Source organism: Nelumbo lutea, chromosome 1, assembly GCF_056320005.1.
Source record: "Nelumbo lutea isolate HS-2025 chromosome 1, American lotus-T2T, whole genome shotgun sequence".
Lineage (NCBI taxonomy): Eukaryota > Viridiplantae > Streptophyta > Magnoliopsida > Proteales > Nelumbonaceae > Nelumbo > Nelumbo lutea.
Window position 1 is genome coordinate 23,855,868 of NC_142684.1, and position 144,179 is coordinate 24,000,046.

The window sequence follows — 144,179 nt, forward strand, 5'->3', positions numbered from 1 at the left end:
CATAATTACTAAAAATAAATTAATTACAAAAATACAATAAGTACAATAAATTAAATTTAAAAAGTTAAATAATAGTAGTTTAATCCCCAATAATTATTGAAAAATTTTTGTTAAATAACAAAAAATAGATTTATACATAATTATTGAAAATATATTTATCACAAAAGACAATAAATAATTACTAAAAATACAACATATATTAATTTTAGTATATATAAATATATAACAAATTTAGATTAATAAGTATATAAATTAATAAATATATTAATTTTATTACTAAATATTAATTTTGTTGAAATTTATTTTCGAGAATATTAATTGATATAAGTGAAATTAGTTATCTATAATATTATGTAGTTATTGAAATAAGCTCATTAAATTTTTAAATATGAATTATTTATTGAATTTAGTAATATCTAAAATTATAATTTATACTATTATTACATAATATCGTTATCAATTTTGTAAAAATATTAAATTATAATTAATTTGAATATTATGGAATCTATAATAATTATTTTTATAATTTTAATATATTTTTTAAATTTATTACATATTTTTGTTACTTTAACTATTTAAAATTTATTTATGTTAAATATTTTATTATTTAAAGTATTTAGTTATTTAAATATTTAAGTAATACTTTATTTTTTAATGTTAAATTTTTATTATTTGAATAACATTTAAATTAAATAAGCCATAAAATTAAAATATATATTGTTAGTTAGTATATAATTGCGTGATGAATTTTGTAAGAATATACAATTATTAATAATACGATTATTATTATTATTATTATTATTATTATTATTATTGTATGTTTAAAAAATATTTTAATGTAATTATATAATTTTGTTAGAATGTTTAAATAATTCTTATATTTTTTAATTGAAACTTTCTTTAGATAGATATAGATAAAATGTGAGAGAGGATAAATGGGAATTAGAGATAAAGTCTCTACTAAGTTAGAGATAATTTAAGAGATAAATTGAAATTAGAGATAATTTAGGAGAAAATGGGGGATAGTAGTACCACTTGGCTAGACATTAGAAAAGAAAATCCCTCTTTCTTTATATATTGATTGTTAGAGATAAGAATCTCTATGTTTTTTTCCTTATTTGTTTAATGGGCACTTATGCGGAATTAAAAAAATTAAAATTTAAAAAAATAAATTAGAAAGGGGGTTCTGAAGTAAGGAGAGGCATGGTGACATGAACAACCTTGTTTTATATATATAGAATAGATCAGTAGATTTGTTCCTTAATTAAAAAGGAGGAATGGTCCTTCTAAAGCCATGTCATCCCATGCCATAAAAGCCCCAACATTTTCTAGAACAAAATGAACTAAGAATCCATTTGGTTGACAGTAATCAAAATTGAAAATGAAATTCATTGAAATCAGTATTGGAATGGTACTCTATTCCCCCACCTGTTTGGTTCAGATGGGAATTGAAATCGGAATAGGAATCAGATGGAATGGACAAGATTTTTACAAGCTTATTTTAACAGGACTTGTCCAAGTTGCTAGGCACAGGCCTCCACTACAATACTACTTACCACCCACAAATGGACGGACAGTCTGAGGTTGAATCAATGCCTGGAAATCTAATGATATTTCATAGGCCTGGGAAGAACAAATGGTTAGCCTTGACTGATTGGTGCTATAATTCCCATTTCCATACTACCATCAATATGACTCCTTTTGAGGCATTGTATGGCTACCCAACTTCACAAATTTCAGAAGGTTATCTCAGTCATACTTCAATTGTGGGTGTGCAAGAAATGATCCTAGAGTGAAGGTACATTATTCAACTACTCAAAGATCAATTACTCAAGACTCAAGGTATACCTATGTCAACCTTATGAGAACTAAGGATGAAGCCTTTGACATGTTTAAACTTGAAAGAATGGTAGGATCCATCTAATGGACGCCATAAAGGTTGCGGAATGGGTGGGCGAATTTCAAAAATTTCCTACCTTCTCCCAACTGGGAATCATATTCCCTAAATTTAGAATACAATATTCAAGGATCCTACTTGCACCATAATCAAACCAGATCTGTACCAAAAGATAAATGGGAGGAATATACCTGATCCGGAGAAGCAGTATCTCCCAAAATTAGTGTTCACGCCCAAAGAATTCTCCAAGATCCGTTCCTGCTGAAGATGACACAGCTGTGGATGGAACAGAACCAGCAGGGTGCGTCCTACACACTGGATCCTTCACAAGAATCCTCTGGAAACACTAAACACTGAATCCTTTTAGTCTTTGTTGCAAGACTAATGTCAAGAACAGATTTCTTGACTTTCTTTTTCTACAAAGATCTAATCTTGCAAAACAGATGGCGGCGGCAGGAGGAGAACTCTAAAGGCAAAAAGGCTTAACTGCCTTTTTCTTTTCTGGAGTATGAATGAGATCCTATCTCAATTCGCAGGAGATATCCTATATCTCTTCAAGGTGGTTCAAAATCTAATATTTCTCTTTCTTGGTTAGGGTTTCTCCTCCTTCTTCTTGATTAAGAATCCTCCTAATTAGGAATTATCCCAATCCAAATCAGTATTTGGATAGGGAATAATCTTAATCCTATCTGCAGATAAAGTTAGCTTACTCCTGATCTTATCAGGAGGTTACCAGATTCAAATCTAATTTGAATTTGGTCTCCAAGAGTGGATAAGGCTAAAGGCCCAATCCTTTTACTAACATTAATCTCAGATTCGCCCCAAAGATGGGTGATCATATCAGCCCACCTCAAAATGGGCTTCTGGCCCATTAAGTGTTCAGTGTCTAATTACATTCCAATCTGTTGCCCATTTGGGCTTCTTTGTATGGCGTGGGACCCAAGCATTGATCTACACACCAGCCACATGGGTTCGGCCCAGCCTTTAAAATAAGGCGCAGCCGAATTCACTGAAAAACTCAATGAACCCCTTGAGTCCATCATATGGACCCTATGGGCCCAACACTTACATTAAGTGGTCCCTGGGCCAAACCATCTTATAAAAACCCAGGGACTGTGGGCAGATGCAAGATTAGCTCATCAGGTATTATCCTCAATGGTCTTACACTTAACCTCTCAACCCTTAATGATCAAGCACTGCCCGACAAGAGAGGACCTCTCCCTCGGCTGCAAGGAACAGTGCTGCACTCTCCTCTCACATGGATCCCGGGAATTAAAACCATTTGCAAACAATTTGAAACCGTACATATATATATAAATATATTAATTTTGAAAAATAAAATTCCAACGATTGAAATCAACTGCCGGCAGTTTGGTTTCCATCAGAGAGAGTGCATTCCCGATCATTACCCTTTGTCCGACAAAGTGGCTGATTCTATCACTATGATCACCCACTCAGATGAATTCTCAAACTGCCCCAACATACCCAGGTTTTGATCCCCGCTAAGGATCTCACTGATTGGCATATCAAAGGCAGCCTGATCCAACACCTAGTGAAGTGTCATAATCGAGTCTAGGGGTCAGGTGTAACTTTCCAGTTTTTGCCCATCTATCTCCAAGGTCCAGGGCAATACTGGAAATCTGGTCCGGTTCAAGGATTCAAGTAATCCCACACTGCATGTGCCTCGGGTCTTACCCTGGTGGCTGAGACAGGCCATCCCAACACTTGGTGGCACACCAGTATCAGCCTTGGTAGGATAAATCTCCCCAGACTTATCCAACGGCTGTGAACATTTAAAACTAACACGAGTCTCTATAAATGTCCAGTTTTAGGGTTTTACACAGAATTAAACCAAACAACATGAATCAAACATGCACTTTATTTATTTCCACTAAATAACAAAAGTACATCAAATCAAATTGAAGCTAAGGGCATACAAAAATTGTCTAACAACTCCCACTTGCACTTAGGTCCAATCTGGTACAAGCCGGAGTCCCATACTTTCCACGTGTTTCTCAAACACCTTCTGTGTTAGTGGCTTAGTCAATGGGTCTGCCACATTATCCGCTGATGCTACCTTCTGAATCAGGACGTCCCCTCTACCAACGATCTCCCGCAGTACATGGTACTTTCTCTCGATGTGCTTCGACTTCGAGTGAGCCCGAGGCTCTTTAGCCTGGGCGATCGCTCCATTGTTGTCACACAAGAACGGGATGGGAGATGTGCTGGATGGAATCGCTCCCAATTCGTGTATGAACTTCTTCATCCACACGGCTTCCTTGGCAGCTTCACTTGCGGCAATGTACTCGGCCTCGATTTTGGAGTCTGCAGTGGACCCCTGTTTGCTGCTTTTCCAGCAAACAGTACACGATCCTATCGTGAAAACATACCCAGATGTAGACTTTCTATCATCTGGATCCGATTGGAAATCGGCATCGGTATACCCTAGAACTTGCAGTGAACTACCATCGAATACCAGACAAAACTCTTTTGTCCTTTGAAGGTATTTGAGTATGTTCTTCACAGCAGTCCAATGCTCCTGCCCTGGGTTTGCCTGGAATCTGCTTACCACACTCACCACCTGAGCAATGTCCGGGCGAGTGCACAGCATGACATACATGATGCTCCCTACAGCTGAGGCATAGGGAATGTCTCTCATGCTCTCAATCTCCTTAGAAGTCTTGGGAGACATCTTCTTGGAGAGAGTGACTACGTGCCTGAAAGGAACGTTTCCTTTCTTGGAGTTCTCCATGCTATACCTCTTGACAATTTTGTCAATATAAGCAGCCTGGGATAATCCAATTATCCGCTTCGATCTATCTCTATAGAGTCGAAGACCCAGTATGTATGAAGCTTCTCCAAGATCTTTCATGGAGAACTGCTGTGATAGCCATACCTTGACCGAAGTCAACATTCCTACATCATTCCCAATGAGTAGGATATCGTCCACGTACAACACCAAAAACGTGATCTTATCCCCACTGGACTTCTTGTAAACACAGGGCTCATCCGGATTCTGCTCAAAGTCAAACGTTTTGACTGCAGAATCAAAACGGATGTTCCAACTCCTAGAAGCCTTAAGTCCATATATGGATCTATTAAGTTTACATACCATGTGTTCCTGACCAGCAACAATGAAGCCTTGCGGCTGCTGCATGTAGATATCTTCACTAAGATCTCCATTCAGGAAAGCGGTTTTGACATCCATTTGCCAAATCTCGTAGTCAGGGTACGCTGCTACAGCTCGCAGGATCCTAATGGATTTAAGCATGGCCACGGGCGAAAAGGTTTCCACATAGTCGATGCCTTCTTTCTGAGTATACCCTTTCGCCACCAAACGACCTTTAAAGGTCTCAATCCTGCCATTGGGGCCCTTCTTCCTCTTGTAGATCCATTTGCAACCAATTGCTTTTACCCCGGAGGGCGGATCCACTAGAGTCCAGACTCCATTGGTCTCCATTGAGTCCATTTCTGCTCTCATGGCCTCCACCCACTTCTGGGAGTCTATGTCTAACATAGCTTCCGCGTAAGTCATGGGATCCTCTTCACTAGTCAAGGTTTCCACCAAGTAACTATCCTGGTCATAACCATATCGGACTGGTGGTCTGGATACCCGGGTGGTTCTTCTAGGTTGGTCATTACCTGGAATTTGTGGGACATCTCCCACTGCTCCTGAGCTCTCCTCATCAAGAACTATTTCCTGACGATGGGTGTCCAGGATGTAATCGGATTCTAAGAACTGGGCGTTTCGACTGCAGAACACTTTCTGCTCACTCGGGTCATAGAATAGATAACCCACCGAATCCTTTGGGTAGCCTATAAACAGGCAACGACTGTTTATAGGCTTCCTTCCGCACTTGTTCGCACTTGTTCTTTTAACGTGTGCAGGACAACCCCAAATCTTCAAGTGTCTTACACTTGGCTTCCTTCCGGTCCAAAGTTCATATGGAGTTTTCGGAACTGATTTGGTTGGAACCCGATTCAGCACGTAGATAGCAGTCCCTAATGCGTATCCCCAAAAGAATGTGGATAATTGTGAGCATACGAGAAGCGACCGGACCATGTCCAACAAGGTCCTATTCCTCCTCTCTGAAACACCGTTGAGTTGAGGTGTAGCAGGAGGAGCTAATTGTGACACTATCCCATTGGCCTTTAAGTAGTCCCTGAATTCGTCAGAGAGATACTCGCCACCTGGATCTGATCGAAGGGCCTTAATTTCTCTCCCTAACTGTTTCTCGACTTCCTGTCTGAACTCTTTGAACTTTTCAAATGATTCAGACTTATGTCTCATTAGGTACACGTAACCATATCGTGAAAAATCATCTGAAAAGGTGATGAATTACACGTGTTGATTGCGTGTCCTAACACTCAATGGACCACATACATCAGTATGTATCAGGTCAAGTGTGCCTTCAGATCTTTCAGGCTTACCGTCAAATGGCCGCTTAAACATCTTACCTTGAAGGCAAGGTTCACAAGTGGGAAGATTTTCTACGGTTAGAAAATCCAAAGGACCATCCTTTACCAGCCTTGTGATTCGGTCAATACCGATATGGCCAAGTCGGTAATGCCAGAGGCACGTGGGACTTACTGTATCACGATTCCTTTTCTTGGGATTTTTGACCGACGTAGTTTCAATTAAGTTAGTTTCTAGAAAAGGATGTAGAACATAGAGACTGTTCTCTAGTTCCCCACATGCGATGAATTTATTATTCCGTTTAACAGTAATCATATTACTAAAATAAACAGTATATCCATCAGCACACAATTTTGAAACAGAAATTAAATTTTTTCTCAAGTTCTGTACATAAAGACAATCTTTAAGTACAAGTATTCCTTCTTTAAAAACTAATTCTACGGTTCCTATTGCCGCCGCTGCAACACTTGCAGTTGTTCCCAAGAATAGTGTCACTTCACCTTCACTCAACCTTCTGCTAACTTTGAACCCCTGCAGTGAGTTACACGCATGAGTTGAAGCCCCGGAGTCAACACACCAGGACACAGAAGTAACTAACATGTTAGTTTCTATGACACAAGTTTCGATGTTACCTTTCTTAGATTCCAGGTAGGCAGGACAATTCCTCTTCCAGTGGCCGGTCTGCTTGCAGAAGTGACAGACATCAGATGCCTTGTTCTTCTTCTACTTCTTAGGTTTGGAAGCCTTCTTCTGAGGCTTCTTTGCCTTTCTCTTTTTCTTGCCCGATTTGTTAGCTTCAGCAAGCATAACCACAGGCTCATCCTTCTTGAGTAGATCCTCGACTCTTTGCAACATATTGCTGAGTTCCTGGACACTGACATTCAACTTATTCATATTGTAGTTCATTGTGAACGCATTGAAGGAAGAGGGCAAAGAATTGAGGATGGCATCCACTTGCGTGCCAAGATCTAGCCCAGATCCAAGAGCTTCAAGTTCGTTAATGTATCCCATCATCCGAAGACAATGGTCATGAACTTTTTGCCCTTTGGTCATCTGCGCGGTCATGAACAATTTCAAGACCTTCTGTCGAGTAGAACAATTCTGCTCTTCATACATTGTTCTTAGACTGTCCAATATGTCCTTGGCTAGTTCGATCTGATCGAACTGCCTCTGTATTGAGTTGTCTAATGAGGCAACGACAAAGCATCGGGCTAGGGAGTTCTTATCCTCCCACTCTTGGTAGTCCCTCCTACGGGCCTCAGAAGCCCTATCACCCAGACGTTCCGGGGCAGAATTTTTCACTACCTTGTCTAACTTTTCGGAAGTTAGGACCAACATAAGATTTCTGTACCAGTCGGCATGGTTTGGGCCCTTAAGCTTGTTATCGTCTAGAAGCTTTGCAAATTGGCCGTTTGCCATTTTCTGATAAAATAGCAAAAACATTAGTCCACAACCTAAGTTTGATTCATGTTACCTACATAGATATGGCTTTTAATCTATGTTCCATTCCCATTTGTTCATCTCTGAGATTTCCCTCCTTTCTCAGTGACGGAGATGACGAAATGTCTCTGGAAATGTGGGAAATCACATGGGGTGCGTGAAGCCAACTGTTTCAGCTGCATAACCTCACCACCTTTCTGTGACGGATCATATCCACTCATCAAATGAGTTTCCCTTTGGCCTCTGTCAGACAAGGTTCAGAGCCGTTTTCATGTAAACCTTTCTGTCCAGTGAGTGCTTATCCATCATATTCAGGTTACGCCAAGGTACCGTGAGAGAGTTCCCATTTTCTAGTGAAGCCCCTCCCACATCGGTCTATGACGCCCCTATCATCTTGTGAAACACTCTAATAGATCCAACAGCAAATGGATAGCCCAATTTTATGGTGCGTTTCCTCATTACTGAAGGACCCATCATTGTGCTAATGACGGAAGGCCTTTAGAGAGTCCATCATATGGGTCTCCCTATCACATGCATTCATATTTGCTAGAGGGAACAAAAAAAATGCCATAGTTTTAATTTAGGTCAAACCAGAGTGGCTCCCACTGACTTTCATAAAGTCAGATTTCTGGTGGGCCTTAATCGGCTAGGGGTTCCGTACGCATCCCTTTTTAGGGTTGTGTGGCCCACCAAGCAAAGAGGGGTCATCCAATGACCTTGAAGGACACCATGGCAATGATGTGCATTTAGCCATGGTGTGCGCAAGAGCCACTAACGAGTCTTCATGGGCCAAGTACTTATGGCCCATGGGCGCAGCACATCAAACATCCAAACATCACAAGTAAAGGAGGAATTGATCCAATCAATTAACTGTTGTAAAGCCCATTGAATAGCCCATTTAAAATCTAAGTCATTAACAATTAATGACTATTAGGTGTATGGGCTGAATCGTAGATAGCAGTTCGGCCCATACAACTTATCTCACAGTAATGGGCCTTTTGCAGTTTTAACCCTTTAAAACTGGGCTTTACAGGTGGGCCGAATTAATCCCTGTAATTGAACATCAGATTTGGAACAGCAAGTGTGAGAAATACAGACTGAAAAACAGTCCCTATCGAACCCCAGATTCAGTCCAAACAGTTTTGGTCCAATCTAGTCCGAGAGGATCCAAAATTGATTTTCAATTCAAGAATTAATTCATGAAAGATCTGAAATTAATAATTTTGATTTCAAACAATCACAAATCAAACTATGGACTGTTCGCACCACCTGCAAAACAGAGGTTAATCACAAGGGTTGCAGTTTCACAAACTACAAATCGCAGAAAGCGATTTCTCCAACTGCAAATCTCCAGTGCCGCCTTCTTCTTCCTTCTTCTTTAATCAAGAAAAAAAACAGAAATCATATTTCTATTAATTACATTCTTGATCAAATCCTATACATTCAGTCTAAAATAAAAAAAAATATTTACAAACCAAATATAAATAAATAGAAAGAAAAAGGGTGCGCAGACTATCTGCGCCAAATCTGCACTGTGATCTCCAGGTTCGAACAGTCCATTAAATCAAAATAAATAAAGAACAATTCTAAACAAATTTTGGATTTAATAAAAATTAATTTCAGATCAATCGCCCTTAACAAGAAACAGTTTCATGAAAAAAGAAAACAATCTGTGCAAATCTTGAAAGAACACCTTCTATCCATATGCGCAGGGTCAGATCTGATTTTCTTTTGGTTCAAGATTTGAACCTGTGGCTCTCATACCACTGAAATAAAGGTATGATCCATCTAATGGACGCCATAAAGGTTGCGGAATGCGTGGGCGAATTTCAAAAATTTCCTACCTTCTCCCAACTGGGAATCATATTCCCTAAATTTAGAATACAATATTCAAGGATCCTATTTGAACCATAATCAAACCAGATCTGTACCAAAAGATAAATGGGAGGAATATACCTGATCCGGAGAAGCAGTATCTCCCAAAGTTGGTGTTCACGCCCAAAGAATGCTCCAAGATCTGTTCCTGCTGAAGATGACACAGCTGTGGATGGAACAGAACCAGCAGGGTGCGTCCTATACACTGGATCCTTCACAAGAATCCTCTGGAAACACTAAACACTTAATCCTTTTAGTCTTTGTTGCAAGACTAATGTCAAGAACAGATTTCTTGACTTTCTTTTTCTACAAAGATCTAATCTTGCAAAACAGATGGCGGCGGCAGGAGGAGAACTCTAAAGGCGAAAAGGCTTAACTGCCTTTTTCTTTTCTGGAGTATGAATGAGATCCTATCTCAATTCGCAGGAGATATCCTATATCTCTTCAAGGTGGTTCAAAATCTGATATTTCTCTTTCTTGGTTAGGGTTTCACCTCATTTCTTCTTGATTAAGAATCCTCCTAATTAGGAGTTATCCCAATCCAAATCAGTATTTGGATAGGGGATAATCTTAATCCTATCTGTAGATAAAGTTAGCTTACTCCTGATCTTATCAGGAGGTTACCAGATTCAAATCTAATTTGAATTTGGTCTCCAAGAGTGGATAAGGCTAAAGGCCCAATCCTTTTACTAACATTAATCTCAGATTCGCCCCAAGGATGGGTGATCATATCAGCCCACCTCGAAATGGGCTTCTGGCCCATTAAGTGTTCAGTGTCTAATTACATTCCAATCCGCTGCCCAATTGGGCTTTTTTGTATGGCGTGGGACCCAAGCATTGATCTACACACCAACCACATGGGTTCGGCCCAGCCTTTAAAACAAGGCGCAGCCGAATTCACTGAAAAACTCAATGAACCCCTTGAGTCCATTATATGGACCCTATGGGCCCAGCACTTACATTAAGTGGTCCCTGGGCCAAACCATCTTATAAAAACCCAGGGACTGTGGGCAGATGCAAGATTAGCCCATCAGGTATTATCCTCAATGGTCTTACACTTAACCTCTCAACCCTTAATGATCAAGCACTGCCCGACAAGAGAGGACCTCTCCCTCGGCTGCAAGGAACAGTGCCGCACTCTCCTCTCACATGGATCCCGGGAATTAAAACCATTTGCAAACAATTTGAAACCGTACATATATATATAAATATATTAATTTTGAAAAAAAAAATTCCAATGATTGAAATCAACTGCCGGTAGTTTGGTTTCCATCAGAGAGAGTGCATTCCCGATCATTACCCTTTGTCCGACAAAGTGGCTGATTCTGTCACTATGATCACCCACTCAGATGAATTCTCAAACTGCCCCAACATACCCAGGTTTTGATCCCCGCTAAGGATCTCACTGATTGGCATATCAAAGGCAGCCTGATCCAACACCTAGTGAAGTGTCATAATCGAGTTTAGGGGTCAGGTGTAACTTTCCAGTTTTTGCCCATCTATCTCCAAGGTCCAGGGCAATACTGGAAATCTGGTCCGGTTCAAGGATTCAAGTAATCCCACACTGCATGTGCCTCGGGTCTTACCCTGGTGGCTGAGACAGGCCATCCCAACACTTGGTGGCACACCAGTATCAGCCTTGGCAGGATAAATCTCCCTAGACTTATCCAACGACTGTGAACATTTAAAACTAACACGAGTCTCTATAAATGTCCAGTTTTAGGGTTTTACACAGAATTAAACCAAACAACATGAATCAAACATGCACTTTATTTATTTCCACTAAATAACAAAAGTACATCAAATCAGATTGAAGCTAAGGGCATACAAAACTATCTAACAAAACTGTATAAGACTGAAGTTGAAAATCAATTAGAAAATAAAATTAAAATCCTTAGAAGTGATAGGGGTGTTGAATACTTTAAAAATTAGTTTAATTCTTTCTGTGAAAAAAATTGGAATAGTACATCAGTGTTCTGCTCCCTATACCCCTCAACAGAATGGTCTGGCCAAAAGGAAAAATAAAACACTTACAGAAATGATAAATTGCATGTTGTTAAAAGCTAATGCACCCTTAAACCTGTGGGGGGAAATATTCATAACAACCTATCATTTACATAACAAAATTGTTTCTAGAATTAATAACAAATGCCCATATGAATTATGAACAGGAAGAAGCCTAATTTAGCATACATAAAAGTGTGGGGTTGCTTAGCATATTATAGAGTTCCAGATCCTAAAAGAATCAAGTTAGGACTCAGAGCTAAGAGAACTATGTTTGTTGGATATGCAAAACATAGCAAAGCCTATAGGCTTTAGACTTAACATAACAATTGGAACTAGAGATGTTGAATTCTTTGAAAATAAACTCTGTTCTGAATCTACAGAAAATGAATCCATAGAAAATGATAGAGAACCTGAAAGAGAAACTCAGATCTTAATACCTATTGATAATAATGAGACTGAAAGAAGAAATGACACAACTGTAACACCTACAATAGGACTTAGAAGAAGTCAAAGACAAAGAACAGAGAAGCACTTAAGTTTAGATTTTATCTCTACTCAGTCAATTGTATTTTTGGTTGAGACCGATAGAGAGAAGATTTTAAATAAGATACTTATTGTCTTAAACATTGAAAATGATCCAAAAACCTACAGTGAGGCCATGACCTCTAGAGATGCTGCCTTTTGGAAAGAATCTATAAATGATGAAATGGATTCAATAATGTCAAATAACACATGAGTATTAGTAAACCTGCCTCTAGGATTAAAACCATTAAAATGTAAATGGGTGTTTAGAAGAAAATACAACACTGATGGAACTATACAAATTTTTAAGGCTAGATTGGTAGCCAAAGGATTTAGTCAAAAGGAAGGAATTGATTACTTTAACACTTATGCACCAGTGGATAGAACAAGTTCTATTAGAACACTCATAGCATTAACATCCATTTATCACTTATATGTTCACCAAATGGATATTAAAACTGTTTTCTTAAATGGTGATTTAAATGAAGAGGTTTATATGGAACAACCAGAATGATTTGTTCTTCTTAGAAATGAGAGAAAGTTTGTAAACTAGTTAAATCACTATATGAATTAAAACAAGCACCTAAACAGTGGCATGAGAAATTTGATTCTTGCATTCTAACTTTTGGTTTTAAACATAATAGTGCTGATAGATGCATTTACTCAAAATTCCCTGAAAATTATGGAGAAATTGTATGTCTTTATGTTGATGATATTCTTATTGTGGGTACAAATATGGTTGGCATAAATGAAACTAAAAACTACTTATCCTCTCTCTTCAAGATGAAAGATTTTGGAGAAGTAGATACCATCTTAGGAATAAAAGTTAAAAAGCATAGTAGAGATTATGCATTAAGCCAATCACATTATATTGAGAAAGTACTTGAGAAATTTAAGCATTTAGGGTTTAAAGAATATAGCACACCATATGATTTTAGTATAAAGCTAGTAGAAAATACTAGTAGAGCAATTGCACACTTAAGTATGCTAGTGTAGTAGGAAGCTTGATGTATGTTATGATTTGTACCAAACTTGATATTGCATTTGTAGTAAGTAAACTTAGTCGGTTTACAAGTAATCCCGGTGCAGAGCAATGGAAGGCAATTGGGAGGGTTCTTGGGTATCTCAAGAGAACCTTGGAACTTGGCTTGTTTTACGGTGATTATCCAACTGTACTAGAAGGGTACACTAATGCAAGTTAGATTACTAGTAATAGAGATAAACTGATTCAAGATGGAATGCAATTGCTTACCATTATAGTCACCTCTGGATGAATTTTCGTCCTTGGTGGGGGTGCGATCTCTTGGGCATCCAAGAGACAAACTTGTATATTTCACTTGACCTAGTTCTATGCCTCCAATTTATTATTGGATATAAAACTTTGGCCTAGTTCTATGCCTCCAATTTCCATTTACTGTGATAATGAGGCAACTCTGTCAAGAGCCTATAGTGGTACCTACAATGGTAAGCCTAGACATACAAGTCTGAGACATGAATTTGTTAGGCAACTGATTTAAGATGGAGTCATCACTATAACATATGTGAGGTCAAGTAAAAACTTGGCTGATCCTCTTACCAAGGGCTTGGTCAGAGAATTGGTAAGAATGACAACCAAAGAAATGAGATTAAAACCCTTTACTTAATCACTTGTAATGGTAACCCAACCTGAACTGAAAAACCATCAGTATAGGGTTTAATGGGTAACAACAAGTTACATCAATGTGATTGTTAGCATGACATTGAGAAATTTCCCATCACAACATAAACAATGTTGTCCGTTATGATGAGAGGTTGAATAAAACTCTTAATGAATTTCTGAAATGTGTCAAATAACGGAACACATAGTGAATCTTCACCTATGTGAACATAGAAGTTGTGCCGCTTCTTATGAGAGTTTGGGTTTTCTCTCTGGATTGTTCATGAAACCAAGAAAGAAGCACATAGTCATAATAGTGATGAGCGAAACTTGAAACTCTTACAGAGACTGAACATTATTGTGTGTATGGGTGTCTCCGGTTTGTCTTGAGAGTAATTGGTTTAAGGTATTACCACCAATAACTTTGACATGGCTCTGAGATATCTATACTAACAAAAGGTTTAAGTTGATAAACACTTTTTTTATTCATAATTGTGTCATAGTAGTTTGGATTGAGAGAGAACTATGTAATTGATCAATCAATGCAGGGGATTATTGGATTTTAATCTCATAAGAGATTAAATCCAATGGGTTTCATTGGTCAATTACATGAGAAATTGCACCTACAAACTTGATTGAAAAATTATATTTTCTCTTACAAAACCCAGTTTTGAACTTGTCACAAATTGGAAAATTATAAGCTTTGTTTTCAGTATTTTAATAGGAGATGATTTGCACTCTTTAGAAATAGTAGAAGAGAGTATGGGGGTTTGATACCGTGTACGCGTGTGCGTGCGTGTGCAACGCAATAAGGCTATTTAGAGACGCACTTTGCTCACACTTTTCTCGCACCCACGTGACTCGTAAAGGGTGGCTTTGGTTTTGGTGCGATGTTGACCGTTGATCACCGTTGATGAGATCAATGGTCACGATTCGATCGGGTGTGATCAAGAGGCACAATTCAAAGTTAACAGTCATTAACTGTTAACTATTTTTTAAACAGTCACAATATTTGAAATTGTGATTGTTCAATGTGTATTCTCTAAACCAACACCTACCAATTCTTCATACTTCTTCATAAACTATTTAAGGAGCATGAATCAAACTTCAAAAATACACATTTTTGAAATTCACTCTCTCTCTCTCTCTCAATCCGGTCTGCTACAGTGTCATAAAAGGTTTCTCCGAAAATTCTTCAACTTTGTTAGTTGCAGATTCTCATCCAAAGCTTTGTTGTATCCTAGGAACAGATTTGTTTGTAACCCAACAGCAAACTCAGTGAAACTGAGGGGGCAAATAACATTCTAAAGACGGTGTCTTCAGACGAGCCTCAGAGCTTATCCTCCAAAGTTACAATGACCCCATTTTCCAACACAAAGCAAGTCTGAGAAAGTAAAACCTCAAGGAAGTCTCGAGAGAGAGGCTCTCTCTAAACAGAGAGAAACGAAACCTCTAGAAAATTGCTATTGTTATTAGCGGTGGCAATTGATTTCAATCCAACCCATTTGATTGCTAACCTACTAACCTATTAATTACCCATGCATATTATTTTTACAAGAATTAAAAACAATTAATCATTTAGATCCTTTTGACTATGTTCGAGTTTCGGGTTTGGCCAAACTATTTGGGTTTGAAACGGTCAAACCAACTTCAACCATCTAACTAGATTCATATCGAGGCTAATTGCATCAAGTAATCAAATCATTAAGATTCAAACCAAACTAGTCGACCCAAACCAAATCAAACTGAGTCGATTGTGCCCATTCAAATTCGAAATGGGTTGGTTTGAGCCAAACTTGTCCATATCGAGTCGAGCATGGGTTCATATTTGGAACCGAGCCATCATCAAGATGTGTCACCATGCCATCTAGACCTAGGTCATGTTGGTCTAACCAAGACTAGGCTAAGTCGGATCATTTTCAAACCGTTTGGATACATGCCAGACCAATTGACCCAAACTAGATTGAATTGAGTCAATCGTGCCCATTCAGATTTGAACCAAGTTGGTTTGAATCGGACGAATTCAGATTAGGTTGGGCATCAAGGCCATTCGACATAATTATATCAAGATAGGTCAAGCATGCCATCTAAACCCGGGTTAAGTTGGTCCAGCCCAAATTGGTCTAAATCGGGTTGAGTCAAGTTGGACCTAACCAACCTAGATTGGGTCAGTCTAAATTGTTGGATTGTTTAGGTTGATTCAAGTTGGGTACAATTGGGTCATTTGTGCCAACATCAAATCCAAGTAAATTGGGCCATTTGGTTGAATTTGGATTCATGTCGATTTGAGTGAATTATGTTGACTTTAAACTGAAACTAATTTTAATCAATAATTATTAGAAAATTAATACATTAAATATAAATTGTTTCACTCATATAAAGAAAATTAAAGAAAAATGATTAAGTAATTAGTGGTTAATTCAATGGATATCCACAACCCAACCCAACCCAATCCATTTAAATTGATCCAGTGGGTGATTCAACCCATTTCAAACCTGCTAAATAGGCAGGTTGGATAGATTGGGTGGGTTCAATGGATTGGGTGAGAAATTGCCACCCCTAGTTGTTATTTATGTACACAAAGGACATGTAGAAGGTTCATAGCGATTACATTCAATGGTGTTTCAGTTGGAAGTCAAGGACTTGATGAACTTGTTATAGGAGATTTCTGTGCAAGGAATGGAACTTCCACCACTGTACCCACCACATCACCAATACTTATCTGGTCTCCAGCTGAAGCAGCTTTCCTCTTGATGTATCCCAGGCCAACATGTTCATTTTCATTTCTTCCAATCGTATAACTTGTTAGCTTCCCAACCTGCTTACAATGTTACTTTCTTTTCAAATATTTAAGCAAAGAAAACATTAAGATGGATAGGAAAGAAAAATGAGATTGCCTTTTTCCCGTCAACTGTGATGAGACTCCCTGGTTCTGCTGGGCCTGATAGATGAAGTCCCCACAGTCGCTGCTTGACACCATCATATGTGATTAGTCTAGAAATGGTCTCCTGCCCCTTATAACATCCTGAGGAGATATACTGAGAAAGTCATCATCATATTACATCTTCAATTATATGTTAGAAAATAAAAATATACCTTTGTTTAGAGAGATTGAATTCCAAAGACCAGCCTCTAGGACATTATATTCATTTGTGAGCTCTTTACCTGGAGCAGGCCTTCCTGTAGAGTGGCAATTATCCAGAAAGGGAATAATTAAAGTATGATCAATGACAATGCATTCATAAAAATGGAATGTTGCCAACTTTGTCAACCAGATATTTCTAAGAGAGCACTTAAATCATGTGTGAAATTATATGCATCATGAAAGAAAAGTTGTTGCTTTGGTGATTATGTCTGGTGTCTACTGTCTTTCATAAATCTTGTAAGCATAAACACTATATTAGATCACAAGCAAATAAATCTATCAGGTTGATTTTGAGTTTCTTCTTCAACCCATTCCCTTTATGCAATCAATGTCTACTGTCTTTCATATTTACTCTAGAAGTTGTTTCCCTTTATACAATTATCAATGGATTCCAATCACCTTCCTACATATTATTTTGGCATATGAAAAAGAAGTTTCAGGTAAAAAAAAAGGTACTACTTAGGTCAAAATTGGTAAATGCATTCAACTGGTCGCTACAAAGTAGTGCACAAAATGAATACCTTGCAAGATTCTCAATCTTTCCCATGCATTAGCACCCATGGGGATGGCACCAGCACCTATGAGAGTTTTCCAGACTGAGACAGCAGCTGCTGGTGACAACAACAATGAGAAACCTTCTTGAGAGACAACACTTCCAACACCTACTGTGATTGGCATCCCATTCACCTGTAAATGGATAGACTCAAATTGTATTTCTTTTGGAGTTTAAAACAATAAGCTTCAAAAAGAATTATCATTACCTTGTTTTGTATTTCTCCAGATTAAAGGACAATCTTAAAATTTCCCTATCAAGATGCATGTGTTTTTCACAAGGACATTAATTGGCATGCAGAAGATTTATTCAGAAATGAGATTAAAAAAGGCATTATGGGCATTCTTGAATAAGATTCTTGAAATACAATAGAAAAGTGGATTCATTACTTCATTAATGCAGATAATATGTTTCTGCAATAGAAACATCTACTGCAGATAATGTTTTTCTGCAATAGAAACATATTTAATGCAGATAAAAATATTTAATGTGCAACACTGATTATGAAGTACTGCTATTCAATATGTCACCTCTTATACCATTTCACATTCATCTATTTGGTTGATCTGTTTCTGCCTTGTACCTAGGGTGTCCTTTAAACAGTGGGTTGCTGATTACCTATTTCTTTTACTTCTTATCTATCTGAAGCAAGGTTCAAAGTATTGATATGATATGCCCTGTATTTGGTGTATCGTATCATATCTTTTGGTCCCCAAAACACCTGTTTACAGGTGTTTCCAGAACCCCTATTTTAATGAAAAATATATATAAAAACCAAAATTTGAAAAATAACTAAAAAGAAACATAAAAGTGCATGATTTTAAGTATCGATACAGTAGAAGATCAAGACTGTAATCAGTCTTGAATCCTAATAGGTTTTAGGTTTGCAAAACAGAAGAAAAAGAGAGAGAAAGGAGAGACAATAGAAGAGAAACAAGAGAACACAAGTTGTTGAAAGGAGGGACAGATTCTTACTGATCTGCCACCGCCACTCTCTTAATATTTATAGGTTATGTTTAGTACATAATGGAAAGGGCACATCTGCCCTTGGTATTTACATAATAAATAAAGTAAATAAAAGCTGAAATAAATAACAACTGAATTAACAATCTGACTCAAACTGTCACTACTATAACTGAAACAAATAACTACACTGCTGTCCTACGAACACAGTGGGGACCACTGCAGTGGGGCATACATCAGTGTTCTCTACACTCCCCCTCAAGTTGGGAGTAGATATCTATCATGCCCAACTTGGATAGGTCTGTCTCTAACTTCTTCCTTGGTACAGCCTTGGTGAGGATATCCGTGAGCTGCATATTAGATGTGATGTACGGAAGACACACTTCTTGTGATGTGACCCTTTCTCGCACAATGTCGATCAACTTCGATATGTTTAGTTCTGCCATGCTGCACTGGGTTGTGGGCTATATTAATAGCTGCCTGATTATCACAATACAGCATTAAGGGCTTTTCATAGTCAATACCCAACTCTTCAAGTAGTGACTTCAGCCATAAGATTTCAGCCACTCCATTAGCCATTGACCTGTATTCCGCTTCAGCACTGGAGCGGGAAACAACACTCTGCTTCTTACTCCTCCAAGAGACAAGGTTACCTCCCACCAGGGCACAATATCCAGAGGTAGACCTTCTGTTATCAACACTTCCAGCCCAATCAGCATCTGTAGACTTCCACCCTCATGTGATTATTGTTCTTGAGCAATATACCTCTACCCGGGCATCTCTTCAAGTATGCTAATATTCTCTCTGCCGCAAGAAGATGAGAAGTTCTAGGGGAGTGCATGTACTGGCTAACAACACTAACTACATAGCTGATATCCGGCCGAGTGAGGCAGAGATATAAAAGCTTTCCAACCAACCGTTGGAACATGACTTTGTCTTCAAGAGGCTCCCCACCCTCTGCACTAATCTTGTGATTTTGTTCAATGGGTGTATCAGCCGGCTTAACACCCAACTTTCCAGTTTCCGCCAACAGATCTAGAACATATTTTCTCTGAGAGATAAAAATCCCCTGCTTGGATCTAGCAACCTCAATACCCAAAAAGTACCGTAGTGCACCAAGATCTTTCACCTCAAACTCTTGATGAAGGAGCTGTTTGAGGGACTCAATCTCATGACTGTCATTTCCTGTCACCACAATATCATCAACATATACTGCTAGTAGTGTCAAAGAGGACTCCACCCTCTTCATGAATAGTGTATGATCTGACTGGGCCTGTTCATAACCAAACCTTCCAAGGGCTAATCTGAACCTATCAAACTAGGCTCTAGGTGACTGCTTCAAACCATACAATGCCTTGTTCAGTCGGCAAACCTTCTTACCTGTCTCTGTATCATAGAATCTAGGAGGCAACTGCATGTAAACCTCTTCTTGTAAGTCTCCATTCAGAAAGGCATTTTTAACATCCATCTGAAACAGGGGCCAAGAATAATTTGCTGCAAGGGATAACAAAACTCGAACGGTGGTCATCTTGGCTACTGGGGGCAAAGGTCTCCAAGTAGTCTATACCATAAGTCTGAGTGAACCCCTTTGCAACCAGTCGGGCTTTGTACCTTTCAATAGAGCCATCAGCATTATGCTTCACAGTGAACACCCATCTGCATCCCACCGGTTTCTTTCCTTTTGGTGGGTCAACCAGTGCCCAAGTATTATTCTTCAACAGGGCATCCATTTCGACTTGCATTGCATCTTTCCATTCTGGAACTGATAAGGCTTCTTGCACTATTCTTGGAATAGAGACATCGGCAATGGAAGTGAGATAGGACCAGTAAGATGGTGATAGATGATCATAGGATAAGAACTGTGAGATGCTGTGAGCTGTAGAAGTGGTGCAATGTCGTTTCCCTTTGTGAATGGAAATAGGGAGATCAAGGTCATCCACAGGAGGGGAAGTGGCAACAGTGAGAGGTATCTCAGTAGGCTCTGGATCTGGAGTTGTAGAAGGAACTGGAGCTGGCCGGGACTGTCGAAGACTAGGATCAACCTGCCTGCATCACCTGTGATAGACTCTCAACTCCGGCTCCCTCTAACCACCCTCATCACTACAACCTTCATTACCCAGTGGAATAGGTAAAGGAACAGCCCCACTTCTACCAGCCCCACTTCCACTCTCACTGCTCTCCCCCTGAGGAAAGAAACTCAAAACAGCCCCACTCTCACTGCTCTCCCCCTGAGGAGAAACCCTAGGATAATAGGGTGTCTCCTCAAAGAAGGTGACATCCATGGAGACAAACCGTTTCCCTAAAACCGGATCATAGCAGCAATAACCCTTTTGAGTTTGTGCATAACCAAGGAAAATGCATTTGGAGGCCTTAGGTTCAAACTTGGAATGATGAGGCCCGAGAACCTGAACGAAACAGTTACAACCAAAGGTTTTAAGGGGAACAATGAACAACTCCTTGTCTGGGTATAGAAGGGAAAAGGGGGTTCTCATATCAAGGACCTGGGAAGGAACTCGATTAATGAGATAAACCGCCGTGAGGATAGCATCACCCTAGAAGCGAATAGGTACATTAGGGGTAAACATAATGCTTCTAGCCACCTCCAAGATATGCCTATTCTTCCTTTCGGCAATGCCGTTCTGCTGTGGTGTATAAGGGCAAGTGCTCTGGTGAATAACTCCATGGCTAAGAAGGTAGGAGGTCAATGACTGAGCAAAGTATTCCTTTGCATTATCATATCTAAGGACTTTGATTTTGGTCCCAAACTGAGTGAGAACCATCTGATGGAAGTTTTGGGTCAGAGCAGGAACCTCATCCCGAGAACGCATAAGATAGATCCAAGAAAACCGGGTAATGGTCATCAACAAACAGTAGAAAATATCTGTACCCACCCATAGAAGAGATATGATATGGCCCCCAAACATCAGTATGCACAATATCAAAAGAGGAATTACTGCTTTTATTACTTAAAGAATAAATGGTTCTACAATGTTTGGCAAACTCACAACTATCACACCTCAACTTTTATAACTCAACAGACTCAAATAAAGTAGAAAACAGACTCTTCAAAGACTTAAAAGACAAATGACCTAATCGGTTATGCCAAAGCATAACCGAACTCACAAACTAGGAAACAAAAGACTTCTTATCCACTGACTCCTCCGACGAGAACTCTCTCCAAGTAGATAGATCACGTTCGTCTCATGGCCAGTCCCAATCACCTTCCTCGTCTCCAAATCCTGAAAAACACCTCGGTCAGGGAAAAAGGTTATTGAATAGTTCATGTGTTTGGTAATACTACTAACTGAAAGCAGGTTAGTATCAAGCTTAGGAACATGCAAGACAGAAGATAAAGAGATAGTATTCGATAGCTTGATGTCCCCTTTGCCCGAAATGGGAACGAGAGCCATCAACAATGGATACTCTATCTCGGCCAGAGGACAAGTGATAAGAAGTGAACAAAGATGGCAAGCTAGTCATATGGTCAGATGCACCTGAATCTATTACCCAACAGTGATCAGTATTACCTGGAGCTGAAGCATGGTAAGCTGAGGCTCGAGTACCTGAATGTGCAAATGCAGATGTGGCAGGAGCTGATGGTGACTGAGATGGTTGAGCTGAACTCCCAACTTCCTTTTCCAACTGTATGAGGGCAGCCCGAACAGCAGCTAAAGTCTCTAGGAATGTGCCTGATGAGGATGTTGAATCAGTGTTCACTGCCATATGAGCATTACCCTTCTTATTTCTTAGTTTAGCTGGGACCAAGTGAGGATGTAGCTTCCAACAAGTATCTTTTGTGTGCTTGGATTTCTTGCAATGTTCACATACCAGATCCCGTTTATCTTCCTTCTTCCGGTCCCTTTCTGAGTCACCCCCTATCTTGGGTTTAATAGCTGTCAAGGCTGGGAAAGAGGGCTGAGGCTACATCATGACTTTCCTCTTGGTCTCTTCACTATGCACCAAGGAGTATGCTTGAGAGAGGGTCACACTATCTCTTGTCAATATCTGTTGTCGCACAATGTCATATTCTGAATTCAAACCAGCCAGAAACTCAAATACCCTATTCGTCTCGACTTGCTTTCTGTGAATCTGTGCATCTTTGGGACTCTCCCACTCAAGAGTCTCTAGATGGTCAATCTCATGCCACAAGGATTTCAAGGTAGAGAAGTAGACAGAAACTGGCTTCTCTCCTGGTTTAAGGCTATTCACCTCACACTTCAGTTCATAGGCTCTGGCAACATTAAGGGGTTGGGAATAGGTTTCTTTCACAACATCCCATATCTCTTTGGCTGTCTTTGCCCACAAGTAATTTCGGCTGATATGTGGCTGCATAGAATTACACACCCATGCCATAACCAAATAGTTCTCTTGAACCCACTTGGTGTATGTTGGGTCCTCCTTGGAAGGTTCTTTCACATCTCCCAAGAGGTAACCCGGTTTTCTCCTTCCTCCAATAGCCATCATGGCTGATTGCGCCCACTCCAAATAATTTGACCCATCAAATCTCATAGTTGTAATCTGAAACCCGGTTTTAGATACACTACCATAACTGTGGTTTCCAAAACTACTTTCTCCCTGACCCTTAAACTCCATCTTTGATCAAGATTCAGTGGCAACTATACCAGAAAACAGAGTCAAACAAACAAGTCTGAAATTTGATCCGAAACCAACACAAATCTGATCTGATCCGATCTGAAACCATCCCAAATCTGATCTGAAATAGTTGAAAAACAGTCCTAAAAGTAGGGACTGTGCTAGAAAACAAAGAAAAACTAATAAGAGAAGATTAGAGAAGATTAAAGAAGAGAGAGAGAGAGAACTGCGGCAAGAAGGGTTGAGGATGAGGAGTTCAAACTTAACTTCCCTGTAACACTCTAATACTCTTTTATTAAGTTAATCTTTTAGTAATTACAAGAGAGATCCTTAGTTGGACAAGAAATTACAAAAAATGAACATAGAAGAGTATGGGACCAGAATAAGGCCCATTACAGAGAAGAACATAAAGATAATATACAGTAACAGCCTATGGGCCATTCAGCCAATCTTCTCTACACTCCCCCTCAAGCTGAGCATAGATGTCAATCATGCCCAGCTTGCCAGTGTCATGATGAAGCCTTGCCTTGGAAATGCCCTTGGTGAGAAAGTCTGCCAATTGTCCTTCAAAAGTAATGAATGGAAGACACACTTCTCCGGAGGAGACTCTTTCTCGAATAAAGTGTCTATCGACTTCAATATGTTTGGTTCGATCATGTTGTACTGGGTTGTGAGCAATGTTGATGGCAGCCTGATTATCACAGTACAACATCATGGGTTTGTCATGATCAATCCCAAGTTCTTCCATTAAGGACCTTAGCTACAACAATTTCGAGACTCCATGTGCCATGGCTCTATACTCTGCTTCTGCAGAGGATCTGGCCACAACAGATTGTTTCTTACTCCTCCAAAAACAACATCACCAGCCACCAGACTGCAATATCTTGAAGTAGATCTTCTGTCATCAATATTTCCAGCCCAATCAGCATCAGTATAGGCTTCAAGTTTCAGATGACCATGCTTGGTAAATAGGATTCCTTTCCCTAGAGAGCCTTTCAGATAGCACAAAATCCGTTCTGCTGCTGCCATATGAGTATCTCTAGGAGCATGCATGAATTGGCTAATGCAATTGACAGCATACGCAATATCTGGTCTAGTCATGCACAGGTACAGAAGCTTCCCAAGAAGTCTCTGAAAAACCCCTTTGTCTTCCAACAAAGTTCCATCTGTAGCTAAAAGTTTGTGACTCATATCAATGGGAGTTGCAGCTGGTCTTGCACCCAGTTTTCCAGTTTCAGACAACAAATCAAGAACATATTTCCTTTGGGAAATAAGAATCCCATCCTTGGATCTGGAAACTTCTATGCCAAGGAAGTATCTCAACTCCCCCAGATCCTTAATCTCAAATTTTGTACGGAGGAAAGACTTAAGAGCCAGAATGCCTGAAGCATCATCACCAATCACTATAATGTCATCAACATACACAATGAGATACATTGCTAGAGATCTACTTTTCTTCACTGCTGACCAAAGTATATGCTTGTGACAATGAAACATCTTCCTTGGACAAGATGTTTTGCTTTGTAATGTCATATTCAGAATTCAGCCCTGTCAAGAACTCAAAGACCCTATTCCTTTCAAACAATTTCCTGTATGTTTCAGCATCCTTAGGGGTATCCCATGTCACAGCCTCTATCAAGTCAATCTCTTGCCGTATAGATTTTAGGGCTAAGAAGTATGCTGCAAGTGACTTCTCCCCCTGTCTTAGATTCTTCACATCACTTCTCAGTTTGTAAGATCTAGCAACATTCAACTTCTGGGAGTAAGTTTCTGCAACACTATCCCAGATTTCTTTAGCCAAGTTCATCCACAAATAATGTTGACTAATCTGTGGCTGCATTGAGTTCACAAGCCACCCAATCATAGTGTAGTTTTCTTGCACCCATCTCTCATAAGATGGATCATCCTCTGGAAGAGCTTTCTTGCTCCCAGAAATAAAACCCCATTTTCCTTTGCTACAAATATGGATTTTCACTGATTGTGACCAAGCCAAGTAGTTGGTCCCATCAAACTTGACTGTAGTTACAGCCAGCATAGAATCGGCTGGGGTTCCCAAAATCTGTCCATATTCAACAGCATTCTTGTTTTCAAGGTTTGAGAAATCCATCATGTAAAGGCTCCAATTAGGATTTTCAATAGGTTTCCCAAGGTACTAGGGTCTTGATGAGTTTAGTTTGAGCTAAATAGGCAACAACTAGCTCACAGAATCAGTTCAGAATAAGTTCGGTGGTAGTTCTTTCTTTACTGTTTCAGCCTTCAAAGGACACCCAGCAAACCTCCAATCACAAGGTATTTCAGGTTCCCAACAGCCGTTGTCCCAAAGAAAAGAAAATAGGGGCCACAATCCTTAAGAGACCTTTTGTCGAACACTCAGTGTGCAGTACTTAACAGCCTACTATTAACTAGAAGAAACCACTTCAAAGTGTTCAGTATAGGTCCAAGAAGAGGCTGGGATGAAGATGAGACTAGTATCACTTAGTTTTAGATCAGTTTCAGCAGCTTGCCAGTCCAATAATCAGCCGAATAGCACTTCCAAAACAACCCAGAAATTTCTGAGTAGAATCAGTCCAGCAACAGTGGGCCGAATGGAGGTGGGCTTTAAATGCTGTAACAACTCCCAAACAACAAAAAACTAACCCAGCAAAGGACTGAGAAAAGACTTATAGTAAGAGAGTCTCTAGTTTGAACTATAAACCAGGTCGAACACTTGTTCTCTGAGATAACTTCGAATTTCTTTTTCTCTGATTTCAAATCAGGCCAAACAACTTGTTCTCTGATTCTTCCTGGTCACCGAACCCTTCTCCAAGTGCATAGAAACTTGTGCACCCTCCAATGACCTCCAAGAACCAGGCGGATGACTGTAAACTTTCAGCCCTAGAACCTCCTCATGTAGTTTGCCGAACTAGAACCACATGAGGGACACGCCAAGCAATGGCCTGCTCTGATACCAAGTTGAAAAACAGTCCTAGAAGTAGGGACTGTGCTAGAAAACAAAGAAAAACTAATAAGAGAAGATTAGAGAAGAAGAGAGAGAGAGAACTGCGGCAAGAAGGGTTAGAGGATGAGGAGTTCAAACTTAACCTCCCTCTAACACTCTAATACTCTTTTATTAAGTTAATCTTTTAGTAATTACAAGAGAGGTCCTTAGTTGGACAAGAAATTACAAAAAAGGAACATAGAAGAGTATGGGCCCAGAATAAGGCCCATTACAGAGAAGAACATAAAGATAATATACAGTAACAGCCTATGGGCCATTCGGCCCATCTTCTCTACAGAAATCAATCGCCTATCACAGTATATGCAAGAAATCAACTCAAATCTGATCTGAAATCAATCGGCATGCACAGTACCAGGCAGCCTATCAATCTGAGATACTATTTTCTGAAATCACTACTGTGGGGTCCACTGCTGCGAGAGCAAAATTAGGGTTTCAACTGTAGGTCTGAAGTAAGTGCTCAGCTGCACTCTCCAAGTAGTCCGCACAAGTGGGACTTGTCGTAGGGCAATATGAAACCCTAAAAACTAATCACCTTTGAAGAGGGGGGTTCGGCCCAACAGTCAAACCCTAGAAACAAACTTAAACACAGTTCGGCAAGCCAAACCCTAGAACAAACTTGAACACAGTTCGGCCCCTCTTTCTAGATAGGTCCAACCTATCTCGACTGATTGCAGTCTCTGAAACTCAGTAAAAAGAAAACTTACTTATGTACTTCGGTTTACTGTCTTCTAGGGTTACCTGAACCCTAACCTTCACTGCCTCTTCCTGATTACCAACTCTCTGCAAGCTGCGGCAAGTCTTCAACTGCTGCGAACCTCTCCTGGTAATCTCCAAGATTTAGCCACCGAAAAACTTCTTCAAAGCTTCCAGCCCTAGCTAGTCCTCATGTGGTCGGCTGGACTAGACACACATGAGAAACCCTAGATAGGCTCTGATACCAAGTAGAAGATCAAGAATGTAATCAGTCTTGAATCCTAATAGGTTTTAGGTTTGCAAAACAGAAGAAAAAGAGAGAGAAAGGAGAGAGAATAGAAGAGAAACAAGAGAACACAAGTTGTTGAAAGGAGGGACAGATTCTTACTGATCTGCCGCTGCCACTCTCTTAATATTTATAGGTTATGTTTAGTACATAATGGAATTGACACATCTGCCCTTGGTACTTACATAATAAATAAAGTAAATAAAAGCTGAAATAAATAACTGAATTAACAAACTGACTCAAACTATCACTACTATAACTGAAACAAATAACTACACTGCTGTCCTACGAACACAGTGGGGACCACTGCAGTGGGGCCCACATCAGTGTTCTCTACAGATACACCTCTGCCAATACTTTGAACCTTGATCTGAATTTTAGAGTGGTCAAAGCATGTTCTTGTCAACACTTTTCTCATTAGCATCAAGTTACTACATATAAATAAAGGAAAATTACAACAACAACAATAATAATAATAATATGATGTTGATGACGATGATAATTAAGAACTCCTATTGAGGGATCAGCTTTGTCAAATTGACCCCCCAAAAATGTTTGTTGTGATAAATTCACTCTTTCTTCTGGGAAGTGGATTTTTTATCTTTTTTGAGTAGGTGGAGAGGGCCTGGTGACATTTAATCCCTTTTCAAGGGCTCCTCTCCTTCGTCCACCAAGAGAGCCAAGATTATGCTAAGGTGTTTGAGGGCTGCAACTCTATGGATGATATGGGAGGAAAAGAAAAATATAATATTTAAAGTAAGGAAAAGGACTCAAGAATTGGTCAACGAATGCATACTAATAAAAGCTGAGGATTGGATCAAAACCTTAAAGCTCCTTTAAGCTTTTTTTTCTTTTTAACCAAGGATATGCTGAGAGGTCAGAGAGTGGAGTGTGATAGAAGATAATACTATTGATAGGATTGTAGTCTCTTTGCATTGGATCCCACCAATAGTAGTAGAGGAAATTTTTTATGGATGCAGCTTTGGAAACCCTAAAGCATCAGGTATATGAGGAGTCATTGGAGAATGGGAACATCTTTGCTATATACCCAGGTCCTATAGGAGAAGGGAACCCCATAAGGGATGAATTGTAAGCAGCACTGCAAGGCTTAAGATTGGCAAAGAACATAAATTTGAGGAAACTTGAGAGGGAATAAAAAGTGGTGGTGGAATGGCTGCAACACAACAAGGACCATGGAAATATTGGAACTACTTGATTGCCACTTATAGATGCACAATGTGTTAAGGAAAGGTCGAGTGACAAGTGATGGTGATGGCCGGATAGAAGACGTGCTCGGTGCTTCAACTCACCTTTGTAGGAGTCAAAATGGTAGTTTAATTAGGCAGAGTGAGATGGCATCTAATTTGGGGAAAGGTTTTGTTCAAATAGATGCTAAATCTTTCGACTTTGAAGGTTCTCTTGATAGAAAAGGAGGTTTCTCCTATTCAATCACCGAGAGAGGTAGGGAATTTTGGACTCAGTTAACCTTAAGAGAAGAAAATTTATCAGAGCTTTTCAGGTTTCTCCCTAAAAATTTATCAGAGCTTTTCAGGTTTCTCCCTAGACTCCTGGGGAGGGGTCATGAAGCCCCTCAAATAAGGAAAATCTTTCATAATGGTTGTCATTTGATCTTCCAATTGGGATCAAATGACCGTGGTCGATTCGTCCAATTAGCCTCTTGGGTAGGGGCTTTATGACCCCACCTCAATGTCTGACCTTCTTTTGCAATGGCCTGGGTGTATCTTGAGTAAAAGAGGTGCGCTTTATGGGAAGACTATTCTCCATGCGTTTGCTTGTGCATTTGGGAGGAGTGCAACAAAAGAATCTTTGAAGATAAGTGTTCTTCCTTGGAAGAATTGAAAGGAAGAGTGATTTTCTGGATTAATTCCTGGCAAAAGGTATCTAGTATGTTCGGAGGCATTTCAAAGGAAGACTTAGAAAGAAATCTGGGGCTGGTTCTGAGTTCTCCTAGTCTTGAAAGAGTTCACACAGCTCCTGTGGCCCCCAGACCCCCCTACTGATTTCATTCTCCAGTTTGATGACAGTTTCCAAAACAGACTTAACTACAAAGGTCAGGCAGGGATAGGTGGCAGAATTCTCACCTCCTCAGGCACTCAACTCTGGGCCTATAGTGGGCCCATTGGGGAGGCTGAAGCTGTTGAAGCTGAGGTGAAGGCCTTGCTGGTGGGGTTGAGGTGCGTAAAATCCCTGCATATTTCTTCAGTGGTGGTGGAACGAGACTCAAAGGTGGTAATTGGCTGGATGCTAAACCACCAGGAGGGGACTTGGAGATTCTCTTATCAGCTCAATGAAATCAGAGTTATCCAATCGCAGTTGGCCTGTGTTTTCAGATGGATCCCAAGAGACTTGAACTCAGTGGCAGATGCTCTAGCTAAATCTGGGGTGGACAGGGACTTTTTGTACAGCAATATAGAGCTTCCTCTTTAATGGGTTGGGAAAGTTTTTTAGGTTTTTGTTTTTTTGCTTGATACTGGAAAGATGTATCTCTTATACATCCTGTATATCCTTTCCTCCTTTTGTTAATGAAAGTTACCCTTTCTCTTATACATCCTGATGCTAAGAGCCTTAGCATCAGAACTAAATGCAAGTTTTATATGGACCTACATATCAGCAAATGTGCTTGCCAATGACGTGGCTAGATAAGAGAACATGGTGTAAGGCAATAATGTGTGGGTGGTCTATAGAGTTCTGAAAGTTGGAGCAAGTAATACTGCTACAAAAGGATTAGGATGCTGCGATTGGCAGGGACTGTAGGTCTACAGGTCCCTGCAACAGAGGATAAGGAAAGGAATGGCTGATTCTACAGGGGAGTTGCAGAGTTGCAATGTGTGAAAATTAGGGTTTCCCAGGGAAGAAGATGAAGTTCCTCATGAGGAAGTGCTCTGGAAAGCTAAGTGAATTGGAGAGTGGGATTGTTATGGCAGTTTATAGTTGCATGTTATTACAATTTGTTGTTGGTTGGATGTTCTGCCACCCCTTTTATAGATGTCTGTCATTCAGATTACACATGATTTGAAAATATTCTCTTGTTAGAAAAGTGTCTTAGTTATGCCAGCTCAGTACAAGTGGACACTGGAGGAGCATAAGGAAACTTGGTACTAAACATGGTACTTTCCCCAAGTCCTCACGCGTTTTCCTGTCGCATACCCCCGCTATATTCCTTGCTTCTCCTTAGACTGGATGTGGACTTATCCTTCAGAACTTATTAATTTATTTTATTTATATCTATTGCACAAATTGGATGTTTCAAGACTCATTTCCATGTTCTCAAACTTGTCATCCTGAAAGTTTTCAAAGAATATGAAATATTAAAAGAGTTTCATGGAATAATTACAGTTAAGCATGCAAAACTCAGTAATTGGAACTCAGTGACCAGTTAAGTTAATTCATTGGAAACTATTGAAGCTTACACTATAATGTTGATGAGTTCCATATGGCTGTCCAATGAGATCACCAACATTCAGATCTTCCATCACCTTCAATGCATCAAAATAACAAATATTTGAACTTTGTTAAATTTAAAATCGCTAAAAGAAATATTCTCAAAAATATAGATGGAAGCAGAATAGTACTTGGTTGCTCTTAGGTCCAAGGATTACGAAAAAGCATGTTTGCATACTGATGTCATGAACTTCTACCTTATCAGCAAGAAATATATACCTACAATCATCAATGAGGAAATATTTACTCATGACATGTAACACATACTGCATATTGTTAAGACTTGAGAGATATTAAGGTTCAATCTCATCAATATTCTTACACGCTACCAAAATTATACTAAACATAATCTCTATTCCATGCAAGGAACCAACTACCCACTTGTCAATTGACAAACTTGTATAATTGAAGAACAAAGTAACTTTAAGTTCTAGGCAGTCTACAATATTCAGTTTCCTCTTCCTTTCAACAACCACTTCCTAAATTAAGAAGTATTCATGAAGTTATATTATGGAATCCCCCACCTCCCAATCTCCCATCCTATTCAACCTGCATAACCTACTACATTTTTCCAAAGCATGAATTTAACTTATCAGTCATCATCTCTCCAACAACAAAAAATCCCCCTCTAGATTCTCCTAGCCTATCAGCTACTAGTGCCAGGTTTCAAAAACAAGGACATAAATATTCACGAAAAAAAAGAAAACAAGGACATAAAGTAATCATCATACTAATAAGATACTATTTGATGAATGATATTCTTTTGAATCCCCCCAATCTTTTGTACATTCTTTCCATAGCAATTTTGTGTGGATTCTGCTTTAATTGCTATTATTCAAACATTTGAGTATAATTTTTTATCCCTTGAAGTCCCCTAGGGAGGAAAAACAACTAGGTATCATGTGCTCTGTATCGAATCTGGATTTGAAAATGGGTATTGAGCACCCATCCTCTTAAGAGGACAAGGCTTATCTCTTAATAGAGTCCTGATCCAAATTTGTGTGGATTCTGCTTTAATTGCTATTATTCAAACATTTGAGTATAATTTTTTATCCCTTGAAGTCCCCTAGGGAGGAAAAACAACTAGGTATCATGTGCTCTGTGTCGAATCTGGATTTGAAAATGGGTATTGAGCACCCATCCTCTTAAGAGGACAAGGCTTATCTCTTAATAGAGTCCTGATCCAAATTACATTTGGACAATCTCCTAATTTGATTAGGAGAAGTGCTTCATAAAGAGATAAAAGAGGAAGAGGGCGAACCAGACTAGAACACAACTCTTTCTTATTCTCTCTTCTTCACTTTTGTCTTCCAAGAAACCCTATCATGACCTAGGCTTTTGATGTAATATTAGGTGCATGCCACAAGGGGCACTTAGTCTTTTTCTCCTTTCTTTTAAGTTGTATGGTCGCCCTAGTATATATAATAAAAAAGGTTGGCGCCGCCAGCATCATCTTGTGTCTCTCTCATCCTCTTTCTCTCTTCTCCTCTCTCTTCCACTTCTCTTCTCTTCATCCACTGTTCTACTGACTGAAACATGGTATCAGAGTGGGACAGTGCTCTGTAAATCCTCTCCTGCTATTCGAAGCTCTTCCTTGATCCTCTATACTGAGAATGGAAGAGACAGGTGCGAGCTCCACCTAAAGACTGTTCGATTCTAGTTCCTGCCTGCTTCTTGGACTGCAACTGATTTATACGACACCCAGAGACCAGTGGATGACTGATTAAGGTTTCTTAAGAGGTCAGTGTTCTCTTTCTGTGCTTTTTCCTTGCTTCCAGGTTGGAATCGATAGAAACCCCTGGACTGAATAAGGACAGAAGTCAAAATCACTTTTTTTCAGTTCTTGGTGTTGAAACCAAGAACTGGTTAAACTTCCATTCTTGACCGAGTGGTATAAAGGGAGTTTGTCCCTCTTTGTGGGTGTGAAGACCCAATAATCTTCATGTTTAAGGAACCTGTAGGTCGACCTGATAGAGTGCAGCAGCCTTCTTTAAATGTGTTTCTGTAGTTCTTATTGCCTTAAGAAGGGGCCTATCAGATCTGTGAATATCTGTTACAGCAAGGCCTGTGCTCTAATCTAGTAGCTTTTTGTGTTAGCCTAGTTGGGAAAGAACTATGATAAGTTTGTGTGCTGCCTACATTTGACTCCCATGAATTCTGGAGATTTTGCAACTTCGGGAACCACCTCACATCAAGGAGGAATGACTGGTGGTTATGAGACAGTAAATTTTCCAAAGACCATTACCCCCTTGGACGGCAGAAATTATTTAGCTTGGTCCAAGGAGATGCAGTTGTACATTACTGCCAGGGGTAAGGCTGGATATATAAATGGGAAGGCAAAGGAACCTAAGGCTCGTACTACTAATTATGATAAGTGAGACCAAGAAAATTGCATGATAATGTCTTGGCTTTTGACCTCAATGCTGCCATTTGTCAAGCAAAATTTCAGGTGGGCTGAGACAGCAAAGGAAATTTGGGATCAAGCCAAGGCAACATACTTAGAACAGAGACACTATGCCAGGATTTATCAGCTACAAGCAGAACCCTCAACATGCAAGCAAGGCGAGAGGAGTTTATCAGCCTACTACTTTGCTCTCACATCTGTCTGGAAGGAATTGGACTACTACCAAACCATTGAATGGGAGAGTGAGAAACATGCCAAGGCCTACAAACAGTTGGTCTCTCAACAGCGGGTGTTTTCTTTCCTTCTTGGCCTTAACCCCATGTATAAGCCTATCTGGGTACAAATTTTGGGCAGCAAGGATCTCCCGTCTGTCCAAGAGGTGTATGGTTTAGATTAGTCAGAGGAAAGTAGGAGGTTTGCTATGAATCCTCCTGAGGGGGAGACCATAGCTTTAACTGTGTTAAGTAACACCAATTCAGCAAGAAAGGGGGAAAATCAGAAAAAGGTGGATGATAAGGATAAATTGTGCTGTACTCACTACCAGAAGTCTAGACACACTCGTGAGACATGTTGGGAACTACATGGAAACCCAAAATGGGCAAAGGAACTCAGCAAGAAATCAGCACAAGAACAGAACAAGAAGCCAATCAAGAAGAAGTTCACCTCAGCCAACATTGCTTCACATGAGTCTCAGGATTGTCCCTCTAGTTTTGATCCCAAGGAGGATATTATCAACTCCTTCCGTGACCATTTAGAGCAGTATGGTAGGGCTATTAGACAGGCAGATTCTGGACCCACACCTTCTGCCTCCTTTGCCTCTTCCTCAGGTAACTTAGCCTCAACTTTTCATGTGTTTACTGATACCCCGGAGTCTCGATGGATTATTGACTATGGTGCCTCCAACCATATGACTGGTAAGTCAACTTTGTTTCAATCATATACCCTTCTCTTTGAAAAAGATAAAGCAAGGCTAGCTGATGGATGCTTCTCCTCCATTGCTGGTCGATGATCTATATCTTTACCTTTTGCTCTTTCTTTATCAAATGTTTACATGTCCCAAAAATGCCCACTAATTTGTTATCCATTAGTAGTATTACACATGCTTTTCCTTCCCGATTCTTGTGCTTTTCAGGATTTGGCTTCTAGGTGGACGACTGGAAGAGGGAATGTGGTTGATGGCCTCTATGTGCTACAACATAAAGTTGGCCTTGCAGTCTCAAAGTCTTCAAGTCAGTCTAGTAATAGTCAAGTCCTTTTGTGGCACCATCGTTTGGGTCATATGTCTTTTAAGTCTTTGAAGTACTTATTTCCAGATCTATTTAAGTCTATTTTTGTCAATGATTTTCAGTCTCAAGTGTGTCAACTAAGCAAGCATTGTAGAACTTCATTTCCTTTACGTAATAAAAGATCGGATTTTCCTTTCCACATTGTGTACTCTAATGTTTGGGGACCTGGGACTATTCCAACTGAGAATGGCTACAAATATTTTATTCCTTTTATTGATAATTTTTCTCGATTCACTTGGGTTGTACCCTATATGCTCACGAGAAGAAGTTCCTAAGCTTGTGAAAGATTTTCAACGAATGGTCTACACCCAATTTCAAACAGAGATTCAAGTCTTCCAATCAGACAATGCCAAGGAGTACTTTCATGGTGACCTCTCCAACTTCTTTACTTCTTGTGGATCTATTCATAGGAGCTCCTGTGCAAGAACTCCCCAACAAAATGGGGTTGCAGAGAGAAAAAACCGCCATATCTTAGAAGTTGCTCGAGGATTCTTGTTGCAGATGCAAATTTCAAAAATATTTTGGCTGGATGTTGTTATGATTGCCACATATATTATCAACAGGACACCCTCTTAGTTGTTGGAATATAGGTCCCCTCACCAGCTCCTCTTCCCCAAGGCTCCAATGTTTCCCATACCCATGCGTGTTTTTGGGTGCTAGTGCTTCGTTCATCATCTCTCCCCTACTCGAGGTAAACTTGATCCTTGTTGAAGATTAATCAATTTTATGTTTTTTTTTCCAAGTAGATGTTTTATGTTAGTTATTAGATAGGAGGTGGGGACCACAGTAAATCATTGCTCTCTTTTCTTTTAAGATCTCTTCTTCTCTTTTTCTCCTTCTCTCTTCAAGAAACTACTTTTCTGTTCATGTTTTTTAAGTTCAGCAGATTTCTACTTGGTATCAGAGCACCAATTAGGGTTCTTGAAGCATTCTCATGCAGCCGTAGATCGGCCGACTGCATGAAGTAACAAAAGACTGATCGATCTACTATATATTGCCTAGTTCTTGGATTTTTTTGGTGGGATCTAGTCATCAGGAAGGTGATCTACTGTTCGGCATCAAAATCAAGAAGAACTGGAGTGCGGGGAAGAGTCCCAGAAAAGTTGAACTCTTTGTTTTTTATCTAATCTTGGGCGCCTATGTATTGTTAGTTTTCTTTTCATATTCTGAAGAGGGCGATTAAGTTTTTGGAATTTTCTGAGCTTCCTGGAGTGATTGATTCACTCTTCTCTCTGTTGGGAGGCGTGGGGAGGAGAAAGATTTCTCTCCGGATAGGGTTTCTTCTTCCGGTTGGTTTCTGTGTGTGTGATATTAAATTGTTTTTGGAAGGTCTCCAATCTATTTTTTTCTTACTGTTGAACTATTTGGAGTAAGATGGAGAGTTGGAATACCGAGGTGAAATCCGTTGATACTGTGGGACTAGGTGTTGGAGGTAGTAGTGATATTTTTTGGTCTGGAATCATTACTACATTAAAACTTGATGGTACAAATTATTTAGAGTGGGCACAATCAGCCAAGATGGCTATTGGTGATCATGGAAAATTAGGATACATCACTGGGGAGGAGAAGAAACCTGATACAAACTCTTCCCGATGGGTGCAGGAGAATTACATGGTAATGTCCTGGCTATGTAATTCTATGTTACCTCATATTGCAAAAAAAAATCCTATGGGCTAATACTGCTAAGGAGATTTGGGATGGAGTGACTAAAACTTACTCTTAGAAGCAAAATGAAGCCAGAGCCTATCAGTTAAGGAATCAGGTGATAAACATGAAACAGGGAGAAAACCTCTTGCTGTGTATTTCTCCATGCTAAAAACCCTTTGGCAGGAAATAGATCACTTAGAAACTGTGGTATGGGAAAGTGTAAATGATGTAGCAACCTATCACAGACTAGTAGAGAGGAATAGGGTTTTTGAGTTCTTAGTAGGGCTAAACCCTGAATTTGACATTGCTAGGCAGCATATTCTTTCTAAGGAGGGTGTGGCACTCTCTCAAGCCTATGCCTTCGTCTCTAGAGAGGAGAGTATGAGGAATGTAATGCTAAGACAGCCTGGGATTGACCAGTTGGCTATGGTTAGTACAACCAAACCTAAGTCGAATAGAGATAAGGGGAGTAGTGAGACTAGAAGGGAAGATAAGGACTTGGTGTGTGATTATTGTAAGAAGCCTAAGCATACAATAATCTTATGCCTGCCCGGATAAGGAACAAGAAGGGAAATGCAAATGTTGCCACTACAGAAGACTCTTCGGCCCCTCTTTCCCAAACTGATTGGGAATCCATTGCAGTAGCAGCAGTGAGAACATAATTGGAGAGGTTTGGACAGCTTATGAGTAAGAAAGATTCACCTAGCTCTAGCCTCCCAGATGGACAACAAAATGCAAGAGCCAACTACACCACTTCTTTTGCACATACAGGTAGTTCATATGCAACTGCGAATCTTGCATCCACTTCAGGGGACAATTAGAGTGACCCTACCCTTTTCAGTTCTACAATTGTGCACATGACTAATGCCCCCTACACTTTTCAGTTCCTATCAGTTGTGCTCTGGTAGAGATAGAGTCTTTACAGCAGATGGTTCACATATTCCCATTACTGGGAAGGGGACAGTTAGAGTGACCAATGATATAACTTTATCTTCTGTTTTACATGTCCCTAGACTTCATACCAACCTACTTTCTGTTAGTTCTTTGACAAAAAATTTGAATTGTTCAGTGACCTTTCTTCCTGGTAATTGTGTTTTGCAGGATCTAGAGTCAAAAAAGATGATTGGGAGTGGTCATGAGGTGAATGGAGTCTACCTTTTGGATGAGATTCCGAGACATCAGGGCCATCATGTTAGCAACAACAGTAGTAGTGGGTCAGAGTCAATGAACCAAATTATGCTTTGGCACAATCGCTTGGGACATCTTTCTTCTAGTTCTTTGAAATTTCTTTTCCCAAAGTTGTTTGAGTCTGTTCAGTTTCTACCTTGGAGTGTGAGAGTTGTCAGTTAGGAAAGCATTGTAGACAATCTTCTAAACCAAATAATAAAAGAAGTACTTTTGCTTTTAATATTATTCACACTGATGTATGGGGGCCATATCCCTTCCATGGGAGGATACCGTTACTTTCTCTTGTTTGTGGATGGTTATACACAAAATTCTTGGATATATTTGATGAGATCACAAGATGAGGTTCCTAACTTGGTACGATAGTTCCACCAGATGGTTCTCACACAATTTGGAGTGAGAACTAAGGCCTTTAGATCAGATAATGCGAGAGAGTACTTTGAGAAGGACCTGACAACATATTTCTTAGAACATGGTGTAATTCATCACAGCAGTTGTGCATATATACTTCAACAAAATGCAGTAACTAAGAGGAAAAACAGACACATTGTGGAGGTGGCAAGAAGTCTTATGGTGTGTGCTTCAGTTCCTGTGCATTTCTAGGGAGATGCAGTTCTTACAGCCGTGCATTTGATTAACCGTGTTCCTTCACGTACTTTGGGGTTTAAGGTGTTATTTATTCTTCTTTTTCCAGATGGAGATATATTTTACATACCTCTGAAGGTTTTTGGTTGTGTTTCCTTTATTCACATTCTTGACCCCCATCGCAAGAAATTGGATCCTAAGGCCAAGAAATGTGTTTTTCTTGGGTATGCTCAAAACCAAAAGAGGTATTGCTATTATGACCCAATGTCGAGGAGCAGATTTGTCACTATGGATGTTACCTTTTTTGAATCCACCTTCTTCTTCTTGAGTGGTTCTCCTTAGGGGGAGAGTTTTGGGGAGGAGAACTTACAATCTGCTCCTCTTCCTATTTCTTTTGTGCCTCCATTAGTTCCATCATCAGTTCAGCCAGCACCTCCATCAATTTCACTACCTGAGCCACTACGGGCAGCCTCACAAAAATATCAGCGCCGGCAGACGATGGTTGACTCCACACATCCTTAACCCACACCACTCTCTACCAGTCCTTCTAAACCTCCAAATTCAACAGATACAGTTCTAGGTATTCCTCTTGAGCCTAAGCCTGCTATGTTTTCTAATGATAATGTTCCTATATCTAACACCATTGTTGCAGCTAATAATAAGCCTATTGTAATCATTCATGGAGAGTGGGAGATGAGAGAGAGAGAGAGAAAGAGAAGAAGAGGGAGATACGATTGAGAAGGAAAAAAAGATACTTCTGGCTGCCGCCAGTTCTCTATTTATATTAACTTAATAAAAAAAATAGAAATTACAAGTATGCCCCTAATGGAACACCCTAGAACCAAACTAATAAGAAAAAAAAGACAAGTACCTAACTAACAGTATCTTAAGAAGTCAGCCTACTAACAACAACTATAAAGTAACAATTAAATAAGCCTTGCAACACTCCCCCTCAAGTTGGGCTGAATATGTCTATCATGCCCATCTTGTCACATAACTCATTGTGCCACGAGTATAGAAGCCCCTTTTGAGGACATCAGCAAGTTGTTCCTTGGATTTAACATAAGGGATGCAAATTTCCCTTTTTTCCAATTTTTCCCTTATGAAGTATTTGTCCACCTCAATGTGTTTGGTCCTGTCATGTAGACCAGGGTTGCTGGCGATGTTTATTGCAGCCTTGTTGTCACAATAAAGAGACATAGGACTATGAATAACAACTCCAAGCTTCCCTAGAAGATTCTTTAGCCAAAGGACCTCATCCACCCCATGTGCCATAGCTCTATATTCAGCTTCAACGCTTGACCTTGCTACCACACTTTGTTTCTTGCTCTTCTAGGTCATTAGATTTCCTCCCACAAATGTGCAATACCCACTTGTGGACTTTCTGTCATCCATAGCTCCTGCCCAATCAACATCTGTAAAGACTTCCACCTTTAGGTGATTGTGTTTACTAATAGTAGACCTGTTCCGGGATATTTCTTCAAGTATCTAAGAACTCTCTCTACTACCTCCATGTGTGGTTTCTTAGGAGAGTGCATGAATTGGCTTAGGACCCCAACGGAATAAGCAATGTTTGGACGGGTCATGGACAAATAAATCAGCTTTCCCACTAGCCTTTGGAACTGTTTAACATCTTTTAGAGGTTCACCAACACAGTCACCTAACTTGTGGTCAACATCCATGGGAGTATCTACCAGCCTTGCATCTAATTTGCCTGTATCCTGAAATAGATCAAGGGTGTATTTCCTTTGAGAGATAAAGATACCATTTTCTGAGCGGGAAACTTCAATCCCAAGGAAATACTTCAGGGGACCTAGATCTTTCACTTCAAATTTAGATGCAAGGAATTGTTTCAATTTGTTGTATCTCTGAGCTCCAACTTCCTGTAATGATGATATCATCCACATGTACTATCAATACAGCAACCTGTTCCTAACATCTCTTCACAAAGAGTGTATGATCAAACTGACATTGTTTGAAGCCCATCTATTGAACCGCCATGCGAAACTTATTGAACCAGGCTCTGGGAGACTGTTTTAAGCCATAAAGAGACTTTTGTAGCTTGCACACCTTATTTTCACTTCCCTTGGCATAGAATCCAAGGGGTTGAACCATGTATACTTCCTCCTCTAAGTCACCATTCAGAAAAGCATTATTTATGTCCAGTTGATGCAATTCCCAATCAAAATTAGCAGCTAAGGACAAGAGAACCCTAATTGAGTTCATCTTAGCTATTGGAGCAAAAGTCTCATTATAGTCAACCCCATATACTTGTGTGTACCCTTTGGCTACTAATCTTGCTTTGTACCTTTCAACTGTTCTGTCTGCCTTGTGCTTAACCGTGAACACCCATTTACACCCCACGGGGTCTTTCCCCTGGAAGATCCACCAATTCTCAAGTTTGATTTTTGTGAAGAGCACTAATCTCCTCCTTCATGGCATCTGTCCATTTAGGGTATTTTAAGGCCTCTGCAACATTTCTGGGAACAGGGATGCATCAATTGCAGATAGGAAGGCTCAGTATGAGGGGGAAATGTGATCATAGGAGACAAAATGGGTAATGCGGTGTTTGGTAGTGCATGACCTGACTCCCTTTCGTTGAGCAATAGGAATGTCAAGGTCATCCACAGTAGGAGTAGGGTTAGGGAGTGGACTTACCTCCTGGGAGTCTAACAGTGTCGATTGCTCAGTGTTTGGCTACTCCACATCTCTATCATATCGCTGATCTCTACGGCGTGTACGTTGGAAGACATGAAAGGGAGCAAGGTCCAGAATAGATGGAAGAGATACCTGAACCTGTTTCTCCTCTTCCACACTACTACTCTCCCCCTAAGGAGAAGTAGGGAAGAATGGCTCAGACTCAAAGAATGACACATCCATAGACACAAAAAACTTACGACTAATGGGATCAAGGCACCGATACCCTTTTTGAGAGGGGGATACCCCAGAAAGACACAAGGAATGAACCGAGGGTCTAACTTACCTCGAGATGGAGACAAATCATGGACAAAGGCACGACAACCAAAGACTCTCATGGGAATGGAAAATAAAGGAGAATGAGGGTACAATAACTGATGAGGGGCCATGTAGTTCAGCACTTAGGAGGGCATACGATTGATGACAAGCAGCTGCAAGTATAGCATCCACCCAAAACCTTTTGGGAACATTCATATGTAGAATCATCCAACGAGCTACCTCAAGGAGATGTCTATTTTTTCTTTCGGCAACACCATTTTGTTGTAGTGTTCTGGCGCATAAGCTCCTATGAATAGATCCGTGGGAGACAAAGAACTCATTGAGCTCCCCATGGAAGTATTATTTTGCATTGTCGGATTGGAAGATCTGTATTTCAACATGGAACTGCGTAAATACCATCCTCTGGGAAGTCTTTCACAATCTTTGGAACTTCGTCTCTACTACGCATAGGAATTACCCATGTATAGCGAGAGTAATTATCGATCAATGTGATAAAGTACTTATATCCACCCTCAGAGATTACACCGGTATGCCCCCATACATCAGAATACATAACATGAAAATGAACATTTGATCTTTTATTACTTGAGTGAAAAGTTGTTCTACATTGTTTGCTCAACTGACACGTTTGACACTGGAACTTTGACACTGAACATGACTTAAATAAAATCGGAAACAAAGACTTTATTATTTCGAAAGAAACATAACCTAAGCGACTATGCAACAAAAAAATTTGACTCTTATTTGACTGACTATGTGACTCTGAGGATGACACCAAGACTAGCTTTGTTGTCGAGAATGTAGAGACCATCCACTAGGCTCCCTCTACCAATTGTCCTCCCAGAAGTTAGGTCCTGAAAAACACATGAGTCGGAAAAAAAGGTTACACTACAGTTTAAAGAGCTTGTAATGCTACTAATTGAAAGCAAATTTATAGGAAGTTTAGGGACATGCAATACACAACTTAGGTTAAGGCTATTTGGAAGAGATATTGACCCTTAGCCTACAATGGAGGAAAAAGAACCATCTGCAAGTCTCACTCTATCCCTTCCTGACAAAAGGCTATAAGTCTGAAACAAGTTTGGCTTACTGGTCATGTGGTTGGAGGCCCCTGAGTCAATGATCCAAGGGGAATCTGTGGGAGTGACATGGAATGCAGAAGCCATATTACCTGAAGTAGATGCAAATGAAGTAGAGGGAGTACTAGTGATTGAGCTGTCCATTTGTCACAAAGCCCTACCATAAGATTCCAGGTGCTCTCTGAAGGAATTCATTATCTCTTCCTTGGGGTCAGACTTATTAGGGTGGTCCCGGGCACTACCGGCAACCTAAGTTTCTTAGTGTCGTAAAGCCCTACACTCACTGCCTGAGCAATGTCAGGGCGAGTGCACAGCATGGCATACATGATGCTCCCTACGACAAAGGCATAGGAAACGTCTTTCATGCCATCAATCTCCTCAGAAGTCTTGGGAGACATCTTCTTGGAGAGAGTGACTCCATGCCTGAAAGGAACATTTCCTTTCTTGGAGTTTTCCGTGCTGTATCTTTTGACTATTTTGTCAATGTAGGCAGATTGGGATAATCCTATTATCCGCTTCGATCTATCTATATAGAGTCGAAGACCTAGTATATAGGAGACTTCTCCAAGATCTTTCATGGAGAATTGCTGTGAAAGCCATACTTTCACCGTAGTTAACATTCCTACATCATTCCCAATGAGTAGAATGTCATCTACATACAAAACCAAGAAGGTAACCTTATCTCCACTGTACTTCCTGTAGACACAGGGTTCATCCGGATTCTGCTCAAGGTCAAACGATTTGGCAGCAGAGTCAAAACGGATGTTCCAACTTCTAGAAGCTTGCTTAAGTCCATAAAGGGATCAATTAAGTTTACATACCATGTTTTCCTGACCCGCAGCAATGAAGCCTTGCGGATGCTACATATAGATATCTTCAGTAAGATCTCCATTCAGGAATGCAATTTTGACATAATCATGGTATGCTGCTACAGCTAGCAGGATCCTAATGGATTTAAGCATGGCCATAGGTGAAAAGGTTTCCTCATAATCGATGCCCTCTTTCTGAGTGTACCCTTTCGCCACTAAACAAGCTTCGAAGGTTTCAACCCTACCATCATGGCCCTTTTTCCTCTTGTAAATCCATTTGCAACCAATTGCTTTTACCCCAGAGGGTGGATCTACTAGAGTCCAGACTCCATTGGTCTCCATTGAGTCCACCTCTGCTCTCATGGCCTCCACCCACTTTTGAGAATCTATGTCCAACATAACTTCCGCGTAAGTCACGGGATCCTCCTCACTAGTCAAGGTTTCCACCAGGTAACTATCCTGGTCATAACCATAACGGACTGGTGGCCTGGATACCCGAGTGGATCTTCTAGGTTGGTCACTACCTGGAACTTGTGGGACATCTCCCACTGCTCCTGAGCTCTCCTCATCAAGAACTTCCTGACGATGGGTGTCCAGGATGTAATCGGTTTCCAAGAATTGTGCATTTCGACTGCAGAACACTTTCTACTCACTTGGGTTATAGAATAGGTAACCTACAGAGCCTTTTGGGTAGCCTACAAACAGGCAACGACTGGTCTTGGATTCCAACTTGTCCGCACTCGTTCTTTTAACGTGTGCTGGACAACCCCAAATCTTCAAGTGTCTGACACTTGGTTTTTTTCCGATCCAGAGTTCATATGGAGTATTCGGAACCGATTTGGTCGGAACCCGATTCAGCACGTAAATCGCTGTCTCTAATGCGTAACCCCAAAAGGATGTAGGTAACTCTGAGTGTATGAGAAGTGACCGGACCATATCCAATAAGGTCCTATTCCTCCTCTCTGAAACACCGTTAAGTTGTGGTGTAGCAAAAGGAGCTAATTGTGATACTATCCCATTGTCCTTTAAGTAGTCCTTGAATTCGTCAGAGAGATACTCGCCACCTCGATCAGATCGAAGGGCTTTAATTTCTCTCCCTAACTGTTTCTCGACCTCTTGTCTAAACTCTTTGAACTTTTCAAAGGATTCAGACTTGTGTCTCATTAAGTACACGTAACCATATCGTGAAAAATCATCTATGAAGGTGATGAAATACACGTGTTGTTTCCGTGTCCTAACACTCAGGGGACCACATACATCAGTATGTATTAGGTCAAGTGTGAATGTACATCTTTCAGGCTTACCATTAAATGGCGATTTTGTCATCTTACCTTGTAGGCAAAGCTCACAGGTGGGAAGATCTTCTACAGTTAGAAAATCCAAAGGACCATCCTTTACCAACTTTGTGATTCGGTCAACACCAATGTGGCCAAATCGGTAATGCCACAGACACGTGGGATTAACTGTATCACGGGCTATCTTCTTGGGGATTTCAGCCGACGTAGTTTCGGTTATGTTAGTTTTTAAAGAAGGATGTAGAACATAGAGACCGTTCTCCAGTTCCCCGTATGCGATGAATCTGTTATTTCTTTTAATAGTAATCGTATTACTAAATAAGACAAAATAACCATCTACACACAGTTTTGAGACAAAAATCAAATTTCTCCTTAAATTTTGTACATAAAGACAATATCTTAGTACAATAGTTCCTTCTCTAAAAAGTAATTCCACGGTTCCTATGGCCGTGGCTGCAACAGTTGCAGTAGTCCCCAAGTAGAGTGTGACTTCTCCTTCACTCAGCCTTCTGCTTACCTTGAACCCCTGCAGTGAGTTACACGCATGAGTTGAAGCCCCGGAGTCAATACACAAAGACGCAGAAGCTACCAATAAATTGGTTTCTATAACACAAGTTTCGAAATTACCTTTCTTGGATTCCAAGTAGGCAGGGCAGTTCCTTTTCCAGTGGCTGGTCTTCTTGCAGAAGTGACAGGCATCCGATGCTTTGTCTTTCTTCAGCTTCTTGGGTTTGGCAGCATTCTTCTGAAGCTTTCTCTTTGCCTTCCTTTTCTTGCCCAATTTGCCAGTTTCAACAAGCATGGCAATGGGCTCATCCTTTTTAATCAATTCTTCGACCCTCTGCAACATATTGCTGAGTTCCTGCAAGCTGACGTTCAGCTTGTTCATGTTATAGTTCATGATGAATGGATTAAAGGATGGAGGCAAAGAGTTGAGAATAGCATCAATCTATGTTACCAGATCTAGCCCGGATCCAAGAGTCTCCAGTTCGTTGATATAACCCATATCCGGAGACAATGGTCGTGAACTTGTTGGCTCTTGGACATCTGCGCGGTCATGAACTGTTTCAAGACCTTCTGCCGAGTAGAACGATTCTGCTCTTCATACATTGTCTTGAGATTATCCAATACGTCATTGGCAAGTTCGATCTGATCGAACTACTTCTGAATTGGATTGTCCAAGGAGGCAATGATATAGCAGCGGGCAAGGGAGTTTTTCTCCTCCCATTCTTGGTATTCTCTTCTACGGGCCTCAGAAGCCCTATCTCCCGGACGATCCGGAGCAGGATTCTTAGCTACCTTATCCAACTTTTCAGATGTTAAGACCAACATAAGGTTCCTGTACCAGTCGGCATAGTTTGGGCTCTTAAGCTTGTTATCGTCAAAAAGCTTTGCAAAAGATCCGTTTGCCATTTTCTGATAAAATAGCAAACAACAGTCCACAACCTAATTTCATTCATGTTCATTACATAGATACGGATTTTTAATCTACGTTCCATTTCCATTTATTCATCTATGAGATTTCCCTCCTTTCTCAGTGACGGAGACTACGGGTTGTCTCTGGAAATGTGGGAAATCACATAGGGTGCATGGAGCCAACTGTTTCAGCTGCATAACCCCACCACCTTTATGTGAAGAATCATATCCACTCATCATATGAGTTTTCCCTTTGGCCTCTGTCAGACAAGGTTCAAAGCCGTTTTCAGGTAAACCTTTCTGTCCAGTGAGTACTTACCCATCATATTCGTGAACGCCAAGGTACCGTGAGAGAGTTCCCATTTTTTGGTGAAGCCCCTCCCACATCGGTCTATGACGCCCCTATCATCTTATGAAACACTCAGACAAGCCCAACAGCAAATGGATAGCACATTTTCTGGTGCGTTTCCTCATTACTGAAGGACCCATCCTCATGCTAATGATGGAAGGCCTTTAGAGAGTTCATCATATGAATCTCCCTATCACAAGCACTCATATTAGCTGGAGGGAACAATTAATTACGCCCTAGTTCTAAGTTTAGGTCAAACCAAAGTGGCTCTCACTGACTTTCATAAAGCCAGATTTTGGTGGGTCTTAATTGGCTAGGGTTCCGCACGTAACCTCTCGATGAGGTGTGGGGCCCACCACTGAGGGAGGTCATCCAATGACCAAAAGGGACACCATGGCAATGATGTGCATTCAGCCATGGTGTGCGCAAGAGCCACTGTTGATTGAGCATGGGCCAAGCACTTATGGCCCATGTACGTAGCACATCACACATCCATATTGATCCAATCAATTAATCATCTGTAAGGTGTTAGACAGTTTTTGTATGCCCTTAGCTTCAATCTGATTTGATGTACTTTTGTTATTTAGTGGAAATAAATAAAGTGCATATTTGATTCATGTTGTTTGGTTTAATTCTGTGTAAAACCCTAAAACTGGACATTTATAGAGACTCGTGTTAGTTTTAAAAGTTCACAGCCGTTGGATAAGTCTGGGGAGATTTATCCTGCCAAGGTTGATACTGGTGTGCCACCAAGTGTTGGGATGGCTTGCCTCAGCCACCAGGGTAAGACCCGAGGCACATGTAGTATGGGATTACTTGAATCCTTGAACCGGACCAGATTTCCAGTATTGCCCTGGACCTTGGAGATAGATGGGCAAAACTAGTAAGTTACACCTGACCCCTAGACTCGATTATGACACTTCACTAGGTGTTGGATCAGGCTGCCTTTGATATGCCAATCAGTGAGATCCTTAGCGGAGATCAAAACCTGGGTATGTTGGGGCAGTTTGAGAATTCATCTGAGTGGGTGATCATAGTGACAGAATCAGCCACTTTGTCGGACAAAGGGTAATGATCGGGAATGCACTCTCTCTGATGGAAACCAAACTGCCGGCAGTTGATTTCAATCGTTGGAATTTTGTTTTGCAAAATTAATATATTTATATATATATGTACGGTTTCAAATTGTTTGCAAATGGTTTTAATTCCCGGGATCCATGTGAGAGGAGAGTGCGGCACTGTTCCTTGCAGCCGAGGGAGAGGTCCTCTCTTGTCGGGCAGTGCTTGATCATTAAGGGCTGAGAGGTTAAGTGTAAAACCATTGAGAATAATACCTGATGGGCTAATCTTGCACCTGCCCACAGTCCCTGGGTTTTTATAAGATGGCTTGGCCCAGGGACCACTTAATGTAAGTGTTGGGCCCATAGGGTCCATATGATGGACTCAAGGGGTTCATTGAGTTTTTCAGTGAATTCGGCTGGGCCTTGTATTAAAGGCTGGGCCGAACCCATGTGGCTGGTGTGTAGATCAATGCTTGGGTCCCACGCCATACAAAGAAGCCCAACTGGGCAGCAGATTAGAAAGTAATTAGACACTGAACACTTAATGGACCAGAAGCCCATTTCGAGGTGGGCTGATATGATCACCCATCCTTGGGGCGAATCTGAGATTAATGTTAGTAAAAGGATTGGGCCTTTAGCCTTATCCACTCTTGGAGACCAAATTCAAGTTAGATTTGAATCTGGTAACCTCCTGATAAGATCAGGAGTAAACTAATTTTATCTGCAGATAGGATTAAGATTATCCCCTATCCAAATACTGATTTGGATTGGGATAACTCCTAATTATGAGGTTTCTTAATCAAGAAGAAAGGAGGAGAAACCCTAACCAAAAAAAAAAAAAAAGGAGAGAAATACAACAGATTTCGAATCAAGAAAAATCGCAAGAAAGGTTCCTGCGAATTGAGATCAGATCTCATACTCCAGAAAAAGGAAAAAAAAAAGGGCAGTTCAGCCTTTTCGCCTTTAGAGTTCTCCTCTTGCCGCCGCCATCTCCTTTGCAAGATTAGATCTTTGCAGAAAAGAAAGTCAAGAAATCTGTTCTTGACATCAGTCTTGTAAGAAAGACTGAAATAGATTCAGTGTTTAGTGCTTCCAGAGGATACTTGCGAAGGATCCAGCGTGTAGGACGCACCCTGCTGGTTCTGTTCCATCCACAGCTGTGTCATCTTCAGCAAGAACGGATCTTGGAGCATTATTTGGGCGTGAACACCAAGTTTGGGAGATAGTGCTTCTTCGGATCAAGTATATTCCTCCCATCTGTCTTTTGGTACAGATCTGGTTTGATTATGGTTCAAATAGGATCCTTGAATATTTTATTCTAAATTTAGGGAATATGATTCCCAGTTGGGAGAAGGTAGGAAAATTTTTGAAATTCGCCCACCCATTAGATGGATCCTACCATTCTTTCATAAGGCCCATTGGAAGCCCGTTTTAAATCCACAATATTAACCATTAATATTATCTAGGTATATGGGCAGAAGTAGGGTTACCCAGTTCGGCCCATTTAGCTTTATACTTTGAAGTGGGCTTTTGGCAGTTTTAACTATTTAAAATTGGGCCTTTACAGGTTGGGCCGAATTAACGATTTAATTAAATATCAATCCTCAGGCCCATTAGTGGGAAAATTAGACTGACTTTCAGCCTTGATTAGACCCTAGATTTGGTTCAAACAGTTTGAACCAATCTTGGTTCGAATGGGTCTAGGGTTTGATCTTTAATTAAATCTTTAATTCAAGAAAATAATCTGAAATTAAAGAACTGATAAAACTAAATCAAGAATCGGTCAAATAGGGTTGTTTGCACAATCCATCCTGCAAAACAGAGGTTAGATCATAGATTGCAGTTTCACAAACTGCAAATCGCAGGTAGCGAATGTCCCATTTGCGAAATCTCCTTCCATGCGCCGCCATCTTCAATCCAAAATTAAACAGAAAATAAAAAACCTAATTTCTATTATAATTACATCAGATCGAATGCCTAATACATTGAGTCTAAAAAAAAAAAAAAAAATTATTTACAGACCAAATGTAGTAAATAAATCAAGAAACTGCAAATCTTGCAGTTTTCCCTACGCAAACCAAGAACTCGATCTCCTCTTGTACGAACAGCCCATAAATCAAGAAAATCATAAAGAACCATTCTAAACAACAATCACATTTATATAAAATTAATTTTAGATTATTTGCCCATCAATTTTGGGAACAAGTTTCCCAAAACCCATATCTGCGCAAATCGGGTAGAACACCTTCTGCCCATTTGCGCAGGTTCAGATCTGAAACAAATTGGTTCAAGATTTGAACCATGGCTCTGATACCACTGAAGGGATAGGATATCCATCACATGGACGCCCAAAGATTATGGAATAAGGGGGGCGAATTCCAAAAATTTTTTCTCTCCCTTCAACTGGGAATCGCATTCCCTATTTAGAAAATCATATTTTCAATGATCATTCTTGAACCATAAACTGAACCAAATCTGAACCAAAAGGAGTAGGAAGGGATTATACCTGATACGAAGAAACAGTATCTCCCAATGGAGGTGTTCACGCCCAAGGAAGGATCCAAAACTTGCTCCCACTGAAGATGGCGCAATACAGGATGGAGCAGAATCAGTAGTGTTCTTCCAAAAGAACTTGACCCTTCGCAAGAATCAATAGGATGGCTTGTAAATACAGCTCCAATCAATCTTTTCTCCAAAAGATTGTTATCAAGATTAAATCTTGATTACTCCTGTAGAGTAAGAGATCGAACTGCTGGAGGCGGCGGCTATAGGAAGGAGGCGACGAGAGTATTCGCAAGGTGCAGAATTCTCTCTTCTTGTGATTTCAGCTCTGAAGACAGAAATTGTGTTGCATGTCTAAAGGCTGCCGCCCCCTCCTCCTTTTATAATCTTAAAGGGATTAGCTCCTAATCCCATTAGGAGTTGCTAATCCAAATCATATCTGGATACCCTTTAAGTGATAAGGGATAACCCTTATCTTATCTGCAGATCAGATCAGCCATCTCGTAATCTAATTAGGAGGCTTCCAGATCTAAATCTTATTTAGATCTTAGACTCTATAAGTGGATAGGGTCTAGGCCCAATCCTATCAGCTGATGCATCTCAGAATTCGCCCATTTAAATGACTAATCAAATCAGCCCAGTTCGAAATGGGCTTAAGGCCCATTTGAGGTTATGTATTCACTTAGCCTTCCAAACTGTTGCCCAGTTGGGCTTCCTTGTATAGCATGAGACCCTAACATTGATCTACACATCAGCCACATGGGTTCGGCCCAACCTTTGTTACAAGGCCTGGCCGAATACACTGTTATGGACAGTGCACCCCCTGAAACCCATCTCATGGGCTCTATGGGTCCAACACTTACCCTAAGTGGTCCCTGGGCCAAGTCACCTTGTAACACCCAGGGACTGTGGGCAGATGCAAGATTAGCCCATCAGGCATTATCCTCAATGGTCTTACACTTAACCTCTCAGCCCATAATGATCACACACTGCCAGACAAGAGAGTACCTCTCCCTCGGTTGCAAGGAACAGTGTTGCACTCTCAAGTATGGATCCCGGGAATTAAAAGCTTTTGCAAACATTTCGTAACCATAATATATATACTTTTATATCTCATATAAAATACATTTTGCAAAACAAATCTCAACGATTGAAATCGGCTGCCGGCAGTCTTGGTTTCCATAAGTGAGAGTGCATCCCCGATCATTACCTTTGTCCGACAAAGGGGCTGATCCTGTCATTATGATCACCCACTCAGATGAATTATCAGACTGTCCCAACATACCCAAGTATTGACTCCCACTAAGGATCTCACTGAATGGTATATCAAAGACAGCCCAATCCGACACCTAGTGTAGTATCATAATCGAGTCTAGGGGTCAGGTGTAACTTTCCAGTTTTTTCCATCAATCTTCAAGGTCCAGAGCAATACTGGAAATCTGGTCCAGTTCATAGATTCAATTAATCCTACACTGTATGTGCCTAGGGTCTCACCCTGGCAGTTAAGACAGGCTACCCCAACCGATTTGGTGGCACCACAGTGTCAGCCTTGTCAGGATAGGTCTCCCAGATCGACCCACTGGCTGTGAACATTCTAAACTAACACGAGTCTCATTAAGTGTCCAGTTTAAGGGTATTACACAGAAACATACCAAGGGAACATGAATCAAATATGCACTTTTATTCATTTACAATAAACTCATAAAGTACATCATCTTGATTGAAACTAAGGGCATGCAAAACTGTCTAACAACAGGTGACTCTGCACATAGGCAGAACATATTACTGATGTTCATCCATTTTTCCAACAGAACATCCACATTCTGAATCCAATCCCATCAAGCAGCCCAAACAAAGGAAATAATCTTGGAGGGAACCTGAACTTTCCGAATCTAGCTCCAAGCAACCTCTTGGAACTCTCCAATGAACTACTTTAAATGGTTATTTGATTTTAAATAGAAAAAAGCATACTTTATTTCTCTGTTCAAGGCTGGGTGGTAATTAAGTTTATTTTTTTCCTTGTTTCTTTTCATCTTCTACGACCCCACTAAAGTGGAGCTAAGGAAAATTAAAAAAAGAAATTGCAAAGTACCATAGTGCTACGCAAATCAACTCCGTCATAATAATAATGAAATGTAAAAAGCCAATGAAAAGTAAATCCAATTCATGTGCACATATTAAATAGGAAGATCTCTTAATGGGCATACTTCATAAGCATTTCAGCTATGCTTTTGCAGGTTAGAGGTGAGACCAGCAATGTCACCGCATTTTTCTGTGAGCAAAACAAATACTATCTAATAAGAATTCATAATCTACTAAATTGCTAATAGTAATAGGTCAACAGAACATTCTTTTTATATGTTATCTAGATAAGGCATACGTCAAGGACATGAAATGAAAAAGGTGTCAGACATGGACTTTATACTAAACATTGAAGTATCTGACACTAATAAATGATCCTTCAAAGTAATTGCTAGCATAGTATTTGTGCAGATAAACCAAATATTACCCAAGAAATCTTGGACAAACATTACCATAATCCAAGCATGGGCAATGTCTATTGTCCGAGCTGTTGGTGTAACGAAAACAGTGTCACACCCCTGCATATTTTTTAACAAGAACCCTTAAGACTAATTTCCGATCAGAATACAAATGAAGTCAGAACATCATGTAGAAGAAATATCAGAATCCAGAATATACCTGGCCTTCATGAAGACATTCAAAATTTGCTGTGCTTTGATTGTGAAGAAACTGGATTTTGTCTTCTCCAGTGACTACAAGTAAATACAACTCACAGTTGTCATGAGGAAAAAGTGTTAAATATCAATTGAATCATATTTTATTATCTCAAATTCCAAAGTTAGTCTTTATGTAGTCACCACTTTATTTACAAGCTTATAATATTATTGGACAACTGCCCATTAATCAGATACTAGATGCTCAACTACGACATGGAATCTTTCTAGGTGATTTCTTCATTTCTTGGAAATTTATGTCTTGTAAGTTAATCTTCTAGAAAATGTGAAAGAGTGAATCAAGAGAAGAAAGTGTTTGGGAGGACAAAAGTGGGCTGCAGCCCCTAGGGGGCCCAACCTGCAAATTTCCAGGCCCGGCCAGGGCCCCCATCAAGCATAGAAAATTCCAGGCCATGCTTGGGCCCAACACTTCAGGTCCGGCTGTACCCGCAATATATTATAATATATTATAATATATTATTAAATATATAATATATAATATACAAAATATTTTTATATTATAACATATTATATGATGTATTATATATAATAAATTATATATACTTAATATTATATAATATTATATCTATATTATATATATATGCAAGTATATTTTATTTTATATTAAATATTTATTATTTTATATAAAATACAAAACTTTCTAAAATATAAATATTCATGAGTTGACACATGTGCCAACATGGGTCAACTCAAGTATGAGAACTACCCTCCTAGGCAAGGCCTTCGTTCCCATTCCTATGCGATGTGGGACTTAGTGTTAGACAGTTTTGTATGCCCTTAGCTTCAATCAAAATGATGTACTTTATGAATTTATTGTAAATGAATAAAAGTGCATATTTGATTCATGTTCCCTTGGTATGTTTCTGTGTAAAACCCTTAAACTGGACACTTAATGAGACTCGTGTTAGTTTAGAATGTTCACAGCCAGTGGGTTGGTCTGGGGATACCTATCCTGACAAGGCTGACACTATGGTGCCACCAAGTCGGTTGGGGTGGCTTGTCTCAGCTACCGGGGTGAGACCCTAGGCACACATAGTATGGGATTAATTGAATCTTTGAACTGGACTAGATTTCCAGTATTGCTCTGGACCTTGGAGATTGATGGGCAAAACTGGAAAGTTACACCCGACCCCTAGACTCGATTATGATACTGCACTAGGTGTCGGATTGGGCTGTCTTTAATGTACCAATCAGTGAGATCCTTAGCGGGGGTCAAAACCTGGGTATGTTGGGACAGTCTGAGAATTCATTTGAGTGGGTGATCATAGTGACAGGATCAGCCCCTTTGTCGGACAAAGGTAATGATCGGGGATGCACTCTCACTGATGGAAACCAAGACTGTCGGCAGCCGATTTCAATCGTTGAGATTTGTTTTGCAAAATGTATTTTATATGAGATATAAAAGTATATATATTATGGTTACGAAATGTTTGCAAAAGCTTTTAATTCCCGGGATCCATACGTGAGAGAGTGCAACACTGTTCCTTGCAACCGAGGGAGAGGTCCTCTCTTGTCGGGCAGTGTATGATCATTATGGGCTGAGAGGTTAAGTGTAAGGCCATTGAGGATAATACCTGATGGGCTAATCTTGCATCTGCCCACAGTCCCTGGGTGTTACAAGGTGGCTTGGCCCAGGGACCACTTAGGGTAAGTGTTGGGCCCATAGAGCCCATCTGATGGGTTTCAGGGGGTGCACTGTCCATAACAGTGTATTCGGCCAGGCCTTGTAACATAGGCTGGGTTGAACCCATGTGGCTGATGTGTAGATCAATGTTTGGGTCCCACGCCATACAAGGAAGCCCAACTGGGCAGTAGTTTGGAAGGCTTAATGAATACATAACCCTAAATGGGCCTTGAGCCCATTTCGAACTGGGCTAATTTGATTAGTCTTTTAAGGGGCGAATTCTGAGATAAGATCAGCTGATAGGATTGAGCCACACCCTATCCACTCAGAGAGTCCAAGATCTAAATGAGATTTAGATTTGGAAACTTCCTAATTAGATTAGGAGCTGGCTGATCTAATATACAAAGGATTATCCCTTATCTTAAAGGGACTTCTAATCCAGATATGATTTGGATTACTAACTCCTAATGGGATTAGGAGTTGATCCCTTTAAGTCTATAAAAGGAAGAGGGGGCAACAGCCTTTAGACATCCAATACAATCACCAGCAACAGTCTTGTCTTCAGAGCTGAGATCACAAAAGAGAGAATTCTGCACCCTGCAAATACTCTCTAGCCGCCTCCTTCCTGCAGCCGCCGCCTATAGCAGTTCGATCTCCATTCCTTGGGAGAAATCAAGATTGGATCTTGATTCCAATCTTTTGGAGAAAAGATTGGTAGGAGTTGTATTCACAAGCCGTCCAGGTGATCATTGAGAATGATCAAATTCTTTTGGAAAAACACTGCTGATTCTGCTCCACCCGGCACTGTGCCATCTTCAGTGGGAGCAGATTTTGGATCCTACCTAGGGCGTGAGCACCTCCACTGAGAGATACTATTTCTTTGTATCAGGTATTATCTCTCTCTCCTCCTTTTGGTTCAGATCTGGTTTAGTTTATGGTTCAAGAATGATCCTTGAAAAAATGATTTTCTAAATAGGGAATTCGATTCCTAGTTGAAGGGAAAGAAAAATTTTTGAAATTCGCCCCCTTTATTCTGCAATCTTGGGCGTCCATGTGATGGATTTCCTATCCTTTCACTTAGAACAATATCCAAGGGTAACACTCACTTTTGAGTGTTGTTCCAGGTCCTATATTGTACAAGAATAGGAATGAAGTCTAGGAATGAAATCAGGCTCATGCCTTACTTTTTGTAGGGCAACCACAAATAATACTCCCTCTCAAGTTGGGTCATAAATGTCGATCATTCCCAACTTGTTACGAAGATCATTGTGTTATAAAGCAGACATTTCCTTTGTAAGAACATCAGACAACTGATTCAAGGAAGTAACATGAGGAACACAAATATCACCCAATTCTAACTTCTCCATGTTGGGACAGTCCGAGAATTCATCTAAGTGGATGATCATAGTGACAAGATCAGCCCCATTGTCGGACAAAGTGAATGATCGGGGATGCAATCTCTCTAATGGAAACCTAAACTGCCGGCAGTTGATTTCAACCGTTGAAATTTGTTTTGCGAAATATATTTTTATAGAGATATACATATATATATTATGGTTTCAAAATATTTGCAAAAGGTTTTAATTCCCGGGATCCATGTGAGTAAAGAGTGCAGCACTGTTCCTTGCAGCCGAGGGAGAGGTCCTCTCTTGTCGGGCAGTGTTTGATCACTATGGGCTAAGAGGTTAAGTGTAAGACCATTGAGGGTAATACCTGATGGGCTAATCTTGCATATGCCCACAGTCCTTGGGTTTTTATATGGTGGCTTGACCCAATGACCATTTAGTGTAAATATTGGGCTCATTAAGAGCCCAGGGTGATGGACTCAGGGGTTCACTGTTTCCTACAGTGAATTCGACCAGGCCTTGTAACAGAGGCTGGGCTGAACCATTGTGGCTGAGGTGTAGATCAATGTTTGGGTCCCACGCCATACAAGGATAGCCAACTGGGCAACAGTTAGGAGGTTAAGTGAGCACATAGACTTATTGGGCCTAAAGCCCAATTTGAACTGGCTTAATAAGATTAATTAATTAGGGGCAGTTCTGGGATTTCGATCAGCAGATAGGATAAGGGATTATCCCTATCCACTCAAAGAGTCCAGATCTAAATAAAGATTTGGATCAGGAAACTCCTAATTTGATTAGGAAGTCTGATCTTTATCTGCAGATAAGATAAGGGATTATCCTTATCTCTTAAAGAGAGTTCAAATCCAAATACAAGAGTTGGATTAGGAAACTCCTAATGGGATTAGGAGATGCTCTCTTTAAAGGCTATAAATAGAGGAGCAGGGCAAACCTCCAAGATACAATACTTACTTCGTAGATTACAAAGAAAGAAGAATATGCAGTTTGACTGCTCCTGCCTTCTGCTCTTTCCTGCACTTGCCGCCCTTGTCAGTTCGATCTCCACCTGTAAGAGTGATAAAGAAAGGTTCTTGATATTACCTTTTGGTAGAAAAGGTAATCTGAAGTCGTGTACACCAGCCCTCCATTACATTCTTGCTAAAGAATTTGGTTCTTGTTGAAGAGCCATCCTACTGATTCTGCTCCACCTCACACTGTGTCATCTTCAGTGGGAGCAGTCTTTGGTTTTCTCCTTGGGTGTGAACACCTTCGTTGGGAGTTATTGTTACTCTGTATTAGGTATATCCCTCTCCTACCTTTTGGTTTCAGATCTGGTCCAGTTTGGTTTCAAGATTGATCCTTGAAAATGCAGTTTTCTAAAATAAGGAATGTGATTCCCACGTGGGAGAGAGAAAAATTTTTGAAATTTCGCCCAACCTTCCTGCAGGGTTCGGCCATCCATATGATGGATCTCTCATCCCTTCATTCTAGCCCTTAGAGAATGTTGAATGGTGTTTTTGATCAAAGTTTTATGGATGTTGATGGCCATAATGGCTTCTTGAAGGAATAAGAGAGAAAATAGGGAGAGAAAGAAGAGAGAAAATACCTAAAATCACTCTAGGGCATGAGAATCACTCACCATAGCTACCATAAGCTGAAGAAAACTCAATATAATTCATTTCCTTTGTGTAAAATGTCCATACACATTTATAGACTCTAAGCTCATAATAATCCTAGGAGTCAAACTCTTAGACTCATAATAGTCTGAGGAATCAAACTATTAGACTCAATAATCCTAGTAGGACTCAAACTAAGTTGTCATATCCTATTTCAATTCAAAGAAGACTCAATAACTCTAATCCTACTTATGCAATGACTCTGAAATTTTAGTCATAAACAAACTATAACTAGGCAATCAAACGCTATTATTGGATCCAACAGAAATTTATAAAATGGCAAAAATACCCTTGGTGTTCAATTCATTCCAAATCCCAAGTACCACCACTATGCCATATCAAGACTTATTGTAAGGCCTTCTTCTTTAGAATAAGTCTTCAAGGGTGATGATCAATTCCGATCACCATCTACTGAACTACCTTGTTAAATTGCCAAATCAAGCCCTTGGTGACTGCTTTAGACCATACAATGACTTCTTGAGGGGACAAACTTTCCCTTCATTCCCATTTGCACAAAAACCAAGGAGTTGAACCATGTAAACTTCTTCCAAGTCCCCATTCAAGAATGCATTCATCACTTCATGTTGAAGAAAATGCCATAGCAAGTTGGCTGCCGAGGACAATGACACACTTTTTGGAGTTCATCTTTGCAACAGGGGCAAATGCCTTTGTATAGTCTACCTCATATGTCTGTGTGAAATCCATTGATACAAGCCTTGCCTTATACCTCTCAACAATACCATCTACTCTATATTCGACAGTATAAACCCACTTACACCCAACAAGTTTTTTCCTTGCAAAAGGATCCACCAATTCCCATGTGTTGTTTTTGAAAAGATGAGAGATCCATCACATGGACGCCCAAAGATTGCGGAATAAGGGGCGAATTTCAAAAATATTTCCTCTCCCTTCAACAGGGAATCACATTCCCTATTTAGAAAATCATATTTTCAAGGATAAATCTTGAACCTTAAACTGAACCAGATCTGAACTGGGAGAGAATAATACCTGATACGGAGAAGTAATATCTCCCAACGAAGGTGTTCAAGACCAAGGAAGGATCCAAAGACTGCTCCCACTGAAGATGGCGCAGTGCAGGATGGAGCAGAATCAACAGTGCTCTTCCCCAAGAACTCTGTCCTTCGCAAGAATCAGTAGAATGGTACGTGAGCACAGCTTCCTTCTCAATCCTTTCTCAAAGAACTGATGTCAAGATCCAATCTTGACTTCTCCCACAACTGGAGATCGAACTAGCAAACAGGGCGACAAGAGCAGGGAGGCAGCAAGAGAGTATTCGCAAGCTGCAGAATTCTCTCTTCTTGATTTCAGCACTAAAGAGGATCTGATGTGTTTCTTGTTGGTCTCTCTCAAGGCTGCCGCCCCCTCCTTCCTTTTGTTAACTTGAAAAGATCAGCTCCTAATCCCATTAGGAGGTGCTTATCCAAATCATATTTGGATCAGCCTTCTCTTCTAGTGATAAGGATACACCCTTATCTTATCTACAGATTAGATTAGCTTTATCCTAATCCCATTAGGAGGTTTCTAGATCTGAATCACATTCAGATCTGGACTCTCTGAGTTGATAGGATTAAGACCCTATCCTATCTGCTAATCCATCTCAGAATTCGCCCCTTTAATTAACTAAATAAATAGCCCAGTTCGAAATGGGCTTCAGGCCCATCAAGCTTATGTGCTCACTTAACTTTCCTAACTGCTGCCCAGTTGGGCTTCCTTGTATGGCGTGGGACCCAAGCATTGATCTACACATCAGCCACATGGGTTCGGCCCAGCCTTTGTTACAAGGCCTGGTCGAATACACTGTTAAAGACAGTGCACCCCCTGAAACCCATCAAATGGGCTCTATGGGCCCAACACTTACCCTAAGTGGTCCCTGGGCCAAGCCACCTTGTAACACCCAGAGACTGTGGGCAGATGCAAAATTAGCCCATCATGTATTATCCTCAATGGTCTTACACTTAACCGCTCAGCCCTTAATGATCATACACTGCCCGACAAGAGAGGACCTCTCCCTCGGCTGCAAGGAACAGTGTTGCACTCTCCACTTATATGGATCCCGGGAATTAAAACCTTTTTGCAAACATTTTAGAAATCATAATGTATATACTTTTATATCTCATATAAAATATACTTTGCAAAACAAATTTCAACGGTTGAAATCGGCTGCCGGCAGTCTTGGTTTCCAACAGTGAGAGTGCATCCCTAATCATTACCTTTGTCCGACAAAGGGGCTGATCCTGTAACTATGATCACCCACTCAGATGAATTCTCGGATTGTCCCAACATACCCAGGTTTTGACCCCCGCTAAGGATCTCACTGATTGGTACATCAAAGACAGCCCGATCCGACACCTAGTGCAGTATCATAATCGAGTCTAGGGGTCGGGTGTAACTTTCCAGTTTTGCCCATCAATCTCCAAGGTCCAGGGCAATACTGGAAATCTGGTCCAGTTCAAAGATTCAATTAATCCCACACTGTATGTGCCTAGGGTCTCACCCCGGTAGCTGAGACAAGCCACCCCAACCGACTTGGTGGCACCACAGTGTCAGCCTTGTCAGGATAGATCTCCCCAGACCGACCCACTAGCTGTGAACATTCTAAACTAACACGAGTCTCAATAAGTGTCCAGTTTAAGGGTATTACACAGAAACATACCAAGGGAACATGAATCAAATATGCACTTTTATTCATTTACAATAAATTCATAAAGTACATCAATTTGATTGAAGCTAAGGGCATACAAAACTGTCTAACAGCTCCCACTTGCACTTAGGTCCAATCAGGTACTAGCCAGAGTCCCATACTTTCCATGTGTTTCATAAATACTTTCTGTGTCAATGGCTTAGTCAATGGGTCTACCACATTCTCCGCTGATGCTACCTCTTACTATCATCCTCCCGTAGGTCCAGTGTTATACAACAATGGAATGGGTGATGTGCTGAATTCCAAATTCATGAATGAACACCTTCATTCATAAGGCAGCCTCACGGCAATGCGCTCGGCTTGGGTTGTGGACTATTAATTTGCAACTTAGGACCCCTGTTTGCTGACATTCAGGAAACAACACACGATCCTATCATGAAAACATATCCAAATGTAGACTTTCTATCATCTGAGTCTGACTGGAAATCGGCATCTGTATACCCTTGGATCTGTAGTGAGTTACCGTCAAATACTAGACAAAACTCTTTTGTCCTTCGAAGGTACTTAAGTATGTTTTTCACAGCAGTCCAATGCTCCTGCCCTGGGTTGGCCTGAATTCTGCTTACTACACTCACTACCTGAGCTATGTCACGACGAGTGCACAGCATGGCATACGTGATGCTCCCTACGGCAGAGTCAAAACGGATGTTCCAACTTCTAGAAGCTTGCTTAAGTCCATAAATGGATCTATTAAGTTTACATACCATGTTTTCCTGACCTGCAGCAATGAAGCCTTGCGGCTGCTGCATATAGATATCTTCAGTAAGATCTCCATTCAGGAATGCAATTTTGACATCCATTTGCCAAATCTCATAATCATGGTATGCTGCTACAGCTAGCAGGATCCTAATGGATTTAAGCATGGCCACAGGAGAAAAGGTTTCCTCATAATCGATGCTCTCTTTCTGAGTGTACCCTTTCGCCACCAGACGAGCCTTGAAGGTCTCAACCTTACCATCGGGGCCCTTCTTCCTCTTGTAAATCCATTTGCAACCGACTGCTTTTACCCCAGAGGGCGGATCTACTAGAGTCCAAACTCCATTTGTCTCCATTGAGTCCATCTCTGCTCTCATGGCCTCCACCCACTTCTGGGAATCTATGTCCAACATAGCTTCCGTGTAAGTCACGGGATCCTCCTCACTAGTCAAGGTTTCCACCAGGTAACTATCCTAGTCATAACCATAACGGACTGGTGGCCTAGATACCCGAGTGGATCTACTAAGTTGGCCACTACCTGGAACTTGTGGGACATCTCCCACTGCTCCTGAGCTCTCCTCATCAAGAACAACTTCCTGACGATGGGTGTCCAGGATATAGTCAGTTTCCAAGAATTGCGCATTACGACTGTAGAACACTTTCTACTCACTTGGGTCATAGAATAGGTAACCTACAGAGCCTTTTGGGTAGCCTACAAATAGGCAACGGTTGGTCTTGGATTCCAACTTGTCTGCACTCGTTCTTTTAACGTGTGTTGGACAACCCCAAATCTTCAAGTGTCTGACACTTGGTTTCTTTCCGATCCAAAGTTCATATGGAGTATTCGGAACCGATTTGGTTGGAACCCGATTCAGCACATAAATCGCAGTCTCTAATGCGTAACCCCAAAAGGATGTGGGTAACTTTGAGTGTATGAGAAGCGACCGGACCATATCCAATAAGGTCCTATTCCTCCTCTCCGAAACACCGTTAAGTTGTGGTGTAGCAGGAGGAGTTAATTGTGATACTATCCCATTGTCCTTTAAGTAGTCCCTGAATTCGTCAGAGAGATACTCGCCACCTCGATCTGATCGAAGGGCCTTAATTTCTCTCCCTAACTGTTTCTCGGCCTCTTGTCTGAACTCTTTGAACTTTTCAAAGGATTCAGACTTGTGTCTCATTAAGTACACGTAACCGTATCGTGAAAAATCATCTGTGAAGGCGATGAAATACACGTGTTGATTTCGTATCCTAACACTCAGGGGACCACATACATCAGTATGTATTAAGTCAAGTGTGCCCGTACATCTTTCAATCTTACCGTTAAATGGCCGTTTCGTCGTCTTGCCTTGTAGGCAAGGCTCACAAGTGGGAAGATCTTCTACAGTTAGAAAATCCAAAGGACCATCCTTTACCAACCTTGTGATTCGGTCAAAACCAATGTGGCCAAGTCGATAATGCCACAGACACGTGGGATTAACTGTATCACGAGCTCTCTTCTTAGGGATTTCAGCCGACGTAGTTTCGGTTATGTTAGTTTCTAGAGAATGATGTAGAACATAGAGACCGTTCTCCAGTTCCCCGTATGCGATGAATCTGTTGTTTCTTTTAATAGTAATCGCATTACTAAAGAAGACAGAATAACCATCTGCACACAGTTTTGAGACAGAAATCAAATTTCTCCTTAAAATTTGCACATAAAGACAGTCTTTCAGTACATTTGTTCATTCTCTAAAAATTAACTCCACGGTTCCTATGGCCCCGGCTGCAACAGTTACAGTAGTCCCTAAGTAGAGTGTGACTTCTCCTTCACTCAGCCTTCTGCTTACCTTGAACCCCTGCTATGAGTTACAAGCATGAGTTGAAGCCCCGGAGTCAATACACCAGGATGCAGAAACTACCAACAAATTGGTTTCTATAACACAAGTTTCGAAGTTACCTTTCTTGGATTCCAGGTAGGCAGGACAGTTCCTTTTCTAGTGGCCGGTCTTCTTGCAGAAGTGACAGGCATCCGATGCTTTGTCTTTCTTCTGCTTCTTGCTCTTAGTGGCTTTCTTCTGAGGCTTCTTTGCCTTCCTCTTTCTCTTGCCTGTCTTGCCAGCTTCAACAAGCATGGCTACAAGCTCATCCTTTCTAATCAGTTCTTCAGCTCTTTGCAACATATTGTTGAACTCTTGTAAGTTGACATTCAGCTTGTTCATGTTATAGTTCATGATGAACGGATTAAAGGAAGGAGGCAAAGAGTTAAGGATAGCATCTATCTGGGTTGCAAGGTCCAGCCCGGATCCAAGAGCCTCCAGTTCGTTGATGTACCCCATCATCCGAAGACAATGGTCGTGAACTTGTTGACCCTTGGACATTTGTGCGGTCATGAACTGTTTCAAGACCTTTTGTCGAGTAGAACGATTCTGCTCTTCAAACATTGTCCTGAGATTGTCCAATATGTCTTTGGCAAGTTCGATCTGATCGAACTGCCTCTGTATCGGGTTGTCTAAGGAGGCAATGATGTAACACCGGGCAAGGGAGTTTTTCTCCTCCCATTCTTGATAGTCTCTCCTTCGAGGCCTTAGAAGCCCTATCACCCGGACGCTCTGTGGCAGGATTCTTTGCCACTTTGTCCAGCTTTTCAGAAGATAGGACCAGCATAAGCTTCCTGTACCAGTCAGCATAGTTTGGGCCCTTCAACTTGTTGTCATCAAGCAGTTTTGCAAAAGATCCGTTTGCCATTTTTTGATAAAAGAGCAAACATCAGCCCACAACCTAATTTCATTCATGTTCATTTCATAGATATGGATTTTAATCTACGATTCATTTCCATTTATTCGTCTCTGAGATTTCCCTCCTTTCTCAGTGACGGAGACTACGGGTTGTCTCTGGAAATGTGGGAAATCACATAGGGTGCATGGAGCCAACTGTTTCAGCTGCATAACCCCACCACCTTTCTGTGAAGGATCATATCCACTCATCATATGAGTTTTCCCTTTAACCTCTGTCAGACAAGGTTCAGAGCCGTTTTCAGGTAAACCTTTCTGTCCAGTGAGTACTTACCCATCATATTCGTGAACGCCAAGGTACCGTGAGAGAGTTCCCATTTTCTGGTGAAGCCCCTCCCACATCGGTCTATGACGCCCCTATCATCTTATGAAACACTCAAACAAGCCCAACAGCAAATGGATAGCCAATTTTCTGGTGTGTTTCCTCATTACTGAAGGACCCATCCTCATGCTAATGATGAAAGGCCTTTAGAGAGTTCATCATATGAATCTCCCTATCACATGCACTCATATTAGCTGGAGGGAACAAAATTACGCCCTAGTTTGATTTAGGTCAAACCAAAATGGCTCCCACTGACTTTCATAAAGCCAGATTTCGGTGGGCCTTGAATCGGCTAAGGTTCCGCACGCAACCTCTTGATGAGGTGTGGGGCCAACCATTGAGGAAAGTCATCCAATGACCAAAAGGGACACCATGGCAATGATGTGCATTCAGCCATGGTGTGCGCAAGAGCCACTGTCGAATGAGCATGGGCCAAGTACTTATGGACCATGTACGCAGCACATCACACATCCATCACATGCAGGGATAAATTGATCCAATCAATTAATTATCTGTAAGGCCCATTGGAAGCCCGTTAAAATTCCATAATATTAACCATTAATATTATCTAGGTATATGGGCTGAATTAGGGTTACCCAGTTCGGCCCATATAGCTTTATCCTTTAAAATGGGCTTTTGCAGTTTTAACTATTTAAAACTGGGCCTTTACAGGCTGTGCCGAATTAACCATTTAATTAAATATCAATCCTTAGGCCCATTAGTGGGAAATTAGGGCTGACTTTCAGCCTTGATTAAACCCTAGAATTGGTCCAAACAGTTTTGAACCAATCTTAGTTCGAATTGGTCTAGGGTTTGATTTTTAATTAAATCCTTAATTCAAGAAAATAATCTGAAATTAAATACTGATAAAAGGAAAAACAAGAATCAGTCAATCAGGGCTGTTTGCACAATCCTTCCTGCAAAACAGAGGTTAGATCACAAATGCAATTTCACAAACTGCAAATCGCAGATAGCATTTCTCTCATCTGCGAAATCTCCTTCTCTGCGACGCCATCTTCGATCCAAAATAAAAATAAATAGAAATCCTATTTCTATTAATAATTACATCAGATCGAATACCTATACATTGAGTCTAGAAAATAAAAAAAAAAAAATTATTTACAGACCCAAAATAAATCAAGAACTGCAAAATCGCAGGTTCCCTGCGCAAACCAAGAATTCGATCTCCTCTTGTACGAACAGCCCATAAATCAAGAAAATTATAAAGAACAATTCTAAATAATAATCAGATTTATTTAAAATTAATTTCAGATTATTTGCCCATTTGTTTTGGGAACAAATTTCCCAAAAACCAAATCTACGCAAATTGGGTAGAACGCCTTCTCCCTGATTGCGCAGGTTCAGATCTGAAACAGAATGGTTCAAGATTTGAACCTGGGCTCTGATACCACTGAAGAGATGAGAGATCCATCACATGGATGCCCAAAGAATGCGGAATAAGGGGCGAATTTCAAAAATTTTTCCTCTCCCTTCAACAGGGAATCACATTCCCTATTTAGAAAATCATATTTTCAAGGATAAATCTTGAACCTTAAACTGAACCAGATCTGAACCAAAAGGAATGGGAGAGAATAATACCTAATACGGAGAAGTAATATCTCCCAACGAAGGTGTTCACGCCCAAGGAAGGATCCAAAGACTGCTCCCACTGAAGATGGCGTAGTGCAGGATGGAGCAGAATCAGCAGTGCTCTTCCCCAAGAACTCTGTCCTTCGCAAGAATCAGTAGAATGGTACGTGAGCACAGCTTCCTTCTCAATCCTTTCTCAAAGAACTGATGTCAATATCCAATCTTGACTTCTCCCACAACTGGAGATCGAACTGGCAAACAGGGCGACAAGAGCAGGGAGGCAGCAAGAGAGTATTCGCAAGCTGCAGAATTCTCTCTTCTTGATTTCAGCACTAAAGAGGATCTGATGTGTTTCTTGTTGGTCTCTCTCAATGCTGCCGCCCCCTCCTTCCTTTTGTTAACTTGAAAAGATCAGCTCCTAATCCCATTAGGAGGTGCTTATCCAAATCATATTTGGATCAGCCTTCTCTTCTAGTGATAAGGATACACCCTTATCTTATCTGCAGATTAGATTAGCTTTATCCTAATCCCATTAGGAGGTTTCTAGATCTGAATCACATTCAGACCTGGGCCAAGCCACCTTGTAACACCCAAGGACTGTGGACAGATGCAAGATTAGCCCATCAGGTATTATCCTCAATGGTCTTACACTTAACCTCTCAGCCCTTAATGATCATACACTGCCCGACAAGAGAGGACCTCTCCCTCGGCTGCATGGAACAGTGTTGCACTCTCCACTTATATGGATCCCAGGAATTAAAACCTTTTTGCAAACATTTTAGAAATCATAACGTATATACTTTTATATCTCATATAAAATATACTTTGCAAAACAAATTTCAACGGTTGAAATCGGCTGCCGGCAGTCTTGGTTTCCAACAGTGAGAGTGCATCCCCGATCATTACCTTTGTCCGACAAAGGGGCTGATCCTGTCACTATGATCACCCACTCAGATGAATTCTCAGATTGTCCCAACATACCCAGGTTTTGACCCCCGCTAAGGATGTCACTGATTGGTACATCAAAGACAGCCCGATCCAACACCTAGTGCAGTATCATAATCGAGTCTAGGGGTCGGGTGTAACTTTCCAGTTTTGCCCATCAATCTCTAAGGTCCAGGGCAATACTGGAAATCTGGTTCAATTCAAAGATTCAATTAATCCCACACTGTATGTGCCTAGGGTCTCACCCCAGTAGTTGAGACAAGCCACCCCAACCGACTTGGTGGCACCACAGTGTCAGCCTTGTCAGGATAGGTCTCCCCAGACCGACCCACTGGCTGTGAACATTCTAAACTAACACAAGTCTCAATAAGTGTCCAGTTTAAAGGTATTACACAGAAACATACCAAAGGGAACATGAATCAAATATGCACTTTTATTCATTTACAATAAACTCATGAAGTACATCAATTTGATTGAAGCTAAGGGCATACAAAACTGTCTAACAGTTTTTATGCAAGGCATCACTCTCTTTCAGATTGGATTTTGTTCAATCAAGTATTTTATATATAATCATATACTAGCCTCCTTTACAACAATATGCTCCCCTATCACCCAACCTCAATTTAGTGCCTTGACAAATATGAAGAGTGGATATTTCTTCACAAATGCCCCTATCTGTAATTGGAAAGATTTCAGATCTTCACCGTCAATGATATAGTAAGAGCTTGGACTGAGGTGGCACAATCCTCTAGAAAAAAGACAAGATAAGGGTGGTTTGGAAATCTCCAAAAGACAACATAGTAAGCTGAACTTTGATGGAAGTTCATTTGGAAATCCGGGTATGGAAGGAATAGGTGTATTCAGGAACTCTGAAAGCAGAATCATGCTCTTATATTCAGGGACTAATGGTTTAGGGAGTTCTCTGAAAGCTGAGCTGTTAGCTTTGTTGCAAGGCCTTCGATTAGCAAAACAACTGGGTTCTAGACAGGTGGAGGTGGAAGGGGATTCAAAGCTAATTATCTCATGGGAAATTTATAACAGATATATCCCGTGACCTCTTATACATGCTTTTAGGGAAGTGGAAAGTATTTCAAAAGGCATAGATGCTAAATTCAAGTGGGTTAGAAGGACCGCAAATGAGATGGCTGATTCCTTTGCTATGTAAGGGGCATGACCGCATGAGGCAACAACTTTTCTGGGCTTCTTTGTAATTTTGGGTAGACCCAACAACATATAGATGACTAATTATGTAACCAATAGAAAAGAACAACTATGTAAGTGAATTAAGAAAAAGAAAATCGAAAGACTACGATGAAGCAGCATTCACTTGGTTAGATCAGTTTGAGCCTCTTTGGAAACCCAAAAAGAAGCTGATAGATCTGAAGAGAAAGAAAAAATGGTCTGAAAATGACTTGTGGCCTCATTCTCATCTTGAAGGAAATTTATGGGAGAAGAACTGGAAAAACTAAAAGTGGGGTCTACTTGGTTTATGTGATTTTGAAATTACTATTTATGGTAATTCTTGGACTTATTATTTATAGTAATTATCGTAATTACTACTTCTAATAAACTCATGGTTTCCTAATTTTAGTAATTTCTGATATTTTTAAATTAAATTAGTTTCAGTGGGATTGGGAAAGTTTTAGTGGAGCTGTTTAGGAGTTGGAGTCTGTAAGTGTCTTAATGGGTTACTTATGGATTGTCTTCACTGTGAAGTAACTAGAAGTTGTTTGGATCAGTTTCCTAGTCAAAATTCAAGTCTGTAAAGGAACATCTGAGTTTATTAAGCTGAGTCTATAAATAGAATCATTATAATTGGAATTAAAGAAGAGTGATTTTATGAAATAAAGATTGGTTTAGTGAATTCTGGTTTTTATTTTCGATAAATAGAAGATTAATGCAGTTACAAGGTTCCCATGGAGAGGCGCAAGCTGCGTCCTCTCCTAATAGAAAGAATAAAGCAAAGGATAGAAAACAGTTTCAGTCTACAATTGATCTCAATACAATCTTTCCCTGTTTTTACCCCTTGCTTTGCAAGACATCAGCCATAGCATTTTCTGATCTCCCCATCCATTGTATTCTCACTGTCAAACTCCTTGTCAGCTAATTGAATTTTTTAATTTCATTCTTAAAGCACCAAACTATAGAGTCTGGGTTTTGTAGCCAACCCACTACCACCTTGGAGTCCCCTTCTATTAGCAAGTGTTCCACACCTATCTGCACTGCTAGTTGTACTCCCGGGATAGCAGCTAGAAGTTCCGCCCTAGTAGAGTTTCCAACTCTTATGGGACCCGAGTAAATAAGAATCAAATTCCCATACTCATTCCTCAGTACCCTTCGCACCCCTGACAGGCCTGGATTACCAAGACTGCTACCATCAAAATTTAGCTTCAAGAAGCTTCCAGGAGGGGGTTCCCAACCCATACTCTAGTCTTTAAGGATGAATAATTTGCCACTGCTAACCAATTCCTCCAAATATCATTAAATGAGAATTGGTGAAATAGTTCCATTGATTTTAGCCACAAGATCACCCTATTTAGAATGCACTCCTTCAGCTCTTCTAAGCTTCTCTCATTCTCTTGAAAAATTCTAGCATTTCTCTCTTCCCACACTGACCAAATCAGCATTGCTCTTGCACACCTCCACATAATTCTTCCTCTTCTATGATGCCAAAGGAAGAAAGAAGGATCAAAAATCAAACTTGCATCAGCTGGCCTAAGTAACCTACACCCAAACAAAGAGAAGAGCCACTCCCATAACTTTACAGTAAATGAACAAGATATTAGTAAATGGTTACAGTCCTCACCATGTGACCTGCAAAGAATACACCAAAAAGGTGAGAGACAGAGAAAAAGTCTTCTTTTTAATAGAATATCCAATGTGTTTATTTTCCTATAATACACTTCCCAGCAAAAGTCATGACCTTAGGGGGAACGGGCCTGCACCAGATCTCCTTAAGAGGGAAAGGCTGTTTGGGGGTAGACTAAGTAAGGGATTTGATAAAAGAAGCCCATGAGAAAGACCCATTCGGCCAGGGTCTCCAAATCTGTTTATCAGATTCAGAGGGGTCCAGACACTGTATCAAGTAGGCTTAGAAAATTTGTTAGACACAGAATTTCCTCTTCCCTTAAGCCTCTACGAAACCCAAAATCCCAATTTGGTGCCAACGGATTTATCATAGGGGAGAAAACTTTTGACATAAAATCCTTTTTATACCTTGAAACGGAGAATAGAGAAGGGAAAAGGTCCTTCAAAGGAGCCTCTCCAACCAAGTATCCTCCCAAAAGAGGACAGAGTTACCATTGCAAACATCATATCTAACAAAACCAGGAAACTGAGGAAGAATGCCATGAATAGCTTTCCACGGTGTTGCCAAGGTTGCCCGCTGAGATACTCTAGTATCCCACCCATTTTCTGAGCAACCATGAATACTACCCACCACCTCATGCCAAGGTCTCTCTCTCTCCACAAGCCACCGCCACAACCACTTCCCTCGTAGTGCCAGAAAACAAGAGTTCACCTGTCTCTTCTAATTTTTTTCTCGTTCTTTCGTGAAGAATAAGCACTCTACTTGCTTTTTCATCCATATTCTTCATCTCTAATCACCTACAGCCCCTCATTCACCCCACAAAGCCCATCACTATAACCTAAATTAGTAGGACCCCCCCTGTCCTACATCAGACTAACCCACAAACAAATCTTGGAGCTATTAATAATTGTATGACTTCAGCATTTCTTATTTTATTAGGACATGTCAAATAAAAACAAATTAAGTATGCTTACTTTTGATCTGGAGATATACACAATAATCTTGCAATTCCTTCCTTACAATGCCCTCATAGAGATTATTGTTTTGGTAAAAATGGTAGTTTCATGCATGATATATGACATATATGGTTAACTGATAACCTTAGGCATAGCATTCATAAAAGAAACTCAAAAACCATTAGTACAACTATAGAGAGTCCAGTGTGGAAGAATGTACCTCTTATTCGACCAAAATGTGTAAGGTCCACAACCTAAGACATCAATGTTGTAAAATGAAATTAAATCACAATAAACAACTAAAAAAGGATAAATGTCCACCAAATAACTAGAGCTGGAAATGGTTTATCCAGAACACTCAAAACTTGTGTAATATCAGCGAAACTACATTAAATTTTCCAAAAAGATGAAAAGGAGCAACTTAAGAAAGCTTCGAAAATGAATGTATGTAACTTAATTCAATATATAGAAATATGTTTCCCCTTTATCCAGTTGATTCACATGGAAACCCCATATAGTTGGGACCAGGTCTAGATGGCAATGATCTAGTTGATCTACATAGTCATATTGCTAGAAGAGAGCCAAGTACTTATGAGTAAAAAGAAGTAATTTACATGCATACGATATATAATATAAAATATTATATATTTAAAGTTTTATACATAAAAAGTCATAGACCCAGAACCAGGCCCTGGCACAGGCATATGTTTTATGCTCAGAACCTGAGCTAAGCTGAGCCCAGGCCAAAGCTGTAGACCTTATAACAGCAGCTAAGCCCATCTCAGGCCCGGCCCATGATCATCCCTAGGTTAGAGACTGCCTAGAAAAGAAAGTGGTGGTAGATAGTGATGAGAAGGAATCTTAGGCCATTTTTAATCAACTTGCACCAAGTCCAAACCAAGGAAATCAGGCCCTAAGAGCAATCAACCAAAAAATAACATACAACAAACTCTAAAAAATATAAGAAACTGAAATGGAAGTAAAATACAGTGAAGAAAAATTAAAAAAGAATCACCAAATATCCACCTGCCTCAAAAAAATCTGATTTCAACTTCTAGTAGTAGATAAAAAAGATTTGGATTATCCCCAGGCCCCCAATTGATCCCAAATAGCCAACATCTTCTTGCTGTCTCCTATGATAAGAAAACCTAAATCTGATTTTTCCCAATTCTCACCAGAAAAGAAAATATAGGACAAATAGAAATCACCACAGATTGGTTCTCTTACCATATTCAAAAAGTACTTTAAATCATTCTTGATTTAAGGAGTGAGAACCCCTACACCAACAGCCAATACCCTTAGATCACCCCTTCTAAGGAACTCAACCCCTTCTTGCTGAAATCAAACTCCTAAAAGACACCAGGCTCTTGGATCTCATCTACAGCTCTGATACCATCTTAGACAAACCAAATAGACTCAAGAGAACATTAAAGTGTGCTATTATAATAACAAGAATATAGAAAGAGAGCCCACCCTCTTGCATTTATACTTATGTGTTCAAAAAAAAATTACAACTTTACACCTCTTTAGTAACATAAGACAGTAGCCTATGTATTTCTACAGATTGTAATATGGACAAATGCTTATTATCACAAAATATATTCATGGGTTCTGTAATTTGTTCACCATCTCCTATAATAGATGGGTGTTATGATTCGGCCTGCCGCTATCTGTCTGAGATCGGTTAGGTAGAAAGAGGTAGAAAAGTGGAAGAAAGAGAGAAAGAGAGCGGGAAATTCTGGTTCGAACTGGAAGTGTCAACCTCACCTTCTCCCAGTCGGCCAAACAAAACTTATATTATTAAAACTGATTGAAAAGACATATATGCCCTTATTTAAGTTAGGAGCACTGGTTCCAACACAACACTACAGATCAGCAACATTAATCTAGGTAAAAAGACAGAAATACCCCTACACTAACACTCCCCCTCAAGCTGGGAGTATATGATATACTCACCAACTTGTTACATATGTAGTCCACTCTTCCCCGACTCAAGCCTTTTGTAAATATGTCAGCCCACTGATTTCCTGTATTAACATGTATAGTGTCTAGTTCTCCATTCAGCACCTTCTCCCTTACAAAGTGGCACTCAACTTCAATGTGCTTGGTTCTTTCATGAAACACCGGATTAGAGGAAATATGAACTGCAACCTGATTATCACAATAGAGCTTCATTGGAGTGTTGATGTTGTACCCTACTTCCTATAGAAGGTTTCTTAGCCACACTAATTCACAAGCGGTGTGCGCCATAGCCCTATATTCTGCTTCTGCACTGCTTCTTGCCACAACCGTCTGCTTCTTACTTTTCCATGTCACCAGTTTACCTCCCAGGAAAGTGAAATAGCCTGTAGTAGACCGCCTATCAGACGTAGAACCGGCCCAGTCAGCATCAAAATACCCTTCTATTTCAAGTTTTCCGCCACTCTTGTATATTAGACTGCGACCCATAGCCCCTTTTAGATACTTCACAATTCTCAGAACTGCATTCCAATGAGGAATCAGAGGTTTTTGTATGAACTGGCTTACCACACTAACCGCAAATGAGATGTCTAGTCTAGTAATGGTTAGGTAGTTCAGTTTGCCTACAAGTCGCCGGTATCTGCCAGGGTCTTCAAACACTTCACCCATATCACTGCTTAGCTTGGTATTTGTGTCCATGTGTGTTTCAGTTGGTTTGGCACCCAACAAGCCTGTTTCTTCCAGCAAATCAAGCACATATTTTCTCTGGCACAGGTTAATACCATACTTGGATCTTGCTACCTCTATCCCCAAGAAGTATTTCAGCTTACCCAGATCCTTTGTTTGAAAGTGATCCTACAGATAAGTCTTCAGCCTGTCCATTGTTAGACAGTCTTGTATGCCCTTAGCTTCAATCGGATTTGATATACTTTTGTTATTTAATGGAAATAAATTAAAGTGCATGTTTGATTCATGTTGTTTGGTATAATTCTGTGTAAGACCCTAAAACTGGACACTTATAGAAACTTGTGTTAGTTTTAAATGTTCACAGCCATTGGATAAGTCTTGGGAGATTTATCCTGCCAAGGCTGATACTGGTGCGCCACCAAGTGTTGGGATGGCTTGTCTCGGCCATCAGGGTAAGACCCAAGGCACATGCAGTATGGGATTGCTTGAACCCTTGAATCGGACCAGATTTCCAGTATTGCCCTAGACCTTGGAGACAGATGGGCAAAACTGAAAAGTTACACCTGACCCCTAGACTCGATTATGACACATCACTAGGTGTCGGACCGGGCTGTCTTTGATGTGTCAATCAGTGAGATCCTTAGTGGGGGTCAAAACCTGGACATGTTGGGGCAGTCTGAGAATTCATCTAAGTGAGTGGTCATAGTGACAGGATCAGCCCCTTTGTCGGACAATGGTAATGATCGGTAATGCACTCTCTCTGATGGAAACCAAACTGCCGGCAGTTGATTTCAATCGTTGGAATTTTGTTTTGCAAAATAAGATATATATATATATATATGTATATGTACAGTTTCAAAAGATTTGTAAAAGGTTTTAATTCCTGGGATCCATGTGAGTAGAGAGTGCAGCACTGTTCCTTGCAGCCGAGAGAGAGGTCTTCTCTTGTCAGGCAATGCTTGATCATTAAGGGCTGAGAGGTTAAGTGTAAGACCATTTAGGATAGTACCTGATGGGCTAATCTTGCACCTGCCCACAGTCCCTGGGCTTTTATAAGATGGATTGGCCCAAGGACCACTTAATGTAAGTGTTGGGCCCATAGGGTCCATGTGATGGGCTCAAGGGGGTCACTGAGTCTTTCAGTGAACTCGGCTGGGCCTTGTAATAAAGGTTGGGCCAAACCCATGTGGCTGGTGTGTAGATCAATGCTTGGGTCCCACGCCATACAAAGAAGCCCAACTGGGCAGCAGGTTGGAAACTAGTTAAACACTAAACACTTAATGGGCCAAAAGCCCATTTCGAACTGGGCTGATATGATCACCAGTTCATAGGGCGAATCTGAGATTAGTGTTAGTAAAAGGATTGGGTCTTTGACCTTATCCACTCTAAGAGACCAAATTCAAATTAGATTTGAATCTGGTAACCTCCTGATAAGATCAGGAGTTAACTAACTTAATCTGCATATAGGATTAAGATTAACCTCTATCCAAATACTGATTTGGATTGGGATAACTCCCAAAATATTGGGAGGTTACTTAATCAGGAAGAAAGAGGAGAAAACCCTAGCAGAAATATCAGATTTCGAACTAGGGGGTTGGAGTAAGCAAGACACACATCCTGCAATCTGAGATTTGATCTCTCACAGACTCCAGAGAGAAGAGACAATTCTACCCTCTTCGTCCCTGGACTTCTCCTCCTTCAGCCGCCGCCACTACCTGTTGGAAGATTGGATCTTTACAGCAACAGGAAGTCAAGAAAGCAGTTCTTGACAATAGTCTTGCAAGAAAGACACTAGGATTCGTTGTTCAAGGTTTCCAGAGGGTTCTTGTGAAGAATCCAGTGTGTAGGACGCACCCTGCTGGTTCCGTTCCATTCACAGTTGTGTCATCTTCAGCAGGTGCGGATCTTGGTTACTTCTTTGGGCGTGAACACCAACTTTGGGAGATATCATTTCTCCGGATCAGGTATAATCCTTCTTGTTTCCTTTTGGTTCAGATCTGGTTTGTTTATGGTTCAAGTAGGATCCTTGAATAACGTATTCTAAATTTAGGGAATATGATTCCCAGTTGGAAGAAGGTAGGAAATTCTTTTTGAAATTCGCCCCTCATTCCGCACCTTTCTTGGCGTCCATTAGATGGATCCTACCATTCTTTCATCAATACCCATGTTATCATTTCCAGTAATAACAATATCATCTACATACACCACCAATAGTATTTTTCCTCCCGGAGAATCATGACTAAATACAGAATGGTCAACTTTGCACTGTTTCATACCAAACTTCTTTACCACCTCATGAACCTACTAAACCACGCTCAAGGAGACTGTTTAAGCCCATATATAGCCTTCCTTAGTCTGCACACCTTACCATCCTCCCCCTTAGCAACAAACCCTGGAAGTTGCTCCATGTAGACCTCAAGTAAGTCACCATGCAAAAAGGCATTCTTGATATCAAGCTGATATAGTGGCCACTCATACATGGCTGCAAGAGAGATCACAACACGAACTGACCCTATCTTAGCAACCAGTGAGAAGGTCTTTGTGTAGTCAATACCATAGGTTTGGGAGTACCCTTTTGCAACCAATCGCGCTTTCAGGCGTTCAACATTACCATCAGGCAGATACTTAACCGTATAAACCCATTTACAACCAATAGCTTGCTTCCCAGGAGGAAGAGTAGTGAGGTCCCAAGTATGATTATGATGAAGGGCAGAGAGTCTTCTTCCATGGCTCGGCACCACCCTGGAGAGGCAAGGGCTTCCTGGACATCCTTAAGGACAACAACTGATGATAACAAGGTGACAAACTGGCGATGGGAAGCAAAAAGGTGAGTAAGTGAAACACAATTAGAAATAGGATGAAGGGTGCAAGTGCGTTTACCTTTCCGCAAAGCAATGGGAAGGTCAAGCTCAGATGCTGAGTGCGGGTCTGGTGCCGGATCCGTCGACGGAGATGTAGTCGGAGGAGTAGTAGCTGGTACGCATGGGCGATGTGTATACACATGACGGATAGGTGGGCGTTCAACAGGTGGTGGCACCGGAGGCAAGGGTTTGGTCACGGCTGGAACCAAGGGAAGAGGGTCAACAACGGGGAGTGGAAGAGGAGGTGATGAGGAGGAAGAAGCATCACCGGACCCCAAAAAGAACGGAGGAGACTCAAAGAAGGTGACATCAGTACACACAAAGGACCGTCGAGAACTAGAATGGTAACACCGATACCCTTTCTGGGTCCGAGAATAGCCAAGGAAGATGCACTTAAGAGAACGGGCATCAAACTTGTCATTCCTGGGACCCAGATTATGGACGAAGCAGACACACCCAAATACCCTTGGCGTAAGAGGAAACGGAGACAAAGCGGGAAACAAGACCTGAAACGGAGAATGACCATCAAAGATGAACGTGGGCATCCGATTAATTAGAAAGCACGAGGTAAGCACTGCATCACTCCAAAAGGGTTTGGGAACATGCATGTGATGCATGAGGGATCTTGTTGTTTCCAGGAGATGGTGATTCTTTCTCTCAACCACCCCGTTTTGTTGTGGGGTGTAGGTACTGTTAGGTAGTTTTTTTATGCCCTTAGCTTCAATCCAATTTGATGTACTTTTGACATTTAGTGTAAATAAACAAAGTACATGTTTGATTCACGTTGTTTGGTATATTTCTGTGTAAGACCCTAAAACTGGACACTTATAGAAACTTGTGTTAGTTTTAAATGTTCACAGCCATTGGATAAGTCTAGGGAGATTTATCCTGCCAAGGCTGATACTAATGTGCCACCAAGTGTTGGGATGGCTTGTTTCGGCCATCAGGGTAAGACCCAAGGCACATGTAGTATGGGATTGCTTGAACCCTTGAACCGGACCAGATTTCCAGTATTGCCCTAGACCTTGGAGACAGATGGGCAAAACTAGAAAGTTACACCTGACCCCTGGACTCGATTATGACACATCACTGGGTATCGGATCGGGCTGTCTTTGATATGTCAATCAGTGAGATCCTTAGTGGGGGTCAAACCTGGACATGTTGGGACAGTCTGAGAATTCATCTGAGTGAGTGATCATAGTGATAGGATCAGCCCCTTTGTCGGACAATGGTAATGATCGGTAATGCACTCTCTCTGATGGAAACCAAACTGCTGGCAATTGATTTTAATCGTTGGAATTTTGTTTTGCAAAATTAATATATATATATATATAAATGTATATGTACGGTTTCAAAAGATTCGCAAAAGGTTTTAATTCCCGGGATCCATGTGAGTAGAGAGTGCGGCACTGTTCCTTGCAACCGAGGGAGAGGTCTTCTCTTGTCGGGCAGTGCTTGATCATTAAGGGCTGAGAGGTTAAGTGTAAGACCATTTAAGATAATACCTGATGGGCTAATCTTGCACCTGCCCACAATCCCTGGGTTTTTATAAGATGGCTTGGCCCAGGGACCACTTAATGTAAGTGTTGGGCCCATAGGGTCCATGTGATGGGCTCAAGGGGGTCACTGAGTTTTTCAGTGAATTCGGTTGGGCCTTGGGCCGAACCCATGTGGCTGGTGTGTAGATCAATGCTTGGGTCCCACACCATACAAAGAAGCCCAACTGGGCAGCAGATTGGAAACTAATTAAACACTGAACACTTAATGGGCCAAAAGCCCATTACGAGCTGGGCTGATATGATCATCCATCTATGGGGCGAATCTGGGATTAATGTTAGTTAAAAGGATTGGGCTTATGACCTTATCCACTCTGGGAGACCAAATTCAAATCAGATTTGAATCTGGTAACCTCCTGATAAGATCAGGAGTAAACTAACTTAATCTGCAGATAGGATTAAGATTATCCCCTATCCAAATATTGATTTGGATTGGGATAACTCCTAATTAGGAGGATTTCTTAATCAAGAAGAAAGGAGGAGAAAATAAGGTTCGAGTATACCAGATTTCGAACCAAGTTTTCCATTCAGAAAGAAGAAAGTCTTCTGCAACAGAGATTTGATCTCAATAACTCCAGAGAGAAGAAAAGCTGTTCAGCCATCTTCGTCCCAGGAGTTCTCCTCCAGCCGCCGCCAACCCCTCTTGCAACATTCGATCTTTGTGGGAGAAAGAAGTCAAGAAATCAGTTCTTGACATCAGTCTTGCAGAAAAGACTGAAAAGGATTCAGTGTTCAGAGTTTCTAGTGGGTTCTTGCGAAGGATCCTATGTGTAGGATGCACCCTGCTGGTTCCGTTCCATCAACAGCTGTGTCATCTTCAGCAGGAGTGGTTCTTGGTATCTTCTTTGGGCGTGAACACCAACTTTGGGAGATATTGTTTCTCCGAATCAGGTATAATCCTTCCTGTTTCCTTTTGGTTCAGATCTGGTTTGATTATGGTTCAAGTAAAATCCTTGAATATTGTATTCTAAATTTAGGGAATATGATTCCCAGTTGGGAGAAGGTAGGAAAATTTTTGAAATTTGCCCACCCATTCCTCACCTTTCTTGGCGTCCATTAGATGGATCCTACCCTTCTTTTAGGTACATGAGGTATGAACCAGTGCTCCTAACTTAAATAAGGACACATATGTCTTTTCAATCAGTTTTAATAATACAAGTTTTGTCTGGCCGACTGGGAGAAGGTGAGGTTGACACTTCCAGTTCGAACCAGAATTTCCCCCTCTCTCTTTCTCTCTTTCTTCCACCTTTCTACCTCTTTCTACCTAACTGATCTCAAACAGATAGAATTCTAAGGCAGGCCAAATCATAACATGGTATCAGAGCTGATTGAATCTACCTAGATTTCTATTCTCTGCACACCCTATCTAGGGTTTCTCCCTTTTTTTTCTGCATTCAACTGGAGATAAGGGAAAGGGCTGAAAAGGAGTGATCACCCTCTTCCCTTGGAGGTTTCTATGCCTCTAGTCAGGTCGTGTGTGGTCGGTTGCTGTGGTTTCTAAGATCGCCCTCCCCTAATCGATGAAGAATAGAGGGCCGATCTGTGTGGTGCAGTGGCTGTCGTGTGTGGATTGATTTCCTGCTCGTGTGGTTGTTACTTCAGTGATAAGGTAAGAGATCTCAGTGCATGATATATGTTATGGATCAAATAGGAAGTGTGTTTCAAACCATATGCTAGGGTTTCAGACAGTAATGTGCTAGGGTTTATGCTGATTTTTGTATATTTCGAAGGAAGAATTATAACCATATAGTGGTGAGATTTCAGGTAGTCATAGGAGTAGGGTTTGTGGTGTAATGAACACACTTTTCAGCCACAACAATTGCTGAAACCAGTGTGACAGGTGTGATCTAGTTGTGTGCAATGTGCAGAATTCAGTGGTAATAGAATTCAGCAAGTGTGCAGAATCGGTGATAACATAATGGGAGATAACAATGATTGTAAACCTAGTGTGATGGTGCCTACAGACTACTTGAATGTTCAGATGACCTCCATTAAATTAAATGGAGAGAATTATGTGCCTTGGGCTAAATCCGTAGAAGTCTTTCTGAAGGCAAAGAAGAAGGTAAAACACATAAGAGAGGAGAAACCCTCCACTGACTCTCACGAGTATGAAGACTAGGAGCAAGAGGATGCTCAGATCATCACATGGTTGTGGAATAGTATGGAACCCAGGATTAGTGTAAACTTCATGTTTCTTGACACTGCCAAAGATGTGTGGGACCATGCGAAGAAATTTTATTCGGGTCAGGACAATACAACTAGAGTGTATCAGCTGTATCAAGAGTACTTTAACCTGTAACAGGGCAATCAGAGTCTTGAGGAGTACTATGCCAACATGAGAAACATACGTAATGAGTTGAATGTCTATCACCCTCTCACTTCTGATGTCAAGATTCAACAGCAACAAAGAGAACAACTTGATGTGACTAGATTTTTGGTGGGACTGAAGTCTGAATATGAACCAGTACGGGCTCAGATATTAGGAGGATCAGCTCTTCCCTCCTTGGAAGAGGTATTTGCTCGACTCCGAAGGATTTCTATCGGATCTACTGAGAACTCTAATATCTCAGATAGATCTGCCTTTGCTGTATCGAGATGCCATGGTACTCGAGGTGGAGCTAGGGGAGCTCAGTCTAGCCGTGGTGGTGGTAGTGGTTCTGTGTATGGCCGAAGTGGTAATGGTGGGCCTACTTATAATCGTGGTGGTGGTCGTACTGGGGGCAGAGATTCAGGGGGAGCCCGTGGTAGAGGATGTGAATCAGGCCCGAGGAAGTGCACTCATTGTAATATGGATGGACATACCATTAACTATTGTTATGATCTACATGGTCCACCCTCAACCTGGGCCAATCATGCCGCGACCAGTGACTCAAGCTCCAGCTTTAGACAAGAGAATCATTCATCTGATCAGATACCTCCTACACCCACGGATGGTCCCGTGAAGGAGATAGTGAGTGTTCCCTATGATGAATATGAGAGGTTTATCCAATCACAGCAGAACACGGCAATTTTTGTTCACTCAGGTATGGCTTGTCTGGCATCCACGCCCAATCCCTGGATCATTGACTCTGGAGCCTCCGATCACATGACTGGAACTCCAGGTGTGTTTTCATCCTTATCTCATTGCTCAACATCACAATCTGTCACCCTTGCTAATGGTTCCACATCCTCAATCTGTAGTGTTGGTAATGTTGACCTAGATCCTGTATCCCTCTCCTCAGTTTTGTATTTTCATAAATTGCCTTTTAATCATATGTCTGTCAGTAAGCTGACCAAATCACTTAACTGCTCCATTACCTTTTATCCTTCTATGTGTGTTTTTCAGGATCTCAAGACAGGGATGAAGATTGGTGGAGGGCATGAAGCTGGTGGACTGTATTATCTTGATGGTGGTGGTGGTAGAACTTCAACAGCTCTCCAGTCATCTCTTTCTCCTCTCCAGTGACACTGCCGATTTGGTCATCTGTCGCTAAAAGTCTTGAAGTCTTTGGTTTCGTCCTTGAGTCAGCTTTCTCTTTTGGATTGTGAGTCGTGTCAGTTTGGGAAACACCATCGTGTTCCCTTTAGTTCTAGGGTTGATAACCATGTGTCGAGTCCTTTTTCTTTAATTCATTCAGATGTTTGGGGTCCTTATAAAGTGATGTCATATAATGGATACAGATATTTTGTCATTTTTGTAGATGATTTTTCAAGGATGACGTGGCTCTATCTAATGAAAGAAATAAGTGAATTGTTTACCATTTTTCAGAAATTTTATGCTAATATTCGTAACCAATTTGGTACCTACATCAAAGTTTTCCGTTCTGATAATGGCCACGAATATTTATCCTCACCATTTCAGAAATACCCCTACGCTAACAATGGGTTTAGCCACATTAGCTAATAAATTCAAAGAAAAAGAAAGCGGGTTTAGTGGTGAATGACCAATTTGTATGGGCCTAACTCATATAGACATAAGGAGAGCTTTTGGGTAGAACTCTATAGTCTAGGCAGATTATATAAAGGTGTTTGATGTATTTCCAAGGACTTCAATGTCATTCAGTTCTATGCAGAAAAAAAAAATGTTGGAACTTTGGCATGGTTCAGAAACAAATCACATTAACAAGAGCTTCAAAAAAAAAAAGAACTAAAGTCGAAAGACAAGAACAACAATTCTTCACAGAATAATTAAGAAAAAATCAACAGAACTTTCTTTTCTGGCAATACTCTTCTCCTTTTATAGACTTCTTTTACACTCTTATGCCTCCTATAAGAAAGTTTCCTAATCTAATTGAGCACTCCTTATTAGAATCCTACTAAATCTCTTCAAAAAAAAATTCCAATTAAAGACAAATTTGGAAATCCCATTATCATGCTAACTTGGTAAATTTGAATCAAGATGGATAGATACAAAAATCCTATAATAATGCTATCATGGTAAATGTGAACTAAGATGTGTCATCAAAAGCCAACTTGGTAAATGTTTATTCAATTAGGCCAAATCCCATACTACATCATCCTCCCCAGGTTGAAGAGAATCCAACCCTTGGATTCGTGTTACCATCTACGAGACCACCAACATATGGTTTTGTGCTTCCATTGTTTTTCTCTATTTCTAACCTTCTAATAGATAATTGGTAGTGTAAACCTCCAATACAAATTGAGATTTCTTCACTATATACCTTATATTTTGAAATATATTTCTTGCACTTCACATAAACTTCCTTTAATGACATTCTAAACATTGTACAATGGCTTGCCAATAAGGATCTTTGTAGGCTTGTACAAAGACAATATGATGAAAACCCCCAAGATGATAAATATTATCTCCATCATTTTGAAATTCATTGTGAATGATGGAAGATTCATCCTTAACAATTGGTTCTTCATCAAAGATTGGAGGGTTATTCCAATCAACATGTTTTTGTTAAGGAGAATGGCCACATAAGGTTCTTGTTGCGATCCTCAACAATATTAATCTAATTCATAAGATTTGATTTTACCTTTAAACTCTAAAATTGATAACTCCCCCATGGAACTTTAGTCCATTAATTCATTTGGGGCTATACCTCCATGAAACTCTGGGAACTCAATCTTGAGATCTATTTCCCACTGCTTACAATCACCACCCGCAGTTGTAGCCAATTTGGTTTCTTGCCTTGATGATGATAAAGAACAAGTGAAGGAACCTCCATGAAACTTTGGGAATCTCAATCTTGAAACCTATTTCCTACTATTGAATTATTTTTTTAATCCAAATAATATTTAAATAATTTATAACCCAAATAAGTGGGTTGGCTAGTGTGCTAACTAAATCATCAAAACTGAAAAAAGGTGTCCCATATGGAGTTCCCACTCTTTAAGTGGTAGGGACAGGTGTCCTTCACCTAGGGGGAGGGGGTAGTTGCATAACCACCCTACTCCCTATTTAAACTCCTTAAAGTTAATTAGAGGGCGCTCCTCTTCGGAGAAAATTATGTCTCAACTCTCAAGAGATTCTTAAGAAAATCCAAGATAAAGAGAGAGGAAAAGAGGAGTTCTCAAGGGAAGACATGGAAGGAAAATAAATCTCACTAATACAGGTAGGAAAAGGAAAGTCCTCTTCGGGAATACTTCCTATATATGTCTTTTGCTATGTATCCTTCTTCCTCTCCCTTTTAATTTTACTTTTAAGAAAGGAAATAGAGGGAAATAAACCATCTATATCCAAGTGCTTTTACTTGGTAGATTATGGTCCCTCTATCAAGACAAGTTAGGGATTAAACCATCTACAGCCTAATTTCTAAGGGCTGATTATGGTTCCGTTCAAATGTGTAGAGAAGATGGGCCGAATGGCCCATAGGTTGTTTATTCTTTCTTGCTATTTATGTTTTTCTGTAATGGGCCTTATTCTGGGCCCATCCTGTCTATATTAAGTTCTTTGTAAATTCTTGCCCAACTAAGGGCCTCCTTGTAATTATTCAAACCTATCTTAATAAAATAGTGTTAGGGTGCTGAGAGAGGTTAGGTTCGAAACTCTCATTCTCAGACCCTCATTGTCGAACTCTCAAGCTCTCCTCTCTTCAGTTTTCTTCATGGTATCAGAGCAGGCCTGAACTTCAATATTCTAGGGCTGGAAGCTTATGCTCGTGTTGCCTGATTCTTGGAGGTCATTGGAAGTGCCCAAGACTAGAATCTCTTGGAGAAGTGATTCGGTGATCAGGAAGAATCAGAGAAAAAAAAAGGAAGGGGAACAGCTTGGTTCTGGTTTGAAGCTCTAAACTGTAAGTTGTGCTCAGATTTCTGGGTTATTTTCTGATGTGTTTGGACTGTTAAAGTGTCCGATAATTTCTGGTTGTTCTGTACTACTTTTGGCTGTGTTTGGACTATTGAAGTGTCCGAAAAAATCTGGTTGTTCTGTACTACTTTCGGCTGTGTTTGGGCTGTTGAAGTGTCCGAAAATTTCTGGTTGTTTTGTACTATCTTTGGCTGCCATTGAATCTAGTTTAACCCAGAAATTTCTGGGCTGTTTTTCACTCCGCTGTTTTTCACTCCTTGGACTGTCAAAACTGCCGAAACATCCTTGTAACAAAGATGTGGATTGTTACTTATATTTGGCTGTTTTTGGAGGGCTGTACGAACTGTTCTCGAGGACTTTTTCTTTTTTGACAGTGGGGTTGTCTCTATTGCCCACACTGTGTTTGTAAAAAGGCTTTTTTCAGCAATACCAATTGGTATTTACTCTTCTTAGTTATTTCTTTGGTGGTTACCTTGAAGTCCAGATTTAAAAAGGTACTTCGGCTGAGTGCTCAATGCCTAGAAGTTTTTGATTACTTCTTGAAGGCTAAACTCAGTGTATTGCCTTCTTGTGGTCGGCTGAACTCAGTTCTTGCTCGTCCTCATTCAGTATACTTGTAGAAGTCATCTGAAATCATATTTGAAGTGTTTACATGATGTACTCCTCAGAGTTTGAAAACAAAAGTGGTGCTGAATATGGACTGGTTCAGGGGACTCCAAGTGATTCCTTATTGACTGTGACCACAGTTAAACTAGATGGAACTAATTATCTGGCATGGTCACAATCAGTAAAGATTTATGTATGTAGTAGAGAAAAGTGGGGGTTCATTTCCGGGAGTAAGAAGGCTCCCCCAGCAGATGATCCATCCTACAAAAAGTGGATGCAAGAAAATTACACTATCATTGGGTGGCTTGTGAATTCAATGCAGCCACAAATTAGCCAACACTACCTATGGATGAATTCAGCAAAGGAAATTTGGGACAGTGTTGCAGAAACCTATTCCCAAAAACTCAATGTGGCCCGAGCATATAAATTGAGAAGTGATGTAAAGAATTTAAGGCAGGGGGAGAAGCCTCTTGCAGTATATTTCTCAACCCTTAAGTCTCTATGGCAAGAGATTGACCTAATAGAAGCTGTAACTTGGGACACCACCAATGATGCAAAGACCTACAAAAAATTGGTTGAAAGGAACAGGGTATTTGAGTTCTTAACTGGACTAAACCCAAAATATGATATCACAAAACAGAATATTCTTTCCAAGGAGTGTGTCTCATTGTCACAAGCTTATGCATTGGTGAGTAGTGAAGAGAGCAGAAGGGTTGTCCAGGTTCAAGGGGCTGATATTAGTGATCACTTTGCCAATATGGGGGTTAAACCTAAAAGGAATGTTGGAACTTCTGGTGGCACATGAAAGAAAGAAGCTATATGTGAGTACTACAAGAAGCCAAAGCACACCAAAGGCAAGTGTTGGAAACTACATCCTAATCTTGTTCCCATTCGGTTTCAGAAAAAACATGATAGTAGAAGATCAGGAAGTGCAAATGTTGTTGCCGGGCCAGATAGTGAAGAGATGTCTGCTTCTGCACAGTTGGCAGCCATGAGAGCAGAATATGAAAAGTTTGGGAAGATGATCAGTCAGCTGGGTGATGTGACTTCTCCTTCCAACCCTTCAGGAAATTATGCTTCTTCTGCATTTGCTCATTCAGGTATAAGGGCTTCTGCCAATCATGCTACCACTTCAGGTAATCTCAAGATCCCTTGGATTATTGACTCAGGTGCTTCTGACCATATGACCGATCTTTCTACCTTGTTTGTTTCATATGACTTGCTTCCTGGATGTGATAAAATCACTTTAGCTGATGGTTCACTTGCCCCTACCATTGGTAAGGGAACCATCAAGGCTATGGATTCCTTGTTCTTACCTTCTACCCTTCATGTACCTAAACTAAATACAAATTTATTGTCTGTAAGTAGTTTAACCAAGTCACTAAATTGTTGTGTAACCTTTTTTCCTTCCTACTGTGTTTTTCAGGATCTGGAGTCTAAGAAGATGATTGGGAGTGGCCATGAGGCGAACGGAATATACCTGCTTGATACTCCGGGACAATGCACTGATCATCTTGGGAATGTTGCTATTGGATTTGTTTCTTCGGAGCCTGTTAGTCGGATTATGTTGTGGCATCATCATTTTGGTCATCTGTCTTTTTCTGCCTTGAGTCATCTATTCCCTGAACTGTTTAAGGGAATTAGTTTGTCCAGTCTTCATTGTGAGTCTTATGAATTGTCAAAGCATTGTAGAAACAATTATCTTTTAAGCAATAAAATATCTTCTTTTCTTTTTAATATTGTGCACTCTGATGTGTCGGGGCCTTACCACTTACCCTCCATGGGTAGCTACAAATATTTTATCCTGTTTATTGATGATTTTTCTCAATTCACTTGGATATTCCTGATGAAATCCCGTGATGAAGTTCCAAGACTTGTAAGACAATTCCATGAATTTGTTCTTACCCAATTTGATACCAGGATTAAAATCTCCAGATCTGACAATGCAAAAGAATACTTTGAGAAGAACCTATCGTGTTATCTCTCTGACATGGGGGTTATTCATCAAAGCTCATGTGCTAGGACCCCTAAACAGAATGGGGTTGCTGAGAGGAAAAATAGGCATATTGTTGAAGTTGCAAGAAGTATCTTATTTGCCTCACATGTTCCTACAAGGTTTTGGGGTGATGTTGTTCTTACTGCTACCTACCTTATAAACCGTATGCCATCCAGGGTTTTGGGGTTTAAGTCTCCCTTCAATCTCCTTCATCCGGACAATGACCTTTTTCCTGTTCCTATTCGTGTCTTTGGCTGCACCTGTTATGTACATGTTCCAAGTGTCCAAAGGCATAAATTTGAACCCAAAGCTCAAAAGTGTATCTTCCTTGGTTATTCCCCCACACAGAAGGGTTATTGTTGTTTTGATCCAAAGACTGGCACTCGGTATGTCTCAATGGATGTCACCTTTGATGAGCTTTCCCCCTTTTATGGTTCCTCTCCAGAAGGACACTGTCCACAGGGGGAGGATTTGTCACAGGTGTTTGCTCTTCCTCTTCCTATCCCTGTTGAGTCTCTTGATGTGTCTGCTTCTCCTTCAAATGTTTCAAGGGTGGATCAGTCATTCCATTCTCCCTGTCCCAGTGTTCTTCCCTCTTTACCTCCTCGTCCTATCATCAATCCCAAGGTGTATCAAAGACAAAGATCCAGAAATGTGCAGATTGTTTCTCCTACAATACATGAGCCTCATACACTTCCAGTCACAGAAGAGAAAACAGGTACTGTTTCAGCACCTTTTGAATCATCCTTCCCTGACCTTGATATTTCCATTGCTGTTAAGAAAGGAAAACGGAAGTGCACTACACACTGCATTTCCAAGCACCTTTCTTACAGTTTGCTTTCACCTTCATACTTTGCCTATCTCTCTTCTGTTGCTTTTAACCCTATTCCCAGGTCTGTGTCAGAAGCTCTTAAGATTCCAGAATGGAGGAATGCTATGAGATCTGAAATCGATGCCCTACACAACAACGACACGTGGGAAGTGGTGGATTTGCCTGAAGGGAAGGATCCAGTCAGTTGCAAGTGGGTCTTTACTATCAAATACCGAGTTGATGGCACCATTGAAAGGTACAAGGCCAGGCTATACACAGACATATGGGATTGATTATTTGGAGACCTTTGCACCTGTTGCCAAGATGACATCTGTAAGGGTTCTTCTATCTTTAGCTGCTCAATTTGATTGGCCCCTTTATCAATTGGATGTGAAGAATGCATTTCTGAATGGTGAATTACATGAGGAGGTTTATATGTCTCTTCCTCCAGGGATGTATGGAACTGATATGAAAGGGAAGGTATGTAGGCTGAAGAAATCTCTTTATGGACTAAAACAGTCCCCTAGAGCATGGTTTGAGAGATTTAGAACAGCACTTGTTAACCTTGGTTATGTGTAGACACAGTCTGATCATACTCTTTTTGTGAAGAGGAGTGGACATCTGGCAGTATACCTCATTGTGTATGTAGATGATATTGTAGTGACTGGTAATGATGTTTCAGGAATTCATGATCTAAAATCTTTTCTCCATATAGAGTTTGAGATTAAAGATTTGGGGGAATTGAGAGACTTTCTTGGCATAGAAGTGGCTCGATCCAAGGATGGGATTCTTATCTCCCAAAGGATGTATGTTCTTGACTTGCTCTCTGAAACTAGAAAGATGGGTGCTAGACTAGTTGCTACTCCTATTGATATGAGTTATAAACCCTCAGAAGGGACATTGTTAGAAGACAAAGGAATCTTTCAGAGACTTCTTGGAAAACTTTTGTACCTATGCATGACTCGGCCAAATATTGCATATGCAATCAGTTGCGTTAGCCAATTCATGTATGCTCCCCGAGACACTCATATGGCAGCAACAGAGAGAATCCTATGTTATTTGAAAGGCTCCCCAAGAAAAGGTATTCTGTTTGCCAAGCATGGTCATATGAAACATGAAGCCTACACCGATGTTGACTGAGCCGGAAACATTGATGACAGAAGATCTACTTCTGGGTATTGCAGCTCGGTGGCTGGTAATGTTGTTTCTTGGAAAAGCAAGAAACAATCGGTTGTTGCTTGGTCTTCTGCTGAAGCTGAATTCAGGGCCATGGCACATGGAGTTTCTGAATTATTATGGCTAAAATCATTGATGGGAGAACTTGGGGTTGAATATGACAAGCCAATGATGTTGTACTGTGATAATCAGGCTGCCATCAACATTGCTCACAACCCAGTGCAACATGATAGAACCAAGCATATTGAAGTTGATCGACACTTCATTAGGGAAAAGGTCTCTTCGGGTGAAGTGTGTCTTCCTTTCATCACATCTAAAGGACAGTTGGCAGATTTTCTCACCAAAGACATTCCCAAGGCAAAACTTCAGCATGATACCAGCAAGCTTGGCATGATTGACATCTATGCTCAGCTTGAGGGGGAGTGTAGAGAAGATGGGCTGAATGGCCCATAGGCTGTTTATTCTTTCTTGTTATTTATGTTTTTCTATAATGGGCCTTATTCTGGGCCCATCCTGTCTATATTAAGTTCTTTGTAAATTCTTTCCCAACTAAGGGCCTCCTTGTAATTATTCAAACCTATCTTAATAAAATAGTGTTAGGGTGCTAAGAGAGGTTAGGTTCGAAACTCTCATTCTCAGACCCTCATTGCCGAACTCTCAAGCTCTCCTCTCTTCAATTTTCTTCAAAATGAAAATGAAGAACAAAGGGATAAAAACCGTCTACAACCAAATATTCAACTTGATTGACTACAGTTCCCTTCTTGCATACAAATCCGGAGGATTAAGGCTATCTACAGTCAGAATTTCATCTAATTGACTACAACTTATTGTGAAGAAAGAAGTGAGAAGAAAATCTTCTTTGTATCAAAAAGGAAAGAAAGAGATAAATGTATTATTGTAAATTTTCTCAATTGTATTTTCTTTTTTCTTCTCATTCTTGTACACTTGATGTAAAAAAAAATGCAAATGAAAAGTTCTTTTCTAAGAAGTACTCTATTTTTCTTTCCTTTTATCTTATGCATTCATTTCTCTAAGTTAGAATCAAAAGGTGTTCTCTACTTTCTTGTGGAGATGTAATTAAGGGGAACAATCCGTATAATACCCTAAATGGGCCTTACCCAAAATTATAAAAACTCAATTACTTGATTGAGTGAACTATGTTGCATGAGAATTTATTAAAATTTTTACACCAACACCCGTTGTTTCTAGTCACCACCCGTAACTACAGTTGACCTGGTTTCTTGTCTTGAGGGTAAAAAAGAACGAGTGGAGGCACTTGCGTCAGAGTACTTCTTATCTTCTCAACTTTGCCAACTCTTCTTGTGTTTTGTTGTTGGTTTCATGCTCCACGATGTGAGTCACTTGTTTCTTCTTAGGAGGCACAATCCAAAGAAAGATCAAACTTGGGATTTGATACCAACTGGCACAGTTCAGAAAAAAATCACATTTAGATAAAATTCAAAGAAAAGAACTAAAGTCAAAAAAGGGAAGAGGAACAATTCTTCACTGAATAATTAAGAGAATCAACAGAACTTCCTCTTCTAGCAATACTCTTCTCCTTTTATAGACTTCTTTTATACCCTTATGCCTCCTACAAGAAACTTCCTCTTCTAACAATACTCTTCTCCTTTTATAGACTTCTTTTACACCCTTATGCCTCGTACAAGAAACTTCCTCTTCAAGCAATACTCTTCCTTCATAGCATCTATTCATTCAAGATATGTTAAAGCCTCTATAACATGATCATAGGACATACAATGGGTAATGGAGTGTTTTGTAGTGCATGACCTGACACCCTTTCTCTAGGTAATAGGAATGTCAAGGTCATCCACTCGATCATCAATAGAAATAAGAACAAAAGAATCAATGGGAATGAGAGTACCTATTTGAGGTGGACTTACCTCCCATGAGTTTGTCAATGTTGGTTAATAGTACCTAAGAGCTCCACAAACTTAGAACACTATTGATCTCTATGACGCTTACGTAGGAAGACATGGAAAGGAACAAGATCCAAGATGGAAGATGAACCTAACAAACCTGTTTCTCCTCTACACAACTCTCCCCTGAAGAGAAGCGAGTACAAAGGCTCAAACTAAAAGAAAGAAACTTCCATAGAAACAAAGTAGGGACGAGTGACCAAATAAAAGCAATGATAACCCTTCTGAGTAGAGTACCAAGAAAAATGCATAAAATAGACTTAGGGTCCAACTTACCATGAGAAGAGGACAATTCATGAACAAAAGACCAGCCCAAGGACTCTCATAGTCATAGGAATGGAGAACAAAGGTAATTGTGGGAATAAGAGTTGATGGGAAAGTTCAGCATTCTGAAGGGTATATGATTGACCACATAAGTAGTTGCAAGCATATCCAAAACCGCTTTGGTACATCCATGTTAACATCATTCCATGTGCTACTTCAAGAAGGTGTCTGAATTTTCTTTCTGCAACACCATTTTATTGTGGTGTTAACATGCAAACTACGGTGAAGAGATCCATGGGATGCAAAGAATTCATTTAGGTCACCATTGCATTGTCCAACTAGAATATTTGACCCTCTAAATGGAACTTAGTAAACACCATCTGTTGAGCCATAACACATGGTAGCATCTCTACATGTTCAGCCATAACACAAGGTAGTAGGACCCACTAATCTTAAAACTAAAAATTATAGTTACAATTTTTTGTTAAATAAAAATGATAAATAAATAAATAAAAACTACCAATACAATATAAAATTAAGGCCCCGTTCACATTTCGGTAAGTTACTTACCCGGGTAAATAGACTTACCCAAGTAATTGTTTCTCAGGAAAGATTTATCCAGATAAGTGCATTTACCCATGTTCTTTTATTTCCCATGTAAATAAGGCAATGACCATTTTATCCATAAAAATCCATTATTACAAGGGGCATTTTTGTCCCTTTCAAGTGTTGGAAACTTTCCCCTAAGGTGGGAAAGTTATTTACCCACCTAGGAGATGAGTATCACTTACCAAGGTAAATAATACCCAGGAAAATAAACTTTCCCTAGTCCCCACATAAATCTGAAAAAAGAACATGGGATTTTTGGTCAATAGGAATCAAAATCTCATTGACCAACTTTCCCCCCTCTCAAAATCCATAAAAAGAACGCCCCCTAAAAAAAATCTAACCTCCTTTTATCCGCTCTCACTTACAAACTATTTGTATCAATAAAGAAATATCCCCAATATGTTACAAAAAAATTGGAAATTTTTACATAACGAATTGAAGATTTTGTTAATATATCAAAATTGAAATATCAAGAGATATTTAGAATTATTTTTATTCCATGATGTTTTTGTCCCCCTTGGGCAAGGGAATTTTTCAGTATGTTTCGGGAAATTGCTAACCATGGTTAAAACAATTCCCTGTATCTAAGAGTTATACCTTAAGAGGGTCAAATGAATGTCTAGTGATTTTCCACTATACCAAATTAATAAAGAAGCAAGATACAAAAAAAAGCAAGGTTGCACTTAAAAGAAAAAAAACATAAACACACCACAGCGCCTTCATCAACTGCATGGACTGCTTCATCATCATTGCCAAATGTTTCAACTGTACCTACTTCTGAGATCATTGCCCCTGCATCTGCCAATGTATCCTGCAAGAAAAATGCAGATGCACTTAAATAGCAAGTAAAACAACAATCATAGGACAAAGAAAAAGAGAAATACCACAAAGTCTACATGAAAATGGAGGTAATAGTAGCCTACCAAAACCAAGAACATGGAGATGATCATTAGAACCCAAACACATCTGAGAATCTAACTTTGCATGATGAAAAACAAGGACTTCCATAGTCCATATTTTTTATTTCTAAACTCATACACCTAAAGAGTCTAATTTTGTCACTTGATAATGGTATTCATTGTGTAAATTAGCTGTTTTTTTTTATGAATTTGTGTAAATTAGCTGTTCCTTTATGTCTAAACAAAGAGAAAAGGAAAATGTTACATAAAAAGTGTCACTGGAGAATCCATTAAGTGTTGGAATCCAATGCACTTCTGACCCAGACACTTCATCCATTTACTAGAGTCCATGCAACATAGGTACAAGACCTACTAGGAATTAGCAATTGAAAGAAAGGAATATCTTATTCACAACCCTGCATCTTAGTCATATTATGTAAATATGACAATTATCTTCCATTAACCATGATTAAAGATCATTTATTAAATTAAGAAGAAAAAAGGGACCCCACCATTGAGAACGTCTCATTAGAGGGGGCAAAAGAACAGCATTACAACTTACTCTGAAACATAGGTGTGACAAAATAAAGGCATTATCCAATGCTGGTCAAAGCTATCCAGGTCCTCAGGAGAGGGGTTCAAAAGTAGGCTGGATATGGACCAAAACTTTAGCATTTTTTGCACAAAACGAGATTTGAACCCATGTTCTCAAATTTGCTAACCATTGATTTTACCATTGCACCAAGAAATAGCCCCTTACTAAAAGACTAAATAAATTTCCAAGAAATTTCAGATAACTTTCTTCTAAGACTTAAAACTGAGAAATCACATGTCTATACACCATTTTTACTAGTAATTCTCTGCATGGCATCTTTTATCGTATTAATACATCTACTTAAAGAGTCATTTCTTTCTCAGGAGCATAAAAAAAGTATTAACAATAAATATATAGGTAAAAGATCCTTCTCTATGAACAATATTGTATGCTTTATTTAAGTTAATAAAGACCATATGAATATCTTCCTTCTCTTCGTAAGTAACTAACTGCATCTGTGACAGCACTCAAGATTGATTTCCCTTGTATATGATAGAATTTATTTATTTCCTTGAAACAATTGAATACCATCTGGAAGTAACCATTAAATACGATAACTTACTAGTTTGAAATAGAAAGATTCAGTAGAACCTCTATCATTTTTGAAAGGAAAAGGCATCAAGCAAACATAAGGAACTTTCCTTCAACAATTACAAGTTCAGTTATTAGCAACATGATCACACTTGTTCCTCCTTTAGGTCTTCTATAAGCTTGAACTAAGAAACCAAAATGAAATATATTATTCTTGATTCTTTTTCACAAATTATAATCTCAAAATCAATTCGTATAGATTTCTATAGACTTGGAAAATTACTAAAGCACCCTCAGTAAATATGTTCGCTACTCCTTTAAGCTCAGTTTCCCCAGAATTGGGCTCAATTCCGAAAGTAGTTGACAATGCTTTCAGTGAAAATAAATAGCAGAACAAAACCAAAAGCCAAATATGACATCAGAATTGAACCCCCGTAAAAAGGATTAGTAATCTCTCTGCAATGCTTTTACTACTCAAAAAACAAACTCACCATAACACTTACTGGCCTAAAGGCGTCTACCCACTTCAAAATCAGGAATTAACCCTCAAATTTTCAAAATGAAATTCAAAAAAGACATCATAACATATGCATATGCCGACTGAATTGCTGAAAAGATTTAACTGCAATAGAAGCTTTAAATTAAGCTACAAATAATCAGAAAAAAGTTCAGCTAGATTTTCCATCAGATTGAAATGTTGCAACAATTCCTACCCCCACCCCATATTTCTAGCAGACCAATGGTTATTACTTCTATATACAATCAACAAAATCAGTACCGGTATCAAGTATCAAGTATCAACTAGGACTACCGTTATATGTGCGGAACTTTTGAATTATAACAGAAAAGAAAGCGTACGAGAAGGTCATGATCGATGGGCGGAGGAGAGACGTCGAAGGGCAACGCAGAAGCAGTAATAGCAGCAACTGTGGCAAGAGCAGAGGAGAATGTGTTGAGGCTAGCGGTCGTTGTGGAGAAGGGGAGGTTCTTCCCTATCTGAGAAGCGTCATTTGCAGAGTAAGGAAAGATCAAGCGATGGGGTTTAGTGGGAAGAGACGAGACAGAAGTGCAGCCAAAGCAAAACATGGCCACCATGGCAGACAGACAGAGTGTAAGCTGTAAGCAGACCGAACTAGTCCGCTGGTGTCAGATATCCGTTCTCTTTTATCGGAATCCCTGCTGACTTGCGACTTGCGAGGTATTTTGGTGATTAGACAGGCCCAGTGGGGGTGTTTTAGGTGTCCGGCTTCTGCCTGCGCGTACCGTTCACACAGCATGAGGGCGCGCCACGCGTTCTGAAAACGTATGCATACTTGAAACGTGCGAAATGATTAATCGTCGTTAGCGAGTTCCTCTGATTCCCGCTTCCTGTCTCATCAGACTCCTTCCACTCTCACTCTCTCCGCACCGAACCGAACTCATCCTTTCCACACTCTCTCCCTTTCAAACCGGCAGCGACCAACACTGAAGACTGAACCTTCGTACTGTTCTCGTCGTTCATTTTCAAATGAACCTTCCCATCTCATTGTTCTGATCTTTCATTTTCATCTGCGATGTATTTTTTCTCTCTCTGCAATTTGCATTTACGAAGCTTCAGTTACTGTCAACACTTTACACTAGGACAAACCCAGAATGGCTCCTCTAAATCCTGAGGCACAGAGTTCGTTTCTAAGAATTCTGTGGTTTCCAACATCCCTTTTCCTATCATTCCTCCTTGTTCCCTCTACCGACAAACTCCATGTTCAACACCCTACTTCCTCTCTCTTATTCACCACCTTTACTTTAGTTCTTTACCTACAATGCCAACCTTTCCTCTCCCTTCCATTGCCCTGCTCAATCGTATGTTCACTGCGACGGAAGTTTCTTCTACAACTCTTCAACGAGCGTCGGATCGTCTACAGCGCCTGAACAAGCTGTGGTCTCCAATTCTAACATTGTATTAACGGGATTTTGTCCAAGTTGCTCCCCTTAATTCTATATCGTTGTTGGGTTTGACAGTCGGCAGATGTTGATGAGTTTTCTTGATGAGCACTGTATGAATGTGGATGAGAAGTTAAAGAGACCCGCAATCGTAGAGGAGGAGGATATGCCGTTGGCTTTCGACTTCCTCTATTTACCCATGGATTTCAATTTTCAAGTATTATTTTCTCTCTCATTGACTCATTATATATATCATGTGATAATGTGATAATATGACTTTTTCTTTGAATTCATTTTTTTGTTATGTTTTTGGTATTTTGATGAGTTGATGAATGGGTGCAATGTTAGAGCTCATTCATGTAGCTTGAGATGAATCAACAATTGGGACCCAGCAATGTTAGCGCTCATTCATATCTGATGGTTTGTAAAACAGAGGTTCTTTAACCATGAAGGAAGTCCCCTCTCTAGGCGGTTTGGGCTCTATAAATAAGACCCCATACACACAGAGTAGCCATCCATCGGTTGAGAGCAACCGTGACTAGAGAGAAGAGTCTCGATTGTGCTCTGTTTTTTCAGGTTTTACAGTTCAGCAATGAGCAAAATGTTCTCGGGTTCGTTTTCTTACACAGAGGAGAGCGAAAGTAAGTAAAAAAGCTATAAGAGGTGTTCCTGAAGGTCTGTAATGTCGGAATAGAGCCATGGACGCCAACTTTATATCAATAGCTCAAGGTCGGTTTTATTTACTTCAGTCCGTTTCTAGAGCAAAAAAAGCTTCTATGATACTTTTCATGTTCAAAAGTCATCATTATATCTTACAATTGGTATCAGAGCCACTCTATGCTCTGAAACGGCTGAAGCTTTGCTCTTTTTTTCTCTGTTTCTGAAGGAATCTCAAACCTGAAAATCGCCGGATTCCAACTATTTCCAGCCGTTTTATTGCCAGAAAAGACCTTCTGGGTGGTCGTAGGTGACATTCCGATCGTTCGCCGACGACCGGCCGCCCTTCAACACCCGTTCGGTGCTACTGTGTTCGCTCAGTCGAGTGAACATAGTAGCACCAAATTCAGGTGAAGAAGATGAAGCCTGAGGGTCGGGTTTCCGGATGACCGCCCCGACCCGACCTGGTAAACTTACGGTGTATGATTCCGGTTTGACCCGTCGGACCGGTCCAACCTGGTTCGGTCTGAATATGGTCTGATTCGGATCAACCCAACATACTATGACAACATCACAATTATGTGGCCGGTTCAAGGGGTTTTTGAACTCCGATTTAGCTGATATTATGTGGGCCCCCACTAGACCCTATGACCCTATTATGTATGAAATTTCAGACAAAAAGCTCTTTGCATAAGGAGATATTGGACCGGTTCAGTGACTGATCTTATGGTTCACTATCATATTGATGACTTCTTGAGGCCGGTTTAAGTGGTTTCCAACCTCGGATTGAGCTGAAATTTGGAGGGATCATAGAGGACTCTATTGTATACTCTTTTTCAAAATTTTAATCAAAATGAACATATATATATATATATATATATATATATATATATATATATATATATATATATATATATATATATATATATATATATATTGTCTTTATTTGGACGTGTTTGTGAGGTTTTCCTCTATAAATAAGTCACATATTTGCACTTAACTACGATGGATAGCGGATTGGCCCAATGGAAGGATGCTACTTTGAATAGTTAGAGTGGGATAGAAAGACTAAATAGGGGGTTCTGCTTGGGGAAACTTGTAACCCAACGGTGATGAACTTACCCAACCAACAGAATCACTTACTTAGTCTGGACCATTGAGATCATTTATAGAATTATCGTTCAACCCAACGGAGGAACGATATCCTACATCGATCTTGGGTCAAGACCTAATTAGGATAATGTAATGGTCTTGATGAGATCTAATTAATGATTACCCCATTTTTAAGTTAGATTATTGATATGTGTGTATTTTATGTGGCATGACATTTTGTATGCTATGAAACTCGTAGTTGTTAATCCAGCAATGGTTATTGGTTGTCTATCAGGCATTGAAATATTAACTAGTACAAACTTTAACAAATGGAAAGACCAAATTATGATTGTTGTAGGGTGCATGGATTTGGATCTTGCAATTAGAACAGACAAACCCACTAAAATCACTGATGCCAGTACTAGTGAGCAAAAGGCACTTTATGAAAAGTGGGAAAGTTCTAATTGCATGAGTCTCATGATCATAAGGAGCATCATTTCTACTGCAATCCGTGGTGCAATTCTTGAAAAGGAAAGTGCAATGGATTATTCGAAGGTAGTAGAAGAACACTTTGTTGGCTCAACAAAAACATTGGCAAGTACCCTCATGATCGAAATGATCACCATGAAATATGATGGTCGCAGTGGGGTACATGAGCACATTATGAAAATGAGTGACATGGCGAACAAATTAAATGGAATGGATATGAAAATATCCAAAGGTTTCCTTGTGCACTTCATTATGACTTTTCTTCCTGCACCATTTAATGCATTTAAGATCAATTATAATACGAAAAAGGAGAAATGAAAAATGAGCAAGCTAATTGCCATGTGTGCTCAAAAAGAAGAAAGGCTTAAGAGTGAAATGCTTGAAAATGCTCACCTAACCACTAGACCACATAAGAGACATTTCAGAAAGAAAACTCAAAGAAAGGGCAAAGAAAAGGTTGTTGCTGCGGACAGTGGGGATCATAAAGCTCATTGCTTCTTCTATAAAAAGAAGAGACACATAAAGAAAGGTAAGAATTATGCCTTTATGTTTTTTGAATCCTATTTGGTTAACGCACCTTCTAATCCTTGGTGGGTGGATACGGGCACTACAACTCATGTCACGGTTTCTTTGCAGAGCTTTCTAACAAGTCAACGACTGCATAAGGGAGAGCGCACCATAGTCGTTAGCAATGGAATAGAGATAGATGTTGAAGCCATAGGGACATATCATCTCATTTTAGATACCGTCTTTCATCTAGACTTAGTAGATACACTATATGTACCTACATTTAAGATAAATCTTATCTCAGTTCCTAAACTTGATTCCTATGGCTTTGAATTTAAGTTTAAGAACAAAAGTTTTACTCTACTCCATAATTCTATTAAAGTTGGGTGTGGTGTGTTATGCGAAAATCTTTATAAGATTAATTTGCACCACATCTTTGTTCATGGTCGGAATTAAAAGAAATCAAGTGAATGAGAAATCATCAATTCTGTGGCATAAAAGATTATGTCACATTTCTAAAGAAAGAATGGAACATATCACAAAAGATGGAATCCTCAGTTCGCTGGATTATTCCGACTTTGACATATGTGTGGATTGCATAAGGGGAAAATTCACCAAAACCACTAAAAGTGGAGCCACAAGATGTGTAGAGTTATTGGAAACAATACATACAGATATTTGTGGACCATTCCCTACTACTACTATGGGAGGACACATAGATACTTCATTACCTTTATAGATGATTTCTCCAGATACAATTACGCGTATCTGATTCATGAGAAATCAGAAGCACTTGATGTTTTCAAGATATTCAAGATAGAAGTTGAAAATCAACTTAATAAGAAGATCATAAGTGTATGGTCTGATAGAGGAGGTGAATATTATGGTAGATACACTGAAACAAGCCAAAATCCAAGTGCTTTTGCCTTATTTTTGCAGGAACATGAGGTTGTTGCAAACTACACCGTGCCAGGTACACTTGAGCAGAATGGAGTAGCAGAGCGACGAAACCGTACTCTCATGGACATGATAAGAAGTATGCTGTGTAATTCAAGTCTACCTGAGAATTTATGGGGAGAAGCCTTAAAGACAGCTGTACATATTCTCAACAAGGTTCCTACTAAAGCAGTTCTTAATACCCCATACGAATTATGGACTGGTAGGAAACCCAAATTAGGGTATTTACGTATTTGTGGTTGTCCAGCTAAGGTAAAAGTGCATAACCCACTATCAGGTAAACTAGATCCCAAGACAGTTAGTGGTTATTTTGTTGGTTACCTTGAAAGATCTAAGGGTTATAAATTCTTCTACCCTACTTTGAATACTAGAATTGTGGAATCTGGGCGAGCTGAATTTTTGGAATTTGGGAATTCTAGTGAGAGCTCTAGATCTAGGCAGATCCCCTTTCAGGAAAATCTAATGATCATACCTATACCAATTATATAGGAAATAGTTATACAAATTGAAACTCTTGAGACTGATACACAAGGTGTCTAGAATAATGAAATTACTGAAAATACAGTGCTAGAAGAACAAATCCCACTTAGAAGATCTCAAAGAGTCCAGAGATCGGCAATATCAAATGACTATGAAGTCTATTTAAATGAGCATGAGTTAAATTTAGAAAATGATCCTATATCACTTATTGAGGCCATCAACTCAAGGGAACCATCTCATTGGTTAGAAGCCATGAATGATAAGCTTGAATCCATGAAAAACAATGATGTCTGGGATCTCGTTGTTCTACTTAAAGGAGTTTAACTAATAGGTTGTAAATGGGTTTTTAAAACCAAACAAGACTCTAAGGGGAACATTGAAAGATATAAAGCCCGGCTCATTGCAAAGGATACACTCAAAAAGAAGGAATAGACTATACAAAGACCTTCTCTCTAGTAACAAAGAATGACTCATTTAGGATAGTTATGGCCCTGGTTGCTCATTTTGATCTAGAACTGCATCAGATGGATGTTAAGACAGCCTTTCTAAATGGAGATCTGCATGAAGAAGTCTACATGTAACAACAAAAAAGTTTTGAAAGAGACTACAAGAAAGGTTTAGTCTGCAAATTAAAGAAATCCATTTATGGTTTGAAGAAGGTATCTTATGTTTTAGGCATTCAAATTTTCCGAGATCGGTCCTGTAGTATCCTGGGATTAACCTAAAAAGCATATATAGAAAAGGTGTTTAAAAGATTTAACATGCAAAATTGTGCTAGCACTACTACCCCTATGGTAAAAGGAGATAAATTCAATTTACTTCAATGCCCTAAGAACCAGTTAGAGCAAGAGCAGATCAACAACATTCTCTATGCATCAGCCGTGGGAAGTCTTATGCACGCATGTTTGTGTACCCGTCCTGATATAGCATTTGTTGTTGATATGCTTGGAAGATACCAAAAGAATCCTAGTATCGACCATTGGAAGGTAGCTAAGAAATTCATGCGCTATTTACAAGGAACTAAGTATTATATGCTCATTTAAAAGCACTCAAAAAATTTGGAGGTAATAAGATATACTAATTCTGACTTTGCTAGATGTCAGGATACTCATGCATCTACCTCTAGTTATATCTTCATGATGGCGGAAGGGCCTATTTCATTGAGAAGTGCAAAACAAACTACAAGAACTTCTTCATCTACTATGGAAGCAGAATTCATAGCTTGTTATGAAGCAACTAGTCATGCCATATGGTTGCGTAATTTTATCTTAGGTCTTCAAGTAGTGGACTCGATTCATAGACCAACGAGGATTTATTGTGATAATGTTGCTGCTGTGTTTTTCTCAAAGAATAACAAGACAAGAACAGAGTCAAAGCACATTGACATCAAGTACCTTATTGTGAGGGAAAGGGTTCAGGATCAGATTATGTCAATAGAGCATATTAGTACTACACTCATGGTAATTGATCCATTAACGAAGGGACTTCCACCCAAGCTCTTTTTGGAGCATGTAGCGTGCATAGGGTTGGTGGACAATTTTGATAAATTGGATATGTATTGAGTGTGATGATTCTTATTGACACCACTGCATGTGGTCACAATAAAGTTATTAATTCTGATAAACATATCTCTAATCTTTCTCTCAATTTAAATGTGTATACATAACATGAGACAGAGATATATAGGCCATGCTTTGGTTGTCTAAGCATTGTATGCAGTTTGTTCATATTGGTTGAAGTTGCTAACTTTATAACCATCAATGGTCCTGAGTTAAATTAATAGAACTCAAGCGACTTTGATAATTTTGGATAGCCATTTCATCTGAATGGAATGAATACCCTTAGGTTTATCATACTGGGTCATTAATGACCATATGAAGTAAATAGAAATATTCATCTCAGTTAAATGGGAGATTGTTAGAACTCATTCATGTAGCTTGAGATGAATCAACAACTGAGACTCAATAGTGTTTGGAACTAGCTGCTAAAATGTCAAGCTGTTCTAGAAGCCCACATAAGGCTCCCACTAAGAGAGGGAGTACATGGTTTCATATCTGATGGTTTGTAAAACAGAGATTGATGGAGCCTCTAGTTTTACAGTTCCTTAACCATGAAGGAAGGCCCCCATTGTGCTCTATTTTTCTAGGTTTTACAGTTCAGCAAGGAGCAAAGTGTTCTCCGATTCATTCTCTTACAGAGGAGAGAGAGAGAGAGAGAGAGAGAAAGTAACAAAGCTAGAAGAGGTGTTCCTAAAGGTCTTTAATGTCAGAATAGAGCCATGGTCACCAACTTTATATCAATAGCTCAAATTCAGTTTTATTTATTTCAGTCCGTTTCTAGAGAAAAGAAAGCTTCTATGATACTTCTTTCATGTTCAAAAGTAGTCATTATATCTTACATGCAAATGTAGGTTGAAGAAGGGTTACACCTTTGTTAACTTAACGAATGCTAATGCTGCATCTAGAGTATTGCATGTCTCATTGAATAAGCACAAATGGGAAGTGTTCAAACCAAAGAAGATTTGTGAGATCGCCTACGCCAAAATCCAGGTGATTATTATCGAAACTTTAAGATGAAAAGACCCCTAGAAAGCCAAAATCATGTGTTTCGATGTTGGATATAGCTCTCTCCCACATGTTTGGGTCTCTTCCCTCTCTAATGATCTCCCCCCCTTCCTCCTTGCTATGATAAAGCATTTTCAAACGTAGATGTTTGTGTGCGACTTTGAAAGTGGGGAGATGGGTGGATTCGTTTCCTGAATTTATGGCCCATTTCTTCTTAACGATGCTACCATAGAGGATGATGAGGCAGACCTACTAGTGTTGTAGCTATCATCTACTATGCGTTGTCCCCCCTTGTTCAGCCATTCCGGAACCGTCGACAAGCTCTGTTCATAAGGACAGGGAATGACCATGGCTGGAAATGAAATGAATCCGCTCCAAGGAGGTTTGCATGGAGATGGGAAGGTGAGGAGTCTGACGAGAGAGGAGGCGGGATTGAAGAACTCACTAACAAGGATTAATCACTTCGCCACTTGGGATTTCCTACCCATTCTCTATTCTCTACCCGCCATGAATTGGAGCCTAATGTGGGGTGACCCAACCCAGCCAATTCGAGGCTGGGAGGCCCAACCCACGAGCGCCAGAGTAGGGAACGGAATCTACTACAGTTGGGGTTACCCTGCTCCCTTCATACAAAACCAACCACAGTGCTATCACATGGTCCTGCCAGAACCGCTGGCAGCCCCTATTAGACAGTGTATGCCCTTAGCTCCAATTAGCATGATGTACATTATGACATTTATTGTAAATGAATAAAGTACACATTTGATTCATGTTATTATGGTGTGTTTCTGTGTAATACCCTTAAACTTGACATATATGAGACTCGTGTTAATTTAAAATCTTCATAGCCATTGGATAGATCTGGGGAGATTTATCCTGCCAAGGCTGACAATAGTGTACTGCCAAGTTGGTTGGGGTGGCTTGTCTCAGTTTCTAGAGTGAAACCTAAGGTACATGCAATATGGGTTTTCTTGAAACCTTGAATCAGACCAAAATTCCAGTATTGCCCTAGACCTTGGAGATAGATGGGAAAAACTAGAATGTTACACCTAACCCCTATACTCGACTATGATACTGCACTAGGTGTCGGATTAGGCTATCTTCGATATGCCAATCAGTGAGATCCTTAGAGGGGATCAAAACCTGGGTATATTGGGACAGTTCGAGAATTCATCTAAGTGGATGATCATAGTGACAGGATCAACCTCTTTGTCGAATAAAGTGAATGACCGGGAATGCAGTCTCTCTGATGGAAACCTAAACTACCGGCAGTTGATTTCAACCATTGAATTTTGTTTTTGCAATATATATATATATATATATATATATATATATTATGGTTTCAAAATGTTTGCAAATGGTTTTAAATCCTGGGATCCATGTGGGTAGAGAGTGCAACGCTGTACCTTGCAACCGAGGGTGAGGTTCTCTTTTGTTGGGCAGTGTTTGATCATTATGGGCTGAGAGGTTAAGTGTAATACCATTGAGGGTTATACCTGATGGGATAATTTGGCATCTGCCCACTGTCCTTGGGCCATCAAATATGGTTGGACCCAAGGACCATTTAGTGTAAATGTTGGGCCCATTAAGAGCCCATAGTGATGGACTCAGGGGTTCACTGTATTCAACAGTGAATTCGACCAGGCATTGTTACAGAGGCTAGGCTGAACCCATGTGGCTGATGTGTAGATCAATGATAGGGTCCCACGCCATACAAAGAGAGCCAAGCTAGACAACATTAAAGTGGAAGTGAGCTTGAAAGCTTAATGGACCTAAAAATCCCATTTTGAATTGGGTTAATTAGATTAATTAAATAGGAGTGGATCTGGGATTTGAATCAGTAGATAAGATCAATGATAGGGTCCCACGCCAGATCCAAATAAAGATTTGGATTAAAGGAACTCCTAATTTGATTAGGAATGTTGATCTTTATCTGTAGATAAGATAAGGGTTATCCTTATCATTTAAAGAGTCCAGATCCAAATAAAAGATTTGGATTAGGAAACTCCTAATGGGATTAGGAAGTTGTCTCTTTAAGGCTATAAATACAGAGAGAAGACAACAAAGTTAGACTACTCTTGCCTTATGTTCTATTTCTTCCTACTCTTGCCGCCCACCCTGTTCGATCTCCAGTTGGGCACCTATAAATACAGAGGGAGGATTTGGTACCCTCTTTGGGCGTGAACACCTTCGTTGGGAGGAACATTCTTGCATGGATTCCGTATCAGGTATATCCCTCCCTTATTATGGTTTCAGATTTGGTCCAGTTTGGTTACAAGAACAAACCTTGAAAATATAGTTTTTTTAAATTGGGAACAAGATTCCCGGATGGGAGTAAAGAAATTATTGAAATTTTGCCCAACCTTCCTGTAGGGCTTGGCCATCCATATGATGGATCTCCCATCCCTTCATAGCGCTATCACATGGTCTTGCAAGAACCGTTGGCATCCCTTGTACGGCTCACATCTCAGGCATTCATCTCCACCTACCTCCAGGCAGGTCAAGTATAAATAGGGGTGCCCCCCTCCAGGTAAGGGGGACTCCGCCTTGGGTTCTCACCTGGGGTCCTCTGACGAGCTCCTGTCTTCTAGTAGAGATCGGATATCTACCTCCAACTTCTACCGTACTTAGAGACCACTCGCCTCGGTCTCGACAACATCCCCTCCGAGTCCTCAAAGCCTTCGACCTGCCCTCAATGTGACCGCCCCACTGGGGAGTCAACGCAGCCAGGCCGGCACATGTCCTCCACCCAGTCGGCCCCCTACATTGGCCATGCACAACGGGCCGAGCCCTTAGAATCTGGGAGTAGTCACTTGGCTGGCCTACGCTCCAGCACTTTCATGTCCCTCCGCCGAAGGGAGGATAATTCTGGACCCCTCAGCCGGAGAGGGGGGAACTCTAGACCTCCTAGCAGAAGAGAGGAAGAACTAGGACAACCACCAACCCTTCGAGTAACATCATTGATGCCGGAGGGCCAACTTGAGGGACGAAGGCGGGCTTTCTTTACACCCTAGCGCTCACTCCAGAGCTGAGGGCCGGCACTGAGCCTCTTCCCCTCACGTCATGGACCTCTGAAATGTCATGAACGACCGTTGCGCTAGACGTGAGGCACGTGGCCTCGACTCTGAGCATACTAGTGTTCGCGCTGAACACCCTTGCACCCGCGAAGGTCGGGCTAGTGCCTAGGTCAAGCCCGACCCCATGTATGCCAAGCTTGATGCAGTCAAGGCTGAACTCAAGCAGGTCAAGGAGGGCCGAACCGACACCTCGGTCGGACAAAGCTCTTGCCAAGGCAGAATGGATGCTTTCTCCCCAGATATCATCGCCGAGCCTCTATCCCCGAACTTCAAGGCCCCCACCTTGGAGATGTACAATAGGAACTTTGACTTGGATGACCACCTGGAGAGCTTTAGGGCACTCATCCTATATGGGTACTCCGATGCCTTGACGTGCCAAACTTTCCAGGCAACCTTCAAGGGAGCCGCCCGGCGATGGTTTTCAAGTCTCCCACCTCGATCCATCAATTCGTGGGAACAATTTTCCAACATGTTCCTCACATGCTTTATCAACAGCCGGCATCCTCAGAAGAGCGTTGTCTCGCTGATGACTGTCAAGCAGAAGCAAGGAGAAAGCCTACAGTCATACATTGAATGCTTCAAGAAAGAAAAATGGAGGTCTGTGATCTCGACCCCCTGGTCTCCATGCATGCTGCTATCAGCGGACTCCTACTCCGCTCGACCCTCAAATGCCCCATGGCCAAGAGCCAACCGAAGACGAAGCTGGAGTTCTTAGAAAGGGCCCAAAAATACATTGCAGTTGAGGAGGCCTCGACCACGGACGCATAGGAGAGGGGCACGAAGCACTGGGATGGAGCCCCCGAGAAGAAGAGGAAGAACAGAGATCAAAGTCGTAACAACAACAAAAAGCCTTTGTCCTTGGGCTTGGCCTACAACCAATATGCGCTACTCAACTCCACCTGCACACAGATTCTGATGCAGATCGGGTAGGAGAAATTTATGAAGTGGCCTGAGAAGTTGAAGAAGAACACCTGTCGGGGGAATCCTAAGAAGTACTACAAGTTTCACCAAGGCACAAGCCATGACATTGAGGACTATTACGATTTCAAGAATGAGATAGAGTCCCTCATTCGTCGGGGGCATCTCAAGCAGTACGTTGGGGCCAAGGCTGACACCTCATCCCCTTAACAGCAATAGTAGCAAGCAGTAGACGTCATTGACGTCATAGTGGGAGGCACGGCCTCAGGTGGAACCTCAACTTTGGCCCGCAAAGCCTACACCAGGCAGCTGAGTGTCCAGGGGCCAGCCCCCAAGAAGTTGAAATGAGAAGCTCTCTCCTTCATGGATGAGGACCTGAAAGGGGTAGCAATCCCCCATGATGACGCATTGGTGGTTTCAGCCATCATTGCAAATTTCGTAGTCAAGAGTATCCTTGTAGACAGCGGCTCCTCCGTCGATATCCTCTTCTATGAAACCTTAGAGGAGTTGAGGATAGCTCTAGAGTGCCTTCAACCAGTAGATGCCCCCACTTGTCAGCTTCTCCGGAAGCATCATCAAGCCAGAGGCCAAGATCCTCCTACCAGTCACGATAGGGACGGAGCCCCAACAAGTGACTGGGATGATAGAATTCTTGGTCGTGAAGATCGACTCACCCTACAATGCTATCATAGGATGATCGATCCTCCATGCACTCCGGGTAGCCATCTCCTCCTACCACCTCGCCTTGAAGTTCCCCACCGAGCATGGCATTGGGGTTGTTTGTGGGGATCAACATGCTGCCCGCTAGTGTTATGTGGTAGCACTGAAGGGCAAGAGCAAAGAGACCCTACCACTTGAGGGCCTCGACCTCAGAGAGGAGCCAACGAGCCGAGGCCAACCGGTCGAGGACCTTGTCTCGGTTTCCCTAGATGAAGACGAGCCCGATAAGACCGTCCGCATTGGGTCCAACCTTCCCCCCGAAGGCTTGTCCGAATTGGTAAGTTTCCTCAAACTCAATGCCGACGTCTTTTCTTGGTCCGCCACTGATATGCTCGGAATTGACCCTTCAGTCATTACACACAATTTGAGCGTGTACCTGAGCTCTAGACCAGTTCGGCAGAAGAAGAGGAACTTTGCATCAAAGTGTTGGAAGGCCATAGAGGAGGAAGTTGAAAAGTTACTTGACGTCGACTTCATCCGAGAGACCTTAACCAATTCTGCCACAAGGACAATTTTCCTTTACCAAGGATAGGCTGCCTCGTCGACACCACTGTAGGTTACGAGCTACTTAGCTTCATGGACACCTTCTCTGGATACAATCAAATAAAGATGCATCTAGATGATGAAGAGAAGGCCTTGTTCATCACAGAGCATGTCATGTACTGCTATCGTGTGATGCCTTTCTGCCTCAAGAATGCTGGAGCCACTTATCAGCACATTGTCAACAAAGTGTTCAAAAACTAGATAGGGAAGAATGTTGAGGCCTACGTGGACAATATGGTAGTAAAGAGCCTGAAGGCCGAGGCCCACGTCTTGGACCTAGTCGAGACCTTCAACACCTTGCAGAGGTATAATATGAAGCTCAACCCCAGCAAGTGTGCCTTCGGTGTTACCATGGGCAAGTTCCTAGGTTTCGTCGTCACTCAGAGAGGCATTGAGGCTAATACAGAAAAGATAGAAGCCATCCTAGACATGGCTCCCCCACAGATGATGAAGGAGACCCAAAAACTCACCGACCAGATAGCTATTCTCAATTGCTTCATGTCAAAATCTGCAGACCATTGTCTGCCCTTCTTCTATGCCATCAAGAAGTTGAAGGAGTTCCAATGGACGAAAGAATGCCAGCACGCCTTCGACGAGCTCAAGGCCTACCTCGCCTCGCCTCCCCTTCTTGCCCGACTGGCCAAAGAGAAACCCTATATCTGTACCTTTCGGTTGAAGATGAAGAAGTCAGTACGATGGTGTGCAGAAGCCAGGTACCCCAAAGAAGAAAAGCTGGCCTTCGCCCTCGTGGTTTCAGCTAGGAAGCTTCGGCCGTACTTCTAGGCCCATACCATAGCGGTCTTGACGAACAGCCCCTTAGAGTTGTCCTCGCAAAACGTGAAACCTTAGGACACTTGACGAAATGGGCCATCGAGCTATCAGAGTTTGACATCCAGTACCAGCTGAGGCCCGCGATCAAGGCTCAAGCCCTAACATACTTTATAGTGGAATGCATCTTTAGCCAAGCCCCTCACCGGCCCTTGGGAGAGGCCGAAGGGGATCGGGAGGACGACGAGACTCAACCTCGATGGTAGCTCTTTGTTGATGGTTCCTCCAACGCTAAAGGAAGTGGAGCAGGCCTCATCCTCCTCACCCTAAATGATTTCACCTTGGAGTATGCGCTAAGGTTCAACTTCCTAGCATCAAACAACAAAGCCGAGTATGAGGCCCTCCTCGCTAGGTTACAGTTGGCCAGGGACCTTGACTCCTCATACCTTGAAGCCTTCAGCAACTCTCAGCTTGTGGTGAATCAGGTGAATGGTGAGTACGAGGTTAGGGAACAAAGCATGTACAAGTACCTCGCCAAAGTCCAAGGCTTAGCCCGCCACTTCTAACGCTTCTCTCTATGACGAGTTCCGTGAGCCGATGCCCTCTCCAAATTGGCAAGTATCTCAAACAGAACTCCTAACCATGCCATGCACATAGAAAAGCTGTTTCGGCCCTCCATAGAGGAAGTCCACGTATTCCCTGTAGGAGCTGAAGTGTCATGGATGAACCCTATCATCAACTTCCTATCAACTGGGTGGTTGCTTGAAGGTAGAAATGAGGCAAATTGACTCAAGCGATAGGCAGCCCACTACACCTTGTTGGAAGGGAAGCTATACCGAAGATCCTTTATGTTGCCTTGCCTCCGATGCCTTCTTTCAAAGGAGGGAAACTATGTGTTATGGGAAATTCACGAAAGGATCTGTGGAAATCACCTCGGCAGAAGAGCCCTAGCTCAAAAAGCTTTGAGATAGGGCTACTTTTAGCCCACCCTTCACAAGGATGCAACAAAATTGGTGCAAAAATGCGACTCCTGCCAGAGGCACGCCAACCTGTGCCATCAACCGACCACCACTATCTCGGCCCTCAATAGCCCGTGGCCCTTTGCAAAGTGTGGCATGGACCTCTTTGGCCCCTTTCCTCAAGCCACAGGGGGGGAGAAAGTACCTCGTTGTAGAAGTAGACTACTTGACCAAGTGGGTTGAAGCCGAGCCCTTGGCCGCCATCACGACACGAGCCATCTAGAACTTCTTTTGGAAGAACATCATCTGCCACTTTAGCCTACCCCATATGCTGGTAACTGACAACGGGAAGTAATTTGAAGACACTAGGTTTCAGGAGTGGTGCGCCTCCCTAGGTATCAGACAACAGTACACCTCAGTAGGCTACCCTTAAACTAACGACCTAGCCGAAGTCACCAACAAAACGACACTGGAGGGATAGAAGACTAGGTTGGACTGGGTGAAAGGCCTATGGGCCAAAGAACTGATTAGCTTACTCTAGGCTTACCGAACTACATCTCGGATAGCCACGGGGGAAACTCTCTTCGGCTTAACGTACGGCACAAAAGTAGTAATCCTAGCAAAAATCGGTCAGCCAACACTTCGAGTTGAAGCATATAATGAAGCTGAAAATGATGAAACCCTTAGGGCAAATCTAGATCTGTTGGAAAAAACCCGAGAGCAAGCGTAGATAAGGGTAGCCGCCTACTAGTAACGCGTGGCCCGCTACTACAACTCCAAGGTAAAAGAAAGGCATTATCAAGAAGGAGACCTAGTCCCCAGAAAGGTCATGGTCCCCGAACCCGGAGTAGGGAAGCTAGGCCCCAACTAGGAAGGCCCCTATAGAATCAAGCTAATTCTCGGCCCCGACACCTTCCACTTAGAGCACCTAGATGGAAGATCTGTAAGTAGGACTTGGAACTCAAAAAACCTTCGGATGTACTACCAATGATTGTAATATCTTTTGTAATCGATGGGTAAATGAAGCAAAGTTCCTTTTCACCTCAGTTTTCAGTGCCTGTACGTACTAGGTTCTGATAACTCTTCGGCCCCACGACTGGTAGGGGCACATAGCCTCCTCTAAGGACCATATCCCCTCGCTGAACCGATGCCAAGACTTAAGGAATAAATAGCGAACACCATAGTTAAAAGCCTAACGCGTCAGAGCAGACCACGATAGTCGAGGCCCTATGTGCCTCAATGCCCCATCTTGATAGCAACTAACCTCCTGAACCGTCACACCCAGTGCTACCAGCAAAAGAAGTCAGCCTCCTCAGAGCGCTGCGCCCGACCTCGTCGAGACAAGTATGTGGGGGTGAGGGAGCCAGGCGAGCCCCCGTTCAGCCTAGGCCCCATTGAGCCAGACAAGCCACGGCTTAGTCTCGGGCACCCCTCAACATGGCAGGCCACCTCGGCCTCGCTAAGGATAGTACATGGGTGTGCAGGAGCCAGGCGAGCCCCAGTTCAACCTAGGCCCCGCTGAGCCAGACGAGCCACGACTCTGTCTTGGCCACCCCTCAACATGGCAGGCCACCTTGCCCTCGCTAAGGATAGTACGTGGGGGTACGGGAGCCAAATGAGTCTTAGCTTAGCCTCGGCCCCACTCTACATAGAAAGATCACCTAGCTAGCTACTTAAGTACAAATAAAGGGAAGAGAGCCTAACGAGACCCATGCTCCTCTTCAGCCTCCCCCCATCACAGGACTCTTCGGCGTTGCCTAAGTGAATGCCTAAAAGGGTGTTAGGCCAGATAAGCCATGACTCTACCGAGGTTTCACCATTCTCTTGACGCGCAAAGTAAAACACACTGAAGGGAACTACACTAGTCCTATCTTGCAGTTACCCTTTAGAGGGTCAAGGACCCTTCGACAACAAAGCAAAACCACAAAGTGCAACAAAAACAAGAAAGAAGAAAAATAACACTAGGAATAGCAATGCTAAAAATAGCAACGCTGCAAAAACACAAGCACACCAGATGTCAAAAAATGCCCATTGAGCTCCATTCATCTTAAGTATTCCTTCAGCTTTACAAAAAGTCTCATGGCCCCTCAGGCCGAATACATGTGTACGTACAAAAGAAAAGAGAAAAATAAAAAGGGAGGAAGCCTAGTTTAAACTTCGACGTCAGCTGGAGGGAGCGCAGAGTCGGTAGCCTCTTCAGGAGTATCGGGGATCACCTGTAGAGACTCAACGTTGAAATCCAAAAGCACTGCTAGGAGTGCCTTCTTGGTGTCCTCGATGCCATCCAAGTAAGCCTCGGAAGCAGCCATGGCCAACTCGTTGGCCCACTTCTTTGCTTCCTGGACCCTCTTCTCAACACCCACTACCTTCTCCTCGGCCTCGACAGCCCTCTTCTCTGCTTTGGCTACCTGCTTGTTCGCCTCGGAGGAGGCTACCTCAGCCTGATGAAGACGTCGCTTGGCCTCGGACATAAGGCTCTCAACCCAAGCCCTCTCCATCTCTTCCTTGGCAAGGAGGTCATGCATCTTCTTTAGCTTCTCCTCGGCCTCCTTGCGAAACTTCTACTCGTCTACGGTGACCTGCTGCATCTCCCTCTGCTTCTCCACAGCATGGGCAGTCGTTTGCTGAAGCTTCTCCTTCTCTGCCTTCAGCTTGTCCATGTTGGCCAGGGTCAACTTCAACTGGTCCCCTAGACCAACGTAGTGAAGGCAGACTTGTGACGGAAGAAAGCAGACAGCACACTAAAAAGGGGGGGGGGGTGGGGAGAAAGAGAAAGGGAGCCAAAAGAGGAAGGGACAAATTGTCACCTCGGCCAGGCTCTACAGCCCCTGGTTGTACAGCTTCTCGGGGACCATCCCCAACATTGGAAGCAGTCCCGAGATAACAAGGCCCCGCTTACCATGGCCGGGCTAAACCCCTTGTTGCGGATGGAGTCCCCCTCACGAACCTCTCATTGGGGATGAAAGATCTAGTTGGACCAGTAGGCAAGCTCCTCCAGAGGCGTAGGGGCCAAGAAGGGTCCCATTTGCTCATTGTACGGCCTCCCAGAGGTGTCATCCGCAGAAGTTGCACCATAGGCAGTCTTCTTCTGTGGTTGGCTCTCTGCAGGCCCCTCGGCCATCCTCTTCCTGCCCTGGCTGGTCTTCTCAACCTCCTCAACAGGTCTTCTTGACCCTTTGACCAACTGTAGCGGTGCCTCCTCCTCGCGCCCTAGCTGGGCCTCCTTGGCGGGCCCCTTCCCCTTTGCGGTATTCTAGGAGGTGCCCCCCTTAGTGGGAGCCAAAGAAGAAGCCCCCTTGGTGAGGGCCTACGTCTTCATCCCCTTGGAGGAGACTTGTCAAGTCGAACCCCCCCTCACCGGGGGTGGAACCTTCTCCCTCAAGGTGAGAGCATCCTCGGTGGCCCTCTAAGGGGTCTGAGCACCGATCTTCACCCGCTCCTTCTACATAGCACGGGCACACTCCACTATGGTCTTCCGGGCATCCATCAGTAGATCTGCAAGTAAGACAATGGTTAGTACCACTATATAAGAGTGAAAGACGACGAAGACGCGAAAAAAGATGGAGTGGCCCGTCCTACCAAGGTGGGTAGGGCTGAGCCCCACGAAAACTAATGGCATCTCCTCCTCTACTAAGGGCTGGGCTCGGGCTCTCCCCAAGTTGAGTAGTCGCACGAGATCGTCACTCTCCTCACTAGTAAGTAAGAGGACACACTTCTCTACAGACAAATGGGGTTCTTCCCACCCCGATTTGAAGGACCAACCCTTAGGACAAGAGAGGAAAAAATAATTACTCTTCTAGTTATGTACGGAAGAGGGGTTATCTATAGGCTTGGACTTACAGGGTTGGAAATAGAAAATACCCGCCTCGGAAGAATGCTTCCTCAGTGCAAAAATTGCTCGAAAAAGCTTCGGCATCAGCTCCACCCCGTGGAGCTGAGCCGCCACCAACATTTCCACAATGGTCCCAATCGCATTGGGCACAAGTTGGCTAAGGGTAATCCCATACATCCTCAGCATGTTGGAGATCAATGGATGTAGGGAAATCGAAAGCCGAACTGGAGGAAATGCTGATAAACACAGATCTCCCCCTCCTTGGGAGTCCACGACCGATCACCTGACTCAGGCACCCTTACCTCGTAAGAGGAGGGAATGAAGTATTGCCCAGTCAGGGCCTTGGCCTGATCCCAGTCCAGAAAACCTCTGAACTCTAGATGAGAAGGGTCAGTCTTAGTCACCGCCCTGGCAGCACTCTCAACCCTCCTCCCGGGGACGGAGTTCGGGTCTTGCTCCTCCTCGGCCTGGGGGGACCCCTCGGCCTCCCTCTGCGTCATGGAGGCAGCGCTTTCATAGGAAGGGTCATGGCCTCGGCATATGCGTTCGGCTCCCCTAGAGGCTACCCTAGCCCAGAGCACATCCACCTCATGCCGAGGGAGTGTGAAGACGGAGGGGCTCAGGGGGGAAAGGGAGAAGGGATTCGAATAGAGCTCCCTTCCGATATGTTTGAAAGCTCATAGCACTCAGGTCCGGAATCCGAGAAAGACATTATTGATTCCCTAGAAAAGAGGTGGAAGGAAAAAGGAACAAAGACGGAGTGTCAAAAATTAGAAGATCTGGGAGTTGAGTTCACTCGAAGAATGAAGACGCTTGGAGGTAAAATGACAAGCATTCCGCCATCGAAGCCACAATTTAAAGAAGAGTGAATGACCCAAATATCTTAAGATCCAATGATTGATAAGCCACTGCCTCCATGCTCCAATCACAGCGCACCGCGTGATGGTCCCCCTCGGAAGACGAAACGACGCACTAGGAACAACTCGAATTATCACAGATCCAATGGACAGGGAGCACCTCCACACCTGCGATCCAGCCGCGCCACACCCTCGAGCGCTCACCCTCGGAAGACGAAACGATGCTCAAGACGGACCAGCGTAGTCCACCCAAAGCAATCCGCTGGTCTGAGCAACCCGCTCTCACGGATGAGCTTATCGGTTCAACCATAGAGTCGTCTCATGCACGGATCCTGGGGCCCCTTCGGGTCCCCCCGACTTCACATGTCCCCGGCCTAAACAGCCTCCGGCTCCCTCTGGTCCTCAACCCGACTCGTGAAGATGAACCAGGCAGAGATGAAGGAAAGGATGCCACTACAGGGAACACTTCGGCTGCCAGGCCCATTGGTACTCACCATTACTACTCCCTTCGATTGAAGCCAAATTGTTCTCCTCGGCCTCGGGAGTGTGGGGCAAGTGATGTGGGGTGACCCAATCCAACCCATTCGAGGCTGGGAGGCCCAACCCACGAGCGCCAGAGTAGGGAACGGGATACGCTACAGCTGGGGTTACCTTGCTCCCTTCGTACGAAACCAATCACAACGCTATCACATGGTCCTACTAGAACCGTTGGCAGCCCTCGTACGACTCCCATCTCATGCGTTCATCTCCACTTACCTCCAGGCAGGTCAAGTATAAATAGGGGTGCCTCCTTCCAGGTAAGGGGGAGGTTTATCATATAACTATTGCCTTGATTGCTCGCTCTATCCTAAAGCTAGTCTCTAGGATTCTCTCTCTCTCTCTCTCTCTCTCTTCTCGTACTCTGTACTAACTTGACTGTCGGAGGCTCTGCCTTGGGTTCTCACCTGGGGTCCTCTGACGAGCTCCTGTCTTCCAGTAGAGATCGGATATCTACCTCTGTCTTATACAGTACTCTGAGACCACTCTGCCTCGGCTTACACACCTCGGCCTCGACAACATCCCCTCCAAGCCCTCAAAGCCTTTTGACCTGCCTCCAGAGCTCAAGGACAAAATTACCTTGTTGTCCTCAACCATTCCGAGAAGCAACAGAGCCATACATCTCTAAGTTGTTTGGGTTCTCACTTCGCACATGTTTCAACTGTACACACGTTTTCAGAACGCATGCGTGTCCTCATGCTGCCTGAATGGTGCGCACCCTATTCGATCCATAATAAATCCAATTTCATTTTGATGATAACCATATTCTTAGGCGGTGTTTGGGTAAGCTTTTGGTTTCTGACTTTCGGAGGCAAAGAAAATTGCGTTCTTTACTTTTTTATATGAATTAAACCTTACTTATCAATAGAAAAACAAGAAAGATGGAGGAGAATACCATACTCTATCCTCGTTAAAATGTTTTGACCTAGCATCAATATCATGGACTATACTATTCATAGTCCTATTAACAAAATAAAAAGAAATAGAAGAGAACAAAGATAAAAGAGTCTTAATGTGTATATTTTAAAAAGAAAGTTACCAAATAGGGGTGAGCATAATTCGGTTAACATAAAAAAAAACCGAACAAAAATTTTAGTTTAAATCAGTTTTTTAGTCGGTTTCAATTGTCATGGTTGACAAATCGATTAACCAAAAAACTAATTTAATTTTGAAATTGTGTATTTTTAATATTATATATATATATATATATATATAATATTTATAATTTAATATTAATGATTTATTTATGGCTGCATGTATAGCATTGGATCATTTGATGGGACATGCAAATGTTTTCCAAAAGCACAAATCTATTAAACAATTAAAAACCCCAATAATATCAAAATCCATTTAAAAAGGGAATACGAAAAGGCAGCCCTCCCTTCCTTTTCATAAAAATCAATCAGCTCAAACGGTAGTACTGTTCTTCTTTTTCTTCACTTCTTCCTTCTTTTTGAGTTTACATTTGGCCTCTAAGAATTGAGATTTAGGATTTTCAAAACTCAACTGCTCAAGAGTCAAGAGTCAAGACTTTGAGTCCAGAGAGATTAAGGTCATGTTTGGTTTGAAGGAAAAGATGAGGAAATTTATACAAGTTTTATAAAGATTTTCCTATTTTTTCTTTCCTTTTCTTACATTTTCCTTGAAACCAAACATAACATAAGAGAGAGGCAACAACGGCTTTAATTCAAAGTTTAATCCAAACTTCAGTCCAATGATCTAAGGCTCTTAGGCATTTCGACCGTTGTGTTAGATCTAAGGCGACAGTCATTAATCTGCCCCCTAAGCCACCCTTGATGATTGGTCCGAGACAGTTCAATCATCTCTAAAGCAGCAGTATGTCAGAATTGCTAGCTTAGCATTAATAAAGGTAGTAGTTTAGATCACTGCCTGAGGCCAATCAAAAATGTTATTTGTGTTTTTAAGTGGTGGTCCGAACCATCGGCTTAGATCCTATATGACCGCCATCTTTGATCTGCCAAAACTTACCTATGTTTTAGGGCAGTGGTATAAACCGCCAGCTTAGATATTATTTCATCGCTGCGTTAGGTTTATCAAAATGATACTTCTATTTTTTGTGGCAGTTTGAAATGCTGCCTTAAATATTGTTTATGGCTAAACCAACGGTTACATGACTGCTGATTTTGATTTTTTTTTTTTTATACTAGGTTAGTTATAATATTCTTTTTTGCACCTACACTTTAGTTCCAACAATTCATCACTTTAATATCTCTTTAATACAAACCTCATGATATATATATATATATATATATATATATATATATATATATATATATATATATATATATATATATATATATAACAATTTAAATAAAAATACAATTTAAAAAATATCTATTAATTTAATTATTAATTATTATAATGTCCAAAACAAATTATTGAACTACAATCCAATTGACATATAATGCTGACTCATCTCACCACCACTTTTAGCACCCTAATTCAGCAAGATGGTAATAATTAGAGAAGTGATGATTTCAAATAGAATAGCCTAGGAGGGGCCAAGACATTCAGATGGTAACTCACGGCGTAACCAAATTGAACTTCTGACTTGAAAAATCGTGCAGAAGTTCCGCTAACCCATGCCACCACTGTTTTATTAACCTTCCCTTACTTTAACGCTTCAACTAAGGAGTACTCATCTCGCCCACCAAGTTCCCCAAGCACAACCATCATTTTGACCTAAGTTAGATTAGATGATTAGGTTAAACAAAGATAAAATTATTAGCATGGAAAATCCCTCATGCAAGAAGAAACTAAAATTACATTATTCACTTGCATTTGTAGTCCCTTTTTTACAAGTTTAATTTGTGATTTGAGTTTTTAATTTATTCTAATTTGACAAGGAGTATAATGTTAACGTTAGATTGTTAATTCTTGGCTTTTCAGTGCATCTTCAAATGTAGAAATTCTTTAGATTGGAATTTTAAATTTTTTTTAGGATTTTTTGTATTTTAAGAAATGTAGAAACTCTTAGCTTTTGTAGAGGCTGAGAAGAGTGAGAACACAAGTTCAAGTTTGAGAGTTGCCACTTAGGGGGCATTCTTTTTTCGGATTTTGAGAGGGGGGAAAATTGGTTAATAGGATTTTGGTTTCCATTGACCAAGAATCCTATGTTCTTTTTTCAGATTTATGTGGGGATCAGTGAAAGTTTATTTTCCTGGGTATCAGTTACCCGAGTAAGTGATACCCATCTCCTAGGTGGGTAAATAACTTTCCCACCTAGGGGGAAAGTTGTCAACACTTGAATGGGACAAAAATGCCCTTTTTAATAATGGATTTTTATGGCTAAAATGGTCATTGCCTTATTTACATGAGAAATAATAGAACATGGGTAAATGTACTTACTCGGATAAGTATTTTCGAGGAAAAACTTACCCAGGTAACTACATTTACCCGGGTAAATAACTTACCGAAAAACAAACGGGGCCTTAGTGCAAAAAAAAAAAAAAAGCCAAAGGTTAGAAACCTTGAGTAGTAAATGCCTAAGTTTTCCCTACAAAATTAGTCAGAGTTGGGATTTTCGAGCTGTGGCAAATGTTTAGACATAAATATGGAAGTATCTTATTTTGCTCATTAAGGCTGCGTTTGGAAGAGGCATAAAATGTCATCAGTGTAAAAATATACTGATGACATTTTAAACTGAATCGTAAGTATATATGACCGTTGTATTTTGAAATCAATGTAAAAAGATGTTTTAAGTTTTACGTCGATAAAATCGATGTAATTTTAAATCGATTGTCGAAGTAAAACTTTAAAGGTGATGAGATTTTACATCTATCATCAACGTAAAACTACACTCCATCCAAACGCACACAAAACTGAACCAGAATGTAGTTTTACGCCAATAATAATTACACTCCTTTACCAAACACGTACAAAAGTTAACGGATGTAAATTTTATATCGGTTCTTGATTTACACCACATCCAAATACAGCCTAAGGATTGCTGAGGGTAAACGCTAGCAACTTGGGAAAGATTTGGACTTTGATGATTATGCAAATACCTATAAGTAAGGGGTGTCCATGCATATGACCTACAATAATTAAAACAAGATGCATGCCATGCAACTTTTTGGTAAGTTCATGATTAATTTTGTGAACAATGTATTACCTGTGGGGTGTTGTTAAACCGCAGGACATGCTCAAAAAGAGTTGAGCCTGCGAAGACATCACCACGAATTGCAATGCCTGAAAAAGTTTCAAATTTAATAAAAATCAGAATGAAATAAAAGAAATTGAAACCATTAAAATTAGCAAAAAAGTTAAAAACAAGAATAGCCATATGATACCTTCACATATTCCATCAGTTATACGTGCAATTGCGTTGTAAAGTTCATTAGACATGTCACTCTGAAATTACAAAATACACTTTGAGAACTAGATCATTTTCAAAACCACAAAGTGAAAAAGTTATCTTATTCTCTATTACATAGCACAACTAAGGTAACAAACTTGGGTAATGCTAGAAAGGATGCTAATTCTATACTTCAAGTATTTTAAATAAAAATTTAATAATGCATATTCTTAATGAAATCTTATTGCAAAATTCTCCCATGAGGGCAAGAGAGGCATTGCCATAGAGATGGATTTGGACCACATGTTACAGTTAAAGTTAATTTGTTTTTTTCATTTAAACAGCATATATGAAAAAGAAGCAGGGTCTTAGCAAATGTATTCATCATATTCTATGAAGCCTAACCAAAATAAGTTCCCTGCCTACTTATTTTTTGCTCCCTTCTAGAAAATATATGGAACCATTTTGTTGATTCTGCCTCATAACAAAGGTTGGAGAGAAGAGAACAATGGGCTCTTTTGGCCCCCCAATTATCTTGTAATATAGAAGATTTCTAAATTGTATGCACTTTAATTGGAAGATTTACTAATACTTCGACTGAGGTTATTATTCATACGCAAAGGATAAATGACATTAAAATACTTTCTTGGCCACCAGGGAAAACAACATATACAATGCTACAAGCATAAAAGAAAACATTAAGAAATAGTTTCAGTAATAGCTTACCACCACCCTTTCTAGGAGTCTCTGTTGTAAATTTCAAAAAAGAAACATGGGTAAATCTCTTAAACTACTCCTAATGTTTAGCATAATGATACACAGTACTCTTATTGTTTAGCTGTTGTCTTAAGTTTTCTGACAATTGTCATCGCGTTAAGCTATAATGGAAGGAAACAAAATGTTAAATTTGCCCTCTTCTTCCTCTTCGACAGAGCAGGTCTGTTTCATTTTCACCGAGACTGGTGCCGGTCCCGGCAGCGGCAGTGGCAACGGTGTTCACAGAAATTACAGAGAGAGAGATGGGGTTTGAACTGTTGCTTCTAACAATGGTGCTTCTGTGCTTTGCAGCTAATTACAGTGCAGTCTCAGCCGCCAGCAACACCTCTACATGCCCCATGGACATGGGCTATGTGGAAAGAGTCCCATGGGACTCCTCATCGTGCTCGAGCTTCCCACGGAACAACACCAATTGATGCCAGACTCTGCTCAGCCTATTCGGCATCGCTCTGGCTGTACGCCCCAAGGAGACCTCCCTCTTCCTGCTCCTCAACATCCCCACTTCCTTTGCCTACATATCTGACTTCCAGTCCAAGCTGGATTCTTTGTCTCTTCCTTCTGATCTCGCCTCAGTCTGCTTCAGCCCGAGCCAGTTCGTTGCAAGCCACCAACTTTGTGCCGGTATTAATACTAAACAAGACTGTTTCGACAAGCTTGGGCCCTCCACTGTACTCGACACGGCGTGCCAATCCGATCTCAGCATAGGCACCGCCTGCGTCGCTGCGGGGTTCAAGGTTCAGGCCAGACTAGTTTCCATCGATGGCAATAAAACCAATTCCATTGATTTCTTCTATTTCACTGTTCTCTATGTTGCTGCCTTTGTGAATGAGTATGGACCCGAGAGCACGCGAGCTGCCTGTATATTTGGGCTGCCACTGGCCATATCTATAGATAGCAAGAAGCACTCGGCTCTTGTTTTCACCTTGACTGGTGCTGGAACTGCTACTTTCCTTATGCCTTGCTTTCTGGGTTTGTATCTTTGGTTCAAGCGGTGGAGGAGGAACGCAGCTAATTTGGAGGAGACCAGCTCCAAGCGCCGGCTGCAACCCAACACTGTATCAATCTGGTTCAAGATCAGGGAGCTTGAGAAGGTTATAGATAATTTCTCACAGAAGAATTTGATTGGACATGGTGGGTTCGGTGTTGTTTACAAGGGGACCTTATCAGATGGAGCTCCTGTTGCTGTGAAGAAGATCATAGAATCAGATTTTCAAGGGGATGCAAAGTTCTGCAATGAAGTTGAGATCATTAGCAATTTGTAGCACCGGAATCTGGTCCCCCTCAGAGGCTGTTGTGTGGCTGATGAGACTGATGAAGAGAGAGGAAAATAGTGGTATCTTGTGTATGAATTCATGCCCAATGGGAACCTTGATGATCATCTCTTCTACCCATTCAATGATCATAGCAATAGTAGCTAACAATCTCTCAGTTGGCCTCAGAGAAAGAGCATAATCTTGGATGTGGCCAAGGGGCTTCTACTTTGCTCTCTACAGGTCTGCGCTGGATTAGGCATCGAAGAGATCGATGGAAACCAACAGCAACAATCCTGTCATGGGAGACAGGGTTCTTACTGCAACTCCACCGTCCACTAGCTTCGATTTGATATTTTTATAATTTTTTTTTTTGTCACTGGAAAATCCAAAAGATCTCTACGGCAGGTGCTGGCGGTGCTGCTAGAGGTCGCTCAAAACCATTGAAGTTAGTGGAGTTTAGACCCTTTTGGACTCAAGAGAAGTTCAGCTCAAATGAGCTTCTATTTGAAGAAGTCACCGGAGAAAGTGGTCGGATATAGACGACAACAGTGGTGGAAATGGCGGCGAAGAAATAGGGAGTGGAATGGTTGCAGAGTGGTTCACTGTAACTGCCGCCGGGGAGAGGGATGGTGAAGAAGAAGAGAGAGGGATGAAGGGCAAAATTGGGTTTTAAAAAAAAATTATACATCACGTGGTGTTACATGTGTATGGATTTCGACGGAATATTAACGGATATTAATGGCAGGGGTAGAGCTAGTCAATTGTCAAAAAACATAACGGTGTCACAAGACAATAGCTAAATAGTAGGGGTACCTGTGTCACTACGCTAAATAGTAGGGGTAGCTTAAGAGATTTACCCAAGAAACAAACAAAACACTAGTTAAATGGCTGATAAATTTAGTCAAAAAAATGCAACGCAAGTTAATATTGTACTTGTAGTACTCCATTTAAACATGTCAAACCTAGAAGTGAACCAATTGGGACAAGATGCCAAGAACCTTTAGGAAAAAAGTTATATATGTATGTATAAGTCTACAATGTGTGTATGTGTTGGAAATACAATTACCTCAAGTGGCCCAACTGAAGGGAAGAGAGATCCATCGTATGGATAGCCGAACCCTGTAGGAAGGTAGAGTGAAATTTCAAAAATTTTTCTCTGTCCCATATGGGAATCATATTCATTGTTTTAGAAAAATTGCATTTTTCAAGGATCAATCTTGAACCAAGAATCGAACAAGATCTGAGCAAAAACAGTAGGAGAGGGATATACCTGATACGAAGAAATAGTATCCTCCAATGAAGGTGTTCACGCCCAAATAAGTCTCCAAAGACTGCTCCCACTGAAGATGACACAGTGTAGGGTAGAGCAGAATCAACAGTGTTCTTCCCAAGAACCGAATCCTTTAACAAGAATTCGATGGAGGCTGTGAGCACGACTTCAGATCAGCCTTTCTCCAAATACTGATATCAAGAACTATTCTTGATCGCTCCTACAAAACTGGAGATCGAACTGGCAATAGGCGGCAACTGGAGGAGAACGCGTGGAGAAGATGGCACAGTCACACTTTTGCTATCTTCTCTCTGTGTGATATGAGATCTAATCTTTGAGATTCAGGGATGCCAGGATGTAATGGGATGAACTGAATGGTTCGCCTCCTCCTCATTTTATAGACTTAAAGAGTTAAGCTCCTAATCCCATTAGGAATTTCCTGATTCAAATCCTTATTTGAATTTGTACACTCTTTAAGTGATAGGGATAAATCCTTATCTTATCTGTATATTAGATCAGCTCTCTCCTAATCTCATTAGGAGGTTTCCATATCCAAATTCAGATTTGGACTCTCTGAGTGGATAGGGATAGCTCCCTATCCTATCTGTTGATCCAATCCCAGATCTGCCCCTCTCTTTACTTAGTCCAACTAAACCAGTTCAAAATGGGCTTTAGGCCTAATAAGTCTATGTGCTCATTGACCTTCCAAACTACTGCCTAGTTGGGCTTCTTTGTATGGCGTGGGACCCAAACATTGATCTACACATCAGCCACATGGGTTCAGCCTAGCCTCTGTTACAAGAAGGCTTAGCCGAATTCATTGAAAAGATAATGAACCCCTTGAAGCCCATCACATGGACTCCTAATGGGCCCAACACTTACACTGAGTGGTCCTTGGGCCAAGCCACCTTATAAAAACATAGGGACTGTGGGCAGATGCAAGATTAGCCCATCAGGTATTACCCTCAATGGTCTTACACTTAACCTCTCAGCCCATAATGATCAAACATTGCCCGACAAGAGAGGGCCTCTCCATCGGCTGCAAGGAACAATGCTGCACTCTCTACTCCCATGAATCCCGGCAATTAAAACCTTTTGCAAACATTTTGAAACCATAATATATATGTATATTCGTATATAAATATATTTTGCAAAACAAATTTCAACGATTGAAATCGGCTGCCAGTAGTCTTGGTTACTATCAGAGAGAGTGCATCCCCGACCATTACCTTTCTCCAACAAAGGGGTTGATCCTGTCACTATGATCACCCACTCAGATGAATTCTCAGACTGTCCCAACATACCCAGGTTTTGACTCCCTCCAAGGATCTCACTGATTGGCATATCAAAGGCAGCCCAATCCGACACGTAGTGCAGTACCATAATCGAGTATAGGGGTCAGGTGTAACTTTCCAGTTTTGCCCACTAATCACCAAGGTCTAGGGCAATACTGGAAATCTGGTCTGGTTCAGGGTTTCAAGTAAACCTACACTGCATGTACTTTGGGTCTCACCCTGGCAGCTGAGACAGGCCACCCCAACACTTGGCGGTACATCAATGTCAGCCTTAGTAGGATAAATCTCCCCTTATCCAATGGCTGTGAACATATGTACTTTATTCATTTACAATAAATGTCATAATGTACAGCTCCCACTTGCACTTAGGTCCAATCTAGTATAAGCCGGAGTCCTAGACTTTTCACTTGTTTCTCAAACACTTTCTGTGTGAGTGGCTTAGTCAATGGGTTTGCTACATTCTCCGCTAACGCTACCTCCTGAATCAGGACATCTTCTTTACCAACAACCTCCCGCAGTACGTTGTACTTTCTCTCGATGTGCTTTGACTTCAAGTGGGCTCGTGGCTCCTTAGCCTGAGCGATAACTCTATTGTTGTCACACAACAACGCGATGGGTGATGTGTTGGACAGAACTACTCCCAATTCATGAATGGATTTTTTCATCTACACGGCTTCTTTGGCAGCTTCACTTGCGGCAATGTATTCGGCTTCGGTTGTGGAATCTGCCGTGGACCCCTGTTTGCTACTTTTCCAGCAAACAACACACAATCCTATCGTGAAAACATAACCAGATGTAGACTCTCTATCATCTGGATCCGATTGGAAATCGGCATTAGCAATGTCAGGACGACTGCACAGCATGGCATACATAATGCTCCCTACGGCTGAGGCATAGGGAACGTCCTTTATGCCCTCAATCTCCTCAGAAGTCTTGGGAGACATCTTCCTGGAGAGAGTGACTTCGTGCCTGAAAGGAACATTTCCCTTCTTGGAGTTCTTCATGCTGTATCTCTTGACTATTTTGTCAATGTAAACAGATTGAGATAATTCTATTATCCGCTTCGATCTATCTCTATAGAGTTGAAGACCCAATATATAGGAGGCTTCTTTAAGATTTTTCATGGAGAATTATTGTGAAAGCCATACTTTTACCGCAATCAACATTCATACATCATTCCTAATAAGTAGAATGTCATCTACATACAAAACCAAGAACGTAACCTTGTCCCCACTAGACTTCCTATAAACACATGGCTCATCCGGATTCTGCTCAAAGTCAAACTTTTTGAATGTAGAGTCAAACCGGATGTTCTAACTCCTAGAAGTTTGCTTAAGTCCATATATAGATCTATTTAATTACATACCATGTGTTCCTGACTTGCGGCTATGGAACCTTGCGGTTGTTGCATATAGATATCTTCAGTAAGATATTCAAGAACGCAGTTTTGACATCCATTTGCCAAATCTCGTAGTCATGGTATGCTGCTATAGGTAGCAGGATCCGAATGGATTTAAGCATGGCCACAGGCGAAAAGTTTCCTCATAATCGATGCCCTCTTTTTGAGTATACCCTTTCACCACCAGACGAGCTTTGTAGGTCTCAACCTTACCATCGGGGCCCTTCTTCCTCTTATAGATCCATTTGCAACCAATTGCTTTTACCCCGGGGGGCGGATTTACTAGAGTCCAGACTCCATTGGTCTCCATTGAGTCAATCTCAACTCTCATGTATCTACCCACTTCAAGGAATCTATGTCCAATATAGCTTCCGCAAAAGTTATGACATCCTCCTCACTAGTCATAGCTTCCACCAGGTAACTATCCTGGTCATAGCCAAAATAGACTGGTGGCCTGGATACCCGGGTCGATCTTCTAGGTTGGTAATACTTGGAACCTATGGGACACCTCCCACTGCTCATGAGCTCTTCTCATCAAGAAGAACTTCCTGACAATGATTGTTCAGGATATAATCATCCTCCAAGAAATGGGCATTCCGACTACAGAACACCTTTTGTTCTCCTGGGTCATAGAATAAGTAACCCACAGAGCCCTTGGGGTAGCCTACAAATAGGAAACGAGTAGTCTTGGATTCCAATTTGTTTGCACTCGTTCTTTTAACGTATGCTGGACAACCCCAAATCTTCAAGTGTCTAACACTTGGTTTCTTTCCGGTCCAAAGTTCATATGGAGTATTCGAAACCGATTTGGTTGGAACCTGATTCAGCATGTATATCGTAGTCTCTAATGCGTAACCCCAAAATGATGTAGGAAACTCTGAGTGTATAAGAAGTGACCAGACCGTATCCAATAAGGTCCTATTCCTCCTCTCTAAAACACTGTTTAGTTGTGGTGTAGTAGGAGGAGCTAACTGTGATACTATCCTGTTGACCTTCAAGTTGTCCCTGAATTTGTCAGAGAGATACTCACCACATCGATCTGATTGAAGGGTCTTAACTTCTCTCCCTAACTATTTCTCGACCATTTATCTGAACTCTTTGAACTTTTCAAATGATTTAGACTTGTGTCTCATTAGGTACACATACTAGTTACAAGTCCTAACACTCAGGGGACCACATACATCAATATGTATAAGGTCAAGCGTAATTGTACATCTTTTAGGCTTACCATTAAATTGGTCGTTTCATCATCTTACCCTGAAGGCAAGGCTTACAAGTGGGAAGATCTTCTATAGTTAGAAAATCCAAAGGACCATCTTTTACTAAGCTTGTGATACGATCAATGCTGATATGGCCAAGTTGGTAATGCCACAAGTACGTGGGATTAACTGTATCATAGATTCTTTTCTTGGGGATATTAGCCGACGTAGTTTCGGCTATGTTAGTTTCTAGAGAAGGATGAAGAACATAGAGACTATTCTCAAGTTCTCCGTATGCGATGAATCTGTTGTTTCTTTTAATAGTAATCTTATTACTAAATATGACAGAATATCCATCCGCACACAGTTTTGAAACAGAAATCAGATTTCTTATCAAATTTTGTACATAAAGACAATCTTTCAGTACAATTGATCATTCTCTAAAAATTAATTCTATGGTTCCTATGGCCGCAACTGCAACACTTGCAAAAGTCCCCAAGTGTCACCTCTCCTTCACTTAACCTTCCGCTTACCTTGAACCCCTATAGTGAGTTACACGCATGAGTTGAAGCCCTGGAGTCAATACACGAGGACACAAAAGTTACCAACAAATTGGTTTCTATGACACAGGATTCGAAATTACCTTGTTTGGATTCTAGGTATTGAGGACAGTTCCACTTCTAGTGGCCGATCTGCTTACAAAAATGACAGGCATCAGATGCCTTGTCTTTCCTCTATTTCTTGGGTTTGGTGGCCTTCTTCTGGGGCTTTCTCTTTGCCCTCATCTTCTTGCCCTTCTTGCCATCTTCAACAAGCATGGCTAGGGGCTCATCCTTCTTAATCAGTTCTTCGGCCATTTGCAACATATTGCTGAGTTCTTGAACGCGGACATTCAGCTTATTCATATTATAGTTCATAATGAACGGATTGAAGGACGGAGGCAAAGAGTTGAGAATGGTGTCTATCTGGGTCGTATGATCCAGTACAGATCCAAGAGCCTCAAGCTCATTGATGTAGCCCATCATCCAAAGACAATGGTCATGAACTTGCTGCCCCTTGGATATCTGCGTGGTCATGAACTGTTTCAAGACCTTTTTCCGAGTAAAATGATTCTGCTCTTCATACATTGTCTTTAAACTATCCAATACGTCCTTGGCAAGTTCGATCTGATCAAATTGCCTCTGTATCGGATTGTCTAGGGAGGCAATGATATAGCATCGGGCGAGGGAGTTTTTCTCCACCCATTCTTGATAATCCCTTCTTTGTGCCTCAGAAACCCTATCTCCCGGACGCTCCAGGGCAAAATTCTTGGCCACTTTATCCAGTTTCTCAGAGGTCAAGACCAGCATTAGGTTATAGTACCAGTCGGCATAGTTTGGGCCCTTAAGCTTATTGTCGTCTAAAAGCTTTGCAAATTGTACGTTTGCCATTTTCTGATAAAAAAGAAAACATTAGTCCACAACCTAATTTGATTCATGTTATCTATATAGATATGGCTTTTTATCTATGTTCCATTCCCATTTATTCATCTCTGAGATTTCCTTCCTATGTCAGTGGCGGAGACTGCGAATTGTCTCTGGAAATGTGGGAAATCACATAGGGTGCATGGAGCCAATTGTTTTAGCTGCATAACCCCACAACTTTTCTGTGAAGGATCATATCCACTCATCGTATGAGCTTTCCCTTTGGCCTCTATCAGATAAGGTTCATTGCCATTTTAGGTTAAACCTTTCTGTCCAATGAGTGCTCACCCATCATATTCGTGAACGCCAAGGTACCGTGAGAGTTTCCCATTTTCTGGTGAGCTCCTCCCACATCGGTCAATGACGCCCCTATCATCTTATGAACCACTCCGATAGATCCAATAGCAAATGGATAACCCAATTTTATGGTTCATTTCCTCATTATTGAAGGACTCATCTTCATGCTAATGATGGAAGGCATTTAGAGAATTCATCATATGAATCTCTCTATCACATGCACTCATATTTCGGGAGGGAACAAAAGTTACGCCCTAGTTTAATTTTGGTCAAACCAAAGTGTCTCCCACTAACTTTCATAAAGCCAAATTTTTGGTGGGCCCTAAATGGCTAGGGTTCTACAAGTATTCTTTTTAGGGGTGTGGGGCCCACCACTGAGGGAGATCATCCAATGATCTTTAGGGACACCATGGTAATGATGTGCATTCAGCCTTGGTGTGCGCAAGAGCCACTATCGTATCTGCATGAGCCAAGTACTTATGGCCCATGAACGTAGCACATCACACATCCATACATCACATGCATGGATAGAATTGATCAAATCAATCAATATCTGTAAAGCCCATTATTAAAGCCCATTTTAATCCATAATATTACCAATTAATATTATCTAGGTATATGGGCCGAATAGGGTTAAGCAGTTCAGCCCATATAGCTCATCTGCAATTTGTGGGCTTTAGTAGTTTTAACTCCTTAAAATTGGGCCTTATAGGTGTGGGCCGAATTAGATCTCATAATTAATCATCAATCCCTTGACCCAAAAATGGGAAATTAGGGCTGACAATCAGCTTCCATCGAACCACAGATTCGGTCCAACCAGTTTGGTCCAATCTGGTTCGAATGGGTCTAGGGTTTGATTTTTAATTACTGATCAAACAATCAACAAGAATCTGTAATAGGGTTGTTCACACATCTCAGACCTACAAAACAAATGTCAAATCACAGTTTGCAGTTTCACAAATTGCAAATCACAGATAGCGATTTTTCCATCTGCAAAATCTTCTCCTCCAACGCATGCACCTTCGATCTTGAATTAAATAAAATAGAAAACCCTAATTTCCTATCAATATTACGTCAGATCGAATACCTATACATTCAGTCTAAAATTAAAAAAGAAAAAATAATTACATACCAGAATGAATAGAACTGCAAAATCCTAGATTTCCTGCACCAATCAAGATTTCGATCTCCATTTGTACGAACAACCCATAAATCAAGAAAATAATAAAGAACAGTTCTAATTAAATTCCAGATTTATAAAAAATAATTTAAGATCATTCGCCCTTTAACTGGGAACCAATTTCCTAGAAAAACCCTAATTTGCGCAAATTGGGTAGAACACCTTCTGCTCATTTGCGTAGGTTCAGATCTAGTCTAATTCGGTTCAAGATTTGAACCATGGCTCTGATACCACTGAAGGGATGAGAGATCCATTGTATGGATAGCCGAACCCTGCAAGAAGGTAGAGTGAAATTTCAAAAATTTCTCTCTCTCCCATCTAGGAATCATATTCCCTGTTTTAGGAAAACTGCATTTTTCAAGGATCAATCTTGAACCAAGAACCGAACCAGATCTGAACCAAAACAGTAGGAGAGGGATATACCTGATACGAAGAAATAGTATCCTCCAATGAAGGTGTTCACGCCCAAACAAGTCTCCAAAGACTGCTCCCATTGAAGATGACACAGTGTAGGGTAGAGCAGAATCAGTAGTGTTCTTCCCAAGAACCGAATCCTTCAACAAGAATTCGATGGAGGTTGTGAGCACGACTTCAGATCAGCCTTTCTCCAAATACTAAAATCAAGAACTATTCTTGATCGCTCTTACAAAACTGGAGATCGAACTGGCAATAGGCGGCAACTGAAGGAGAACGCATGGAGAAGATGGCGCAGTCACACTATTGTTGTCTTCTCTCTGTGTGATCTAAGATATGATCTCTGAGATTCTGGGATGCTAGGATGTGATGGGATGAACTGAATGGTTCTCCCCCTCCTCATTTTATAGACTTAAAGAGTTCAACTCCTAATCCCAGTAGGAGTTTCCTGATTCTAATCCTTATTTGAATCTGGACACTCTTTAAGTGATAAGGATAAATCCTTATCTTATCTCTAGATTAGATCAACTCTCTCCTAATCTCATTAGGAGGTTTCTAGATCCAAATTCAGATCTAGACTCTCTGAGTGGATAGGGATAACTCCCTATCCTATCTGCTGATCCAATCCCAAATCTGCCCCTCTCTTTAATTAGTCAAACTAAACTAGTTCGAAATGGGCTTTAGGCCCAATAAGTCTATGTGCTCATTGACCTTCCAAACTGCTGCCCAGTTGGGCTTCTTTGTAATGCGTGGGATCCAAACATTGATCTACACATCAGCCACATGGGTTCAGGCCAGCCTCTGTTACAAGGCCTGGCCGAATTCATTGAAAAGATAGTGAACCCCCCTGAAGCTCATCACATGGACTCCTAATGGGCCCAACACTTACACTAAGTGGTCCCTGGGCCAAGCCACCTTATAAAAACACAGGGACTATGGGCAGATGCAAGACTAGCCCATTAGGTATTACCCTCAATGGTCTTACACTTAACCTCTCAGCCCATAATGATCAAACACTGTCCGACAAGAGATGACCTCTCCCTCGGTTGCAAGGAATAGTATTGCACTCTTTAATCACATGGATCCCGGGAATTAAAACCTTTTGCAAACATTTTGAAACCATAATATATATGTATATATATGTATGTATATTCGTATATAAATATATTTTGCAAAACAAATTTCAACGATTGAAATCGGCTGCCAGTAGTCTTGGTTACTATCAGAGAGAGTGCATCCCCGACCATTACCTTTCTCCAACAAAGGGGTTGATCCTGTCACTATGATCACCCACTCAGATGAATTCTCAGACTGTCCCAACATACCCAGGTTTTGACCCCTTCTAAGGATCTCACTAATTGGCAGTTTTGTCCACTAATCAGGTGTAATTTTTTAGTTTTGCCCACTAATCACCAATGTCCAGGACAATACTGAAAATCTGGTCCGGTTCAAGGTTTCAAGTAAACCTACACTACATGTACCTTGGGTCTCACCCTAGCAGCTGAGATAGACCACCCCAACACTTGGCGGCACATCAGTGTTAGCTTTGGCATGATAAATCTCCCCAGACTTATCCAACGGCTGTGAACATTCTAAACTAACACGTGTCTCATAAGTGTCCAGTTTAAGGGTATTATACAGAAACACAACACTATAACATGAATCAAATATGTACTTTATTCATTTACAATAAATGTCATAATGTAGATCAATTTGATTGGAGCTAAGGGCATACACTGTCTAACACTAACAAATTTATTATTGAAGATGTGAAATATGTATAGAACCAGGGTCTCAAGAGCATAAGTTGAAATAAGTCCCCAATGAACCCCCAATGTGTGGCTTTCATAGTAGAACCATGCCATTCCTTTATGTTTAGTTCCATAGTCCTTACTTTTTTTTGAAACATGTAAGGTATTAAATTGCACATGTACAATGAGAGCCAGTACAATGGGTATATACAAAAAGTGCCAACAAAAGAAAGGTCCAGCTTGCAAAAAAAGAGAAAAGTCGGACACCTTGAATTCCCTTTGTACACTTAATCAAGAAGCCTACAACCTTGTTTTTTACTAAAACCACATTTGAAATATTTTTTGTCAAAGATTTGGTTATTCCTTTCCTTATAGATGGCCCATAGGATGGAAAGTGGAAATATCCTTCAAAGTAGTTTGCCCTTAGTGCTCACAACAACATAAAGTAAGAATCTTTCTTTCCTTGATGCATCATATGTTAACATACCATTTTCCCATAAGTCAATTAAATATTCTATTAATTGTTGCAAATATACATCAATATCATTCCCTGGTTTACATGGTCGAGGAATCAATAGGCACAACACATGATGTATAGTTGTTTCATACACATCTAAGGATCTAGATTATACGAGAAAACAATAACATGCCATGTACTATGAGTATTCAATAGTTATCCCAAATGGACAAAACCATCAGTTGCTAATCCTAGCCTAATATTATGTGGTTTTAATGCAAATGAAAAGTTTTCCAAGTCAGAAAATTAGTAGGATGCCTTAATATTCCATCTTTCTTATGTCTCTCTTCATGTGATCTCATTGACAAAGAAGTTTTGGATGACATGAATAACCTCTACAGCCTCTACAGCCTTGGTTTTAAAGGGAAGTAATACAAAACCTTACATGTTATCTTACTCTTATGTTTGGATGAAGATTCTTTCCTTTTATCTTTCAATGTGGAAGTGGGTTCCCACCAAGATTCACCACAAACTTTATAAGTGTCCCTAGCTTCATCTTCCTTTCAATATAACATGCAACATTAGGGCATGCATGAATCTTCTTATAATCAAACCTCACTCTAATAATCTTCCTTATTTCATAGTATGAATTGGGTAACACTTCACCTTCTGGCAATACCTCTTTCAACAACTCAAATAGCATTGTAAATGATTTGTTAGACCACCTGGAAAGGCATTTTTTTGGAATAGTCTAACCAGAAATGAAAGTTTTGTAAACTTTTTACAACCTGGATAAAAGTCTTGTTCGACATCTCGTAACAAGTAATATTCATAAGTTATTGCGCCAAAACCAACATCAACAAAAGCATCTTCTCCCTGATTATTTTCACCATCTTGGTCTAGAATTTCAAATGCAACTCACAACATTCTGTGCATATTAACACTCGGCCCATCATTTCACACTATTTTCGTCAACGACCATAGAATTTTCCTTTCTCTCTCCATGAGTCCAATTAGTATAACACAGTATCATCCCATTCAATAATAAATGCACTAAGACATCCTTTTTGCCCTACTCTTTACAATTAAAACATTTCCTGCATAGACAATATATTCTACCCATGTAAGATCCATGAGCACAAGTAAACTCAATAAATTCCTTCATTCCTTCAATGTATTATAGATCATCCCTAATGTATACAATAAACCACAAAAGGATCTTAGATAGTGTATGCCCTTAGCTCCAATGATGTACATTATGACATTTAATGTAAATGAATAAAGTATATATTTGATTCATGTTATTATGGTGTGTTTCTGTGTAATACCCTTAAACTGGACACATATGAGACTCGTGTTAGTTTAGAATCTTCACAGCCGTTGGATAGATCTGGGGAGATTTATCCTGCCAAAGCTAACATTGATGTGCCGCCAAGTTGGTTGGGGTGGCTTGTCTCAACTGCCAGGGTGAGACCTGAGGTACACGCAGTGTGGGTTTTCTTGAAACCCTGAACCGGACCAGAATTCCAGTATTGCCCTGGACCTTGGTGATAGATGGGCAAAACTGGAATGTTACACCTGACTCCTAGATTCGATTATGATACTGCACTAGGTGTCAGATTGGGCTATCTTGGATATATCAATCAGTGAGATCCTTGGAGGGGGTCAAAACCTAGGTATGTTGGGACAGTTCGAGAATTCATCTGAGTGGGTGATCATAGTGATAGGATCAGCCCCTTTGTCGGACAAAGTGAATAATCGGGGATGCACTCTCTCTAATGGAAACCAAAATTACCGACAATCGATTTCAACCGTTGAAATTTATTTTTGCAAAATATATTTATATAGAGATATACATACATATATATATATATTATGGTTTCAAAATGTTTGCAAAAGGTTTTAATTCCTGGGATCCATGTGAGTAGAGAGTGCAACACTGTACCTTGCAGCCGAGGGAGAGGTCATCTCTTGTTGGGCAGTGTTTCATCATTATGGGCTGAGAGGTTAAGTGTAAGACCATTGAGAGTAATACTTGATGGGCTAATCTTACATCTGCCCACAGCCCTTGGGTTTTTATAAGGTGGCTTGACCCAGGGACCATTTAGTGTAAATGTTGTGCCCATTAAGAGCCCATGGTGATGGACTCGGGGGTTCACTGTCTCCTATGGTGAATTCGGCTAGGCCTTGTAACAAAGGCTGGGCTGAGACCATGTGGCTGATGTGTTGATCAATGTTTAGGTCCCACGCCATACAAGGATATCCAACTGGGCAGCAGTTTGGAGGGTAAGTGAGCAGATAGACTTAATGGGCCTAAAGCCCAATTCGAACTGGCTTAATGAGATTAATTAAAAAAGGGATTGTTTTGGGATTTAGATCACCAGATAGGATAAGGGATTGTCCCTATCCACTCAGAGAGTCTAGATCCAAATAAAGATTTGGATCAGGAAACTCCTAATTAGATTAGGAGGGCTGATCTTTATCTGCAGATAAGATAAGGGATTATCCTTATCTCTTAAAGAGAGTCCAGATTCAAATACAAGATTTGGATTAGGAAACTCCTAATGGGATTAGGAGATGCTTTCTTTAAAGGCGATAAATAGAGGAGCAGGGAGAACCTCCAAATGCACAATTCTTAGTTCAGAGATTAAAGAGAGAGAAGAACCTGCAGTTCGACTGTTCCTGTCTTCTGCTCTTTCCTCCTCCTGCCGCCATACCAGTTTGATCTCCACCTGTGGGAGGGATCAAGAAGTGTTCTTGATATTACCTTTTGGTAGAAAAGGTAATCAAAAGTCGTGCTCACTGGCCCTCCAGCAGATTCTTGCTGAAGAATCGGGTTCTTGCTGAAGAGCCATCCTGCTGATTCTGCTTCATCCTGCATCGTGTCATCTCCGGTGGAAGCAGTTTTTGGATCTTTCCTAGGGTGTGAACACCTTCACTAGAGGTTATTGTTAGTTCGTATCAGGTATCTCTCCACTCCCTTTTGGTTTCAGATCTGGTCTGGTTTAGGTTCAAGATTGATCCTTGAAAATGTAGTTTTTTAAAATAGGGAATGTGATTCCCACATGGGAGCGAGAAATTTTTAAAATTTTGCCCAACCTTCCTGCAGGGTTCGGCCATCCATATGACATATCTAGCTCTTGTCCATGTTGAAATGCCTTGTAATTCCAAATGGATGGAGGATTAGAGAGTCTGTGAGCTACTTAATGTATTAAGCTGAAGTTGGGTTGATTACTATACACCTATATATATATATATATATATTGAAATTCTCTTATCCACTAAACAACAAAGCAAAAGGCCATTCAATACAGCCACTTCATCCATTACAGAAAAGCCCTTAGCAAAGCGCTTGACAAAATTCAGGGAATTTTGATAGCTTACCAAGGGAACTAAGACCCATTGGAAAAAATCCGTTTGTGAGATCTGGTCGAATCATTATCTATAATTTGTATTATTGGGTTGAATTCAAATATACCCCAATTTGAATCCGACCTAATCCGTTTGTATCCCTATTATTGGATACCATCTAAAAAAATGATCTTCTCTATCAAGGAAAAAAAGTAGAGGATTGAACTATCTAGACACACTTTCACACAAATCTCAGACCACAAAAACCAAATATTAGTTGGAACATAGGGATTAACATTTCTCAAGATGTCCATCAGCTGCTTATAGCCACACCTCCTAGCTAGATATAAACTAATGAAAAGAATCACCATAGCTTCAATAGCCAAAGTAGAACATGCAAAGAAACTTAAAAGAAGTTACAACAAAAAGTGAGCCATAACTATATACAATCACCACACCAGAACCTACTAGGCAACCCTTAAGAAAACCACCATCAACCCTTACATGCACAAAATGACCGTTGGGGAGAAAAGGAGCCAATGGTGCACTAATTGGACTTGAATCATTCTTAAGGAAGAGTCGGTGGCTCTTGAATGTCCATTCCTTCTATCATCATTCTATTAGCAAGAGAGAGAAGCTCATAAGGTATTATTATGTCTAGAGAAAACATATTTTCCTGTTCTACCATATAAGCCAAACAATAAATAATGTGCAAAAAAGGTTTGATGTAATTTCTCATGCTTAGTAAGATCGTCATTGTTGATTAAAGTAGAGAAAAAGGACTTTATAGATATGTTTGGACAGTCATTGATGTGTATACCAAGAGCTGAACCGAATCGTGTTAATCTAGCAATGTTGCAATAAAATAAGGCATGATCAACAGTTTTTGCAACCATGTTACAACAAATGTATAGATTATCATAGACCACTATTTTCTTGGAAAGGGAGTATTGAACCACCGAGCCTTCATGGAGAGCTCTCCAAGATTTTAATCTTTGCCAAGACCTTCAAATTCTAAACAAGCCCCCAAATCTCTCCATCCCCACCAATATACTCGATTCCTGCATTTTTATCTCTGATGATAACCGAGACTATTGGCACATGCATGATAACAAAGAAGATACCAAACTTTTCAAATTTCTAGATAACCCTAGCACTATGGTGAGGATATTAATGCAGGTTTGATATTAGCGTAGAAGTGTCTGGTTTTCTATCCATTCACAACTGGGTTTTTAACTAGTAATTGTGCATGTGCTTTACATTATTTGTGTCTAACTAGTCTGTGTCATGTTCATTTACTTTATATAGTCTTTCTTGGCCAATGTGGGGTGAGTGAATTGGTTGTTTGCCTTCTGTGTGTCTAAACTAGTAAGTGTGTATGTGTTTTGCATGTGACAATTTTTTATGATGATAATGGTAATAATAATGTATCTAAAGTTTTTTATAAAATTTATGTATTTTTTAATTATATATATATATATATATATATTTATTGTTTAATTATGGCATCATGGGTTGACCCATTTGACTTATGGTTAAATTGCTTACTTGCCATATGGATAGAAGTAGGTTTTTTTTTGGGTCATATTTTTTAAATATGACTTTAATATTATTGAAAGCATTGGATATATATATATATATATATATATATATATATATATATATATATATAATTAATAGATTTTATTTATGAGAAAAATACCTTAAATAGAGAAAGAACAAGATTTAATCTCTCATATGACAAGCTAAAAATGACACCGTTTTTTAAAAATATTAAAATAAATGCCCATTGGGTTCTAACAAAAATTAATGGAATAATGAATATGTAGAATATTGACAAATGCCAATAGTGACATAGTTTTGTATAATATGTTAAACTTTCCATCTTTTTCATATCATAGTTTTATATTATATGTAAAGGGGGGTTTTATGAATGACAAGCGGGGGACTTTTGGATTTTGTGTTTATAATAGCTTTTTTAATTTTGTTGTTGTTGCAGTTGGTAAAGTGGGTTTGATTAAAGAGCCAATTGAGGCAAAGCTTATAACATATTTTAAAGTTTTGTCATTTATTTTTCAAAGAGGATGGTAGCAGTACTTAATAGTTGTATCCAATGCAAAAGTGATGGAAGCATTGAATGGCAATGAGCCATCGATATCTTGGTGTTTAGGTTATTAAACAAATAAAATTAGGAAGCTTTCCAAACAATTTTTTTTTTGTCATTTTTGTTTATAACTCTCGACCTTTCACTAAACCTACTTATATTATACTTATAATGTTAGACTTTTGACTGAATGTTGTATATGAGAAAGCCTCTACCCATAGGACTATAAATGAATCAGATTCGGATTGGATTTAGCAAAATCCAAATCTGATTCGATTATTGAAAACTTGCATTTGAATCTAATTTGAAATCCTATTAGATTTGGTTTTGATATGACACTGCATTCATTTATAAAACAAAAAAAAATCTAATTACTTTTCAACTTTTATATATAATAAATTAATATAAATATAACATATTGAATTTATTATGTATATAAATTCATGTATAATATAATATATATATTTATAATTTTAAATATAATTGTGTAAATTATATATATTAAAACCACTAAATATTACAATATTATCAGATTCAAATATTAATATAGGAATAAATGGAGTTAAATATAAATTCAATTTAATTATTAATCAAATGCAGATTGCAAAATCTGAATTATAGATGTGTTTAATTTTTTCTATAATATTTTATATTTCTTTGTGTGTGAAAGTAATTTTGATATGTCACACTTATTTTTTGTTAATATGATAAATATATGATATTATACATGTGCCCTTTTTTTTTTGCAAAATTTATGTAGTTTTTATGTTTTTATCTTTTATTAATTTTTATTATTTAATTACGACATTAAAGGTCAACACATTTGACACAAAAGTAGAACTACTAATCTCCACCAAATAGGAAAATAATTTCATTTTTGGTTAGCTTTAGATTATGTATTTCATTTTCATTGTCAATAAAAATAATTTATCTAACTATGACTTCATGGGTTAACTAATTTGATTCGGATAGTTGAATTGCTTAATCACCACTTGGATGAAAGAACAGTTATTTTTTTATGAGTCAATTTTAAAATGCATGGGTTATATTGTTAAAAATATTAAAAGTAGATCTAATTAATAGCAATTATTAGTGGAAAATAACTTAAATATAGGATTTAATAAGGGAGAATGGGAGTTAATACTTTAATATAAGAATTAATGAGAGGGGATTAAATGAAGTGAAAAGTAATAGTTGAAATTATATTTTCAACTCTCATAATTAGTGATGCACTAAATTCACAAATATGGGTATTTTAGTCAAGAAAAGTTTCACACCCTTATTGATACTTTTAATAATAGTATAGTATAGTATAGATGATCAATGCAATTTCAACCATCTTAATTAAAGTTTTACCAAAATACAAACTTATCTCTTGATAACTCAAGTTGAAGAGGAAAATTTTGTCTAATGAAAATTCCAGAGAATTACACCCCATTCATACTTTTAGAAGTAGTATAGATATGTTGTATGAGAATTATTTCTTTCCTTCTAAATCAATCCCTAATTTGTTTGTCAAAGAACGTAGCTAGACATAGACCGCCTATGGATGCTACATTGAACTGATAGACCATGGATGTGTTTGGTATCGTTATTGTTTCTACTTGAAACTTTTGATTGATTAATATAAATTGACATACAATTGATATTTGTGGCTATTTATTATTCAAATAGACATACCTTAAAAAATGCATGCGTGAAAGTCTGTTTGCAAAAACATCAAATTGATGTTTTTGCTCCAAGGGACTGAAGTTTAATCAACATGTGATGTGACAATACATATCTCTCACCAATTTGTATTAATCAACCCAAAACACTTGTAATAGAAACTGGCAATGATATCAAACACAACCCCAAATTTCAATTGAAAACACTTATTGAGATTTACAATACTACCTCCTTGCTTCATTATTTTCATTTGGAAAATGCATCGTGGAGTTCTTCCTACGAGTGAAATTATCTGCCCATCATATCCCTGTTGATCAGTTGTGTCCTCTAGCGTATTAATGATGTTGGAGAATCATTGGATCTTCTTTGCTACCTTATAATGCAACCTGTTAGGTTTGGGTTGCCGCTAAATCTTAGAATACCCAAATTGTCTACCCATTCAGTCAAGGTAGAGTTGGGGAGGTGGAACATTGACAAGGCCAATAGGGGTACGAGTTATGCTTTACCCAAAGGGCACGGTTTTCCTATGAAAAATATGGCAAGCAGAAAATGAATAGATATTTGATCAACATCAATTCAATCCGATGTAGGTAATCATATTCATGCTGTCATTGACTTCACCTTATCAGCCCCTTCAAGCCAACACCCTAAGGAAGCATGGAAAGATTCATGCCCTAAGAATTATCAAAACTAATGTCAACAAAGCAACTGGTCAACTAGCTATAGGCATAGGAGTCATGCATCTTTCATGATCACTAGACTCATCTATTCTTTGGAAGATCCACTCCTCTCAAGGTCTTGACTCCACTAATGGCGGTAGTGAAAGTGAAAACATATATACCAAAAAGAAGTGATTGAATTCACTATAAATCCAAAATCTCCATGGTACATATAACTATTTTAATGTTTTTTTTTTTTTTTTCATTCATATAAGTGGGGGTGAAAGTCGGGTTGAGGCCAACCCTGGTCAGATCAACCTGTAAGCCCCCAACCTGACTTTCAACCCTACCCCTAATCCAACTCAAAGTCGGGGCTTGTTTTGGGCCCAACCCGACCTAAAATACTCAAGTTCAGATCTCCACTCAATTTTCATGACACATATTGACCCTATTTTTTATTAGTATTTGTTTATTTGATGCTTTAATTAGTTCTTTTAGTACTAAAGTGAGAAAAATAAGTGCTTTAAATGATTAAATTCTATTATGAGATATGACTTATGATAAATCTTCTATTGAAAATTTGAAATCTTGAAATCAGAAAAAGTAAATATAAAATTATGGAAAGAAAATCACTAATGACAAATAATAAGATCAAACAAATAATTTAAATATTTTATAAATCATATATTAGCCAAAGTGACATGTGCACACAATAGAGTTGGGTTCGAGGTGCCCTAGTGGTTAAACCTTAACCCATCTTGAAGTTAAGTTGGGTTCATACAATTTAACCCTAACCATAACTAGATCATCAATGCAGCTCAACCCAATCAGATTGGGTTCAGGCTAACTTGGCCCAACTTGCATCACTACATATAAGTTGATGATCCAAATTGTCAAATTCATTCCTCAAACAAAAATCAAAATGCCCCCTTAATGAATTGACTTTTATTACCCAATTTTGGATCTATTAGGCATCATATAGTTTACTTAAGAGGGCTGATCAAACTACACTCTTTGAGGTTCCTACAATAAGATAAGCAAAATCCTCGAGAGGGTGTGAGATTCTGTTAGGCTTTCCATCCTATTAAGGTTTCCCAAAGAAATGCCTTATTTCTCTACTCTTAGATTGAATCTTCCATCTACCCTTTAATATCATGTGGTTAGGATGAGAAAAACATCCTAAAATTGCAAAAAAAAAAAAAAAAAAACTGGAAAGTCTCTTTAGTAGAATGTGTTGATACAATGGGAAAAGTATCATATATAGGGGAATAGATAAGGATGGATAGATAGATGTATTTGGCTTTTAATTTGTTTCTATTGTCTTAATTGGAGTCTTTATGTGTGTGATGATTACATCTTGTGTTTCAAACCAAAGATTCTAAATGTAAGGTAGTGGTGATGATGGTCTAGTCTCTAAATTGAAGGAGAAGGAAATAAGAACTAGGGTTTGACTAGAGAAAAAAACTTTAGCTTGGATGAACACTTTCTCCATCAGGAGGGCTACTATTTATAGAAGTAGAGAAGGGATTATTGGTGCATAAAGGAAAGAATTCCAGAATATTCCAAAGTTAGTTAACTCACACATCCAAGCTGATTTGATAGGGACACGGTTCAGGTAGTTGTTAACTTGCTACTAGAATCTCAAGGACAACTACTAAAAGTAAATACAATTGAATAATAAATGAAGAATGAATATAAACAACTGTAAGTCAAAATGTAAATACAAAGTAGTTAGAATAAATGGTTAGTAGTTGGATGAAGTTAGTAAGCAATAGAGCTCAAACCACGGAACAAGAGATTTAATGCAGTTAATAATGTTAGTAGGTTTAGTAGCTCAGTGACTACACTAAATGATCTTCTATATTGCAAATCTAACAAAAGAAAAAAAAAATACATGCAATGTTTGCAAGATATCAAGAGATTCAAGTTATTATAATTAATTGTAAATGTTAGTAAAGTTAGTAAACAAAATAAATTGCAAAACTTAAGGCTTAGTTTGGAAGGAGTACAAATGCAAATATGTAGAGTGCAAAAGCTTATATTTTGTATTATTTTGTATGTATTTGCACTGTACATATTTGCATTTGTACTCCTTCCAAACTGAACCTAAAGAAAATAAACACACTGACACAAGGTACACAAGATTTTATGGAGGTTTAACTAGCTTATGCCCTCTACCTTAGATCACCATTGAAAATTTCCATTAACTAGTTGGATTTCTTGGGTGCCAACAAAGCCTTTTGGGCATGTTGATGTGTCAAATTCAAGTCAATTAGAATACTCATAGATTTTTAGTTCATTCATGTAGTGGTAATTTAAATATTTTTTATTCCATGTCTTTATTGAGTAATATAGATTAACAATATATTAATAATTATGAAATCAGTAATAATAATAAGTATATTATTATTACTATTATTATGTGTGTATTGATTTTGAAATCAGAGTTATTATTATTATTATTATTAGTATTTTATTATGAAGTAATTAATTTGTTATAATTATGAGTTTAGTTAATTCCTGAAATAATAATTGCTTTTATAATTCTTTTAGTTTAACAATAATGAATAATTGAAAGCTTATAGTTTAACTTCCACCAGATGAAATATTTATTGGAGAATAATAATAGTTTAGTTATAATTATTCATAATAATAATGTAAATAAGTTACAGTAATTATATATTTATAAAATAATTAATATAAATATAAAATGATTAGATCCCAATTAATAATAAACATTATTAAAATAATTATTAATCAGCATTAATTAATTAACATTTTGAAGTAATAATTATCATGTTTATAATTAAGGAATTAATTATTAGTAATAATTATAATCAATAATTAATTTTTATCAAAAATCATTATTATTAGTAATAATTTATTATAATTATTGATAATAATAATATAATTATATTAATTAATATAAGTATTAATTATAATTACTGATAATAATAATATAATTAATTATTTCATATAAATGTATGAATTATAATTTTTATAATAATTCTTATATAGATAATTAACATTAAATATTTATTTTCAAAATAATTAATATAAGTTAATATAAATATAAAGTGATTATTTCTGAATTATTAATTACCATTATGAAATTTGTTATTAATTATCATTCTAAATTAATAATGAGAAATATTATCAGTAAGTAAGTAGTAGCAGTAATTATTATAAGTAATTACTTATTATTTGTGAGTTATTATTATTAGTAATTAATAGCTGAAATTAATTAATTAGAAGTCATTAATTATAATTAATACTCCCTCTCTTTCAAAAAGTTAACTCACCATCATCGTCATCATCAATGACAACAACTTAATAAATACATAATTTGATAAAAATAAGTAAATATCATTAATTTATTTTTTTTTTATCTTTTGGCAAACTAAATAAGTGAATAATAAAATGGTTAGCATCGCAAAAGAAAAAATAGTTGGATTTTTTGCAAAAAAATTATTGAACATAAAAAACCAATTATTCCAAAATAAGGTCGCTAATCAAGGAGTAATTAAATTATTCAGTAAATAATAATTTTAAGATTTCAGCAAATAATTTTAAATAATAAAATTTTGCTATTAACATTTTTTTAATAATATTCAGTATTATTAACAGATTAATAATATATTACTAATTATGAAATTAGTAATAATAATAAGTATATTATTATCATTACTATTATTAACTAATAATATATTCTTATTATGTGTGTATTGATTTTGAAATCAGTAATATTAAAGTATTATTATTACTATTACTATTATTATTATTATTTTTATTTTTATTAAGTAATTGATTTGTTATAATTACGATTTTATTTAATTCATAAAATAATATTTTCTTTTATAATTCCTTTAAGTTTAACAATATTGAATAATTGAAAGTTTTATAATTTAACTTTCACTAAATGAAGTAATTAATGTGAAATTAATGTTAATATAAAATGATTATATCCCAATTAATAATTAACATTATTAAAATACTTATTAATTATCATTAATTAATTAACATTCCAAAGTAATAATTATCATCATTAGTATTAGTAATAATTAATTATAATTAATAATAATAATAATATAATTAATAAATTCATATAAATTTATGAATTATAATTTCTTATAATAATTATAATATAAATAATTAATATCAAATATTTATTTTCAAAATAATTAGTTAATATAAATATAAAATGATTATTTATGAATTATTAATTACCATTATGATAATATTTATTAATTGTCATTCCGAATTAATAACGAGCAATATTGTTAGTAATAAATTATCAGTAATTAAGTATTAGCAATAATTATTATAAGAAATTATTTTTTTGAATTAATAATAGGAATATTATCACTAATTAATTATTATCAGCAATTTTTTTTGAAAGCTTAAAACATTTCATTCTTTCAAGAGATTGATGCAAAGAGATGCCAACAAGACCAATTAAAGTTCAAATACAAATCTCAAGAAGAACAAAATAAAGAGATGGATATAGGAGAACTGAAAGAACTTCTGCAACCAAAGCAAGGTGACATAAAATCACCAAGAGAAGTGGATAAGTACATCTCTTCCACCCACTTCAACCAATCCACAAAAGATGCAAGATCTGTAACTGCCAACTAGCACATTGGATAATTGTCCACTGTGACCTACCATCCAAGAAGACGTCGGAAAACTGAAACGTCCATCTACAACGTTGAAAAACTGTAACTGCCATCTGAATTGCCGGAGAACTGTAACTACCGTCCCGAATGCTGGATAACTGTAATTGTCTTCCAAAAAACGCTGGAGATAGCAAATGCAAGTGGCAACTTCCCCCGATGGTTAACGTAGAAAGGAATCTAGAGAAGAAACTCCCAATCAATATGCCCACAAAAAGATCGAACAGAAAAAATAACAAACAAACAAAGAACAAAAACTAACAGATGGATAGAAGGAAACGGGGGAGAACAAAATGGAGAACAGACGAACAGAATGAACAGAGAACAAACTAACAGAGCGAACAGTGAACAGAGAGATTTGAAAAAGAGAAACGAAATCCAAAAAGAGATATCTCGAGAGATTTGAAAGAAAAACTAAACAGAGAGAAACTAAAAGGAGAACGGAAAGTGAAAGAACCTTGAGAGATCTCGAGAGAGAGCCTCCCTTGAATAAGAGAAAGAGAAAGGGGGGGGGGGGGCGAAGAGGACTGCTATGCGGAGAGAGAGGTGACGAGGACTGCTACGCGGAGAGAGAGGTGATGAGGACTGCTACGCGGAGAGAGAGGCACTTTGAAAAATGTTGGAATTTATTATTATTATTAGCAATTAAGTAATAGCAGTACTTATTAAAAGAAATTATTTTAAGTAGTTAATTATTATCAGTGAGTAATTATTATTAGTAATTAATAACTGGAATTAATTAATTAGAAGTAATTAATAGTAATTAATTAGTAATTAACAATAATTATTATTTGTAATTAATAGTTGTGCTTAATTAATTAGAAGTAGATTATTATTAGTAATCAATAGCTGAAATTAATTAATTAGTTTAGTGGTTCATAGTAATTAATAGCACATTTTCCTTTTTTTTAGGAAATGATTGAAAGTGGGAAGTGTGCATGGTCAGAATTTGACACGTGTCCATTTTATTTAAACCTTTAGAATGACAGGTGTCTGAATGGAAGAGAGCCAGATGTGTGACTAGAAAAGACTTTAGCATGATTTCATTATTTTAATATTTCTCTTTCTCTCTCTCTATATATATTAGACATTATAAAATGATCAAATAACACAATTTGACATCATTCGGCGTTTGGGTCAACCTGTCAAAGGCCAGAAGCTCCGGTGACACTAGGACAGAACCTTACCTACATTGATTCTGGTGACAATATATTCCTATGGCATGGGTTAATTTCGACATGAGTCAGCCCGACCTCATTAGTAGTACTTCTAGAAATGCTGTTTGTAACCAATTGTATATGATACATATATTCATGTGGAGAAAGCCAATCAAGTTTGAGTGTTGATATTAGTTATAAGAATAAGTTTTGGAGAAAATGGAAAATATGATGTTATATATTTATTTTTAATTAAAAAAATTCTTAAATATTCTTTTAAATTATGATATATACAATAGGTTGGCAAATATTATGGGCAAGTCAAGTTTTGGGGTTTTCTTGCTCCTATTTGTATTTATATATTCCATTGCTAATTTGGTATTGTAGAAATAAAATTTAAAATAAATGAAAATATAATTAAATACAAATTTGTATATCACTAACATAATGCATATACTCCCCAGTCCCCAATTACTCCTCTATGCTACGAAATAAGAGTCACCTACATAGTCCTCGTTGTTTTCCTGTTTGTACTAATTTTGATTTTTGGGTTGATAGACCAGTTTGTAGTACATTGAAG

The 144,179-nt window shown here is 40.0% G+C and overlaps 1 protein-coding gene, 1 long non-coding RNA gene and 1 pseudogene across 2 annotated transcripts; 1 reads left to right on the forward strand and 2 right to left on the reverse strand.

The window, feature by feature from the left end:
* Positions 1-16,078: 16,078 nt before the first annotated feature.
* Positions 16,079-94,170, reverse strand: LOC148873965 (Glycine cleavage T-protein family). The gene is made up of 12 exons (XM_088965489.1): positions 92,896-94,170; positions 90,722-90,823; positions 69,515-69,548; positions 51,782-51,855; positions 51,616-51,681; positions 51,289-51,353; positions 30,619-30,706; positions 30,457-30,522; positions 17,461-17,626; positions 16,891-16,974; positions 16,692-16,819; positions 16,079-16,612 (listed from the first exon to the last, which is right to left on the reverse strand). Exons 1-12 carry the CDS (start codon positions 93,130-93,132, stop codon positions 16,430-16,432), a joined length of 1,293 nt encoding a protein of 430 aa, XP_088821615.1. The 5' UTR covers positions 93,133-94,170; the 3' UTR covers positions 16,079-16,429.
* On the reverse strand, positions 44,100-44,615 carry LOC148873966 (uncharacterized). The gene is made up of 2 exons (XR_016105285.1): positions 44,381-44,615; positions 44,100-44,279 (listed from the first exon to the last, which is right to left on the reverse strand). It is a non-coding gene; the product is annotated as an uncharacterized LOC148873966 (long non-coding RNA).
* Positions 94,171-118,130: 23,960 nt separating the features above from the next.
* LOC148873967 (putative receptor-like protein kinase At1g11050 pseudogene) lies at positions 118,131-120,130 on the forward strand (annotated as a pseudogene).
* The last annotated feature ends 24,049 nt before the right edge of the window (positions 120,131-144,179 follow it).

Bases quoted from the DNA above. Each gene is read 5' to 3' on its own strand.
- LOC148873965 (XM_088965489.1), bottom strand. From the start codon at position 93,132: ATGGTGGCCATGTTTTGCTTTGGCTGCACTTCTGTCTCGTCTCTTCCC. The intron at 51,682-51,781 runs GTATATTCTGGA...AAAAATATGCAG, and splicing joins AATGTCTTCATGAAGGCCAG to GGGTGTGACACTGTTTTCGT. The intron at 51,354-51,615 runs GTAATGTTTGTC...TTTTGCTCACAG, and splicing joins TTGCCCATGCTTGGATTATG to AAAAATGCGGTGACATTGCT.